Source organism: Silurus meridionalis, chromosome 2 (genome assembly GCF_014805685.1).
Source record: "Silurus meridionalis isolate SWU-2019-XX chromosome 2, ASM1480568v1, whole genome shotgun sequence".
Lineage (NCBI taxonomy): Eukaryota > Metazoa > Chordata > Actinopteri > Siluriformes > Siluridae > Silurus > Silurus meridionalis.
The window spans coordinates 30,868,166-30,990,061 of record NC_060885.1 but is presented as its reverse complement, the minus strand read 5'-3'; the positions used below and the strand labels follow the sequence as shown (position 1 = coordinate 30,990,061).

The 121,896-nt window shown below is 38.0% G+C and overlaps 4 protein-coding genes and 1 long non-coding RNA gene across 10 annotated transcripts in view; 2 read left to right on the top strand and 3 right to left on the bottom strand.

Moving 5' to 3' along the window:
* Positions 1–14,272: 14,272 nt before the first annotated feature.
* On the bottom strand, positions 14,273–19,713 carry dact2 (dishevelled-binding antagonist of beta-catenin 2). The gene is given in 5 exon segments (XM_046862097.1): positions 14,273–15,099; positions 15,101–16,616; positions 16,827–17,123; positions 17,260–17,392; positions 19,233–19,713. Coding segments are annotated over 5 exon segments (2,565 nt in total). The 5' UTR covers positions 19,515–19,713; the 3' UTR covers positions 14,273–14,762.
* A 3,026-nt stretch (positions 19,714–22,739) lies between these two features.
* On the bottom strand, positions 22,740–27,983 carry LOC124394348 (eukaryotic translation initiation factor 3, subunit 6 interacting protein). Its single transcript, XM_046862489.1, has 15 exons — positions 27,830–27,983; positions 27,242–27,284; positions 26,873–27,086; positions 26,709–26,788; positions 26,497–26,558; positions 26,346–26,415; positions 26,192–26,265; positions 25,851–26,022; positions 24,896–25,050; positions 24,571–24,741; positions 24,327–24,460; positions 24,069–24,242; positions 23,617–23,806; positions 23,360–23,440; positions 22,740–23,032 (listed from the first exon to the last, which is right to left on the bottom strand). The coding sequence occupies exons 1-15, from the start codon at positions 27,854–27,856 to the stop codon at positions 22,961–22,963; spliced, it is 1,719 nt and encodes a 572-aa protein (XP_046718445.1). The 5' UTR covers positions 27,857–27,983; the 3' UTR covers positions 22,740–22,960.
* Positions 27,984–29,401: 1,418 nt separating this feature from the next.
* Positions 29,402–63,174, top strand: smoc2 (SPARC related modular calcium binding 2). 2 transcript variants are annotated; one of them, XM_046876967.1, is made up of 13 exons: positions 29,402–29,684; positions 41,032–41,194; positions 44,310–44,416; positions 44,918–45,017; positions 47,192–47,236; positions 49,423–49,506; positions 49,976–50,047; positions 52,246–52,432; positions 54,768–54,850; positions 60,792–60,891; positions 61,595–61,842; positions 62,049–62,086; positions 62,597–63,174. In XM_046876967.1, the coding sequence occupies exons 1-13, from the start codon at positions 29,595–29,597 to the stop codon at positions 62,618–62,620; spliced, it is 1,341 nt and encodes a 446-aa protein (XP_046732923.1). In that variant the 5' UTR covers positions 29,402–29,594; the 3' UTR covers positions 62,621–63,174. The 2 variants fall into 2 exon arrangements, with proteins under 2 accessions (XP_046732923.1, XP_046732929.1); XM_046876973.1 differs by having other exon boundaries at positions 29,403–29,684; positions 49,456–49,506.
* Positions 63,175–68,139: 4,965 nt separating this feature from the next.
* Positions 68,140–98,943, top strand: LOC124395868. Of its 2 annotated transcripts, XR_006927691.1 has the most exons (7): positions 68,140–68,205; positions 70,499–70,646; positions 77,110–77,179; positions 84,558–84,596; positions 95,366–95,473; positions 95,719–95,761; positions 98,637–98,943. It is a non-coding gene; the product is annotated as an uncharacterized LOC124395868 (long non-coding RNA). The 2 variants fall into 2 exon arrangements; XR_006927692.1 differs by lacking the exon at positions 77,110–77,179.
* A 21,936-nt stretch (positions 98,944–120,879) lies between these two features.
* cdh23 (cadherin-related 23) overlaps positions 120,880–121,896 on the bottom strand; it is a 239,459-nt gene continuing 238,442 nt past the window's right edge. For all 4 annotated transcript variants that reach the window (XM_046836156.1, XM_046836155.1, XM_046836159.1 and 1 more), the window contains one exon: positions 120,880–121,896. This exon is cut by the window's right edge and continues 481 nt beyond it. The gene's annotated coding sequence lies outside the window, so the exon portion shown is untranslated.

Genomic DNA, 121,896 nt, shown 5'->3' with positions numbered 1-121,896 from the left:
GGGTGTTTGCTCATCATTTTTTTGTAAAATCTCTAAAGAGACCCCGTTTTCAATGACATATCCTGGTGGTTCTCTCTTTTTTCAAAGGGTTCCAGGGGATTTTGTGCGAACATTTCGATTAGAATGTTTATGTATTGAATATTTCCAGTTACACGTCAGTGTTGTCGAATTCTCTAATCTAATTGGTCAGATGCTGGATGATACTGATTTACAGCAACTCAGACATGTAATAAGTTTGTTATGGTGCTTGTAGTATGTTATAGTTGATGTAATAACAGTAAGTTAAAAATGTTAATAAAAATTACGGTTAAAAGTGTGCCGTTATTTTCGAACATATTGTTTTGGTAAATTTGGTTGATTGCGTAAAGACAAATTAAGCCTTAAAATAAAGTAATCTCTGGTGTCAGTGTTTCGTTATACTCAGTAAGTTTTCCGCCATACAAAAGTCTTCAAGACAAAGAACTTTGCTCTTTCCATTTTCCTGATTACATGGATAAATGCATAAATTTTTACTGACTGACTTGAGAAAACTGGGTGTGAATGGTGAGAAATTGACTGTTTATCTCAGCTATAATGTAATTTTACATTTTCTTTTCTTAAAATAAAACACTAATGTTTGTGTAGCTTGCGTAGCTTGTTAAAGTAATTTTCGGACTATAAAGCACACCCAAATATAAGCCGCACCCACTGAATTTGACAAAGATTTTTATTTTGAACATAAATAAGCCGCACCTGTCTATAAGCCGTCTAAACTGAAAACTAATGAACTTTACACTGGCTTTAATGAAAGACAGTGTCTGTTACACGGCTTGTATCTAAACAGTAGCCTACCAAGAAAGTCATTGTTCACTGTCTTCCTCCTTCCTTTCACAACTATTTCTCTCGGCAGTTTTCCATTTGGCATCGTCGTGCGTTTTAAAAATCACCATCTGTGACTTTTCTCCCGATGCCGTGCAGCTCAGAACACAGGTGAAGTGCGTTTTTTTCATGCCCGGTTGTTTTCAGCGTGACGAATGATTCGCATTTCCTGTAGACAGTCCGAGTGAGCGGCAGGTCAAACGTCAGAGGAACATCATCCATATTTATAATGTGGTGCGGCCCGATTCAGTGGGAGCGCATCTGATTTAATATAAAGAGTTTCATTGGTTCACCTGAACCCGTTCGGCAATTTCATTGGTCAGTTTTTTTTTTTTTTTAAGCCGTGGGGTTCAAAGCGTGGGAAAAAAGTAGCCGCTTATAGTCCTGAAAATACGGTATTTGTTTTGAACCTTGAGCAAACTCATGCTAATGTTTGCAAAGTGGTTGTAGCACTTTTAGCAATAAGTATATTGTCACAAAGCGACTTCACAGACTTCTAGATGTACATTTAGATCCCTGAAGAGCAAGCCAGAGGCAGCAATGTCAGAAAGAAACCTTGACTCAAAATGAAATACATCCATTTCTGGGCGACACCAGATTGTTTGAGACTGGACACCAGTTCTGGTACTGTATTTTGAGTCACCATGACTTAATTGACCATTTTCACAACTCACTGGCTTCAAGCTCCATTTCAGGCCAATTGCAGACCTATTTATGGCACTCTAACTGCAATTCGGTTCCCTTTATGACCTCATAGTTAGAGCAAATGTGCTGACATCTAATCGGTGTGATGAAGAAAGGCAGAAGAACGAGGTGTCTGATTGGAGTCGCTGTTTGGGAAAGATAAAAAGGTATCTCCTGCTGAGACACAAGGCCATGTTGTTTGTGCAACCTTAAAGTGCTGAAACGTCAATAAAACCAGGGTTGCTCTAGGAAGTGACTGACTTCAAAGTTTTAAAAGCTTCAGCTAGAAGAGATCGAGAAGCAGTGTATCAGCATCTGTGAGCCCATATGTGTGTGTGGTGCTGGTGGTGGTGGAGGGGTGGGGGTGTTTGTCTAAGCAGAACAGTGTGTACAGAAGTGCAGCCATTTCTAAAGAAGATGGTTTCAGTCATTATTCTGGAATGCATAATTGTGGCATGTGAATTACAGCTTTGAGACTTCAAAATCCACCAATTGGATATCCTGCTCAAACATTTGCAGGTGATCTCCTGGTTAAATTAATCATCAAGCTCCCCCCTCCCATGTTTCCCAGAAACCTTAATCGTCAGCCATTAACATTTGTCCTGGATGGATATCCTGGTATAAATCCCCAGGATATCCTGATTATTCTTCTCAAGCCCAAGGAACATCTCGTGAACTTTCTGCTCCCCAGCAGCTCTGACGGATTGCGGCGTTCTGGTCGTCTGCTCAGCTGTTATCTTGCAACCTTTTCTTGGTTTTTGATGGAGAGGAAGGACCATCTGTTTCTCAACTCAGCCTTTTATCTGAAAAACCTTAGAGCCTCTCTTCAATCTTTTCAGACAGTAGAACTGGTACTTATCTTTTACTTCCAATGAGGGGTGAAGTTTTATTGGGAGCGCTCTATAAACCTTATGTGATGAGGCTGATTATGATGATGAGGCTGATGATTTTGACACATACATAGCTAAACACAGTAGACATTTGCTTTGTAATGCAATAAGGAAGGGAGTAGCTTTTAGGGACTGCGTGCAAATTGTATTTTTAGATTATAGCTCTAAAAAGCTTTTACAAGTCAAGTCTGGAAAACTGTTGATTTTCCCTCCTGTTGTTTTGTCGATATATCCGTTGTTGACATTTTCCTCTTCTTTTTATTCAACCACCAAACCAATGTGTGCTCAGAGATCCCTGAGCTTTTATATCATTTAAACCATATTACTGAGATATTGTTTAATTGTTCATACTTTTCATATTTTTTGTCACATGATGATTTTTAGCGTTACTAAAATCGAACACATTTCTACCAAGAAAGTACGGGTCATATCACTAACTATTATAGGACAGGATCTCGCAGGCAAGCCACAGATTTAAAAGATTATCCTGGGTCCTAATCTTTAATCCTTCGAGATTATCATTGGCATAAGAATTGGGCAGGTTTCTTAAGCCATTTCCTGTGGGGTTCGTAATAGGAATGAAAGCAGCTTGAACATCTGCTGGCTATTTGCTGCTTCCTGTCCAGCTCGAAGAGATTTAGGAAACACTTCCTGAACTTCAGACCTGGCTAGAGCTCAACATACCAGATGTTGACTTTAAGGAAACATATGTTCTTTATGGACATACAGCAAAGTGAATGGGTATGTGTGGGTTTAGCAGAAAAAGCAATTTTACATTGTTAGTGCATCAATTTCCATATCCCAGCTTACAGAGAACATAAGTAGAATATGTAGTTAGGATGTAACGGATTCTAATAATATTAGCAATTAAAAACAATCTATTTCAAATTCCCAGAAAACAGTAATGCACTAGAAAAACCCTCAAAAATGCACAGAAAACTCTGTTAATATTATTAATGTTAATATTGATGTTAATATTGATGCTTCTGATAGAGATGAGGTTTGAGAGTGCATACCAGCTGTTGCACATGTAACAGTTATTGCACTGAAATTGTTGCACATAAATTGCCCAAGATATTAACATTATATAAGTGTGACATAAACATCTATAACTATAATATAATGTAAATATAATGCATGTGCAACTGTAGATGTTGTGAATTAGCACTATTAGGAGGAGTCAACAGAGTCAACGCTTTGTATGAACCAGAGGTATAGCAATAACAAAGCAACACGTTCGGGATATTAACTTCAAGACAGAGAGAACAAAATGGCTGGTAAAATAAAACATTTATAGCTATTCTAACATAAAGGAAAATAGGAACCAATATTTTTATATTCATGAATATAATTATAAATAAATGGATGTGATGTGAATTCATCCAATGTTTTCATGCATGTGATTTCATAGCTGTCTTGTCTTGCTCACATCGCGGTCTACGTGACACGCAAGGCTTCGGTTAATGTGTTTGCGTATGCAAGGGCGACTGTGTGTGAGCTGTCTGCATATTTAGACAAGCCGACCCCAGCATGGAGTGGTTCTGTGGACAATGTGGTGTAAATAAAGGGTGAAAGAGAGGATTAAGCACCAGTAAGCTGTATGTGTACTGAGACGGGTGATGGGCCTTAGGGCTTCAGCCGTGACTGTCCTGCACACATACTTTCAAGAGATCAAGAGTTCACATTGAACCAGATATATCATAAATTTCCTTTTGGGTCTTGTTTTTCTTTTCTTCTTAAATCTAGTAAAGATTACTCAAGGGACCAAGCTCCATTCATATTCATGAATATAGGGGTTTTCCTGTTTCTTTTCATATGTACAGGAGGAAGAGTTGCTTCCCTCCCATTCACAAGCTGTCTAATCCTTATAGAAGCACAGACAGAAAATCTCACTTTAGTGCTCTGTAGTATTGGCCAGTCTCCAGAACTTCTAAAAAAAAGACATGGAACTAGCACAAAAACTAGCCATGCACTGGAAAAGGTAAATGCATTTACCTCCTTTGCATAAGAACAATGCTAAACACATCTGGGCATCTGTGGTATTCACCTTTTTAATCATCATTTGATGCAGCTATCATCCACTCCATAATTTCCCCCTCCTTCCAAAAAAAAAAAAGAATTTCTACAGTTTTAGAGAAAACACATGACAAATGCAATTTATCCAAAAATATGAAAACAACGATCGAGGAAACGTGTCACGTCCACCTGGAGTGGCTCGTCTTAACTCGTTCATTCTCAGATGTACACAACGATGCACCTCATTACACATCACAAAAGGCTGTTGCACAAGAGAAGGCCAACCGCTGACGTGTCGCACAATGTGCTCTCTGCAACAACACAAAAAGTAATAAAAAACAACAGAACAGAACACAAAGCCTTTCACTGAAGTGACAGACACCGGAGGTCTGCAACACCTCCATTAACAATGGCAGTTCATTCTCTAACACAATTGCACACCGAGCTGAGTTAATCAAAGACGAGGCCCTGAAATCTTTCACACCTGTCCTGTAATCCGGTTTTATTGTACTATCTCTGACAGCTGGATAATGGCACATGTTTCCACCCCTTTTCAGACATTTTAAATAAAAACCTAAATGCAGGCTTAAAATAGCCATATTTCATATCAACAAAAACATTTGAGCCCAGTATAACTACACTTTCATCTGAAATGCAATCGCTGAAATGCTTCCGAAAATTTATTTTTGCCTTAAATTCAATATCTCAATGCTTAAAACAGTCAAGGACCTATACATTATGAAAAAGGTGTTATTTATTTTGTGTTTATTTACTCAAACTTGTTCATTCATTCACCCCTGGTTACATCTGAACTTCCTAAAGATCAGTGCATGTGTGTTTGTGTTGTTTTATCAGTGTTGAGGAAGTCCTGTTTTTTTATAGCAGGTCTGTGTCAAAAGCTTTTCTCATCAGGGTGACAAGGACGTTCCTCAGCCTTTACTCTTCCTCTTTCCCCTGCACACTCCACATTTGTCTTTCAGGGCCTTTTGGCTCTCTTAAGATTTTTTAGTTTTGGTTAACAGAAATATATTAACGAATGTCGCCACAATGTCAAAACTCTCGTTCCTAGGCACTCACATCATTTCTGTTCTAATGGGGGAATTTGGTTCCCATTGAGGTATAAAAATGTGCCCCTCGCTCTTCACACATACACAAACACACCTCTTGCATTGTCACAAAACATAAATAAATCATAGAGATAAACAAGCTGTAAGGAAATGCCATGCTGAATGTAACAGAAAGTGTTGGTTTAGGGGACATCCCTGTCTGTGCAATAACTCAGTGATTTGTGACACACCCTAAAAGGTTGCCATTTGGCTGGGTATTACCTCATCTTAAATGGAAACCCTAGAGCTTTCCAGACCTCCCCCGATCCCTCTCTTCTTTTACACCTAAAACCGACTCTGCTTCGATTAGCACAACCGCTGGGTAGCTGCCGTTGACGCTCCTCTCGGAATATATCCTATCTAACGTGAATTTGACTTACAGGAAAGACGTGTTGCGCATGCACTCCCGACCTTTAATTTTGTTGACCTTCGTCCTCCAAGAGCCGTTTAACCTTCAAGCATGATGTAATTATGCATAATGAACGTGCATACCATTTGTGAAAGCCGCTCCTCAGGACCAGAGCTAAGCCATGGGCCTTAGAAATCAATGCTGCATTGTGGGATTGATCCACCATATTGTCTGCATGGACTATTTGCGTACACAATGCAGATAATTGGTTTAGCACCTACAGCGTAATGTCACCATCAGGACGATGCATTTTGAAAGGTTTTATTCCCCTTAAAAGAGATTTGTCAAATAGAAAGGTTGTATGTTTTATAAAATTTCTTATACTTTATGCATTTCATGTTGTGAAAATATGCATGATATAAGTTTCTTCATATTTTTAGAGTTCTTTATTAAACCCCATAGGAAAATTTACATTTTTGCATATCCCAGCTTGTCCAGGAAGCTGGGGTCACAGCACAGGGTCAGCCATGGTAGGGCACCCCTGGAGCAGATAGGGTTGAATTGTTAGCTTAAGGGCCAAACACTGACACCTTTGAAATGCTGGGGCTTTAGTTCTCAACCCTATTGTCAGTAACTCAGAGCCTTAACCACTGGACCACCACTGCCTACATTATAGTTCAAAATATAACAGATATAATCTGTCTTTTTGTTTCACCTGGCTTTAGTTTTTTCCTCTAATTTAAGGTTAATAAGACAAAAATGCTGGTTGTTTTGTTATTGTAAAATAAAATTTTTCCTCGATGGAAAATGTGCAAATTGTGCCGAATGTACTGATACTGGAGACTTCTCTTCTCTTCTCTTCTCTTCTCTTCTCTTCTCTTCTCATCTCATCTGTTCTCCTTCATTTTGGTACATTTATCTTTGCTGTTTTTAACCGTGACTACTTGATATCCACAATTTTATATTATTCTTCTATTATTATTAACAATACCTTTTGTTTAATGGTATGATGTATCAATAAACAGATGTGTACACTTTATTATTTTTTTTAGCTTTCTACTTTCACTCATTTGGGCTTGACACCTGTATGGCTCAGAAAGAAATTTCTGGTTTGTTGTTTGCATGTCGGTGCGTGTACCAGTAGGAGTCCACTGTCAGTTGACATTCCCACATGTCCTCTCAAGCCCATTTCAGTGCATTCACTATTCAACGTATTCACTGCCTAGAGTATCTCAAGTATTAATATGGGTGTTGCAACTGTTTTGTGTTTTTCTGACAACTTGACAGCATTAAAAGGCAGCGCTAAACCTGTATTTAGTAGCTCGTGTGTATGAATGCTCCAAGATATTTTGAAATCAGATTGACATTGTGTGTGGCATGTATTTGCTTATTAGAATGAGTTTTAAAGTCCATTCATGTGCCATTAGTGCAGATCGAGTCTGTCAACGTAGTGATGGGTTGTAATAATTCATGGGAAAATAATCCAGCACATTCCTACTGTATCTTTCTATTCATTAAACCTTGGTGTTCTGTTTTTTTCTATAGAGCTAAATTGCTTGATGGGATTTATTTTAAACCCATATTTTAATCTCAGCACTCAATTAGATCATCTCAAGGAATGATGGAATTGTCAAATTGAATTACTCATGCGAGGAATTCCCTCAAACCCACGCTTTTTGAGAAAATCCCTTAATAATTTTTATGGTTATAGTTAATGTGTCCATTGTTAGATCCGTTTTAGGTTTATTGCCATCAAGAGTGCTTTAACACATTTATATATATATATATATATATATATATATATATATATATATATACATTGCAATTCTGTGCAGTGGAAATGTAAACGTGAATATTAAAATGCCATGCATGGAAAATAAAGTGGTCTGCGATGATACTGTATATTATCGTGCTGTTTAATGTCATTTAAATCAAGTTTATCACTTACACTCTAGCAGCTGGAAGACTTTGTGACTGTTACAAATCACTAGCACTGAAGACTCCTTCCATATACGCTAAATGTCTCCCGAATGCTTGGCCGTTTACAATTTTTCGTATCAACCTTTTTTGGTATCAACATTAGAACAGTATTCAGCAGCACTGTGATTAAACAAGACACATGTGATGGTGAGGTATGTGAGATGATCCAGCAATAGGCAAGGTCAAATCTACTGGCCTCAACCAAGCTTCAAAGAAAAACAGCTGGATCCTTCTTTCCCTCTGTGCCTTATTTTCCCTCTTTCCCCTTCTAGCCCATTTGTTGTTGTTCCTCAGATTTAGCCCATTTCGAATACCCTTTTCTCAACAGGGTCAAGGGTCGGTGTAGCTAGACAGGCTGGGTCACTTCATATGACAATAAAAACAAGCATGTGACTGCGCGGTGCATAAAAAATGTGTTTGAAGTCTTGTGTTTGTTGTTGCTTCTGCTCTAAAGTGGCTGAATTGTTCTTTTTTTTATTGTACCAGACAGATTAGGAGAATTGAAATGGCCAAAATTTCACTTAAAAGGAATTTGACTCATGTCTTTCCCAGCATCTGGTTCTGTGAAATTATGAGGCCTCATTAGTTGTATATAATAAATCGTTCCTGTTTCTCCAGCTAATTATTTTGCCGAAAAAATATTTCCTTCCACCTGCGGCCTGATTTATAATTCTAAAATAAGCATACCGAGGTTTTTATATCATGTGCCTTCCTATGGCTATTATTTAATAATATCATTTTTAGTAATGTTAGCATTTACAATGATCCTTTATGGGTAGAGAGTGGATTTATTGCACTGCCTGTAGCCATGAAGAGAGGATCAGATCATGCAGACCTGTAGATGGTAAGTAAAAGTTGATGAAATTGTAAGACAGTGTGTCACAGACTTCTTAATCCTCTTAAAACCCTGTCTGACGGAGATGAAAAGGGGCCCAGGAGACCATGTGGGCTCCATCTGTGTGCACATGTTTATTGAAAGGGCTGATTCAAGTACAGTACTTAAATCCTCCTGCACTTAGTAAACACACTGTAATTGTGTACATATTAATGATCCCAATCCTACTTATGCTTTTTTCCTCTTCACCTTAGGTAAGCACACACTATCTAGTCAACATCTTAGCGTGATAGTGTACAACAAGTTGTAATCTGTATCTAGTTGCTGGTTCAAGTCCGTTGTATGTTGAACTCTAAGTCACACCTTCCAGAAAGTAATGACTGCAGCTGCATGAATATGAATTTGGGTATTATTGTGATAGTGCATGAAGAGGGTGCTCACTTATAGCACTGATGAACAAAGATGTCTTAGCAATTGCAATGCTGTTTCAGCGTTGTTGAAACATAAATCTCGCACATCTTGCAGGCAAATGCGGTCTACCTGGGAAAAATCACTAGCCTGGGCATGCAGGTTAAACAGATTTTGTGGCTGGGTGGCTATTCAAGAGAAAGAAAAATAAACCTGACTTCTTACTTATATTCACAAAAACCCTGAAGGTTTGCTTTTGTTATTTGGTAGAATCGCAAGCTCTACATAGTGTGCTAACATATTTTACCACCTGCTGTACTACACACTTGATATTGTCTGGGGCTGTGGTCTGAGTGAGAGTAGATTGTTTCTTACAGTATAGACAAATTAGCATGCACAGATGACTAGCCTTTAAAGTTAGCTCATATTGTAACTCGTTACAATCAGAGGTGGCAAAAGTACACACATCCTTTACTTAAGTAGAAGTTACTCATGTTTTAAAATACTCGGGCAAAAGTTGAATTACTGATTAAACTTTTTTACTTAAGTGAAAGTAAAAAAGTTTTGGCTCTGACGTACTAAAGTAAAAAGTAGTTATTACTGCTACCTGTTTTAGCTGTTAACTGGACCTCACATCATAGATAGATAGATAGATAGATAGATAGATAGATAGATAGATAGATAGATAGATAGATAGATAGATAGATGGATAGATGGATGGATGGATGGATGTGATAGCCGTGATAGCCTAGTGGGTTAATGTCAGTATCCCCATGAGGATGAGTTTGGTAAATAAAACTTCTGGACCTTGTCCACTCTAAAAACATTTCAATTCTGTCCTCTCTGTGTTGGATTAATTTCTTGATTTCCTGGTCTTTAATGAAAGATAACTCCAACAAAGAAAAGGCACTTCTGTGGTAGCTCAGTGGGTTAAGGCTTGCGCCTGAACATGGTCCTTAATATAGTCCACGCTGGTGATAAGGTTTCAAAGCCAGTCCTACATGCCTTCTTTCTTACTGCGCTGGCATGAAACAAAGTATGAACCCTCCAAAAAGCACACATGCTTTTCAGCAGTGGTCGCTCAGTGGTTTAAGGCTTGTGCCTCATTTAACATGCTTCCCAGTCTGATCTCTTCCATGGTTCAGTAGGTTAAAGCTGGTGTCTTGCTGATGATGAGGATCAGGGTTTGAATCCTGCTTTCTGCCTGCTAGTTGTGATGTAGGTTATGTTCCTGCTTCCTTAATCTTCCTTAGCTTTATATGCTTGTGTTGATGGTTTAAAGGTAGATAGACCTGCTCTAAACAACCTTCTAAGTCTTCCTTGATGGTTCAGTGGGTTAAATCAGGTTTCTTGCTTTTGGTGGGGTTCAGGGTTCGAATCCTGCTTTCTGTCTGCCAGTCACAATCAGGATTCACTTCCTACATCTTTCTTTAGCGATATATTTTTGTTTTTAATGGGTTGAAAAGAAAGATAGACCTTCTCTAAATAAGCTTCCTAACCTGTCCTCACCAATGGTTCAATGGCTTAAGGTTGGTATCTTGCTAGTGATGAGGATCTTGGTTTGAATCCTGCTTTCTTCCTGTTATTTACAATGTGGGTTCAACTTGTGCTACTTACATCTGTATTCGCTTCCTACATCTTTCTTTACCGTTAGATTCTTGTGTTGATGGTTTGAAAAGAATGATAGACCTGCTCTAATCAAGCTTCCCATCCTGTTTTTTTTCTGATGGCTTAGTGGGTTAAGACTGGTACTTTGCTAATGTTGGTGTTCAGGGTTCAAACCTGGCTTTCTGTCTGCTAGTCATGAGGTAGGTTAAATTCCTGATTCCTTCATCTTCATATTCTTGTTTTGATGGGTTAAAAAGAATGATAGACCTGTTCTAAACAAGCTTCCCAGCTTGTCCTTCCTGATGGTTCAGTGGGTTAATGCTGGTGCCTTGCTAATGGTGTGAATCAGGGTTCAAATCCTGCTTTGTCCCTGCTAGTCACCTTATGGGTTTGCTTCCTATGTCTGTCTTTAGCATTATATTCTTGTGTTGCTGGTTTGTAAGAAAAGATAGACCTGCTCTAAACAATCGTTACAGCTGGTCTTTCCCGATGGTTCAGTGGGTTAAGACTGGTATTTTGCTGTTGGTGGGGTTCAGGGTTCGAATCCTGCTTTCTGTGTTTCTGTCTGATCTGAATTTTTTGCTTTGAAGCCTGAAACAAACGATAAACCCCCTAAAAAAAGATTGTGTGTTGTGGGACTTGATGGCTTTGTGGTAAAAGCCTTGCCTCTGTGCTCAGAGGTTGCTGGTTTGAATCTGGCTTGTCCCCACACTGGGTAAGCTGTGTGGAAAGTAGTGTCTGGTGAGCAATGAGGTAGTTGACTGTAAACAAAGGCTGTGAAGACCTGCTACGTCACAGCCTCAGAAAAAGTGAGGTGATAGGTTTTTGGCAGAATTTTTCCCTATATATGCAAAACTAAGTCGATACTTTTTTGAACGTTTTTGCTTCATAACCCCCTGTTTTCAGCTTCTCAGACACCAGGGGGGCAGATGCCCGGATATTGCCCCCCTGCTTCAGGATACGCCCTCCGAAACCATCCACATCCAACCTTCCACACAGCCATTTCTGACACCTTCCTTACTACAGCCACCAGAACCTTCCACACTCTTAACTTTGAACCCTGGCCGGGGTTTGAACCGGCAACCTCTCAACCCAGAGGTAAAGCTCTTCCAATTGAGCCACAGGATTTCCTGCAAGAAGCTGATTTTTAGAACCTTTTTTGGTTCTTTTAAAAAATTTTTAAACAATTTAAAGGAAAGCTAAGGGGTAGGAATCGAACCAGGTGAGTCAGATAGCAGCGACCACTTCACTGACCATTACACCAACACAGGAGAGGCAAACAAGCCTTTGCCTATTGGACTCTTGGCTTTTCTATAGATAGGGGACCAGTGGTTTCCCTTAGATCATGATGGTAGAGGGTCAAAACTTCTCCTTCCTGTACATTCTCTCAGTAAATCGAAGTCTATGAGAAGTGACTCAGGTACAAGAACCACATCTCCAACACCTGCACCACTGATATACCATGATTTACCAGCAACCAATTTTAATGATCTTTCATTGTTCTGTTTTTAAAAACTTCTTATAATGTTCAATATGAAACTAGAGGTAAGAATCGAACCAGGGAAGTCTTTCATCATAGATCACTAATGGCATTAATTAATGACATGTAAATAAACAGGAAAGACAGAGACAAAGACAAAGAGACACAGACACAGCTTTAGAAAGAGTGAGAAACAAATAGAGAGACAGCAAGAGAGAGACATATACAGTGAGACATAGACATTTACTAAAAGAGACACAGAGACAATTAGATAGAGAAAATAGAGAGACAAAGATAGCGAGATATAGCCACTTCCTGTTGGAAGTGTTTACCCCGAGCGACTCTTAATGATCTCCTTTACTAAATGAGCAGTAGTGAGTTAAGGGCTTGCTCAGGTGCCCAAAACTGGCAGCTTGGAGGTGTTAAACATGTATCATATGTACAGCATGTGATATATATGTAAGCATATGTACAGTGATTAAATATAAAGGCTATATCAGTGCAGAGTCGTGTGGACATCATTTAGAGCCTTTGCAATGTTTCCACACGGACAGTTAATGAGGTGACACCGGAGAAAATGCATCTCTTCAAGTCAAGCCAGGAAGCTTATATATATAAAATTATAGACATTTTACAGATTTAAATGATGTATTGTTTTTATCTGTACGATCAATATTTGGTGTTTGATTTGAGACTCAGAAATAAAACCAAAGTTTACTGATTAAAAATATTTTTATCTGGAGTTAATTTCTTTATTTTATAGCTAAGTAAAGAAAGAAAAAAATTTATGCCGTTTAAAATAACTGTAATTTTGACAGCCAAATATATTATATATATATATATATATATATATATATATATATATATATATATATATATATATATATATATTAATACAAAACTAATTAAAAATGTTGTTACCTAATGAATGTGTCCAGGCTGAAGATCCACATATAGAACACAAGCAGAGAAAAGATGATGATGATCAGGAATGTGTCTGTTCTCAGTCATGTTTACATCACTGACTCCCTCTGTCTCATCCACATTAACCCCAAACTTCTTACTGCCTTCTGTGGTGAGTGAGAGTCAGGACTTTATACACCAGTGGATTGAACACACAATGACAGGAAATTGGTTGTTCGGCTGAAATCGGCGCGCAGTGAAAATAAAAAAATAATATTTCACCAAATCAATGGATTAAAACTAAAGTAACAAGTCTGTTTTGAAAATGTAAGAAGTAAAAAGTACAAATATTTGTGTAAAAATGTAATGAGAAAAAATAAAAAGTTGATACCAAAAAAAAAATCTACTTAAGTACAGTAACGAAGTATTGGTACTTCGTTACTTCCCACCTCTGGTTACAATATACAATTTGAGTCTGACCAGTCTCTACAGTCTCTACTGGTCAGATTCAAATCTATCTTGTAGCTGAAATGTTTGCCAGTGAATGGTGACTTACTGTTGATATTTGACAACATAAATTATGTAATTTTTAAGAAAATTGTAGCCTCAGATATAAATGTATAAGTCCTTCTGGATAGGGGCATCTGCTGAATGCCATAAATCTAAGAGCGGTTGTGTGTTCTTTTCCTTTAGCCTAAATTAACACCAGTAGCACACTAGCTGGGTTTATGTTACATAGCATTCGATAGCAGTGTACTAAACTGGGTAGTTCATTAGAGCTTCCACTTGCTCGGTGTGCTAGCTAGTGAATCAATATGTCCACCCTGCAAATAATCTTCTGTCATTTTGCCAAGGTAAATTTTTAAGATGTACTTTGGAATAGATGCACCTTGTTTCTTACACAGGTGCTTCATTAGCCTTCTCATATACTACAGATAAAGATCATTAGGGGCACGTCCTATTTAGGTTAATTGGTTGCTTTTGTCATAGGGTGAAAATTTAGGTCAATGTAAAAAAAGTGTGAACATTTTTATAACTACTTGCATTTACTATGTAAAGGTACAAAAAGCAATGGATGAAAGTATAGAAATAGTGTTTCTTAATACCTTAGTCGAGATATCCCTCTAAATGAACAAGAAGGCCTATAGTCAAGAATCGTTTGAACATTAAATAGTGTTTATTTGCAAGAAGATTAAGATGCATAGCAAAAATCAAATGTGAAAAATAATTACACATAATGGCTTTCGAGAAACAGAATACAAGGCATTTTCTTTCTAGGTTACCTTTTTTTTGGTTTTTGAATATGTAAAAACAAGCGTATTCTTCAACAGCATATTTACAATATACAGACTGTAATAAGTTTAACAAGAAAATGTGTTTGGTGCTTCATTTTTCTGTCTTCAGTGGGCAATAAGAGTAGTTTTGGTGCATGGGTAAAATCTGAGGAGTGGTTATATCAGGTCAGGCATAAGCAACATTTCCACACTGACTAAATAAAAGGTAAATGGGAATTTGTCTTAATAATGGAGTGCCTTGCATAAAAATAGATTTTATCAGTCCTAAAATCTGGCACAGACGATATACATTATACAAGAAAATAGTGAAAAGACTGTAAACCTTTGACAAGTGGACGAAATATAAAAGACTATACCAGAGTCATGACTTTAAGTGAGGCTGGTTGAAAGCGGCGAATCTTCTTCTTCAGTGCTCTGGATGCTTTTATGCGACATGAAGCTGGTTCAGTGCGAAGGTGCTGTTGGGTGGAGAGCCCGTTGGCTGTGGGCCCAACAGTAGCCTCAGCCCACACTAGACCTCCTTCATCCTCATCTTCCTCATACAGGTAATCTTCATCCATTGACAGGCTGCTGTCTGAGTCAGAACCGGTTTGAGATTCCTGGCTGGATTCGCTGTCTCCGAAGCGGTTGGTGGTATAGTCACTCAGCTCTCCCTCGCTGCTCTCGACGATAGTTGAGTGGAAGAGAGGCACACTCGGCCGAGTATTCTGATTCACACCTTGGTGGGTAGCGAGTGCATAAAGGTGCAGGGGGATATTTCAAATTCATATTGCTAAAGTAAGACGAAGAGGACAACGAGGGTTGGAGTGGATGAGAAAGACCACTACACTGACCCGAGCGAGGCCTCATGCTCAAACTTCGCGGCATTCCGGGCTTCGGTGAGACTCTGTGAAATGGCACCTCCCTGGACCTCTGGTAGTGAGTTGGGGGAGCAAGTGGTAGCTGTATCTCTGAAGCATGTGGCAATTTTTGAGAGCTCTGCTTCTTTCTGGAATGGTTCTCGAAATCTGGTGACTGAACCTTAGGGAGTTTGTTGGATTTAGAGGGATGTTTCTGCTGCCGATATGACTGGAGGTGAGTGACACATGAATTTCCAGGCCCCAAAAGACTGGACTCTGAACAAGAACGTAGTCTGGGCTCCATAAGGGGAGCTTCGATGCACTCCCTCTCTGCAATGTATTGCTTTGGATTTCTGTCTCCACGTGTTTTAGTGCTATATCCTTTATCCTTTTCATGATCTCGAGATGAGGGCTTCAGGTGGTGCTTCTTGCCTGTTGGTTTCTCAAGACCCCTTTTCCGCAGTTTCATGGCCTTTGTCTTCTTGTCTGCCTGACGCACTTTCACTCTCTGAGACCCTGCTGGAACAAATTGGGCACAAACAAATTCAGATCTCACGGTATGAGTACAACCTCCATTTTTGAGTTTATTCTCCTCATTAGGGAAGGTAAAGCTAGGTCTCCTCTCATGAGCCTTTGATGCTGTTGCTGCATCCTCAAAGCCATTCCCCTGTTCAAACTGATCCCTAGGCTCATTTTCATTGACTTTGTCTTGACACATCAGTGCAGTTGGTTTTTGATTTCTTGTACTTGCTGAATGCTGTATAAGACACATTTGCCTGTATTCTTCTGCACTAATGGTATTTAGGGACAATTGCTGTTTGTCAGCAGGTCTTGGTGGTGAATTCTTTCCAACCTTCACTAGAATTCTGGGGGACTCTACTTTCCGTTCAAGTGATCCCTGCACTTTGTCATTATTCACTTGCTTCATTCGGAATTCGAGAAGCCCATGATCCTGAACAATGTTACTCGTACTCAAGCCTTTTTCCACACCCAACTCACTCTGGAGGCTCATCTTACTTGAGCTGCGCTGAAGCAGTTTGACAATATAACCTTCAGATTTGGGTCCATTTGGCTCTTGCTTGGGAAGTGAGTCCTTAGAAAGTCCGATGTTGGTGTGTTTCTCAGAAGCATCTGTGGCCAAATGCCCGCCCTTATCTCCACTAAGAGAGAAGATGGGGCTTTGCAGGGCTACGGCATGCAGGGGGCTTGGGTAGCAGTACACTTCAGTACCACTGCGGGATACAAGGTTGCACTGAAATTTGAGATCCATGGTGTGGTCGTAGAACTTGCTGGATAGGGTGGAGTTTTTCATGTCGACAGTTTTATAATAGCCAAAACCAGGGTGGATCACTGTATCAAGATCACCTGTAAAAAAAAAAAAGATAAAAAAAAACAAACAAAAAAATGTCTTAATTACAATATATAAAAAACAGCCAAGAAAAACCAAAAGCAATCTAGCAAACTAATAATTCTAGTTTATATTTCTGATGAAACCTTTAAGAAATTTTCCATCTTAGAAAAGTGCCCAAAAAAGAAAAATTTTATAAATCTGTAATGATTAATGTTTCTGCCCACCTGTTGAGACCGGTCTTTTTCTTGCTCTCTCTGAGCTGATTGAACCTGTGCGTATTCCGCTACTACCCAGACGTACACCCAGGCCTCGCGGGATGTCTGGCTGAGCCGTAGTCTCGTCCGCAGAGCGTCTACGGCACACGTCAGTCTGCAATTGGGCATTATGGCTGTGGGCAGCCAAGAAGCCTGAGGACAGTGGAAGGAGGCTCGCTTGAGATGAAGTTGAAAGGCATTCACTGTAGACAGATGTGCAGGAGTTCGAAAGAGAGCCCAAACCACCATCACTGAGATCGAAGAATCCTAAATGAAGAAATGTCCGTTATTAGATATGCTGGATAAATGATTTCCTCACGTTTTACTAGTTAGGTGTTGCAATAACTATTTGAACCCATTAATTTGAGAGGTCATGAACCAGCTTTTTTAGTCGTCTGCTCACCTGAACTGGGACGACTGTCACTCTCCAGGTGTTCAGCAGAAGTTTTACATGCATCCAGTTTAAGCTCACTGATCTGCTGGTCCAGCTGCTGCAAGTGTGTTTTCAGTCCAACGTCTTGCCTGCGCAACCGGGTCTACAAGCAAAGTGTATGCTAGTCAGCATATTGACAAATTTGTACTCAAATTCATGTTCAGTAAACACTTTATCATTTTAGACTGTGTCATGCTTATCCAAGAGTCAAGAGTCAAGAGTCTACCCAGCTGGAACACAGAGTTGGGTGCAAAATAAATTTTGAATGGGATGGAAATTCACCACACACACATATTTACCCCTACCAGCATGCTTTTGAAAGGTACGGGGAAACTAGCGATCTCAGGCAAAACCCAGGACACACAAGGACATCAAAAAACTGTGCAAGCAGTACCGCAAATTTAGGATTCAATGTTCATGGAAACATTGTGGCTCCAAAATGATTTTGCAAACACACTCATTTTTATTAATGCATTTAGTTCATATATTAGTTTTATAGGCAAAATTTAATTACACATGCTTTCTATGGAGTCATTAGAAGATACTTTTTTTAATCCCCAAGCGGAAATTTGCCATATACATATACAGAGACCAAAGTTAGCCAGGTCTGCGTAAGACAGTAATGTTCAATCATGCATGTGACTATACAAAGTCCTGTACATTTAACTGCTCTGTTGACTATGGAAGGAGAAGTAAAGAGAAAACAATGGAGGCTGATTCATAAAGATCTTTAATGAATGACACAGACCTCCTGCGGTTATAAGACATTTGGGGGTAAGAAAGGAGGGGGTAAAAGGAAGAATGAAGGACTGTAGTTGACCATTAACCATGCAAGGACAAGTAATAGCCTGGGGGTGTGATGCTGAAGGTTCAATCAACTCTCCTGTGGAGAAACACAGCCCATTGTGTACATTTAAACACAAAGCCATACAAGACTGAGACAAGGACTGAACCACATAACTGTACGCCAAATACTGACTCAAGAAATTCTTTACCCGTCTGAATAGGCATGAGGCTTTAAAAAAATAATGAAACACTACTACTTTTTAACAAATTTAAGCAACACATTGTGATGTTTTTGCACCACTATGCCATTTAGATATAAATTGTGAAAAATCTGTTGAATACAATACTACTTTCATTGTCTATCAAGAACTGCCTGTTTGTCAACCCACCACATGCATGACCAACCATCTTTCTGTTTTTTTTTTCCACTTGACTGTTTTTTCCATGTGGTTCAGTCCCTTTAATTGGGGCCACTGTTGCGTTTAAAAAAAGTTCAACGTTCACTGAGCAGAACCACATCCTCTAGAGGAATTCCACCTTGGGGAGCTACTGTTCTTCTCCCAGTCATGAGTTCACCTAAAGTGCAAACGGTTCTCCAGAGACGAGCTCCTCTACTCAGTCTCTATTTTTATCTCTCTCTTATATGGTTATGTGCATGTTCGATGGGGATTATATATTTTGCTTCCCACTGGCCCATACACGCACCTGGCTAGGTGTGTGAGGAGCTGGATCTGATAATCCGCAGTAAGATTACAGCACAGGGGTCAAACCCGTGTCACCGAACTGAGGTCATTTGGTCCTCTGTGGCTGTTCTAATTAAAGTGGGTTAATGATCAGAGGCGGAAACAACACCCCTCCACCCATCCACCCCCCACCTGCCCGGCCAACCCCTCACCCTCAAGCCCCGTCCCTTGGAATGAACCTTGATTTATGACCACCCCCAGCTGAGCAGGCACACCAACAAGCACTCAGGATCAGGGTCTATAAATAAGATTTGTACAATATAGGCTATTTCTATTCTGAAACTTTAGTTAGTATAAATATGTCATGCATAAATTTGGTTATCAGTCTATACTAATGAACTTTATACATTTCTCCAAATACTATTTATGTTCCATTTAAAAAAAAAATGTGTGTATGCATTTATTTATTGTTACCAGTTGTTGTTTGAGGGCTATGAGCGTTGTCTCCAGTCGCTCCTGCTCCTCGGCTCTGTTCGTGTCCTCGTCACGTTCGTGTGGACACTCATCACTGCGCGCGTGCTCGCTCTCCGTGTCCATACGGAGCGCGCGCTGCACCAAGTCGCCCTGCTTCTCCCGCAGATGCTGCAGCTCCTGCAGCCCCGCAAACGCCGCCCGCAGCCTCTCCGCCACCCTGCCGCGGTCCCCGGCCGCCGACACCAGCGCATTTCCAGACATTTCCGACTTTCTGCTTAACATTGCTTCTTGTTTTTTCTTGTCCTCCACCCAGAGGTCGTTAAGGCATATCCGGAGGGGAGATAACCTGATGCTCCTTGCGCGTGAAACTGCCACAGGTCCAAGCGCTCTAGTCTGTACTGCAGGTCAGGGCAGGGGACTGGATACAACGTGTGCCTCGAAACCACGCCCACGACAAGGGGCGTGGCCTTTTATTTTTTTTTACCTCTATATGGCTAAACATCTGCATTACAAATAAATATGTATATATACGTAACATCATCAAGACAACATTTTTCATCTTTTTCTTCTTCTTCTTAATAATGATAATAATAATGATAATTGTTATCATCATAATAATAATAATTATAATAATAATGATGATAATTGTTATCATTGTTATAATAATAATAATAACAACAATAATAATAATTATTGTTATTATTATTGTTGTTATTATTATTATGTTTCATGTATTATTATAATCCACATTAATTTATAATTTTTTTTTTTTTAAAAAACGTTCCATTACATCCATTCTATAGCCAAAAATGCACATCCCTCTCTTTGCATACAAGGTTTTTCCTGAAATCATTGCCACAAAATTGGAAACACAAGCCAAAACTGACCCAAATCTGTATGTAGATATGTCCTTAAAGCTGCTTTCTGACAATAATGATTGTTAAAAGTGCTGTATATGTTGAAGATCCATATTACTGTTGATTTAAGGGTGTACTTACTTGAGATCAATGTATGTTGCATGCATAAAGCGGTTCCCAAATCCTCAAAGTTAGACTGATGTAGAACTCTTTGTATTAGTCCTAAAAATTGCAATTGCACTCGTTTAATAAAGTATTAACTAAAGTATCAGTTTGCAGCTGTTGCATTGTTAACGTGTATTCGGTTTTCACTCAAGGCCTTTAAATTGTACTGAATCTCCAATTATTTAATGACCAAAAGGAAGTATAGGACATGGAACAAAACCTCTATATTCAGCATGTCAGCTTTAATGTTTTCCCCAGCAAACAGAATCCTCTTAAATGTTTTTGAGTGCTGTAAAAGCATTACCCTTTACTGATACTCAGTCCAAACCTGATCCAGGATCACAGCCCCTGTGCACAAAGTGAGGTTTATACATAAAAATCATGATGGAAGAGTGTCAAGTGTCCTGCACAGAGGCATGAACTTAGTCCATCAAACACCTCACTAATGCTCCCGGAGCTGAATAAAGAAACAGCCATGCATCAAAATCTAAAAGCTTTCTCAGAGAGGTGAACCTTCCTTTAACAGGACAGAGGAGAACTACAGCTGGTGTTCAACAAGCACATGGATGTAATTTCCAAGAATAATTTGCAGAATCTGTAACACTTTATTTCTGATTAAACATCTGGTCTTTGTTCCAAATACACTATCAGCAGTGTGTGGAAGGGGAGATGTCTTCAACTCACTCCCCCAATACTGACAAGTAACAGTGGTTCAGTGCGTCATCTACCGGTAACAAATATTACATGCAGGTAATAACAATGCAAAATAAGCAGAAAGATATGAATTTAAAATACTTTGTATCTATCAAGCTTTTTTTTTAATTCAGTAAATAAAAAACAAAAAGAGACAAAACTATTAAGTAACAAAGTATATGCATACATACTGTTAAATGTTTTTGTTAGAAAAATTAAAGATGTGTACATCCCAAAAACAGTTTACACCCAAATTGTTATGTTGAAAATCTCATTTGTATACTGTAGACCTGTAACTAAGAGCTGCTGTACTCATATAGACTCATTCACAATATGCTCAGACTGAATATACAGTACCAGTTAAGAGTCTGGACAACCATTTTGAGCCACTTTTGAAATATAGATGCCGAGAAATTGGATCTCTAATGAATGATGAACTTTTCAGCTTTATCAAGGGAAGGAGGGGGAAAAAAGGAAAAAAAAAGGAGGAAAAGAAAAACAGTGTGCCATGCATGTGTGTTTCTTGTTAAAAATATCAAGACATTGATTAAAAAAAAAAAGGAAAAAAAAGTCTGGACACACCTTTTCAGTGGTTTACTGTATATTATTATTTATGTATGTATTTATATATTTTATTATTCATTATTTATTATTATTTATGTATTATTTCCAACATTGTGTATTAATACTGAAGGCATCGACACTATGAAAGAACACGTATGTAGTAAACAAAAAAACGTGTTAAACAACCCAGATTTTCCACATTTAGCTTTGATAACAGCTTGGAAAACTCATGGTATTCTCTCATCAGATTCTCGAGATACTTACCTGGAATGCCTTTTGGTTCACGAGTGTGCCTTGAGTTCATTTGTGACATTATGGCAAGAAATGATGCAGTTGCCATTAAACACTATAACAAAACAGGCTCTTATGTTGACCGTCCCAGGAAGGGAAACACTTTTGTTGTTGATTCCATGTGTTCTTTCATGGAGGTGGTATCTTAGTGGTTAATGCATCAGACTTTGGATCTGAAGGTCATGAGTTCAGTCCCAAACTCACCAGGCTGCCACACCTGGGCCCCTGAGCAAGACCCTCAACCGCACAGCTGCTCAGTTGCACTGATAATATAGCCTTTTGGATATGGGTGTCTGCCAAATGCCATAACTGTAAATCTATCCTAAGTTTTGATTTCTTCAGTTTTATATGTTCAATGTTAAAAATAAATAAAAAATTAGAGAAAATCCACTGAAGATGGTGTCTACCATTTGTTGTTTTAGTATGCCATCTGGATGAGTAATGATTTATAATTCCAATATCTGTTGTCATTTAGAACAGACTAGATTTCAGTTTTGGTATCCTGGTGTCCCCCAGTGTCTTCTAAAATAGTTTTTCCTCATCACTTTGCCCTCTGGTTTGTTTATTTCTGACTTAAATCTGCTTTGTGACAATATGCATTGTTAAAAGTGCTGTACACGTTAAAAACTGATTTAAAATTAATAGTGCTGTGACATTTCTTTTAGAAATTTGTGGAGTCCACAAATAGAGTTGATCTGGATTCATATTGCTGTCGATCAAAAGGGTGTAACTTGAAATTATGGTATGTTGCACGAATAAAACCTCGTTTTCAAATCCTTGATGTAGAACTCTGAATTTGTCCTAAAAATTGCCATTGCATTTGTTTCATAAAGTATTAACTTGTAAATGATGTAACTGTAAATTACACCCAATTTCCCATTGGTTGATGAATAAAATAAAGAATAAGACATTGGGTAGAAAAACAAGAGGAAAAAAATGTATGTAACGTCAACTTTATTTTTTTCCAGCCCAAAAAAAGACTCTTCAAGAGGAAAATGCTGGAGGTTGGAAAAAAAAATAAAGCTGGACACCAAATCTTCATCCTCCATGAGAAAAGGTAGGCTTCTCATCTTTTGTCAAAGTTGGGTTAATGCACCTTCTGCTGAAGCTGCAGTACAAGGATAATAATAATAATATAAAATTATTTAGCGAGCACTGTTATGATCGTGATGTGGCGCTGGTGGAGCTTGGGGTGCCGGTTGCAGACATTTTCTTCAGGGTGCGATTCAGCTAAAAAAAAAAAAAAAAAAAAAAAAGAAAGAAAAAAAAATTACATATAAAAAAACCCAGAATTAAAATTTTTTTTTTCCGAGCTAAACAAAAATTTTGATTGTAGTTTGTCTTTTACAGATTATATTATAGATCAGACACAGACTTCAATTCATGTCAAAACTAAAAACAAAATTTCTCAAACAGCTTTAAAATAACGTGTGCATGAAAAGTGAATTGGCTTGCATTCACACGTTACCCTCCTTCTGCTGTGCCATAAAACCATGAAAATAAACTCCACATCAACAGATCAATAAAGGTATGAAAAGGTTTTAAAAAAAAACTAACTTCTTCAAACTTGTGGATCTGCCGAATAAAGAAGTCTCCGTAACGGCGGGCCACCTTCGTATCTGCAATGTGGATCATGTCCTGAAGGCAGAAGTTAAAGATGTTAATTTTTTCTTCTCCAGTCGAAAAACAAGCCATATGATAGACACTTTTTTTAAATATAATTTTTGAGTGATTATCCATACCAGCATGGCGTGATGCTTAAATATGTGATTGCTGGCAACTCATCATTTTCAAATGCGCACACACACACACACCTTGTCGATATAGAAGTCGACCTCTGAGGCTGACTGGAACTCTCCGTCCAGCGCCGAGATGCCGCTGGTCCACACCAGGTTCTTCATCTTGTGCTTGAATACGAGCAGCTGAATGCGGAACTCCTGCTCGGACATGTCCAGAAATCCGGCCAGCTTGGCCACGGGCATGGTGGTGTAGAGCTTTAGGAAACTGCAGGCAACAAACAGAACCATGATTAAATCCATAGCACGAGAGACAAACATGGCAGCCATAACTACTCAATTGTGCTACCGTTAATTTATATATATTATTATATATCCATGCGATGTAATATATTGCAGACAAAGTTATTTCTGGCTAAATAAACGTAGTGGCAAAAGTTTTTAATACACAATGATCTAGCGAAGATATTCCTTGCTCCTTTTCAAAACATGGCGTCCATGTTCCTGAAGAACAACATATGGAGACACACCTGCGGATGGTGGAGAGCTGAGCCTGCTGCTGGACCTCCTCTGCGAACACTTTGAGCTGCTGCTGGAATGGTTCTTTGTGATAATTCGGGTGTACGTTGTCGTAATTGGGGACGACGGGCGACAGGAACTTGGGGCAGGCGAAGCTGAACAGCTCCTCGAACACCTGCAGGTCTCTGAAGGTATCGGGACGAAACGCTGGTCAACACAAGTGGCTACAGTTCTATCGCTTTAAAGTCGACGCAAAGCGTTTGGCTCACCCTTTCTGCATGCGCAGCATCTTGTCTCCGTATTTCTCTCGCAGCTGCGTGTGGATGCTCTCGTCGATCCTCATGGGGTACATGGTCAGTGCGATGGCCAGCAGCCCATGCATCTGCTCGTTCTGCTTGTTAATCTGGAAACGAACGTTCACCACGCATCCAGTTATACAATGTGTCCTTGTCGGTTCATCGCTAAGCTTGAAAATGCAAATTAAATATTTAGACGAAATATTTCAAGACTGACCATCTCGTATTTGTATGTGGACCTCTGGAACATGTTCCTGGTCCTCTGGATGTAGAGTAAGATGTTGGCGAAGACACGAATGGCATCCTGGTAGCGGCGCATCATCAGATAGGCGAAACCCACGTAGTAATAGGTGGTGATCTGGCACTCGGGTACGCGTGAATACATGCTCTGCGTGGAAAGAGAGGAAAAGGCAGGATCAATACAAATCCATGGTTCTGACCAGATTGAGCCACAAGAAATTCTTTGACCTGATTTGAGCCACTATGCCTTTCTGACCCGACAGACGTACTACACCTGAACACGCTCTCTGAACAACTCTTACCTTCTTGTTGAGTTCGATGTTCTCCAGGACCTTGATGGCCTGGTAGTAATCCCCCAGCAAGGAGTGCAGCCTCAGCAAGCCCACTAAGCTGAAGTAGCCCAACATCTTGTACAGAGAGTGACGGCCATACTCTCCAGCCACGCTCTCTGGGTCTCCTAGTACACAGTTATCAAATACACATGGGTCAAAATGTAAAATTGCAGAAGGCAAAATGAAACTTTCTATAAGAACTTCATCTTGGGAAATATGCCAAGTTGGAAAAAGGAATTTAAGGGGAATTAAAAAAAAATTGGGAAATTCATATTAACCGTATCATATAAAAAACATAAATATGGCCATATTTGGTCATAAGCTGACATGCATGCAAAATAATACACATTTTAGCAAAAGTTTTGATTTAAGACTTGATTTCATCGTTTAGTTTCATTTTGTAAGGAAGTACTCAACAAATGTATGTAATTTACGTGAAAATGGTAGACATTTTTCTGACGTTATTTTGTGTGCATTAGTTATGGAGGAATGCACAAGGCATGTAGGAGGACATGTGATGGATGAATATGCAGAGTAAAAATGGCCTTGAATCTGGTTGTTTTAACCAAAATTATCCAGCAAAAATTTTTCCCCAAGTTCTCCTTTATATCCTAACCAGCAATTTTGTAAATTCCCATATATTCCTTTTAATTCCCATTAAAAGTTCTTGAAAATTCCCAGAATTTTGCATCTAGTCAACCCTTGTTGTTCTGAATGACACCACAGAGTGAGATCATAAATCATGAAAATATACACCCAGTGTGTGTTGGAAGAATGTTCAGTGTGCGAAGGTTGTGCCGAGTCCTTTGATGAGAACAGGTCAGTTCTTTTTTGATTGCTTATGTCATGTTTTATTAACAGTTATCACTATTGACCAGAAGGAATTTCTCTTTGGAATCTGCCCCGGCAGCCCAAATGCCCTCACCTCCGCTGGTGTAGATCTCCAGCTGGCGGTTGATGTTGCTCTTGTCCACCAGCGAATGCAGCACGTTCAGCACACTGTGCACGTTCCAGATCTTTGGGTTGTTCCTCAGGAAGTCAATCTCCTCCTCTGACTTCTTGGCTGTTTTGCAGCGGTACTGGCTAAATGACTGGAACTAAAATAAAAAGATAAAATCGTTTGGTAATTAATTATTGAACATTAATAAGACAATGCAAAAAGCATGTTGCTCTTATTGGTTAGAGGTGGACTAATACCCATGGAACTGGTTTTGTTATTGTGGATTGAGAGTGAACACGAGGCGAGTCGACAGATTTTTGACTTACTTGATAGATGAACTCATCGATAATATCCCAGAGCCACTGGTTGGGAAGCTCCAATGGTGCAGGACCATCAGCATCTAATCAATATAAATCACAATTGCTTTGTTTGGCAACTGATTAGCGAACACGGAAAATTCTGAAATGCACAAGGACTTACTGAGGATGTAGTTGAAGAGATTGCAATAATTGTAGTAGGATTCAAATCTCTGGTCAAGTGTTGGGCCACCCTAAAGAAAACATCAACTTAAATATTAATAAAATAAATAAATAAATAAAATCCACAGCAAAATGAACTCCAGAGCACTTACGCTGACTTTGGCATAAATGTGACGGTAGTAAAGCTCCTTGTAGAGGATCAGAAAAACAGCGTCTGCCATTAAAAACATATATAGATGGTTTATTAAACGTATTAATAAGATCAGCGATCAGGTAGCAAAAGTGTTTCTTGCATCTAGCATTAATAATTCAGTACATTTTCACATCTCAGTTTTATAAAACAACAAAATGATCAAGAGCTTACCGTTTCCCACTAAGGAAGCAATTGCTTCCGCCTCTGGCCATGGAGACGTCTTGAAGAAACGATCTGTCAGCTTATTCCAGCTGTCGACCAAATAAAACGTGATAAATATTTCCCCTGTTAAAATCTAACGCTGTAAGAAAAAAAAAACCTTTCCTGAATTTTACCTGTTCTCATAAACATCCTGGATCTCGTAGATCTTCTGTTCGATGCTCTCGCTGGAGACGCGGTTGGCCTGCAGCTCGTACACCTTCTGGTCAATCAGGTCAGAGATGGTCTTGTGGAAGTACTGCAGAAAGTTCTTGATCACCTCGGGGATGACGTGGTACGTCTGCTGGTGCTCGTACTGTCGCTCGAACGCCAGATCGGCTTTGGGATCACCTGCAGACACGAGGGTTAGGGGTTAATGGTGCTGCAGCCCAAATAGAGATCTTTTTCATTTTGACTTGTATGATGGAGAAGCCCCAAAGTATAGACCACATGTTGGATCTGAGATAATGTATTATCAGAGAAACAGATGTAGCGTAGGCACTCACCAGTATGAAGCGAGTCATATTCACTGTAGCTGTAGGGCTCATACTGAGAGAGAAAAAAAAATATGATTATGCTTTATTATAAATATTATTATACATATTTATAAATAAATATCTTTATTATAAACCAGCACGCCGCTGAATAATAACCGGTTATGGCGAATATGTTAATTAGAAATGCAAAGTATTTGCAGTACATTTGAATACGCGTAAATGTAAACGTATTTTCATTTTGATTTTAGTACATTCTCGCTCTCTCCATATTGTTAACGTTATTTACTTCCCCACCCGTTCTCCACAAGATCTCGCTTCATAAAGCAGGATTGGATACTCCACCAGCCAAGCTGCTTTCTGAATGGACATTTAAGTCTATACAAATGACTACACCAATCATATTAACAGTTCCGGGTATTATTAACCAATCCGAGCGTGGAGGCGGGACTTGCCGGAATAGAGGAAGGTAAAAAAAAAAAAAAGGATAAAAATGGCTGAAAATGCTACGTTCACTGAAAGATCGTGGACTTTAAAACGTTACAGTTTCTTTTTAAACAGAGCGAGAGCTAAAATGATAGATAAGTAATAAAATCTTACTTCCTCCTCCTCGTTTGGGTAAGACATGATGAAGCACCGGGTTAAATGCTAACGCGTAAAAACCGAATGCTACAGGCGCGAGCACGCACGAACCACCGGCAGCGGGACGAAAAAGGAAGCGCAGGGACCCTGACTTCCGGCGATGGAGAGGCTGGGTGACGCGCAAAGCATTGTGGGATAGTGAGTGGAGGATTGAATGTAATAATAATAATAATAATAATAATAATAATAATAATAATAATAATAATAATATTAATAATAATAATGGTGATGATCAGAATAAATAAAAAATAGGTATCGGTATTTATGAATTTATTTGTTTGTTTGCTTCAAACTTCCAAGAACATGATATTAAAAAGTTTGATGAATTCTTGCTGAATTAATTAATTATTTTCTTGAAAACAAACAAACAAACAAACAAACAAACAAACAAACAGCGGTAGTCTGTAGTAATATTTTCTCCAGCTGCGTTAAAGAAAACGTAGTACTAAAGTGCTACCTCCAGAGGGCGCCATATGTCCGTGTTTCATTTCATTATTTTAAAACGCTCAAATGTCTATCTATCTATCTATCTATCTATCTATCTATCTATCTATCTATCTATCTATCTATCTATCTATCTATCTATCTATCTATCTATCTATCTATCTATCTATCCAATTAGATAATTAAATATTGATAATTAAATAAGAAAGAAAGGAAGAATAAGAGAAAGAAAGACAGACAGAAAGCTGTCTGAAAGAAATCAAAAACAGCATCACGTTTCTGTTTTATCTCATTATTTTTCGTAATAATTTTGCATAACCCGAATAGCACTATTATTTAAGGAAGATGGTTTCGAAAGTCTATTATCATCATCCTCATCATCATCATGAGAGAAAAAAATGAAAGAAAGAAAGAAAAAAAGAAAGCAAGAAAGGAAGAAAGGAAGGAAGGTATGCTTTGTGGGTTCTCTAATTAGTCACGTTAAAGAATGTGCAAGATTGGAGCTCATATAGAGGAACCTTCAAGAACAAACTAAAGAACTTGAAAGTCTTCTACATTCTAAATGGAGAAGAAAACACATTAATAGAATAGATAAAGGACATTGGAAGCATTTTTTAATGGGGGAAACAGTCTGGATCTTTCAAGAAAAACTGAACAATCCATTGAAAAATATAGGCAATAATATTAATAATATTAACATAAATTAATAAGTTCAGTTATCATTATATGAATAATTCATGAACACTACTACTCATCTGTCTCCATGTCTGTGTGTGTGTTGTTTCACTATGTCCCAGTAGTGTCCTAGTTAGTTGTATATTTTTGCATTATCCTGTGTTATTGTATGTTGCTTTATGGACCACCTTGGTTCTGGGGGAACGTTATTTTTTTACTGTATAAGGCTGAAACGCTAATAAATGCCTACTTGACTTGGCACATGAGAGGAGAAGCCACTCAGTACTTTGCGTTTCCAGCATCCATGAAAAGAATAGAAAAAACTCTCATCCTTTCGATAAGGTCTCACACAGGGGAGAGAGAGAGAGAGAGAGAGAGAGAGAGAGAGAGTCAGGGGGGAGTGATTGTATGTAAAGGCAGTGTGCAGTCTCAGTCCAGCGCATCACTCCGCTCAGGTTCCTGCTGCGCAAAAGCACTGCGCATTTACTCCAAGACTTTCAGACACCAGCTTCACCTGCGACCAGACACAAGGCGGATTGTGCTTGTTGCTGCAGGAGCGTCATTGAGAAGAAAGTGAACTTTAGGAGAGATTTTGGGAGTCAGGATGCGGGATTCTGTGCTGCTGCTGTTGCTGCTGCTGCTGGTGGTGTTCGGGTTTCAGGAGGCGCGCGCGCAGAAACTCTCCGCGCTCACGGTGAGTCCAGGACGCGCAAACGGTGGAGGTGATGATGATGATGATGTTGATCACATTTTTTGTAAAGGAAAGTGTAAAAAACAAACATACATGAGATCTTCTTTAAAAATGTCATGGTCATAGTGCTGATTTTTGCTGAGAATATCCATGCACAGAATGCTTGCTACATAAACTCAAATGCATGCTGCAACACGGATTTAATAGGATTTAGCAACTAATTGTTGTTTTTTTCCATAAAGAAAGGCGTTGCTAAGGATTATGATCTTGATAAATGTGCATATGATGAGCACCAAACAGTTGTAGGATTACATACGGTCTTAAAGAACAACCAAAGTACCTTCAGCAGCTCTGTTGGAAAATGTCTTGGAGAACCTGATGATGAAAACTTGTAGATGAGATATTGAGAATCTGTTTTCTTTTTAACTTTGCATGAAAGCACACATAGATCATTAAAAATTAAGAGGTGCATGGGACAGTGAGGAGGATGATGATGTTGGCAATAGAAGTAATCACCAATAGTTCCAATCTAATAGTTATAAGAACTCGATAATATTTTCTATGAAGATAACACCAAACTATGAATACATTCATGCCACACAACCCTGCACAAGGTGTTGTATTTAAAAATGCATTACATGCCACCTTGATATTCTATAAATCATGGAAGAATTTGTCTATACATAAGTACATAATGGTTATTATCATCATCATCATCATCATCATTATACTGAAAAAAAGCATGCTGGTGCAGGTAAACTGTATAATGATGTTGACAGTGGTAGCCTCGTCTCATCAAAAATCATCTTTTTTTTTATAATTTATACTTCAGGTATTTATCATGCCTGTAAAAATGTATCAAGAAAACAATATATGTCTGAGTGTATTTCACATAAAAAGAACATTAGGAGTTATAGAGTTGTGGTCACACAGCACCTCACAGAGTCCCAGTTATTGTCTGTGTGAAGTTTTGTACGTTCCCGGGATTCCTCAGGGTTCTCAGGTTTCCTCCTACATCCCATAGGTTACCTGGCTAAGCTATATTTCCACTAGGCGTGAATGTGTGTGAGAGTGTGTGTGGTGCCCTGCAATGGACTGGTGTCCCCTGTTGGGTGTATTCTCGTGTATTCTCGCCTTTTGACCAGTGTTCCCAGACTGGAATCCAGATCCACACCCACACTGTCCCAGATCAAGACAAATGAATGAATGAAAAGTTTATATTATGTTGTTGTTTGTTGCTGCTGCTAATGACGCACTCAAACTATGTACCCGATATGTAATATTAATATATCAGTGGACTTCTTACGATAAATGTGGTGCCATTTCAAAGTCAGAACACCGACACCTTTTTATAGCACGCTTTTAAAATGTTGAGATTGTTAAAAAAAATAAATAATAAAAAATCCGTTTTCTTGTATATAATAGTTCTTTGCTGTGTATCAAGTAAAGACAGCATGAATGTTTCCTTTTGCTCCGAATAAATTTTCAGTGTTTCGGATGGCACTGAGTCTCGAGAAATTCTCATTGTGCAACCCCAGTCCAAGCTTATACTTTGGTCAGCATGTGTTATTGTGAGGACGTTATTTTTAGGCCACTGAATATGGCATGCATTTCGAGGACTGCTCGAGCAGCCAAGATTTTTATGTAGGTGCTGAAAATCAGGGTCGTTCCGGAACGTCACTAGCTGGTGAGAAACGCAGAGAGCACCTACAACTTTGGCCAAAAAACTTGAAAAAAAAAAAAGGAGTTTCAAATTAAACTTTACACCGTGCAACGTAAAAAACACACCACAGGTGCACTATCAGTACATATCCTCCTGACGCCAGGACTTGGCACGGCCTAATGTACCTGTCCACTGCCTGGAACAGTGTGAGATTCACAGTCTTGCCAAATATGTAACAGCTTCTGCGGCCAGCGGCGTGTACACACACACACACACACACACACACACACACACACACACACACACCCAGCCTGTTGACTGCGGGAAGCCGCTCATCATTACCCAGTAGCCACCAGAGACCAGCCTATGGGAGCAAGGAGCAGGAACAGAGATGGCTTTGATAGAGAAGCTCGCCTGAGCACTTATGGCAAACCAATACTATGTGTGTGCCAGTGCGCTTTAACATGTCAGTGGAGGAATAGGAAATAGCCCACTTTATAATCCATAAATGTTGGTAAGCAGTCAATATTTGTACCAGTTTGACAGGCTTTCACATATACTAAATTCTTTAGTCTGAACAAGTTGTAATTTTCACCTTCTGGTCTTATTTGGGTCTTTAAACATAATCAATTATATACAATATTTAGACACATGGTGTCGATTTCGAGTCAATCTTGGGCTTATCTCTGTTTTCCATCTAGTTCTACTCTGTCAGCTCTGTACAAATCTATGTGTTGAATGTTTTCCTAGAGCCAGTCTGCGTATTTGGTGTGGTTTTTGCATCTTGGGGGATTTGGAAAGGGGGGCATTGCTGGTATTGAATGTGTCGAACTGGCGCTGATGTGGGTTGTTAACACCATGGCCAGAGATACAGTGACTGTCAATGTTTTCCCCACACTGGCATCTGTGCCCCCGCTGGTCTGTGCCAGGCCAGCTATCCATGAATCGAGGGCCTTTGGCAATTCGGTCTCAAGGGGCATCTACGGGACTGTGCATATTTGCTGGGGGAAAAAGTACAAAATCGCCCAAGAGTTGGACAGGAGAGGGGAGAAAATAAACTGCTGAGATCCTGCAGAGTTTTTGGTCCGCACTTCGCACAATTCGCAGTCTGCGCCAGGGCAAGCCAATTTCACAGCAATAAAGTAGAATTGGTTTCTTAAGTCGTCCTGTTTTAACAGTACAGATCATTTTACAGGTTGGACCAGAGACAACACTCTGGAAGAAATATCAACAGTGTTGATTCTATCCAAGACTGTGAATTTGTTCAGGAGACTTAGAATACACTGGTGATCACATGACTTCCTTCCAAATTTAACAAATGGCCTTGTATCTGGATTTACCTTTCATACTCGGAATAAGGTCCATAATCATACTTCTCGTAGTCCACCGAGTTGGAATCTTGCAATAAGTTTGGATTTTGTAGTACACTTTGGTTTTTTTTTCAATATTTTTGTGGTTTTGTGCACTTAGGTTGAGAGGGATGCAATATTTGTTATACCCTGCTAATCACTGTGACAATCATGGGCATCTAAGTGCTTGTATGCAGAAGAGAGCAGATAGCATGTTCCTCTGAGTATTTTACTCTGCCATGTGGAGCAACATTAGCACTAGATCAAAAAAATTTGCCCTCAGGTCTCAGATTGATCAGCACTCTAAAATAAATGTCTACCATTGAGGGTACAATCCCAACAAAAATGGTACACGTTAGTAATTAAGGAATTACCATCCTACTGAGATATCAAACCAGCCCAACGCACATGTATGAGCATGTGTGTAAACGAGAACGCAGAAGAATGTGTGGTGTCAGCCGGGAAGCCGTGTGATTTAGGGGTTAGGTCTAGCGCTGCTGCCCTCAGCCTCATTATTTGCGGGCCATGAAAAGATGCCTCATGACCAAATGTTAACAAATAGCTTGGGATAGTTAACTGCGCTCCCTACTTGCAACCAGGAATGTGGGAGGCAGCGCTGCATTGTGCAGACACTCTCACTGCATTCTTGCTCGTGCCTGCACACACGCATACATTCACACTCAGACTCTGCCTTATCAGACATTCAGGACGTCTCTGACCTTCAGACCTTTAGTTCCCGCAAGTTCCTTGAACTTATACACGAAGGGGATTGCTGTTATTAGAAAAATAATCAATGTTGGCATGGTGTGTTGCAGCCTGAGTGAAAGCAGAGTTACTGATACTGATATTCAGGAACAGATATTCAATGTTGTGGAACATCCAGGAAACAGGTTTGTTCCTGTTATTACTTACTTTATAGCAGCTTTATACAGTCGTTCCTACTCCAGATTGTGTTCTTTTTCTGGATTGAGGTTGATAAGCCAAGAAAATATCGTTATCAAAAAAATAGGATGGACTAATACTAGAGACTCCTTCCATAGTTGTTAAAAACTTTAGAAAAGTTCAACTGAGGATATTTATTTAAACCTGTAATTTGTAAAGAAAATGTATCCACACCTCCTGACTAATCAGAATCGAGAATAAAACTGCAATGTAGCACTGATCATACCCTCAGGTTTAATTGAAATTGATGAAACCTGTCAAATTATGCATCGTAAGACCACGAATTACAAACAAATAATTATTTTACAACCTTCAGATTTTTCTGAGAACAGACGGAAAATTGTATAGTCTAAAACTGACTTATGATGCGTGAGTGAGTGATTGCACAGTCATGGCTTTCATATCGCAAATATATAATTTTATATTTATATATCTACCTTGGTACAGTATAGGATTGAAAGAGAGCATGCATTCAGCCCAGCATTTCCCATCACTACACGGCTGTCCCTTTGTTTTTTCGCTAGTTCCATCCTTCTTCAAGGTGTTAAACTGCTGTTGATAGCTGTCTCTTCATACTACAATCACAATTTTGTCTACACATTTCACCACATTTCCACATTGAGTTACTATATTGCACAGCATGACTCGTGAAGGAGAACAGCTCTGGTATATTTTTCTAACTCGTAGACAGACGTATCAGTGTTATTCTGGTTTTGAAAAGTCACCGAGAGCGGATTCTGTTTTGTTTAGTTTTGTGGGAATAATCTGCAGGAGATACAGTATGCGGTATTGTTTCAATCACAAATCATGAATGTCTTCTCGGTTTGAACTTGAGCAACTAATGCATGCAAATTCTTTCCATGGCACGTGATTTCTTTTTAACCCATTCAAACGACTTTTGCATATAGCTGATCAAATCTGTGTACGGTTGATTTGATTAATTCAGATTAGAAAAAAACACACATGGAAATGCACCTGTGAAATGCACCTGCACAAACAAAAACATTTGACATTCTTTTGCTCTTTTCTTTCTTCTGACATCTTTTCACAGCAATTAAACACTTTCCCCCCTTTAATAGGCTGGTTAAATGCTGTCACTTTCTTCCTTTTTCACCAAGCTGGGGACTAATGAGTTTGCAGCCAATCCCAGGAAACTTGCAACAGAAGTGCTTCACAAGTCCATACCAGCCATGTTGCTTTCCACCAGTGGCCCCCATTGACCCCTCACAGCTGGGGTGTTAGGGGCAAAAAGAGCGGGGCCCTGGGCCCCTCTGGGGCAGAAAGAGGAGGGGTACCCGGGACCTCTTGTTCTTACTCCGGCTGTATCACTGCACAATGTGCTCTCTGCTGGAAACTGGCCTCCACAATGAGCTTTTTCAGGGCCACAATGCTCCGCTGCCTTGAGGGGGGTAATAGGATTTGGGGTTTGCTATGCTGGTGGGTTCCTGAGAAAGAAATGTATGTAAAAATAGCTTGCGTGCAGCCCTACTCTCCCACACACTCCTTTAAACTGTCCATAATTTTCATCTCTATAGTATACGCCTGGAACAATTCAGCTATAGGCTGAAAGGATCGGCGAACGATAAACAAAACAAGACGAAATGAAAGGAATCGCAGACGGCAAGGTTCAGGAAGGCGCTCATTTCTAAATAAGCAATTATTTTCGTCTCATTTGGTTTGGATGTGTGCCAGAAAAAGACAATAGTAAATCATTAAAGAAGCAGGAGAGAATGTCGGTACCTATGCATCAATGCCAGCTAGCCATTCTTTTGTTATCCTGATACACACTTAAATTCTGTGTGGAATTTTATGATAGAGGGTAAAAATATTTATGATTGGTTACCTCACACACAGGGAAAGAAACAGTCAGCTCTATTCAAATGTACTGTTTGATGAGGATGAATCAAATTGAGACTATAGCGAATCTTCAATCTATTCGCTTAAGCACTCCATTCATTTGCTCTTCCTGTGCTCTTGTTTACAGTGAATGCATTGTGTTCGACGTGAAGAAAAAGCCGAACTCTGGCCTTTCAGAGCCTTAGAGCGAACCGCAAACGATCTGCATTGTATTGCCTCTGTTCTTCGGACCAGTTTGGTGTCATCTGTTTGCTATTCTCTTCGACTGTGGCCTGTCTGTTTGCTATGATAGCCAGCTTGTCCATGCTGGGAGGTAGCAGCGGTTGTCCATTCGTCCTTTTTTCCCCATTCGGGACACTTGCGACCAGCTGTTAAAACTGGAAAATGACAGTGTTTGACAGTCATAGTGGGTGGCTGGAGAATCCCGCAGGGCTCGTGAATGGTTTCACGTCGTAGTCTTGGGTTGGACTTTACTGTCCCCTTTTGTTTCCGGATTGACTAGTTCCAATTGGCCGAGCACTGCGGTGGCCGAAACTGCGAGTTTTATTATCTCCGGCTGAAAAAAAACATAGCAGTCGGTCCTGGGTGACATTCTACTCCTTGATCAGCTGTTGATCTGAGATGATGAGCTTGGGACAGCTAACCCTCATGTTTGGTGGCAGCCTGAGAAAACACTTGGAAATTGAAAAAGTTAATTGGTCATTTTTTACTATACAAAATTGCTGTGCTGAACTTGTTGAAAGTGCATCTTTTTTGTTTTAATTTTTTCCATAAGTTGTATTTAAAATAAATCCAAAGCCTGATTGATCTTAAAAAATCTTTAATACGCCTCGCAGCTCCTGTGTTTTCACCAGTAGAAAGCTCTACCATAGGTGTGGTTGAAATTTTTTGCATTGTGCGAATCAGTGTGAGAGGTGAGAGGGCGTGTGTGATATACCGTGCATTTGACAAATCACAAAAATGTCAGGATCTTCTTTAAGATTTAATATCAAGCTCTCATCTGTAAAGAATAAAAGATTATATACGTATTAATGCATTATATATAAAAATGATTGAAGTAAACATCTATATTCTTATAATAAGCTAATTTTTTTTTACATATATTAAGGCCAGTTTACAAAATGTAAAATAAAAATTTGTGCTGCTCCTTAAATTAATAATTTAAAAACAATAATTTCTCCAGAATTTAAGGGCCTCGTCCCAATTTCGCACCTTCACAAACACAAGCTGGTGCCTGACAACTCCGTCCAGCCTCCCGCCGAGACATTTGACAGCCCAGCCGCGAAAGACGGAGTGAACAGGGCACGAGGGCACAGCTGCGAAGAGAGAGACGGGAGGAAGGGAGAAAGAGAGAGGAAGACAGGACGAGTGCAAACGCGGGAGAAGGGTGAGGGGCCTCGGTGACCTCGGACAGTGGGACACTGTCAGTCAGGAGCTGGAAACACACAGACCCCAAACAGCACTTGCAAAAAGGAGCCGCTTTCATGCACGAGTTAATATTCATTCGTTCCGAAATGGATGAAATTAAGCACAAAAAAGAGGAGTAGAAAAAAGAGGAGGAGGGGTGCAATGCAGGGGAGTGATAGAATTGAGAAGAACTATTGTTCTTTTATTGCCTGGTTTATATTCGGATGAAGTGGAAAAAATGAAAGGAAGGACGGAGAGTTCACGCCGGCCACTTATACACATGAAAGAGAAATTAGCAAGGCGTTTTTTTTTTTTTTTTTTTTAAATAGCCTCAAATTATACATTCAGCACACACACTCATGATAATATACACTAATACACACAGACTCTTATGCTCTTCTTTACCATAAATCCATGTGAGATTTATGGTCAGAGATGACAGAAAAGACGCCCTTCGCCATGGGGCAACTCTTCCCTAAACCTTATTAGTCACCCCTCTGCCAGGTGCAATTCTGTTTAAACACACACACACACACACACACACACACACACACACACACACACACACACACACATATGCTCATTTGTAAACTGTCATGTAGAGCTAATTTTCTGGATGGGCAATGATTTACCCGACAAAGTGTCTGTTTCCTTTCCTCTACTCTGATTTACGACTGAGGTGCGGTGCTGCAGCCTTTGAGGCTCTGAGGCTTTGTGGTGAGGAATTAGTGGTGAAAAGTGAGTCATTTATTTATTTATTTCAAAAGATAGAGAGATTGAAAAGCTCTGCTTGCGGGTTTTTTCCCCCCATTTATAATCACAAACCTTTCTCTTCTCGCTTTAACCCCACACCTGTTGACTCGACTGAGCGTAAGAACTTCATGCCCACTCTTGAATATTTTACAGGAAATGTTACACGGGCGAAACAAAGCGCAGACATGTTCAGAACGGGTCTGTTAAATGTTTCTGTTTGTGCAAGACAGAGAGAGAGAAAGAGAGAGAGAGAGAGAGAGAGAGAGAGAGAGAAACCAAGAGCAAGACAGCTGAGGATGAAATGAAAGATCATCAGCATTGGGCCACAAATATCATCAGCCAGGCTTCCCTTTTCATCTCACATAGACATATATATATATATATATATATATATATATATATATATATATATATATATATATATATATATAGTTTATATCTGTGTATGTGTATATATACTGCATATATATAAACATGCTTTGTGTGTATGATGTGTGTGCCTGCGTGTGAGTGTGAGAGGCAGTGCACAGGTGTGAGACTGACAGACAGACAAAGGCATCACATGTGACCCCCTTTGAATTTTTTCATCTTTGCTTCCCAGGCAAGACAAGGCAGGGATTGAATTTGTGAGTGGCAGCGCACACTGTGTGGATGTTACTCGTATTCACGGTTTGAAAGAGCGATTCACGGCATGGAAAAGTTCGAAGTGAAGGTGGGAGCGGAGAAACGACAATAGGCGAACACCTGCAGTTTGACGAGGGCTTAAAAAAATTAGCCGTTGCTATTATGAAACCATTAGTGCTGAGCCTTACAGAATGGGGTATCATTATAGGCAACAAAAGTACCACTGCTGCTGAGGTAAATGGTACCACCCATGATAGCTATATATTTCTATTTCCAGTCCGTAATGATGTGTACATTGCACTGTGATTCTTTTTAGTAAAGTTTTGTGTAAATATTTGCGTGATCGAAAAGAATTCCAAAAGGATTTACAAAAGTTTGCTTTGTACTTCTATGCATTTATTCATTATATCCATAAATTGCCTGTTAAAAATGCATTTGGTACGTCAACAAAATTCCATTAAAGGCAAAGCTCACTGCTCTACAATGATAAGTATATGGTTATAAAAGTCTTTCTCAGAGAAAAAGACGCAAACGTTTATTTAGACTAATCTGCATGACCATAAAATACGATAAATGGACACATTTTGGTACACCTGACTTTTACAGCCATATGTGGTTCTTTCCTAAAATGTTACCAGAAAGTTGGTGGCCCACAATTGTAGAAGATTAGTCTTTTTCCTTCACTTGAACTAGGATAGCCAAACCTGTTCCAGCATGAAAATGCCTCTGTGCCCAAAGCCAACTCCATGAAGATGTAGTGTACTGGGGTTGGAGTGGAAGATCGTGAGTGAACTGCTGTAGAGCTCTGACCTCAAACCTACCAAGCATCTTTGAGATCAATTGGAATGCTGGACTCCTCACCCTACATCAGTAAATGAATTACACAAATCTCAACAAGCATCTATCTATCTATTTGTCTGTATGTCTGTCTGTCTGTCTGTCTGTCTGTCTGTCTGTCTGTCTGTCTGTCTGTCTGTCTGTCTGTCTGTCTATCTATCTATCTATCTATCTATCTATCTATCTATCTATCTATCTATCTATCTATCTATCTATCTATCTATCTATCTATCTATCATATATTCAACAGTGTAACAGCTGTCAAGTCAAGTACAAAGAAAATGGGTAAACAAAAACACCATTCACAGGACTCCAAGCAGAGAAATTGCTAGTTTTCAATTTCATGTTTTCAAGTTAAATGTCTTATACACCAATTTGCGATTCACATCTAAAGTTTGCAGAAGGAAAAGCAGGATTGTGTGTAAAGCCCCAGCCTCTTCATTACCTGTAATAAATACCGCTGCTGTGTTTTTTGGCATGACACTGCTCTCATGTCATTTTGTTCACTACTTGAGCTTTTGTTTTGGTTTTGGTCCTGTCTCGTTCTCTGTCTTGTCATTTGTCTAATTACCCTTTTGTGTTCACCTATTCTATGTTTTATTTGGTTATTTTTCTACTTTGTTGTCTCATAGGTCCAAGCTTTAGATTTACTATGTCTGGTTTCAAAATTGTCTAAAATCCCCATAAAACAAGACTAAATCATCCATATTGTCCTCACAAGCATCTAAAACCATCTATAAACTGTATATATGGCTTTCTGGATCGTATTCAAACCTGGGTACATTGAGAACACATGCTGGATAAAGAAGTCGTAACACGTTTAACACATGATAAAAGCGAACAGTATCTGCAACCCATTTTGTCCAAAGCTGCCGACGATGAAGAGAAAAAAGACAAACCACAATTATGTGCATGCCAAACCAGGCCGCACGTGTATTATTTACTGCCACAATAGATCTCTTTGACCTTTTGTTAGAATCGATGTTTTCAGATATCCTGCCAGGTCAGATTTTCATTTACATGTAATTCTTTGGCTGACGCTTTTATACGACGAGTGAGGTAGGATACAATGAGAGTCTGTAAAGGAGCTGAAGGTGATGTAAGCAACGACTGACCAGGAACTAGCATGGATAAACAAAGAAAGTTTACACAGTATACAAACCAACATAATCACATAATAAAAGCCCAATAAAGAGCCCCAGTAATAAGGACATGGGATATGATGTATATATTAAGTTATAACACACTACATTTGCAGCTTTTTGAGAAATAAATCTTCATATAGCAGAACTGTTTAGGAAGCTAATTAAGGTTTATGTCCATTCTTCTTAGCTCTCCAAGCCTACTACTGATTCCCTAACGCACATTTTGTCCTGGAATTGAAATAAAAAAAGTTTCAGAATATCCAGGTTTAATTTGGATTTACTTCAAACATTTATTCTGTTTCTCTATGTTGTTGAAAGATTTATTTCCTGTTGTAGCTTCTGACGTTTATGGTCATTTCAACCATATTTATCTGACGCAGTACACGGTAAAATGAGACAACGTTTCTCTATATCAACGTTTCTTTACATCACATAACATAGAGCTACATTAAGTCATGTGCATTGTGTGCAACCTAGTGCAAACTGTGCAAGACAAAAGAGATTGCAAACAGACTACACAAGACAGTGTGGGTCAGATGCACAAAACACATAATTTAGCTATTTTCAGGTTTGGGCAGTTTTCCAGTGAAGCTCAGTGAGATCACATTCAATTGGTCATCTTTTTTGTTTTTCTTTCTACCTTTCTGAGACAGTTTGGATGAGATGCCACTCTAAGCGATTTTCTGAAGGGCAGCCGAAGTCAGTGTAGCACTGTTCAATAAAATTTTATAAAAATTTTTTTGGTTTGTAAAACTCTCTCTTTTTCTCTGCAGTTCCTACGAGTCGACCAGGATAAGGAGTGTAACACGGATTGCTCCACTGCTCAACGTAAGCCCCTGTGTGCGTCTGATGGGCGAACCTTCGCCTCCCGGTGCGAGTTCCAACGAGCCAAGTGCCGCGACCCCCAGCTGGAAGTGATGCGAGGCTCATGCAAAGGTCAGAGTTCATCTTGAGTAACACAGACTGCGTATAGGACAGAGGAAAGAAAAATGCAGCTCGCATTTGTAGTTTGTAAATATATTGAAAAGTTTAAACCGTGGATTTTGCTTGCAAGTCTGTATTGATATTGGGGTGCTGCGTATTGACTTTCATTAACCGGCAAGGTCACAGGTCGAACGAATCACAAACCCCTTTATTGTGTTGTGATCTCCAGGGAGGATTTTGTCAACCTCTTAAATGTACTTGTTTCTTTTCTCTCTTCTGTCTCCACAATGACCTCTTTCACTCTTCTTTTCTATTCATGTCTTTCGCTCTATCAGTTCTTTTCCCTGCCACTCTGTATAAGAGTAAAGGAAACACAAAAAGGAGTGAAACAACAGCATTATAGTACCAAAAATAATCATTATTTGTAATTGTTGTCGTGGCCCCACAGCATTTTCTACCGGATCCGTGTCCTTAGAATGTCCTCTAGTCTTGAAGAGAAGGTTGCAGTTTTATTTCACCCTTGGTATGCATATCAGGATTATATTAATGGATAATTTAAGTCAAATAACAGCATTAATCCAAAGGGAAGAAAATTGAGGGAAGCCAGTTTTATAAGCCTGATGACCCTTTTTATAAGCTAAAAAAAATATCAATGCATTGAGCATCGCAACATCCTCTCGACTCGCCAAAATATGTGGACAGCCATAAAAATCATATTGTGTGTAGCTCCCTTGCTGGGACATTTTAATCTTCCATACCCAGACTGTATGATTCAGGCCTCCCATCCGTCACTCTTTCCAGCCCTTTCTCATCCTCGCTGAAGACATTATTTGTGTTTTTTCCATACAGGAAAAACTTTGCAGCGTCCTCCTTTTTTAAATTCTCATCCTTGTCAACCTTTTCCACGATCCCTCTTTTCATCCATCCAGCCATCCATCTGGAACGAGTGTCTTTGTCTTGTTCCTGGTTGTTTATTTATTTGCACTGTCTACTGGGTCTTTACATGTGTTTATATATATATATATATATATATATATATATATATATATATATATATATATATATATATATATATATATATATATATGTGTGTGTGTGTGTGTGTGTGTGTGTGTGTGTGTGTGTGTGTGTGTGTGTGTGTGTGTGTATGTATGTATGTATGTATGTATATATATATATATATATATATATATATATATATATATATATATATATATATATATATATATATATATATATATATATATATATATATATATATATATATATATATAATACACATACATACATACCATATATATACATAACTATGTACTATATATATCTATGTCTTTGAGAGTGGCGTGTGATGTAGAAATGCTGTGTCTTTTCGGAAATTACCTTCTTCCAAATATTTATTTATCCATCTATCCTAAACATATGCAACATTTGACCATTTGTACTTTAATCTGTATTTATATTTAAGTGCACAAAGTAAAAAAACTCTTAACTAAGTCTTACAAATTAAATCTACTTAATAAAAAATTATACCCAGATCAAATACAAGTAAATGGCTTCACATTTTTTTTTTAACTGGAAGGGATCAGGTTGAATAAAAAAAAAAATAAGAAATTAGGAAGTGGTCGTGGTTTAGGGTTACTGACTTTAAGGTTGGTATCACTGAGCTGCCACTCTTGGGCCCTTGAACATGGTCATTAACCCTCTGTACCCTAGGGGCATTGTATCATGGTTGACCCTGTGCTCTGACCCCAGTTCCCATCGCTGCTGGTATATGCGAAGAAATAATGCTGTAATGTATATGTCACAAGTAAAAAAAAAAAAATCACCTTTTGCGTTGAAGTAATCAATGACATTGTGCTGAGATTGAAATCTATGCAATGTGGCCTTACCGTTACCAGTCCAAAGTTCTGAAGTTCTTTATTCCACATACAGAACAGCAAATAGGCCACATGTCAGATGTTTTTATTATTAAGGAATGACTCATTGTACTTTATTTTATCCATTTGTAGTTCTGCATTATACTGTACCATTCCTCCATATTGGAACAAAACAGAGTGCATGCAGGGGTTTCTCAATTCCTTTTTTGCATCAGACTCTCTATGTCCATCTATAACACCATCCATCTTTCTTTCTTTTTTTTTTAACCCATCTGTCTTTTTCTCATTCTTCTGGTCGACCAGACTGGGCAGCGTGTCCCACGCATGAGGTGCCACCTCACCAGTCTGGGGCACTGGGATTACAGCATTGCGCAGTGGAGAAAGTGAGCGTGTGTCATTGCTGAAATTGAATTCTGAGGCACACAGTTGGAGCTTCACTTTGTGGCTTGGTGTGTCGCTGCCAGCACTGAGAGAGTCCACTCACTCCGTCCAGAGGGAGTGTGATGAAGTGTGTGTGTGTGTGTGTGTGTGTGTGTGTGTGTGTGTGTGTGTGTGTGTGTGTGTGTGTGTGTGTGTGTGAGTTTGTGTGGGTGCGTGGGTTTTCTGTTGATGAGACTAGTGAAAGAAGGCTGTTGTTGTTCTTCCCAGTCACGCACGCATCTCCTACGTCTGTAACCTCTACTCTCTCTCTCTTTCTCTCATTTACACACACACACACACACACACACACACACACACACACACACACACACTAACACTCACTCGCACACTTCATTACATACTGAATATGAATCGTCCTTTTTTCCTATATTCATATCCATAATTTCCCTAAACTCCGGGAAATAAAATAAAAAAGCATTTACCACATTAGTGGCACTGGCAAACCTAAAGAATGTATCCGGCTTCTTAAATAACCCTTTTCTCCCCCTCTTTCGTGCGATTGCTGCAAAATGGATCAGACTAATAGGATTTGCAGAATCTCATTCGACTGTGTAGAGATTTAGGTGAATGATGAAGTGAACTCGGAGAAGTGGCTTGCATGCAGTGATTGTGGGTGCTCTCATTTTCCTTGTGTATTAAGATACATCACAAATATATTGTTTTATATGAGGAGACAAATATCAATCTGTAAAATAAACCATACAAACCTGGGATGAGACACATCTGTTTAGTACTCTTAAGATTTATACACTTATCTTTATTTAGACTTAAACACAAAAGAGTGTTAAATTCCCTTGTTGTTGCTTTAGATACATCGAGGTGTGCGGCTGAGAAGAAGTACACCGAGCAGCAGGCCAAGAAACTTTTCCCACAGGTGTTCGTTCCTGTTTGCAACCCGGACGGCACTTACAGCGAGGTGAGAGGGCTGAAACTTCATAAGCGCTTGAAAAAACTTTATTAAGTAGGAATTTTCTAGAATATCTGAATGGAGATTCGATCAGCTCTGTGGTATACAAATGGTTCAATTCTCTGTTCAGCTCTGTGGTATTAAAAAAATAACAGGTTCATGTAACAGTAATCCTCGTGCCAGTAATTATATACTGGAATAAGTTTATTAGTAAGTACGCTGATGGGCCTTTTCTTCACGGTCTGATTTTCAGTTTCATTTTATGTCATAACACTTTGACTACCTCGGATACCACAATAGCTGCATGACTGTGAAAAAATGCTGAATGCAACCCTCCTGAGTATTTGCATAGCCAAAGATATTTGAAAAAGCCAGAGAATGGGTCCAAAAATAAGAAAAACGATCTCGTTAGCTTCCGAGTTAACAAGCTCAGCTTTCTAAACTCTCTCTATTCTCTAACTCTGTGTGTTTCTTTCTCTCTCTCTTTTTCTTTCTATCTATCTCTTTCAGGTCCAATGCCACAGCTTCACAGGGTACTGCTGGTGTGTATCACCTAATGGCAGACCCATCAGTGGCACAGCAGTAGCAAATAAGAAGCCTCGGTGCCAGGGTAAGCTTCATAAACTCAAGGTTTTTTATTTTATTTACAAAATGCATTTTCAATCCATGTAAAAGCTTAGAGGCATTTAGACACAGTTATTAGGTTTTGGATATTTTTTATGCTGAAAGGAAAATTAAAATATACAGTACACCTGCCCAGCTGCACCGCATCAACTGACTGTATATTCATGGATCATTATAAACAGATAAATGCCTTGACAACGTGCTAACTGACGTTTATGTGCACTTATACGAACTCTAAATAGTCAGCTTTGACAAATTAACAAGCATGAGACAGAGCTGTCAGAGCTGCCAACTGGACTGTCGTCTGAAAACTCTGACACACCGAGCTAGTTTCTAAAGCCAACTGAAAATGGACACAAAGCGAAGATGACAGCCCATGGATGCCATGCATGTATATTCTGCACTAGGTGAAATGGAAATAACTTCAAGAAGAGCAGTAGTCTATATTCTTAATCAAGAATAGAAACTGGAAGAGTTATGGAAAAAAAGGCCCTACATCCTAAATTGCATATTACAACACTAAATAGTACATGACGCCACCCCATCAATTACCTGCCATGCTATTTATACACACTATTTAGGCCATCATTTATTTGGTAAAGGTTAGTGTAAAAATATAAATGAATGTGATAAAACCTGCAAGAAAGTGCAAAATAGTGTTGTGTGTCATTATCCTTAAAATAAAACACCCTAAAACAATGAAACTCACCATTTTTCATCAGTTTGCTCTAAATTCTAAAATCTAAAGTGAAAGTGCTGAAGGCATCATTGCAAATGCTGGTCTCAATGTCAAGGATTGCATTGTAGATAGTATATGATGTGGTCGTCCTAAGTTGTGGGAGAGACATAGCAATCTATAAGATGACTAGTGTGATGGTGATGATGGCAATATTAACATGGAGGTTGTAAGTGTTTAAAGGAAGTGTACAGACTTAAGGATTAAATCTTTAATCACTCCCACATTAATGCTTAGTTTTTACTTAAAGCATTGTGGATAATGCCGGTGCATGCCAGTGAAAGAAGTTTAAACAGCTCTGAATTTTCTTTCAAATAAATCATGGGCTGTAGTGAAGATATTTAAAATAATAAAGTATATACAGTGAATATTTTTAATAATTAAATGGATAGGCCAGGTACTAATAGCTTTGATTTTCTGTTTGTTTTTTTGCTCAAAGGGAGCAATGTAGATATGCAAATAAGTAAGCAAATGTAAAAAAACATCAGCTGATACACTAAGAAAGTTAAAACAGTGAACCCCAGCATTTATTGAGAGTTATTTATCAAATGAGAGTTTTTTTTCTTTCTTTGCGGCCTGGGACCAAATGATCCACGGCCCAGTACCGGTGTTCTGCTCGGTGGTTGTAAAAAGATGTAAGATTAAAAATACCTGCATGCCAAAGCATTCAAAATGGCAGATGAACATTATCAATTAAAGAGTATGAAAACCTACCACAGAAACTGCTGTAAACAACTAGGGTACATTCGGTAATGATGATTGCTGACAGGTTTTGACTCAAGTCCGTGGGTGTGACATTAAAGTTTCAACAGGAGTCAGTGATTCGCTTTGGTCTTGCAGCCATGTGGGAATGGATACAAGCATCTTGGATCTCTCACTAGACCTGTTAGTATTAGAGCAGACTTGCTTTTGAACACGGTTAAAAAAAAAAGTTTAATCCTCCCGAGGTCTAGCCTCATGCCTCCTGCCAAAACTATCACATAACCAAAGCCACCTGCCTTCCTCTCAGCTGCCTGTGCAAGAGCCGATTCAGACGGGGACTGAGTGTCCTCTGATGACTGGGAGAACAATCTTTATGCAACTATGGTGGCCATTTAGATTACTATTTTAATTGTACATGCAAGGGCTTAATCAATACAACATTGCGGAACTTTTGAGGAGAATAAAAACAACAACTCTTTATTGGGGAAAAGAGCTGGACACTTTCCAACGCAGCTCCAGAACGGTGTCATTATGTGGTCCCGCAGCTTTCTAAACATGTCTGTATGACATGATTTGGAAGAATACAACCAGGCCTGGTGTGAATTTCATTGTTTTGCTGTGCTGTTTTTTATTAATAGAGCTCTAAGGATTTTGCATCACATAATTGAATTGTTTTTATGGCGTGCTAACAGAAGGTATGTAATGTGTTTAAATTATTTCAGGCCCTAAGCCTGATAAGCCCACTTCTCGAGAGCCAGGAAAAGCAGGTAAATACCTACACAATGTACAGTGTGTGTGTCTGTGTGTGTGTGTGTGTGTGTGTGTGTGTTGGTGTGTGTGTGTACACATACATCCTTATACACACATTGTTTTTGATACTGTGCTTGGAAGTACTGTATATGTATATATTTGTAATGTGTTATTCTTTACTTTACTTTGCAGTTACACTTTTCTTTCCTTGTCTTTTTTATCATTCATATTTTGGACCTTACCCTCTGTCTTAAGTGACCACTATTCAACATCGCAACGCTTGTGTTGAAAAGAAAAATCACGACATTTATTAATGCATCTCCTTTTACAGCACACTGAAATAGCAGCATTTAACTCATCTACCTCATGCTGGCTTTTCAGCCAAATCATCTTTTTTTTCCTCTCCAGATTAAGAATCTTCAAATGTTCTTTATTAAATAAACCAACTTTCCTTTCAGTCCTTTTTCAGAGGCAGAGATGCCATCTTTGCCCATTTCACTCTTTTCCTTCTCTGGTTTGGTTCCTTTCCCTCACAGTGGGATTATTCATTTATTTTGGTTTTACTTTCCTACATGAGATGACACTTATTATGCCCAGGAAAGACATTTATTTGTTATGAAAGCTCGTATTTTAAAATACACACACAGAAAACCCCAGGGCTGTATTTTAGAGTTGAGTTTTTCCACACAGAATTAAATATTGAAATTTAGACGTTGTACTTATGCACTAAACAGGCAGTTTTGTGAGAGTTACACACACACACACACACACACACACACACACACACACACACACATGGTGGTGTTTTGGGTAAAGCAGGTGGGTCTTATTTCTGCTCAACCCTTTTCATTTGCAGTATTTACTGGACTAAGGCGCAGCCAGGTATCACTTTATTTAACACTTCAACCTTAGAGGTGTGAATTTCACACAGTTGATTTAAATGATCTTCATAGGAAACCCTGGAAACTGACTTTACAACTGACAACCCGACTCTGAACGTGCATAAATTTCCATGTATAAATACTGGTGTAACATTATTACCCGTCTAAGACACAGCCTTTGAACGCAACCCAAACTGTGGATGGAAATCTAAACAAGTTTAATTAAGGTACAGGCATCTACAAAAATGATCAGGAACATTGAGTATAGCAGAGTAATTATGTTTCAGATCAACTCCATATGACCTCTGCAGATATACAAGCTCATGCACCTACATTGTGCATTGTGCTGTTTTATGTGAACCAGAACGAACGAAAGTAGAGCGAGTGTGAGGAGGACACTTTCAGACCAACAATAATAACAAAACAATGGTCCGTGGGTCATTTTGCAATTTCCCCAATTTCCTTATAACAGAGACTTGGTAAACAGCATTATCCAAGAAGACAAGGAAAGAGTGAGAGGGAGTGTGTAGTACGTTCTCCATGACCAAAGATTTCTTCAGCCATCTTCCTTGGCCTGGCTGATGTGACTAGCTGTTTCTTGACTTAGTTGATACAGTATGTAAGGAATAAAACACAACTGTGCATGCTGTTTTAGGAATATAATCAACAGCCAGATGGTGTGGTGTGGCCTGACACAAAGCCGAGTTACTGTAACCACTTGGAGGTTGATTGCTACAAAGCCCTGGCACTGCAGACTCCTTTCATGAATGCTAAATATATAGAGAAATCAGCAATCACACATAGCTTTTTAAATCTGTTTAAGTGGACCAGTCTGAACGCGATATATATTTTTTGGATTTATTGAACGAGGGATATTTGTTTGAAAAGATACAATTTAAAGCTGCATTAGTTTTTAATATCAGATTAAATAAAAAACAGACTTTTGGATCTTAGCACATGACCTCATCTCAGCAGGTGTCAACAAAGTTACTGTTCGAATACTTTCACTCAGACAAAACTTCCATATTGGAACGTACCAAAAAAAAAACACACAACGGAATTTCAGTCTGAATTATGCATCGGCATTCTGTTACTCTTTGTTTGGACTATGTGTGGTATTATTTAAAGTTTCTAATGTCCCCATATGTTTTTCAGACAAAGCATGATTATAACCACTATTTGCTACCCTTTCTATTTTCTTTCTTATAATTAAGCTCTTGTCTTTCCTTCATTCAATCCTCTCCTCCTCTGGCCGGGCCATGTGCAAATAGTTTTTCATCTATAACATGCCTTGAATGTCTAGCTTACTCTCGTAATTGTAGTTTCCTTGCAAATCTTTTCCATTCTAAACGCAGATGAGTCGGTCGTTCTCGTCGAGGAGACGCAGCCAACAACCGACGAGGAAGGTTCGTGATGAACGTCTTATTTGGACCATTTAATATTTATTTAATAGAATGTAGATTTCTGGAGAGCAAATTGGCAGAAACATAATAATTCCTGGTCAATTAGAGCTGCCAATTTTCAGCACAGTAATACAGCAACTAATCATAGACAATATTGAGCAAGGCTTACACCTTTTTATCAGGTATTTTGGGAAATTTGTAACATATACCTTCTCTGATTCTGTCAATATCATTCCAAAATGATTATTAGGAAGTAGGAGGATTTGGTGCTTTTGTATGTGTTGTTAATGTGGGTAGCATACGAGGCCAGTGAAACCATGGCAATTGTTAATTATTGAAAGCTAGCATCTTATTGTCAAAAAATTGCAGCCAGTGTGATGTTTTTGTCTAACTCTAGTCTCAAACAGTTTTATGGCAAAAGTTAAATTGCTTGATTGACTAAAATGATTGAGTTTTTGCCATTTTCCCCTAGACTTGATCTCACAGTACCCGACTCTATGGACTGAGCAGGTACGCAGCAGACAGAACAGGACAAGAACACAAAGTAAGTTTATTTTTCATGTTTCATTCCTCTTTCCTTCAGATCCTAATTCTAATGGCTGTTTTTAGATCAAATGAAATAATCCATTATTAAGACTTCCTTGCAGATTAAGGATCCAAATAGCAGATCCAAAGCCCTGAGCCTTCTATACGCTAGCTCAGAAGTGCTAATGTGTGTTGTTATGAGTTCAAGCCGCATGCGTTTTAAATTTTACAGGAAGCGCTGTTTTATTATGTATTTATGTGGTGCGCTGTTTTTATGTGTTCTGGATGTGTTTTTTTAAGTTGCTATTTTCTGGTTTCTAATGCATGCAATGTATTTCAGTACTTTTTTGAATTAAGTTTCCTGAGTTGGATTGAGCTGGATGTATACTAGCTGCAAATTTTGGCTGAGGCAAACTTGGCTGCAAGGAATTTTGCTCATGAAAAGACTGGATGAGGACAATCGGGCACTAAAATCCGCTGTGAACCTGCACCTGGTATTTGTGCCACAAATAAGAACAAAGCGTTTTTTGTCATTCTGACCCATCGTTTGTAACCAATCAGCATACAGGAACGTTTCTAGCTCTGTCCAACAGCTGGAATCAAAGAGGAGGAAGCAGCTGAACTTCTGGTGCTTTAAGAGTTCATTAAATTTCTTATGTGAAAAAAATAACTGTCTGATCAATAAAACACATACAGTCAGGTATTATCCATAAGTATTTGGAAAACAACACAATTTTTATCCTTTTGATGTTCATTGTATATGTTCATTATTGCATTAGCATTTGTTACTGAATCAACCAATTAGGAAATTTTAGCATTTTAGCTATTTTTTTTAACCCAATAGCAATTGTGACTGTCACTTTTTAAACAGTTAATTAAGCAGTAGAATTGCATTATTTACACACTAACAAGTTTTAAATAAACACATAGTTTTGTTCAGCAACAAGTCCTCAGCCTGCCAGTCCCCACCTCTTTATTAACACTTGTAGATTACAGAATCCAAGACAAATCCCTAATTATGTGCAGATGCAGGATGCAGCAGAAAAAACTGTATTGAATCCCTTTTGGGAAATAAGCAAATGCTTGCACCGAGACAGCTTGTGCACAAAAACAAGTGTGTGTGTGAACAGTTTGATTATGATATCCGGATGATTTATGTTCAATAAAACCCGTGTGAAAGCAGTTTGAACATTGCTGCAATGTGAGTGTGTGCAAATAGTTTGATTGTGACATCTTCATGATTTATGATCAATAAAAAGCCGGTGTGGGGATGGTTTTCATTAGTTACTTGTTCTTGTGGGTAAAGCGCTGATTATTTCTATACCAGCTGTTCAGAGCACAAAGAGAGAAAATAAAATATGCGTGTGGATGTTGTGAAAGAAAGAAAAGATAATAAGGTACAAAAGGGCTGGGGAAAGGAAGAGAGTTAAATGAAAGATGCATGTCTCTATTGTTCATAGTGTCCATGTTCATTTTGTAGTAAAAACGTTAAAGAAATCTGAAGTCTTCCTCTCATTTGTATTTATATTTTACATTAATTTTATTTTTTTCTGGATGGGTTTAAAACATGACTGGAGAACAGTTTGGTATGGCATTGGGCTTCTAAAGAGAAGATTGAATCCTGATGTAGCACTTGTAGCAAAAATCTAATCTTTTCAAGTCAGAATGCATTCCCCATATGGACCTTTTATTCATTCAGGGCTGAGGTAATGTGCATCATGCAGTTCAGGGTTTTGTGTGTGTGTCTGTGTGTGCATCGCTTTGAATTGTGTTTGAAGTTGAAATGTTTGAGTTTTAATGTCTTTTCAAGACTGAAGTGAAATAGGGCGCATCTGTGTATGTGAATTAAATATAAAATAATAATTTTGCTTATGCAATTTTTCCAGCCACAGTGCCCTTATTGCTCCTCTTTCCACAATCATCCCTCTACTTTTCACTTTTAGCCTTTCAATTCAATATGTATAGTGGCTTACATACGTTTAACTCCTGAATGCTGTTTACCATATTTACCATCATCATGCGTGTCTGCCAATTACATTTTTTTTTAGCTGGGCTAGATAACAATCTCTCTTTCTGTTTACACTCACTGCTTAACGTCATTAATCTTCCATAGAAACTACATTTTGAACTATTTGCATTCTTACTTCTTCAGTAAGTTGTCAAGTTTTTAAGGTCTGTGTGTGAAAATAAATGAAATCTCTGTCTGTTTTCCTGTAGCGTCTTCTTGCGACCAAGAGCAGCTGACTGCACAAGAGGAGGAGAGGCAACACAAGAACGAGGCTGTCTTCATACCAGACTGTGCCCAGGGTGGTCTTTATAAGCCAGTCCAGTGTCACCCTTCTACTGGCTACTGCTGGTGCGTTTTAATAGACACAGGACGGCCCATACCTGGCACCTCCACCAGGTGAGTAAAAGAGTTCCATCTAATTGACTTTGATTGTATTTGTAGACGTGACATGAAGAAAAAATCTTAAGAGGAACCTGACTCAAGGAAACCCATGCATGACACTCAATAGTGGAATTAGAAATGATAAATCTTCTAGAATTGGGTACGTAAAGTCAAACAATACTAATTGTGCAAAAAGGATGCTCAGCTTGAGCATCGGAGTTGTTACGGTTATGGCAGCAGTTCTTGGGCATTAATCTTTTCATGTCTTTGAAAATGTCCCTGGGGTTATTGGAGCCTCCAGGAAAATTATAAAATTATTCACTTCCAAGAAAAAAAATGGAACTCTGTGATTGATTTAATGCTCTCTAAACTGTATGTAAGTGCCAAACAGAGAGGTTTATTTAATTATCTATTGTTTATCCTTTTTATAGATGCAATTGTGTAAGTGAATTTAATGCTTAGTTAAATATTGCAAGATTTCTGAATGAATACTTTTGATATGGAAAATAAAGCTCCCATTTCATTAAGTATTGTTTATAAGAGAATGCAGTTCTTCTGTCAGGTCCTTCCAGAAGTAAGAATTAATAAAATGCTCTCATTTATCTCTTTGGAGTTTATTCTTTGAGTTGTGTTGTATCTCTAATGAGAATAGAAGCAATTTTGTGGAGGCTTTGAAGAAAGTTTCTTCGAAGATGACAACTATATTACACACAAAAAAAATATTCTTGTCTTCCAATAAGGATTTATCCCCTTATATAACCTTTAAGCTGCTTGCGATACAATGCAACATCTTTCAGATACTTCTGGACGTTTAGACAACAGACAGAAGACAAATGATTTATATCCTCTTCAAAAGGCATCACTGAGAGCTTCCAGATCCGACATGTCCCCAGTGATTTGAAGGGCTACCACCAGGGTCACTGTTTGGCCCAGTTCCACTTTAATACACATGCATGTGCTTAGATGATGTTGTTCAGACTTACAGAAAATGTTTAAAATAGAAATGATCTATGAGCTTAATGTACCCAGAACTGATATTAGGTCCAAGAAAGATCTCAACTTAAAAATTATTAGATGAGTTAAATTCTGTAGTGTTGCAACGGAAAGCTATACTTTTCCCCCCATTACTTATATATGTATTTATTTTTTTCAAAACTGTTGTTATGTTTACGGTACTTAAATATTTATTAATTATAACTGACAGTTTCAAATAGTTTTTAATTTGGCACCCTAAAGAAGCATTTCTTGAGTGTTGAAAGAGGAAACCTTGTTCTAGCCTTTTTAAAATGGTACGTTCCAGTCGACCCTATGGTACATCTAATATACTCTCGAGGCAGGGCCTATTATTCAGCTTACAGTGTGGTCCAAATATGGGTTACAGGGTCCCAAAGGGTTAAATACTTTGTCAAATCTGATTTAGTCTCCGTTCAATTTTATGTCAGTCATACAAAATCATAAAAGCAAATTTTTTGCTGTGATAAGACTCAACTACACTGTTACTAATCTGTGTGAAATGTACAGCATGGTAATACTACTTACTGGCTACTACAGTTAGGGGTCAGTGCTACTGATTTAGCATCAGGATTGCTCTATAAGTCTTGCAGGATCTGTTTTCAGCAGCGTATTGTTGCGAATTGCAGCGGAGTGCTCACCACAGTATCGTGTTAACAAAGCTCAGGGCAGAATGCCAGAATACACATTAGTGCACCTACAGGGGTCCGCGCCTTTTCCTTCTGTCTGTCTGTCTCCATTGCGTTCTTATTCTCTCCTGCTCGCCTGCTCTTGGTCTCACTTGGCCACTTGCACTGACTGGAACTTGTTAATTTTCCAAGTTGACCTTTGAATACATCTCTGTGCATTCTCTCACTTTTTTTACTTCCTTCGTTTCAGTCTTCCTCTGCAGTTTCAGTATCACATTTTTTGATCGTGTTTAATTTTTTTTTTATGGTTTTTATGCTTCTGCATTCATCAACATGCAATCACACACTCCAACTGATTTCATTGAGTGTTCCTGGGTATTTTCCACGTTATCTTGCGGCGCTTGCTCATAGTCTGAAATTATGTGCTCATAAACCAGGGCGCCAATAGACCCTAACTAGTGAATTATACACTTTACTTCAGGCCCAAATCACAAATGGAGTGGATTTCAGATCAGTAGGTGGCATTTCAAAATTTCAAAACTCCATAGATTTTCGCCCGAGGTTTGCGGTGGGTATTTTGTTAGTTTACCATGTGAAAGAAGAGCTGGACCCCAGTATTTTATTCCCAGAATGTTTGGCTTTCGATTATTGTTCCATCATTTATTTATACAATGAAAACAATTGAGCTTTGTGTGGTTCTCTTGCCGCAGATACGAACAGCCAAAGTGTGACGGCAATGCGAGAGCACATCCCAACAAACCCAAAGATCTTTACAGGGGCAGACAACTTCAGGGTAAGTGCATGTCTGTTTTGAAATCTCCAGTCAACACACTTGGCCTAGCGTTGGTGGTGCTAATTTGTAAATAATACAAACCATTTGTTTTAAGCTCCTCTTTTAGTTCTCTCTTCCAATACATTTCGGATTTGTGATTACATATAAGTGCACTTCAGACCATCACAAATTAGAAAATGCAACAGCAAAACAAAACAAATCAAAGAAACACTGGCAAGTCTAGAAACATTGCTAACAAAATCACGAAATACAAAAGCAAATTTGGAAACATGGGTTTTTGGTGTTGCAGTCCTCCTTCCTTTTTACTTTTTTTCATTGTGTTTTTGGTTTTGTTTCAGGTTGTCTCGTTTTTTGTGTTGCAGTTTGATTTGTTAATATGTTTTGCACTTATGCTCTACCGTACTGTCTAAACACAGGCTCATGTGTATGTGGGTATGAGGGTTCCCAAAAGGAAGTGTGTGTGTGAGAGAAAGAGAATGTATTAGGCCTTTATTGCAGTATTCCAGTGTGGTTAGTTTGGACAAATTGTTGAATTAATATCAGCCCGGTTGAAAAGAAAAAGTACCAGGATGGTTATCACCTCATTACCCACAGCCATCCAGGTGTGTCTGTGTGCTTGTGTTTTTTGCCCATGGATGTGTGTTTTCTAGCGACCGTCCAGTGGGCAGGTAAAGGTAAAAAAAAATCCCTGAGAATCTCTGAGAGAGAGAGAGAGAGAGAGAGAGAGAGAGAGAGAGAGAGAGAAGATTAGAGATTAGATAATGTTCGAGGGAGGACAGAGATGGCTGGACGGATATGTATTAGGGATGAAAAGGATGGAAAGAATGCACAAGATGAGTGGATAGTAGAGAGGAAGAGAGCGAATGACAACGTGAAAATAACCTAAAACAGACAGCTAATTTATCCGAGTCTGACTTTGATTAAGAACATCACAGAAGGGATTTTCCCCTCCCCCTTTCGAACAAATGCAAAGTGAAATGTTCACGCCATCACACAAATTCCCTCAATTGCCCACAACTTCAGCTGGCACGCAACGTTTCCCAGACACTAATGGGATTAACTTTACCAGAGTTAAGTGGGCTGAGGGTCAGGCTTTTGTGCGTATGTGTGTGTGTGTGTGTGTGTGTGTGTGTGTGTGTGTGTGTGTGTGTGTGTGTAATCATAACAACATGCATGTGCGCTTTATCAGTGGTGTGAATGCTTTGACATTTCAATTGCAAAAAACTGCAAAACAGCGTAACTGTGCATATCATCACTTTTCGAAGGAGTCAATTAAATGCTCTTTGTCATAAACATGTCACAAATTAATAATTTGGAATTGAAAATTCCTTTACGCCATCTACAGCACCCGAGACAAACTTCTGATTGGAAATGTGTTTTCTTAGCCTCTGGTTTCCCTTCTAGTGTAATACTGCACGCTTTTTCAAACACGGTATTAACGCGGAGTGTTAATGAACAGAGCTCGCTCTGTTTGCAGGGTGTGTGTGTAAGTTTACTCAGCCGTTCCCCTCGCCAGCAGCTTGTCCGAAGGTGCTGTGCGAGACCAGATCTAATGGTCATCGTTGGTTGATTACGGGGCATAAAGGTCTCTGTATGTCTACCAGAATTCCTTGCAAGTTCAAGTATTTGGTTGCTTTTTTTTTCCATAATTCATTTGATAGCTAATTTCCGTTTAGGCTTAAAAAAGTAAAATGTAGTTCATTAATTATATACAGAAGATTTTCCTCATTTTGGCACATTGTTTTGTGGTAAGAATCTTAGTCCATAGCCAATTTCCTATTTCTTATGTCCTAGGGCCAGTGGTTAGAGAAAGTGAAAGCCAGTATGTATGCCGAGCGTTCATCATGCAAAAAGACATTATGACTCACACAAACACAAACGCATACATACATCTAGACAGACACTAAATATTCTTTTGCCCCCTCTCCCCACCTCAATCAGACAGCATCCTGCCTCATTTGGCTAGAGGGCTGTTTCACAGTGATGGTTATAAATGTGCTTCTCACAGCCGAGCAGTATGTGTGTATTGCTGAAGGAATGGTGATGAGAGCTTTACGGGGTGAAGAGGGAAAACGGGGGCAGCCGTGTTGAAAGCACAGCTGCGGTGAGGAGGTGTATTTTCCCGCTGCCGTCCCAGGAGAGAGAAAGAGCAGACCTGGGGAAGAAGGCTTGGAGTTCGTTCTGACTGCTGGCACGGCCTCGCTCCAGTCATGTTAATGAAACAACACACACACACTTGACATGTATATACTGTGTGTACACATCATCTATGCTACACAGGTCAAGCATCAGATCTAAATCCTTGTTTGAAATAGCCTTAAAGGGAGGAAAACTCACAAATGCCTCTATTATACTACGATAAATGGCCACATTATAAATATATTAAATATCAATCATGCACAATAAAGTCTAATTTATTATTTCCTAATCTAAGTATGTATTTTAAGATTTTTTTTAAGCCAAAAACCGAAGGGCATGAGTATTTCAGGACCAGGATTGACAAATGCTGACTTAAGTACCTGTGTAGCTCAGTAGCTCAGTGACTGAGATGTTGTATTTCTGATCAGAAGGTCATGAGTTCAAATCCCAGCACCACCACTTAACCGTCAGCTGCTCAGTTGTATGATATATATTGAAAATTACATAAATGTAAGTCGTTCTGGATAAGAGCGTCTGCCAAATGCCGTAAATGCAAGTACCTGCACATTCAACATTTAATATCTAAGAGACACTCGTCTCAACACATTTTACACATTCATGAAATTAAAGACAAATTAATGATTCATAAATGCTTGTCATGTTACTAGATTTACTAATGCTTAATATCGCTGGTCCTTCAGGATACATTTATAATATTTTACAAAATGGCCAAAATGCAATTTTTTTATATTCTGGTCCAAATTCTCCTGGCTATCTCACCATTATTCCAAATGTATACAACTGAGTATCTGTGAACCAGGAATAAAGCAATAATACTGCAAAAAATAAAAATTAGAAATTTAATTCAGTCCCAACTTTGTGTTACAAAGATGTGGGTAAAAATGTTTAAAAATCGAAAGACATAAAACTTTTAAAAATGCCAAATAATTGCGATCGCTTGACAGCCCTAATATATATATATATATATATATATATATATATATATATATATATATATATATATATATATATATATATATATAATTAATTATATATAAGTCCCAGTGTATATTTCAAAAGATTTCTTGGATGCACTTTATGCATTAAATATTTATTTATTTTTATCCATTTGCTCTTTGGTTACATTTTGTCGATTCCGAGTCTGCCAGACGTCTGTCTGTTAAATAAAGCTGCCAGAGGACGTATGTAGTAATACAGATGGAATAAAAAAAAAAATTCCCATGCTCATTATATACACTTTATTTTAATTACAATATTGCAAAATTATAATCATTATAAGATTGCATGTTCATGAAATGTGTGAAGGCTTCTCTCGGACATGTCTTTTTGAACTTCTATATTTTTTTGTTCTGTTTTGGCCAATATTTGGATTCCTTCTGATTCTGCACTTCCCACAGTGCATAAAAGAACTCCTACCAGCATGTCAATTGGGATGGGGATTTATTAACTGGGGTTATTTTGACACTGATCTTTCTCGACGCATGCAAAAATTAAAGACATAATGGATTTGGATGGGCCTGAAATCCCAGAGATACTCCAGTAAAAACTACACTCTAACAAATACGCTCCTTTCCAAATTCGATTTTAGCAAAGTTGATTCATAGAAGTGCTTTTGAGACCTATGATGGAGAGAATTTGCAAATGAGCTAACTACACATTACAACAAAATCTGTCGTTCCACCAATATCATGTATAGAAACATCATAAATGTAGTTATTTCAGAGACTGCAGTTCAACGGGAGAATTAATGAACATTTCGTGACAGATTGGAGCTTTGATGTACTGTTTTTAGAAAAAAAAAAAACACACACAAACTTTATATTGAAAATTTATGAGCCAAGTCCTGGTTGCCAGCACTGTAAATCCCTAGTAATATGAGGGATGGATTTCTTGGTGGGGGAGTGACTAGATGTGTTTCAAAGGAAAGAAAGAAAAATGCAGCTCTGACTCCCACTTGAACAGGTGGGCAAGATCTTTTATTGGATCTTGGCCCATGAAAGCCAACTAAAAGCTTGAGCCCTATAAAGTCTTGCAGCATCTCTCAAAAAGCAAAGAAACATGCAAGGCCTGTACTCCCCTCTTTTGTTAAGCCGTGTTCAGCCATTCCCTGTATGTGTGGAAGGGTATCAGGGTTGTGTGTTTACAGCAGACTCGGATTGACACACCTGTTGGAGAGGCCTGTACCATGCAATTATCTCTGGCGTAAGAGAATCTGTAGCCGTGGGGACTAGTCATAAACGCTCGGGCCTTCACACCTCCCCTCCACGCACCGTCTGCGAAATTTGTACTGAAAGAGGAGAGAGTGATGGATGTGTAGACGGATGTAGAAAAGGAAGAAAGAGGGTGGTTGTGAGAAAAAAGGAAAAGCCTGAGGAGGAATCCACCTCTCTATACGCCCTCTGCAAAAGCACCTTTGGCTTACTGAAATGATGCAGCCTTTCACCATATTAGGATAATTAGGATCATTGCACTTTGTGTTTATTTAGCCTGTGGTTGTATTTTAATGCTGTTTCTAGAAATAATGTTAGATTTGGTTGATAGCCATGTGTCAAATCTTCTTCAACTAGTCTTATTTTTTTAAATAGTCTTTTTTAGTCATTGGCCTGTGATAATAAATTCTCATTTCATGAGCATTCTCGATTCAAAGCTTGTCTGAGAAATTATGTGTATTATTGTTCGAAAATCCCAATAACACTTTGAAGGCTCTTTAAAGTGATTCCAAAGAAGAGCCATTTTATAGTTTTACGAACTATGATTGGCCAGACTTTTGTGGGTACCACGGAGAACAAAATAAATAAAAAGATTTCCAGCTGGTGTAACATTGCAGTTACACAGCTCCAGGGTCTCCAGTTTGATCTTAAGAGCCAAAGATTTCTGGGATCCTCCCACCTCTAAAAAAATTACAAACCAGTAGGTGGATTGGCTTCTCTAACTTGCCCCTAGGTGTGTGTGTGTGTGTGTGTGTGTGTGTGTGTGTGTGTGTGTGTGAGAGAGAGAGAGAGAGAGAGAGAGAGAGAGAGAGAGAGAGAGAGCGCGAGAGGGGCTTTGCAAAATATAAGCATTCCATCTAGGGTATATTCCCACATCATGCCCATGGATCCCAGTTTAAGCTCTGGTTCCACCTTAACCCAAATCAATTAATTCAAACTATAAAGTTTTTTGTTGTTGTTGTTGTTGTGTATAGTTAAACAGATCTCCAGGCTCTGTATGGAACTTGTAGTACTTTAGGTCCAATTATGTACCTTACAGCTGCACCTATTTACAATTTCAGGAAAAAAAATATATATATACAGGTACATATAGTATATATCATGGTTTCCCACCAGTACCAAGGAAAAGTTTGCTGCATTAATTTCCTATCAGCAGTAAAACCCTCTTTCTTCTAAGAACATGGCTACCTATGAGTTTACTTATGTCAATCAGCTAAATGCATGATTTTCCCATACTTGCTACGCTGTTGTTACATGTACCTATAAAATACTGCGCATGATTGACAGGTCTTCTCTTCCTCTCGTTTGATGGGGTGGTCTGGTCTTTATGGCAGCCTCTAAACCATTCCACTTTGGTTGTGTTTCGTTGCTGTTAAAGCTGTACGACGTCTGTTATTTTTACACCACCTCTCACACACACGGTTTATTGGGCCACGTTAAGTACCTATGATCTGAACGACTACCGTGATACAGAGGAGTTTGTACACATTCTTCTTTGATGCATAATTACATCACTTATTTGCATTGTCATTGACAAAGTGTTCTCTTGTATGTATCTTTTTGCATTATAGGATGCCCAGGAAGCAAAAAATCGGAATTTCTGACGAGCGTTTTGGATGCGCTGTCCACGGATATGGTGCACGCAGTTACCGATCCAGCTGCTGCCGGCAGGTAAGCAAACACCTGCATTTTTTGACAGTGAAGGGTTTGAAGGTGAAACACTTAAAGTGCAACAGTGCTGAGCTTTTTAAATTGCAGTTACACATCCCAAGGACATCTGGGCAAGGTTCCATTGCATTGTTTTCTCTCTGAACTTCATTACTGGATCATGGCTTTGTACGGCATTTTTATAGACCCATATAATCTCTGATCAAATATTATTTCAATGCTCTTTGGATAATTAAGGTAGCCCTCAATAATGAACTCATGAATGAAATAAGGAATGAAAAAAACCTTTTCTGTTATATCTGGAGATTTTTTTTTTTATAATATATTATGAATATACATTTTTTTATCCAATTTCTAAAGTGAAGCAGTAAAAAGTACTTGTCTTAAATGACTATATATTCTGGTATAGTTTTGGAAAATAAATCAATGACTGGTGAAGTTCACAATTCTAGTCACATAACAGGTCCACTTATTCTCGCATAGACTCGGATTTCTACAAAAGCTCTTTTTTCGTAGAAATATCCATAACATCATGCCAACCATAGCCATTAATCAAAACCTCATTTCTACTAGCATTGCTTTACTATACAGATTAGGGGTTTGAATTACACTATAAAATACCATAAATGCTCATGGATATGTAATATTCAGATTGTTTTTATATTGGCTTTGGACACAAAGTAATCACTCTTTTCTCTTTGGACAGAATGCCTGAACCAGACCCTAACCACACTCTGGAAGAGCGGGTGGTGCACTGGTACTTCAGTCAGCTGGACAAGAACTTGAGCGGTGACATTGGCAAAAAAGAGATCAAGCCTTTTAGACGTTTGCTGCGCAAGAAGTCCAAACCAAAGAAGTGTGTGAAGAAGTTTGTGGAGTATTGCGATATCAGTAACGACAAGGCCCTCTCGCTACAAGAGCTGATAGGCTGCCTTGGGGTCATGAAGGAAGACGGTAGGTGGCCACACCAAAACGATAGCGCTTTAATAATTTTCCTAGTATCGATTTATTCCTGGTAAATGTGACAGATATGATATTACGATATGTTTTTGGTTGCATCAAATAAGCATGTAATTGTGTAATTGCACATAATTACAGATTTTCTCAGGAGAGTTTGTTGCGCTAATGGTTGTTAAACATTCTCATTGCTTTCTCCTCAGGGCCCAAAACAAGCGATGGCACAACCTCCAGTAAACTAGTGAGTAAACGGCTGTTTCTCTTTCTGCTCCATGCTCACAACCGCATGCCCTTTTAGGCAACATTGTCAATTACAGTATAACACATATTCGTTATAGAAAGCACTTTAGTCTAACTGTAGAGCACTTTCACTTTCTTTTCTAAGATCTGGAATTCTTAACTTGCTCTAGCTTATAATGTGTGTGCAAACCAGTTAAAAAAAATCAATGAAAGAACCACGTTACTGTGTTACATCTTTTTGTAAGAATGCAAGCCAAGTGAAATATAGTTACAGTTACTTCAATTTTTACAAGCGGTATTTTAATGACTCCATTTGTTTTTTAAATAAAATCCAATAAAATCCCCCACCTTTTGGGTGGAATTGAGTTTTCTATTTTAAGCTCCTACCTCGCCAACAAAGTCATAGAGCATTACTCTCAAATCTATTCATCGTAAATCAATTACCGTAAAATTATATACGGCTTTGTCATTCTTCATCGTGTCAAACATCTCGTTTCCTTTCTTTTCGCAGAACACGGTGAAAAAACAAGGCTGAGATTATTGTCCCTCGTCTCGTTGCGTTCCTGCCCCTACCAAACGGCGATGGACCCCCATAGTATTTGCACTTTGTACTTTAAAAAAAAAGATGTAAATTCACTTTGTAGAAAGAAGGTATTTAAACAGACTGCTGAACATGTGAATGATGTTAGTTAGCTTTTTTATGTCCTTACAAAAGAAAAAATACATTAATACTTTAACACATACAATGTATGTGTCCTTTGTATGTCTGCATTTCTGAGTTTGTATGAATTGTATTAAGTTTTTTTTTTTACCTATGTCCTGTTCATGTGTTTCTTGTTGAATATTTTTGTTTCGTATTGACACCAGATTTACACATAACTGGTGGAAGAAAATAATACATTAGACACTTGTGCTTCGGTCGTGTACTGGCAGTTTTTTTTTTAACATACGTATCGAGCCTGAGACAGGCTTTGTCTTGATTAGAAATAAAGATCTTATATACTTTTTGTTTTATATCAATACACTGTATATAATGAGTTGTCTGTGAAATGTTTTTTTTGCTCATAATAAAGACTCTCTCCTAACTGACCCGAAGAACCAACTGTGTGTTATCATGATAATAATACCTTAACAAAGTCTATTTAGCTATTTAACTTCTGCTTCGAAGACCAGGTCAAGGCTTGTGGGTCAGGTGTCCAAAAGGACATGCAGAGACAGCCATTTTGTTTGAGAATATGCTTGTTTAAGACATAAACTGCCTCCTTTGCATGGCCTGATAATGCATTATAGGTGTCTTCGTAATTCATATCAAGCACCACAGAGTGCTTTCAAGGTCCGTCTGTGTTTCTGCGTCTCGAGAGCGGTTATGTTTCCAAATTAAAAGGTAAAATGAAAACTAATTCCTGTTAGTAGATCCTTTATTTGATGGAGGTCAGACATTAAAAGGACGGGCAACTGATACGTTGTGGCTAAAAGTCGTTCAATGTGGTGCCATGTGATACAGAAACTCGGTTATATATAGAGTTTGGTGAACTTTGGGACTATAGCACCACTATAACTTTAAATCTTAAGGCTATACGCTTTCCTGAAACAAACGTATACTGGTGAAATAAAAGATGTAAGGCCATTTAAAGAGATGGTTGTGTGAAAAATCAGATGTAGGCTATAAAGATTAGCACTATGAAACCTGAAAGCCTGAACACCACATACTTTATAATGCAGTCTCTAACACTGTATGGAATTTTTTTATGACTAAATATTTATGCTTCCAAAATCTAAATTAAAGTACTGAAGTATTTAGAGCCTGCTTTTGTAGCTACATTCTATTTTGTTGGGACATGGTTTCCAGATTTTTCTAAAGTAAAAGTGTCCTAAATGAGTTTTTTCTGTTCAATTTCAGTAGTACAACCCACGCAAGATTATATACAATGTTTTTCAAAGTAATTGTAAGCACCTATAATAATAAAACAGATGTCAGCTAACTCATTATTTCCATGATTTCATGAAGTCATGATTTTTCCATATAATTCTACTGTATTTGTATAACAGTAGACATTGTCACAAAGCCACTTTTCCAGAATAAATACAGACAAACTGATATTCAATACTTGCTAAAGATTCTTTATTTATAACTTTAAATAAAAAAAACAAAAGCGCAAACCTTTCGAACACACTTTCCCAATCTGGCAATAGCTTTCAATCCTAAAGCAAGTTTTTACCCCCTTGTTTTTCTCATCACCTTCACTCTCTTGGGAGCCCATTGACCTGACTGTGACCCTGGTCATCACACTTGGTGTGCTATTGGTGATTAGGAGAAAAGTCCTGGAGCAGTGAGATTAGCCAGAACTAGGGCTGGTCTTGACACCCCACCGAACATGAAGGGGGAGATTATCCACTGATGGTTCAAAAGCTTGCCAGATTCCCCAGCGTGAACACATGAGAGAGAGAGAGAGAGAGAGAGAGAGAGAGAGAGAGAGAGAAGTAGAGGGAGAGTGGAAGAGAGCGATGACTCTAGGTACAGTAACCATTGACGAAGATCCCACCATCATTAAACACACAGACATGGAGAGAGCAAGGAAATCCTATTACTAGTGTTTTTATTTATATACTGAACCACATCTTATCCAATTACCATGTCATTAAAAAAATGGAAAAAAATAAAAATGAATCACTTTAAAAAAATGAGTAAAACAAGATAAGCAATTGCCAATTTTTTTTTTACTATATAACTACTTGGCTTATATATGTAAGCCAAGACCATTAAAGATAATGATCACAGCCCATTAGATATAAAAATTAAATGAAAATAGTAGTGAAAAACAATATACGCAGAAAGTCCAACCTCCAAGACTAAAACAAAAGTTACGGCTGTTTTTCCCAAAGTACATTATAAGTGTATCCTCAAACTGATAACAGTGAAAGTGTGACTGACCCATTAACCCTGTTAAATGATTATCAGTATAAAATGGCAAGCCTATAAAGGATAAAAGTGGGGAAAAAACAGTGGTAGGCAGTAACAAACTGAATGTAGTTTGTTATGTATTAAGAAGCTTTTTCGTTTTTCTGTACTTTACTGTAGCATTTCCATTTGGGTGGATAAAAACGTAACCTTTCAAGCACGCAGCAAACCACCAATCAGGTTGGAGCGCGCTCTGTTTTGAACTTGTTTTGACTGCCGCTTAGTGGTATCTACTTATCACCAAAATACAGATCAGCGTCAGTTTAACAGCAAGCAGAACCTTTTAATAGTAGTGGTTCACGAAGTACACAACCATGTACTAATAAAACAATATCTTATTATCATTTTTGTCACAAGACTTTTAGCTTAATCAACTCAGTTTATGTGAAAAGACTAATGTTACTCTCAACAAACCAGTCTATTACTAGAATGATATTAATGAGTCAAATCTATTAAATTGATTAATCTCTATTAAAAAGAGCCCAAAACCTTATTTTCAACTACTTCAACTAAGGCCACAGGTGTTGTGAAAAATTTAAGTCAGGAGATTGTGAGAATAGGACATTATAGCCTTAAAAATAATAATACTTAAGTACATTTGAAGGCAATTACTTTTGTACTTTTACTCAAGAGGTAGTTAAAGGGAGTACTTTTTACCTTGTGTATCTCTATTTTAACTCAGGTACATGGTTTGTGTACTTCGTCCACCACTGTAAAAAACTCAATTGCATTATAAAGGACAATGTGTTATTAAAGGCCACCCAAGGAACCATGGTTGTACCTTAAACCCCCAGTTTATTACCGTTTTTCCCCCTGAAAGATTTCAGCCAATGAACGATGATTTCAGTGAAACGAGTCACGACAGAGAAAAGGAGACTCACCGGCAGTAGCACCCGATTCGTTTCTAAGCTTTAAAATAAAGCATTCAAGTGAGCAGATCAGCTTAGCGTCTGCTTGGTTTCGGCGAGGGTGGTCAGAAGAAAATGACAGAAATGTGATGAGTCACCAGACATGCTTATTAGTTGCCTTAAACAGCTCAAATCAGATGCAGATCCAGGAAAAGGAACAAAACAGACAGTAAGCTGGTTGCTTTAAGAAACAGAACCCAAACTCGCCTTCGGGGAAATTCCTTTATATTGTGCCCAAACAGTAATCAAGCTCAGTGGAGAACCTGACAATATGCTTAGTATTACTCCAGTAATTGTGTGTGTGTGTGTGTGTGTGTGTGTGTGTGTGTGTGTGTGTGTGTGTGTGTGTGTGTGTATACCCTTGATAATTTTATCATGTGTTTCTTATTTACGGTCACACCTGAGCACAGATTTATGTGATCTCTGACTGTAATCACCAAAATTGCTAATTACGTTCCCACACAAATCTTCCAACCTGCATCTGATGATGCGTTCAAAAAAGACACGAAGCAGAATCCACTGACTGACCCATGAACATTCACAGGGAATAATTCTGAACAGAAATATTTGGCATGTCATGGTTACGCATCAGACACAAGCGCCAGCCTGAATATTTAACATTTTTGACACAGAAACAAAGAGGATTATCCTTTATTTGTTTTCTGTACGCACTTTGTTCTGATCAGGGTTGCAATGGATCTGGAGTCTATCCTGTAAACTCTGAGCAAGATATTCTGGATGTTTCTTGCAGACCACCATGCGGACACACTCACACACACATATACAAACACTTTTTTGCATGTAGAGGCAATTCATCTAATACATTTCCAATACATTGATGTCGATGGAGGTGAGAGGAATTCTGAAAACCCAGAACACAGACACAATGACGATACAGGTTCAAACGAAGAGCAGACAAAAGAAAAGCTTGTCACGTTGCAAAGAAACCACAGATGTACTCCTTCGCCCAGAAAGACTTTCTCACAATGTTAAACGTACAAGTGAATCAGCATCTCCCAGTGATTTGCACTTCTCATATTTGTTGTTATTAGAACAATTCGGACCAATCAGATTCAAGAACTCAACCAATCTGTTTCTCTTTCTTCCTTCTTTCCTGTTCCAGTTTTTGACCCCGTCTTCTCAATCGGCTATGTGTGTTATTCGCTATGACCATAACAAATTATTATCAGTCATAAACACTTAAGATTTGTATATTTGAACATGGGAAAAATTTTGCACCAAATCCTGAAGCGTCGTTCATCAAGAGATTTGTGGTGTTAAAAAACATCTTGCCAATACACATACAGACGACACATACATTACCCCCCCTTTCTGACCCTATAACATGCACACACATACACACACTCTTTCTTGTACACACATATTACACAGAGATACTATTGATACCATGTTCTTTGGGCATGGTGTTTGACATTCCCTGGGCACAGAAGTGTGTGTGTGTGTGTGTGTGTGTGTGTGTGTATGTGTGTGTGTGTGTGTGTGTGTGTGTGTGTGTGTGTGTGTGTTTAACGGGCACTAGCAGTATGCATTCAGGCCCAGCTTTGGCATGCTGTGTGGAGAAATTACTGTCAAACCCATCACCCATTTTAATGGCTGCTGGCTTGCCATGGCTCGATTTACAGCCAACTTGGGAGCAGTGCACCCTGGGTAAACATGACCAGGAGGACAGCAGGGGCCTGGGGACTCACTGATATATTAACCCTTATGTTCCGATTGGGTCAAAAGTACTTTCAGTAAAATTGGATTAAAATGAAAAAAAAAAAAAAAGCCGACAATAATACATTATGTATTTTGTTTAATTTAGCATGTTACAATTACTACATGATATTTAATGGGAGAAGCCGAAAGAAAGTTTATTTAACAGGTAAACATGCAGCAATTGCAAGTCATTTCTGGTGTATACTTTTATTTTTTTAATTTATTTATTTTAATACATCATGAGTGAGCAGTATATATGAAGTCTGAGTGGGTGATTCCATTGTGTGGTGCCATTTGTTTTCTACAGATATTACATTTATGTTAAAAACGTATGTATAAAACTTACTTAACATGGGTCAAATGTGTTTCACAACATCCTATATGTTTCATATAATTAGTTCACGAGAATGAAAAAACCTTCAAAACCCATCTGACAACTTTCACCCTTATGAAATATTTAGAACATTCCACAAGTCACATGTTCAACAGCTAATTGCTTCGGCTAATGTTCCTGAATTTCATGCTAACAAGGAAGTAAGTTCCCACTTTCCATTTTCCTTCATTTGTTTCGAACTGTGTCACTGACTGACTTTAAAGGGTCAATCTAAAAGTACATCCCTTTTATTCAAATTGTAGCTTACAAAATTTATACAAGTTTCATTGGCAAGAATGCTAGTCAAAAACATTTTGTAATTTGCTAATTTCTTTGCTAAAAGTTCAACCTTGTTTATTTTAAACATGTTACCTATTTAAACGCAAAATGCAACCAAATATCAGATTGTTAACATAAGATAGTGGGCACAAATTTTTAAAGACTAAACGAATGTTTTTTTTCCCATTCCGTGTAAAAAATTCATATGAGGAAAAAAAAAACCTTTGCAAACAAATTTTACAAAATACCTTTGTGAATACATTTGACAAAATCCTATACAATTCTTCCAAATAAAAGAGAAAAGGGGGCAATTTACAAAACCTCAATAATTATCAAAAACAATAATGGGGAAAAATCTAAATGGCTGTCACATGCCAATTACTGTGACAAAATGGCAGTGACACAGCAATTAATGCAATGAAATGGCCACCACATGCCAGTTAATGTAACAAAATGGCCACCACATGCCAATTACTGCAACAAAATAGTTGTCACGTGCCAATTTATGTACCAAAATGGCCATCACATGACAAATAATGTAACAGAATGATAATTAATATAACAAAATGGCCACCACATTCTAACAAAATGGCCACCATGTGCCAGTTAGTATAACAAAATAGCCAACACATGCCAGTTAATGTAACAAAATGGCAATTAATTCAACAAAATGGCCACCAAAAATGGCCACCACATGCCAGTTAATGTAACAAAATGCCAATTCATTCACCAAAATGGCCACCAAAAATGTCCATCACATGCCAGTTAATGTTACAAAATGCCAATTCATTCAACAAAATGGCCACCAAAAATGGCCACCACATGCCAGTTAATGTAACAAAATGCCAATTCATTCAACAAAATGGCCACCACATGCCAGTTAATGTAACAAAATGCCAATTCATTCAACAAAATGGCCACCAAAAATGGCCACCACATGCCAGTTAATGTAACAAAATGCCAATTCATTCACCAAAATGGCCACCAAAAATGGCCACCACATGCCAGTTAATGTAACAAAATGCCAATTCATGCAACAAAATGGCCACCAAAAATGGCCACCACATGCCAGTTAATGTAACAAAATGCCAATTCATTCAACAAAATGGCCACCAAAAATGGACACAACATTCCAGTTAATGTAAAAAAAATGCCAATTCATTCAACAAAATGGCCACCACATGCCAATCAATGTAACAAAATAGTTGTCACAAGCCAATTTTTGTAACAAAATCCCAATTAATATTACAAAATGGCCACCACATGCCAAATAAATGTTTCTCTTTGAATATGTCACATGTCTACAAGAGTAATCTGAAGAGAGAGTCTGGGTTAATGGAAAGTCCATTAGTAAGCAAAAAGCAGATCATTTAATTGGGGGTTAAGAGGTGTGAGGGAGTTCACTGAAGGGCAGGAAGGCATGTGGGGGTGTTAAGGCTAAGACTTGACTTTTAACAAGGCTTCTATTGACAGAGACAGAGAAGCCTCTACGCTTCAGTGCACTTTTAGTGCTGCCTGCTCACCATGCTTTACAGTCTAGTACACCAGCTCCTTCTCACACCCTCAGGAGTTGTACTATTAGAGAAATGTTGTTTCAACCAAGTTGGAGATTGCTGTAACTAGCCAAAATAATAAAAAAATCCAGGAATGGGTTTTCAAAAGCTTCTCTTTAACAACTACTAAAGCAAGAGGGTTAAATAGGTACGGATTAAAATAGGTTTAGACATTTTAAAAAACAATATTGTTACCCTTGAATGACTTCGCTATAACGTTTCATAATTTTCACATTTCTAAAAGAAGCAAAATAATGGAAAAAGAGAAACTTAAGAGAAACCTTCTCTCTGACTGTTACAATGCACTGACACTGGAGACTCCTTTCAAAAATGTTTACATTTCCTTACATAACATCTTACCAAATTAATGATTACACATTATCGTTTGTTAAACAGCACTTTTTGTAAATTATTAGGCTTTAATCGTGTGATATGTTAGATATACAAAAATTGTGAATGAACTGTTTCTACGGAAACAATAACAGCCACAGAGTTAAAGGGTTAATCGTAATGGAGTTGATCACTGAAATGTGTCTACAGCCCAGACACAGCAGAGTTTGAGGGATTCTCAACTATGACTGGAATGCATCTTTTTTTTTTGCATTTTTTTTTCTCCCTGAAGCTACGTCGAGGTCATGTGAGGCCATCACACACCTGCGTGCTTTCTACAGGTCCAGGGTTTTGTTGTGACAGAGCGGATCATCATCACATTTTCTCTGTCGGTCGAGCATGCATTGCTGTGTCATCACCATGGATCAGGTTGCTCACAGGTGCATCACCTTCACCTTCACATTTAAACATTTTTTTCTAAAAGTGTATCAGTACTGAAGAGGATATTTTGAAACCGAAACGTACGATTGGATCGTTTTAGAGCTGAAAGTGACCGATCTGTGTAGATAATTTTTTTAAAATAGCGACTTTGATTTTCCCTCATCCCCTTATTTACATGCACCAGTGTCCTGGATCATTTTATTTGCTATAGATCGCTTTAGTTTTTTTATTAAAAGTGGAAAAAATGTTTGTGGTTGCTTCCATTTCTCCAAACAAAAAAAGGAAAAATTCAGTGCAGTTTATTAATGATGCTCCCTAATAAAAAAAAAAAGATCACATGAACTCCACATGTTAATAATCATGTTGTGATTCAACATAACAACAAGGGTTTTGATTTTTAAAACACAGCTGATTAATATTCCACATTTTATTCAATTTAACTTATTGCTTTACAGATTCTATTGTACTGCACGGGATGTTTACACATGGTTTATTTTTGCACGTGATATTTACATATGATCCATTTATTTATACTAGCCGATTTTTTTCCAAAATGGTTTGTTTAGATTTTAGCACAATTCTTATATATATATATTTTTGTTCCCCATATAAGGGTTGTGGTATCATTTTTCAGTTAAAAATATACCACATGATTTTTTCTTTTTTACATGTGGAAAGTTTAGCAGAGATCAAGTGCAGTTTCAGGGCAAAACATATAATGACGCACATGAATTATTTGCACTCTCACCTGTGCACACATGCCTGCCATCAGGAGGATTTCGAAGCACTTGAAGGGATTTTGTGGCTCTATTTAGACAAGCACTGTGTACACTAAATACTCATGTATTTCAATATTTTTTACTTGAATTGCTACATGGCATGTTTCAGGTAGTGAACAATGCAACAGGGATCGTTTTTATATTGTTCTTGTCTTTTTTTTGACATAAAGAATTTTTTGTTGGGTTTTATTTTTGGGGGCTATACATTTCACCCCTTATTCATATTCAACACAGTGGTCCTTTTGTCGTTCCGTGAGCTCGACACAGCTGCCGATGCACCGCCATTCTTCGTCGTCGCACACTCCGCTGACTTTTCCACATTTTTCCTTTTCATTTCTTTCCCTCTCTCTTCTTTTTCAAATCACATTTTCTGCATAGTCTGCAAATCAGGCTAAGCCTTTGATAAAAGTAATGGTGGAAGGAGGAGGATGGGGTTAGAGGGGTTCTGGGGCATTGTGCCAGATCTGGAGCTGATTTCAAAGGACAGGGGTGATTATATGGCATTTGCAAAGGATAAAAACTATACTTGTGATTGAGATTTGATGCTTGATGGTATTTCTCATCCAAGCTCTTTCTGAAAGGGTAACGTCAAGCTTTTTTAATATTCTGATCTGTTTGCTTCCTGATCAGGGGTCTTTTGGTGCTGTGTGGCAAATTGCAGATGATTAATCAATCTGAATGCAGACATTTGAACCTAATGCCATTAAAGCAGAACGCACACATATTCTCTGACTTTTAAGATGTCTAAGGCCACAGAATGAGGTGCCACAACAAGAAAGCCTTTCAGACTCTGTCAGCGGGGATTAGCTTAGCCGCTGCTCTCCACGGCTCAGTAATGTGACTGTAATTTCTCAGTGATTTGTAGCCCTGCTGCATTCTGCCAATCTAATCATTTTACACATGTGAAAGAAAAAAACACTAGATGAAACAGACTTGAAAGCAATAAACACATCGAGTAAAAGGAGTTTTACTGCACCTGGGAGGGAGAGAACCCCATTTCTAGACTTTAATGTTTAAAAATGATTCCACATTTTATAATTAGAGTATACAGTATAAAGGTTTGTTACTGGAGTACAATCCAATTGAGACAAACCCTTTGCAAAAGACAACTTACAGTCTGTACAGTAATTCCTCGCCACATCGCGATTCAGCTTTTGCGGCCTCACTGTAACGTGGGTTTTCACAAAGAACATATCTAATTTTGTTTTGCGGATTCTTCGCGGTATCGCAGGATTTTACGGTATACAGGTGGTATTTTTAAGAGTTATTTTAATTATTTTTGCGGTGAAATAAGCATTTTCTAGCCTAAAAAACATAAAGCAATATAAACAATATACAAATATCCACTGGTGAGTACCCATATAGAATATCTTATGTTAAAATTACATCGGTTTAAGAATATTGAAAGTCTTTAAGAGTAGAGGAAAGGTTTATAAGAGTGTCGGGATAGTTTATGGGGGGGTATCTGGAACGAGGGATTACTGTAAATTGGTAACTATTTTTGGATACACGGCTCTCTTCTATGGCCTGTAGCAACAATGCTGTCATTTTAATTATTTACCCACTTGTTGTTTTTCTATGGTAGGGTATAAAAGCATGTGTCCTTCAAAGAGTGGAGAAGCACAACATGGCATATGAAGTACTAGAATCTGCAGTTACCAAGACATTTTGTCTTTTTTTTTTTTTTTTATGTTAAGTCTATTAACCTAACTATTTCTCAGACCACACTGGTATTACATACAACAGCAGAATGGAAAAGTACTTATCGAATATCATGTAAACTTAATGAACTGTTGAGCTGCCTCAAGGTTTTTCGGACGCTGTTGGGTTTCTGTGTGTAGAGAATCGTGACTCTCTGCTCAGGTGCTGATGAGCAGGACGATGAGAAATGGAGAGGTGTGAACCAAGCAATTCATACCTCACAATAATACATCAACTCTAGGTTTAGAGTTGGAAAGTACAGAACAACTAAAGCTTTTTTGATATCGAAACATTGTATATTTGCCACAATAAATTTATAACATTTGAACTTCTCAGGCTGGGTAAAAAAAGGATTATATGCCATTCTAAACTATGATTGTGGTAGAGATTCAATGCTCGAGCTTCTGGATCTTTTGGTGCTGTGTGGCAAATTGCCACAATAACATAGGTATAGAGGTTAAATGAGAGAGAGAGAATTTTGGATATTTTTTTTGATGGTGTATGTGCAGTATACAAATACAAATAATACAAATGAAGTGTGGTGTTAGGGCATGGCAAAATGTAATGGTGGACGGCAGTGCGGTGGATAGCAATGTGATTAACAAAACTGGCAATGAAATAAATACTGTGTGGGAGTGAGGTCTGTAAATAAAGAGCTGTTTTGGAAATGAAACAACCCATCGCTGCGCTAACCCTTTGAAAACCAGCCACCTCCCAAGCATCGGTACATTCCTGACTGTAGGGATGAGTTGTTTATAGACGACGTGTTTCTCGAGAGGCATTTGTCAGACAGACATCTCTTGTTGCCCGGTGTGATGCAGGGTAATTAAAGGAGAGGAGAATCTCCAACGTAGGAACAAAGCCTAGCATGGTGGTCCTGAGGCATGCTGCCTGATCCCACCCAAAACACTCTCCGATATCGCACACACACCTGCCTGTAGTCCACAGCAACAGTAGAACTGGAAGAAATCATGAAGAGCAGTATGTCAGGAACATTCTCGTTTGGTTTTCATTTTGACACTGAATAGTTTAAAAACTATTATTGATCTTCCTCTTTTTTCCCACGCATAAGGCTTAGTTATTCAGTACTACACAATGCTGTTTGATGCTTATGAAGCACAAAGCTGTGCAAAAATGTGTAAACCTTTAGGACAAAATGACGAAGACAGTAAAATAAATCATGGAGTAACAGAGGTAACAAAAAATAGTGTTAGTCTATGTGAAGTAGTAAATAAAAACATGTGGTTGCTGTAAAAGGAGAACGAGCAGTGATGGGGTGGTATAATGTGGACGAATGTGGGATTGAATATCATGGACTAATAGCAGGTTTTAAAGCGTATCATTACTCTTATACCATAGAAGTTGGCCAAATCATTTTTTTTTTAAAGAGCACTGACACATCAAGCTTTTTTTTAAATAAAGTTTATAGTTACAAACATAGTTACTTCTAAAAATGTGGGGTAGTTCCTAAAAATAAATTGTTCTCCCATTTTCTCTTACACTTAAGATGCTTAAGTATATTATTGGCAGAAAATATATTAATAGCAGTTCAGTTCAGTTTTTTGTTTGTTTGAATGTTTTTGAAAATTGGATAAGATGAGGGAATTTGAACAATGTTCTTCAAATAACCAGAGGAACATTTTTTAAATTACATCTAACCACTGATACTTAGCATAAAAAAAACAACAACATGGGAATGTGTATCAATACTTAATGTGGTTAAAAAGCCCATAGCTAAAGGGCAAAGATCCACTGATGAGTCCCTGCTGACCCCAACATGCTGATTGATCAGGATCAAGCCATGCCTCAAGGCTCAGAATGGAAACGGATAGATCTGATCAAGATGTGTGTTACTGAAACAGATAAGAGAGTTCATGCGCAGGAGTGGCTTTGTGAGGTGCTAGGACACAGCCTCTGGTCCTTTTTCTAATCTGTGGCTTCTCACATTGTGGTGTGTGTTTGCAATATCAACACACGCTGCTTAACTTCAACAGCCTCATCGAAGTCTGTTAATATTCATCAGGACCCCTCCTCTCTCAAAGCAAAAGGGGTATAACAGGACTATTTACTTGAAAGAAAGGAAAAGAAAAGAACTTGTTTTGCAAGACTCTTATCAAATCGGCCATCTTGGGGATACAACCACATGAGAAGAGTCCTGATCTTCAAAAGAAAAAGAGTTTTGGGAGGGAGGAAAACAGAGGCTTTTAATTTCAGTTTATTTTTCTAACTAATAATTATTCAAACCATTATTAATGCTATCAATATTACAGTCTGAACTCTCTAGGAATGACCATACCTCAAACTTGTTAATTAAGGTTCCTATTGTTCTTTGCTCATTGATGGTATAAACATTAGTTGCAACAGCTGTCAGTTGTTTCACTTCTAGGGTGCAAAATATGCACACTCCTGCTTTATAAACTCTCAGTGCATGTATATCCTAAAACAATATGTGTACCAATAAAAGTAGACAAATATTATTCATAAGCCTGAACAAAGCTTAAAAGTTACATTTAAAAAGTTGAAAATAATAGGGCTGAAAAATGGCTCATTTTACTCTCCATATCATTTTCTCTAATGTACCTCCAATTTTAAAATCTGTAAATTTTCAGCAGGTCAGTAAGGTCAGAAAATTGGTTATGCCTATGCACGGTCTTTATGAGTTATTTGGCTGTATATTTGTGATCATTGTCTTGTAGTAATGTCTAAATCTGAAATGTGTATAAACTGAAAGTATTTCCCCTTACTTTGGTTTATTTAATGGAAAATATAAATGAATAAATATTGATTACTAATATTAAGTGAACATAGTTTAGTAGTGTGACACTGTGGAGTTAAATCTAAAGTTGACATTTTCTAGACACATTGTCTAGATGTGTTTTATTTCTCTTATACCACAGCAAGTTGCTACTGAGTCACTTGTGTTCATTAATAAAGATGTCAACGTTTACAGCTATGCTAATGTCAATGAAAAGGTTAATCCCTTGCCAGTCTCTCTCTCTCTCTCTCTCTCTCTCTCTCTCTCTCTCTCTCTGTCTGATCTGTCTATTTGTCTGTTACGCCATATTATAGTGGTCATATCTATTTCCCTTTGTTTTAAGCACGTTATTAAAGAATCTGTCTTCTTTTTGTAAAACAATTTTTTTTAAATATGTTAAATAATAGACTAGATTAGAAGTGGGCATACAACAGTTAAAGCATCCCCACTGCATCCCCACAGTTATCAACTATTATGTCCATTTTAAAGGTGTCATTTTTATGACTGGATACTTATATTTAAGACAAATGTTGAAGTTTTTGTAGGTATATAGGTAATATAGGTATTTTTCTCATTAAACATAGCTTTAAATAACATATAGGAACAGTTATGTGTGTTAGCTATAGATACTATAAAGAAATAAAATGATTTCCAGCTGATTCAGAAGTGAAAATATTACTTGAAACAATAAAAAGCATAGAGCAATATAATTTATGCATGGTTCAGATATAATGGGGCACTTGGCAGCCTATCAGAGGACTTCTCTAAACTTATTTTTCCTTTGATGAGTAGTCATTATGCTGCCAAACTGTGTGCAATGTTTATTTATGGCATAAATAACAATCAAATGCAATGCCGTTCTGAGGTAAATCTAACTTTATATATCTGAAAACTCGTAATTTGTAAAGTTTTTTTTTACTTATCTATGGTCAAAAGTAGTTGTAATAGCGATCATTTCAGCAAAATATTTTTATGTGTAGTGGGAAAATTGAGCCAACTGAGCACAAACACATCTGTATCATGTCAGTTCACACACTAAACTGTATGTCTGACATCTGAACATCTGGCTGGGACGTGGTTGTGATGTCTGTGGACATCATGCTGAGAATCTGAATGCATGGTATTGGTATGGTCGCGAAAAAAAGATTAGGAACAAAAATGAAGTTTGAATTTGAAAATAACCAACAGAATATAACGAGCACTTCTGCATCTGTCTGTCTTTCCCAGTCTTTCCAGATTTTCTGCTCCCAAGAGAGAAAGCTGTCATTGCTTTATGACCAATATAGTTTATGACCAGGTGAGCAGCCATCCATCCATCCATCCATCCATCCATCCATCCATCCATCCATCCATCCATCCATCCATTTATTCATTCATCTACCCATTCATCCATCCCTACATTTACTCATGTTGTCCTTAGATGGATTTCTTATCAAAATTATTACTACACCAAAAGGTAGACATTGTGTGAACAATGTGAGCACTAATCCATTCCCCCTCTCTACTCATTCATCCATCCATCCATCTATCCATCCATCTATCCATTCATCTGTTCATCCATCCATCCATCGATCCATCCATCCATCCACTCATGATGTTCTTAGATGTTTTTTCCATCTAACTTATTGCTACACCAAAAGTAGACATTGTGAGAACCATGTGAGCATTCATCCATTCCTTCTCCCTAGCCATCCGTCCATCTATCCATCCATCCATCCATCCATCCATCCATCTCATCCCATCTAAATCAAATCAAATTACATTTCTATGTATTAAGCACATTAAAAAAGAACCTTGGTTGGCCAAAGTGTTGTACATAATAGTAAAAAGCAAAAAAATAAAACAAATAACATAAATGCAAATATAGACCATGGAAAGCACAGGGGAAAAGATGAGTTTTGAGCATGGATTTGAATTCAGCTAGTGTAGAAGCAGTTCTCTCCATTGTAGGCAAGATCGTAGGACAGAAAAGAGATATTGCTACACTAAAGGTAGTCTAAACATTGTGTTAACCCGATTAGAACAGCATGCCACCCCCCCCAAAAAAAAAAAAAAAAACAACTGAAAATTTTAATCCTCACAAAAATTTCTTAATGAAAGCAAACGGGGCTCAGACCTCAGACACACGGGTGACTAAAGCAGATTGGAGCAAACCTGGAAAATGAAAGGAAAATATGTAAAATGCAAGAATATTTATTACATAACCCTCTAAAAAGGTTAAAACTGTTTACTGTATACATTTTGCTACATAGCACCTGTATGTGTTCAAGAAGGTAACATTGTCGTCTTAAAGCTCAGGTATGTGATTCTGAACACGTTACTTACCTACTTACAGAAGATGAATGATTGAATGAATTTGAGTGAATCTGATATTCTTACAACCACAACTGATTTATGTCAAACCCAAGCCCTTATTTCAGGTCAAATTTATTCCCAGAAATCTGTGACCAAAGTAAAATAAAACATTGAGACAACACATAATTGAACACAAGCTAGCATAAAAGTGGAACATCCCAAAAATGCCTCTTTGATGAAAAGAATCAGGATTATGCATGCAGAAAACTAAACTCGAAACAGGAGTTTAGAAAGTATGTGATGGTTTACAAAAGCATAGACCGTAAAAATCTGTGTAAAGGGGGCAGAATGCACAAGAACCATGACCTTGATCTCTTGAGAGTGGCCTACAGAGGCTTTATGCTATGTTATGGTCATTCTCTGGTCATTAGCTTCCTGATTTTCTTCTGATATATACATCAGAAAGGAAATTATATGGACAGAGAAAGAAAAGGGCTCCCAGAGTGCATAAAACAAATTAAATATGGACCGTTTTGACATGATGAATACTTACATGGAAAACTGTTTGCAAGTCTTGTACACAGAGCAAGAGACCATATTTGTCAACTAATTGGACAAACTTCAGGAAGGGCTGATATTCCAAATCTAAAGACATATTTTGAAAAACGGTGGGCAGTTGATAGTTTAAATACAGCATGAGTTATCACATTTTTAATGGATAGTTGAACTCATCCACTGGCAGCCCTTATGGTGACATTTTGGAAATATGCTTTTGGAAGCGTATTTTATAAACAACCAGGCTGCTGGAACAAGATAAATGGAAGATAAATGGGCAACAAACAGTTTCCTGCACAATTTTAATCCTGCGTGCCCTGACAGGAACTGGGCAGAATATCAAATAATTCATTCAGGTTTTTCTTTCCCATATAAGTCTACAATGAAGGATTTAATAAAGCCTGCAAAAAAAAAATTAAGAAAAGAAAAGGCGTTTTGTTTTAGGTTACACAGATGTTCCCAATCAACCCTAATGGCGGTTATCAAAAAGGTGTCACGACTGAAAAGTCGTCCGTTTTCTCCTGATTTATGAGCATGAAATCCAGATGCATTGCTTGTTCTTTATTTACTGAATGTCATTCTTTATTTGTTTTTTATTAAATACATTTCACGTAGTAAAATGTCCACATGTTTTCACAGGGTTCTCTGGCTTTCCTCTGCCTTTGTTGAACATGCAAAGAAGTTGTCTGGATGCTGTTTGTGAATTGTTTCTGGGTGTCAGAAGTTGCTACCTACTGTACACAGGGTGTATTCCTGCTTCATTCACCAGTGATCCGAGGAAACCCTCCAGATCCACTGAGACGATGACCGGGATAAAAGTGTTAACTAAAAAGGGCTGAGAATCGAGTTATTACATGCGTGACTTGTCGCATACAAAAATAGATCAATTTCCAAGCTCAAAATTAGCTGAAATTAGAGAGAGAACAAGTATGCATTTATGGATTGTGAAATCCCAAAGCCGATGTGGTTTTATTTTCTATTCTACATGCACTTTCTTTAAGGAATGGCATGTCATGCAAATGAACAATTGCACACAAATTGTGCCTCAGGCCTGAGTGCAAGAACACGGCAAACAAATGCCGAACATGTGTGCACATACAAGCATGCATAAAGTCACATACATTCACACATATGCTGTCCTCCTTTGGGCTGGCGGTGAAGGTAATGAGTGTGTTTGCTTACCCATTAGGCCTCTCTTCAGATGTTAGAGCAACATGGACCACAAGCTCCCTGAGGAAGAGCTTTCACTGCCTTTAAAGCCACATTAAAATCCACAGAGAGAGAGGGAGAGACAGGAAGAGAGAGTGAGGGGTGGGGGGGCAGGGACAGTTTTGCTAATGAGAGCAGCTTGGAATTTACAGCTTTGCTGATAGACATAAATTAATGTGAATGAACTATTTCACAGCGCAGTGAGAGTTTTAGACAATGACTGATGATAAGACCAAGCAAACCTCAGGCTGAACCCAGAGAGGAATTCCTCATTCACGCACACTTATCTACATCATTTGACTTTTGAACTTCCGAGCACTGCACACAAATTAGCCGCGTACACGCTGACATATTCGGTAGCGGTATTGGTGTTAATACCGCAATCTAAATATTGTTTCTCTAAAGTGTCAGATTGCGGCTAAACAAAACAACACAGGGCACACAAGGCAAGGTTTGTGGACGAACACCGTGTATGTTTGCTCTGCAAATGTTAGCTTAAATAATGAGAGCAACACTTTTCCGTGTGCTATTTCACCATTTTCACAGTCAGTCACTTTAGTTTGGAGAAAATGGGAATGAAAGCTTGTCACCGGCTGGAAACTAGTCCTGTCTATGTGTTTTGTTTGTGTATGTACACAAGTGTGTGTGTGTGTGTGTGTGTGTGTGTGTGTGTGTGTGTGTGTGTGTGTGTGTGTGTGTAACAAACGGTGTAAATTTTGAATTCAATTTATGTTTATGCAAACAGGACAACAAATATCCATGACAGCCTACTAAAAATGTCTATGTAAAAAAAGCCACCTTTTGCTTTGATGACACCTTTGTAAACTGTTGCTACCCTCTCAGTCAGCTTCATGAGGTAGTCACTTGGAATGGTTTTTCCAACAATCTTAAGGAGTTCCCATAGGTGTTGAGTGATGGTTGGCTGATTTTTCTTTACTCTACCGGTCCAATTCATCGCAAACCATCTCAACTGGATTTATATCTGGTGATTGCAGAGGCCAAGGCCATCTAATTCAGCACTCCATCACTCTCATTCTTAAACAAATAACTCATATAACCTAAAGGTGTATTAGGGGTCATTGTCCTGCTGCAAAACATATGATGGTTCCACTAAGTGCAGACACCTCTTCTCCATGCTTTTCAGTGAAACCCACATATTCAGGAACCGTCTGTTCACCCTCTGTACGTCTAACCAAGATTGACTGACCTTTATTTCTAATAATAATGTACTTTCTTTTCTCTAGCCTAGGCTAGCCTATAAAGCTAACAATGAGCCAGGCAGAAGGCAACAAGAAGTGTAGTCAGTACTTACCTTTTTACCAAAGTCTTTTTAAAACATAAGTATCTGAACTTATCTGAAGTTCTGATTATCTGAAGAATGTGTACTTTTGCATCTCGGGGGCTAAAATATAAAACATATTCAATTAATTCAGTATTATTGTACAATGTTAAAAAGAATAAAAAAAACTTTTGACTGGTACTATTTTATATATATATATATATATATATATATATATATATATATATATATATATATATATATATATATACAAACCCGATTCCCAAAAAGTTGGGACATTGTACAAATTGTAAATAAAAACAGAATGCAATGATGTGAAAGTTTAAAATTTAAATATTTTATTCAAAATACAACATAAATGGCATATCAAATGTTTAAACTGAGAAAATTTATCATTTTAGGGGAAAAATAAGTTGATTTTAAGTTTCATGGCATCTACACAGTTTAAAAAAGTTGGGACACGGCCATGTTTAACACTGTGTGGCATCCCCTCTTCTGCAAACGTCTGGGGACTGAGGAGACAAGTTGCTTAAGTTTAGGAATAGGAATGTTGTCCCATTCTTGTCTAATACAGGCTTCTAGTTGCTCAACTGTCTTTGGTCTTCTTTGTCGCATCTTCCTCTTTATGACGCGCCAAATGTTTTCTATGGGTGAAAGATCTGGACTGCAGGCTGGTCATTTCAGTACCCGGATCCTTCTTCTACGCAGCCATGATGTTGTAATTGGTGCAGTATGTGGTCTGGAATTGTCATGTTGGAAAATGCAAGGTCTTCCCTGAAAGAGACGACGTCTGGATGGGAGCAAATGTTGTTCTAGAACTTCAACATACCTTTCAGCATTGATGGTTCCTTTCCAGATGTGTAATCTGCCCATGCCACACGCACTCATGCAACCCCATACCATCAGAGATGCAGGCTTCTGAACTGAGCGCTGATAACAACTTGGGTTGTCCTTATCCTCTTTAGTACAGATAACATGGCATCCCAGTTTTCCAAAAAGAACTTAAAATTTTGATTCGTCTGACCACAGTCCATTGTAAATGAGCCTTGGCCCAGAGAAAACGCCTGCACTTCTAGATCATGTTTAGATATAGCTTCTTTTTTGACCTATAGAGTTTTAGCCGGCAACGGGGAATGGCACGGTGGATTGTGTTTACCGACAATGTTTTCTGGAAGTATTCCTGAGCCCATGTTGTGATTTCCATTACAGTAGCATTCCTGTATGTGATGCAGTGCCGTCTAAGGAAGATCACAGGCATCCAGTATGGTTTTCCGGCCTTGACCCTAAGGCACAGAGATTGTTCCAGATTCTCTGAATCTTTGGATGATATTATGCACTGTAGATGATGATAACTTCAAACTCTTTGTAATTTTTCTCTGAGAAACTCCTTTCTGATATTGCTCCACTATTTTTTGTCGCAGCATTGGGGGAATTGGTGATCCTCTGCCCATCTTGACTTCTGAGAGACACTGCCACACTGAGAGGCTCTTTTTATACCCAATCATGTTGCCAATTAACCTAGTAAGTTGCAAATTGGTCCTTCAGCTGTTCCTTATATGTACATTTAACTTTTCCGGCCTTTTATTGTTACCTGTCCCAACTTTTTTTTTCTCACTTTCAACATTTGATATGTTATCCATATTCTATTGTTAATAAAATATAAGTTTATGATATTTGTAAATTATTGCATTCCTTTTTTAGTCACAATTTGTACAGTGTCCCAACTTTTTGGAATCAGGTTTGTGTGTATATATATATATATATATATATATATATATATATATATATATATATATATATATATATAAAATAGTATAATTTATATAATATATATAATTCCTTGGAAAAGACACCGTCTATTAATGAGAACGCACATGCACGGCAGTGTTAGTCATGTCGGCTCAATTGCTTGCGCGCAGTAGCTCCATGCTATGCGGCGCACTGTTTGAGTGCACACTGGCCCCGGAGCCTCATCAATCACTGCGACTTGGCCGCGTGCACGGGGCGTGCTAATATTCGTGCTTGCGCTGGCTAATATTTGGTGGCACAAGAAAGCATTCATCCGCTTTCTGCAGCCTTTTTATCAACCTCTTCCACACGATTTATTTACGCCTGTCTCGTCAAACATGCGCCATATTTGTTTTTCACTGTTTTTTTTCACGTTTTGCATTTTGATTAGGTTTTTCAAGAAGCCTGCCAGCACGAGGTCAGGGGTTCTTTGTGAATAAGTGGAATTAAATTAAATCACACCGAGCATAAGCAAATGACTCACTAAAAAGATTCGGCTCTTTCGATCCTTGAGGTCTCATGACTTTTCACTGCTTATATTGCTTGGTGTAATCCAGTGGCAGGTTGTGCTTTTTACACCTAGGCCTTCAGTGTTGTTCTACCTGAATTAATCCACTTCAAAATACGGAAAAATATGGAAAAAAATATATTAAAATGTAATTCAGTGATTCTGATGTTTAAGCCAGCATAGAAGGTCCTGACAGCCTGCCACTAGTGAAATCTTTCTCTACCTTCAGGTTAACAACAATATATCCACTTTTTAATGGTAATGGCCAATACTAGTTAAGGTTGGATTTGTGAAGACTAAAAAACATTTTCTTGATTTTTCTCAAATTTTCCAAGATTCTGCTCTATATGCATTTAGAAACAAGCCTTGCCTTTCTTAGTAGCAATGACCTTTTATTGTTCCTCTGTAACAGTTTAGGATTTGATCAGATTTCCTGCACACATAAAACAGAAATTGGAACAGTTTTGATAAACATAATATACTGGTGATATTGTGTATTGCATTCAGATGTCTTGATGAGAAACTATATATCAAAACAGTTAGTCGTCTTTGGCCTGTACTGATGGTTATGTGCAGTATGAATGAAATAAAGCTTAGTATTTGAGGCGATACATCCCAGAGAGAAAAACACATTTATTCAGATTTGTGCCAGTTATGACAATGACAAGTCTGTTTGAGGTTAATTTCTAAACAGCTACATTTACATTATTGTGGGTAAAAAAATGGGACAAAAGCAACCTGTACCTCTTTGGCAAATCAATGTTTAGCCAAATGATGCCTAACTGTATTGTCTGCCATGTCTTAGATACTGTATTATCAGGGTTGAGTTATGACTGTTCTTTGGAAGTCTGATTCGAATGAGTTCATTCCCATAATATCCCAGAGGTATGTAGAAAGAATGAAGTTAGAAGTGTGGGTCATCTATGGGCAATTTATCATTTTCTATCAGTGATCACATCTTAAATCACAGCACATTTCACAAATCACTGCGTTGTGTGACACCATCTTTCTTCACCATAGGTTACTGAACTGCATGATGAAGCTGGTGATACGATTCAGGTATGTTGGACCTTGATTCTACATTCCTAATAAACAGGCTTTGTGTCACATAGTAAATCTACAACACTTTAAATAAACAGTCTAAGAGTTTAAGCAGTTCTTGCATCAATTCAGGTTGTGACTAATGACATACAGAAAGATGGATTCCAATACATTTTTCCTACAAAAGGATGAATGACCTAAGGAGAGACAGATATCTGTTTTCTCCGTGCACTCCAAATGTGCTTCCAGAAATTCCCTTTTGTAATAAAGTTTGACATGATAATAGTCAAACAAACCACATAATTACACTTTAGATGCATTAACGGTCTCCTTGACAGAGGCTCCATTTTGAACTACCTTGTCAGATTGTGTCTTTGTACTGTCCCAAGAATGACCTCAATTCATAAAAAGTTACAGAAAGACAATACGTTTTCCAGATTACCCTCATTAAGCTCGACAGGGCATAATGAGCGAAGACAAAGAGGCGTTTGACAGATACATTTTTATTAGAACTGATTGTAACAAATAACAGAAACTCTTGAAATGTGGGACATTTGGATTTGGTTATTCATTTTTTACATTGCCACAGTGATTGTAAGGTATCATGTGTTTTCATTTTATATAGTTTTCATTTATATAGGTTTTTGGTTTATGGTGTCAAATTTTATACTCTTCATCTTTTTTACTCTTTTGGAAAAACCCATAAACGTTAAGGAATTTAAATGTTTTACTGAAATCGTTAGTCGGGATGATAAATAGAGGACCACAGTAATTGATTCAATATCAGGTGGAAGCTAAGAAAATGAATACTGTCTAAATTTAAAACATTTGCATTAACCCAACCATGTTGGCCTCATTTAAATGAATTTTGAACGATGAAGAAGTTGGGGGAAGACCGAACCCTGAGTAATTGAATGCATTCTGACTGAGCTTGTGCCAAAAATAATAGGACCATCAAATTTTGCAGTGACTTTTGGACAGGTTTTCTCTACAAATCTGTACCGAATGTTGAGAAATGACAAAGAGACTGGCAAAATTCATTATTATGATTGACTGGAATAAGTGGTAGTTGCAGGTGTCTCCAGCCCTGGAGGCTAATGAGCTGATGGCTTTTAAACCACTTTGAGGAACTCTGGATTTGACAGCAGTGGTTGAGTTGGCCATCTTTAGTGACAACTGTGAGAAACACCTGTCAAACCTCCAGCATATGTTTCACCAGGTTCGGGCAAGTGAAATAAGATCCTAGTGCTGACCACAAAAAGTAGAAAGGACTGTCTTTGAATAATATTTTTATCTGTTGTAGCAAGCTCATACAAAAATTTCACAACTAGAGCCATGGCACTTAATGTCTTCACCAAAATCCTGCAGCAGGTACTGTTAAACTGACAGAAAAATCTAAACAAAGCTTATACGGGCGTAAGTGTGGACATAGTTTTGCTGAGCCAAGATTTCACCAAGATGTTTGTCCTGCAGACAGATGTCTCAGGTGCCGCAGGCCAATTGCTTTTATAAGCTGAGAGTTCAGTCCCCAGGGGCTAGTGATTCAACTGTGAAGAAACAATGTGTAGCTGTAGAATTGTTGATTTGACTCTTTCAGGTGCTAATTTTTAGGCATTTTCAGCTAAAAAGCTCTTTGGTTTGTCTGGGTAAAATAAGGGAGTCAAATGCAAGAATTTGACTCCCTTGCCATTGCACTTGTCTTTTCAACCTTTATACAGTTAAGTATTGTATTGCTTATTCTTTAAATTAGAGCCATTAAGAATGTATCTTTAGACTCTTTTCATCCAATAGTCATGATGGTAATAATGATTTTATAATGTGCATTATTTCACATTAAATTTGCAAGTATTCATTTACATTTGAAAGGGTCTGGCATGGAGGAGTTGGTGTCGACTCTATAATGCCAAGCTAATTCATGAGTTGCTCAGGAGCTCCTAGTTTCACAACTCCATCTGACTGTATAAAACTGTAGAAAGGACATTAGTCATCATCACACATGAAATTCTCACTCTTTGGTGTTTTAATGATTTATAATCACACTCTTGTCAGCCAAATTAAGTTGGGTTTTCCTTTCCTGGGAGTCTGGTTCCTCTCAAAGTTTCTTCCTCATACCATCTAAGGAAGTTTTTCCTTGCCACAGTCACTGCAGAAATGCTCATTGGGGATAAATACACATTAATCTAAGTGAATTTAGTTTTTACATTCTTTAAGGCTGCTTTGAGCCAAATTCTATTGAAAAGCGCTATAGAAATTTAATTTCATTAAATTGAAATGAATTAAATATAAGACTTGCAATCCAGGTCATTATTGGTAGAACTTTAGGAGAACTCTTTTACACATTCAAATTCACTTCCTGAAATTCAACCTGAGTTCTTCCATGAGATAAAGATGTTGACCAGCAATCTGTCAGCTTTAGGCTTACAGCTTTAAAATGGTATTTTACTACTTTAAATTGTGTATGGTGACATGAACGTTGAACTGGAATCCCATTCAGGGTGTTTTCCAACCTTAAATTCAGTGTTCTTAGGACAGACTCTGGATCCTCCATGACCATTATCAGGATAAAGATGAAGATGATTACATTCTGGACTAGTCATCATTTCTTTGATGAAGAGTTTAGTTCATGGCATAAATATGCACGATTTCTACTGTTTCTTACTGTGTTATAATGTCCTCAAAAAATCCCATTGTACTTACAAGTACATATTAATCAAATGTCTATACCATCGTTCATGAAAAAGACTTTTGGCACCTGTGCCACAGTTTGGTATCCCTGAGAGACACTACCTGAGATCACAGAGAGTTTATACAGTCCAAATTCCCATGTCTTATCACACACTCATGCGGGTCTGATAGCACAAAATCAACACAGAGCCATGAATGAAATCTCCGTAGGGCTAGACCTCACAAGAATTTGCTCTATTTCTTCCAATGCGTAGGAGAATTGAGAACATAGGGGAGATTCTATCAGGACTCGATCCCTTTCACACTAGCTACTCTGTTCATTTTGTGGAACACTACAGCTTGTCTTCATGCATTCATGACTGCATGACCCTTTTCTTTTCAGTTGTTGTAAATAATATTGCATCAAGCTGTCAGGGACTATACATTCTATGATAAAGTGGTACTTAGAACACCAAATGGAGATATTAATAGGACATAAAAGCTAAAAGATGTGTGTCATCTCTTAAAAGAGGCTGTACATAAACCAGGGCTATAGAGACGGAAATGCTGATGTCTTTTTTTTCCTTTCCGAGCTGCACGTTAGCCAGATGATCTGTCTGCTTTCATTGGCTCAAGAACAAAAGTCATCAGTCCCAACAATGGTGATATTGTGAGTGAAAATATGTTTTGCAAACTTACAGACAGTAAATTATGACTCAATTAGTCTGCAGTGAACTGTGTTCTGTGGTTAATGAGATCAGTCACACTCCACAACCCATAAATCCGTGCTTTGATTAGCACATCTGCTATAATGAAAGAGGCTTTTATTCAAAGAACTGTACCAGCAGTTGTTATTCTGTATTGCTGAATGGTTCTTGCTTATGCATACATATTTAAGAGAGACTTTTAGCACATCATTGCTGATATAATTATTGGCATAAACCAATGTGTAGGAATCGCTAAACTTAAATTGAGTGCTCATATCTTTACCTACATCTTCATTCATATTTAAAAGGTTTTTTAAATAGTTGGATACAATTGGAAATAAAAACAAACAAAAATCAAAGTTTCAACCCCCATTACCTGTTTATATTAAGAAATACAATGGGGTAAAAACTTTGCGCACAACTTTTAATGAAACTGTTATGTGCTAGTAAAATATTCGGCTTGGTTGGATTTGACCACAGTTTAGAGGGTGTTTAGGAGCTGTGTGTACAGCACTTTACTGCTGTAGCAAGGCCTCTGTCATACATTGAAATGCTATCAAAAAATGGGCTGAACCAATCACTGCCACTCCCCCTCATCATCATTTCTTTCTCACTAACATTTTCCTCTTTCCTTAGATTTTTTCCATGACATTCTGTTTAGTTCTTGGCCGCACATTAAGTGTGTACTCAGCACCTAATCATGTCTAGCCACACATCCTTGTGTTCAACCACTTAATTAAATTCTCCTCTTGGGCCAAATGACTCAATAAATAATGCCATGCCCCTGCCTCATCATCTATCATGGGCAAGTCTAGACCCTTCTTACGGAGGCCCTATACCTCTATACTTCCTCTTGTCCCCCTCGAAATATTAAGTCACTCTTTCCTAAATCAATTAAATTTTTCTAAACATAAGAAAAGTGGTGATGCAGCAATCAACAATCTGCAAACTGTCCCCTGGCTCCTCCAATTCATTTTATGATGACTTGGTTTGACCCAAACACAACAATCTAGTACTGTGTAGCTTTTCTTGATGTCTCAGTAAGACTTGGGAGGGTTACCAGGTTTGGGCAAGTTGAGACGAGTTGCTAAGTAGTCAGCGGTTGCAACAAAAATTCCTGTAGTCACCAGAAAGCTCTTATTGCAGATAAATGCGATGAAATTCACCATTTTATGAAAACCAATCCTGGTGTTGAATATCTCTTGACCTAATGCCAGAGGTTCGCACATTCGAGAAAAATGTCCAGCCATGAACTTGATGTCTGAAATTCCATGTGTTGAAAGAGATAAATATATACATATACAGTATGTTAGGGGTGTTACGGTATTCGAACCAAGATTTCTGCGGTACAGGGCTTTCGGTTTGGTACACACACATACCAATCCAAAAGAATGCAATCCTTTCCACGTGTGAAACATAGTTCAAATCTGAGTTCCCACAGGAACATATTAATAAGATTTGTTTTGCGCATGCAAAAAAACGCTAAAGAATACATAGTGGCTAGTATAATTCACACATGTTAAAAACAATAAACTGCGTAAATAAAAAAACGACAAGAAATGTAGAATTCTGAAACGTGATTTAAACGGCATGCATTTGACCTTTCCACGTTTTAAACTTTAACCACTTTCAGTGAGGTTTTAGTGCATTTTCACTTTGATCATGTATTAACCATAATGCAATTCGAATACCTGGTGATACCTGAACTCGGTGGGATTTCTTCTCTCAGTGGAACCAATGGGAATTCAAACTACGCAGCAGTGTTTCCTCTCTTTAGTCTCCTTATTTCCTTCTTCAATAATGCCAGTGCTATCTTGTGTGCCCTCTCATAGACCAATAATCAGCCAAGCCATCACAGTCAGTAAGACTACACAGTCAGGTAAATGGTGAATGAGGACTCTGAGCTCTTGCTATTTTGCTTAGGCAAAATTGTAAATGTGTCACTAATTTCTCACAGGAATAAATAAAATGCAGCAGCAACCAACAAATTAGCACCAAAATCACTAAACACATTCCAGATGTTTCCTTATTAACACATTTATACTGTTCTATACTGTTCAAGGGTGGACTTTTTTCTCTTGCAGCTCTTTCTGCCAGCATTGAGAGTTAAACACACAAAAAAAACAACAACAAACTAACAAAAAAAAAAAATGGATGGTCAAAGGGACCAGACATCCTTCAAGCATAAACACAGTCTCATAAAGTTATTTTGTGAGTATGACATCTGTTGTTGTTGGTGTGTGTGTGTATCAAGGCAGTGAAATGAGGTAGAATGACTCTTGGGTGGTTCTGCTCAGTCTCCAGCTGTGTTTCTGCTGTCAGCGTGATGTAAATCTGCATCACTAATCTGCACTCATCCATACAGGAGGATAAATGGAGGATTTAACACATGTTGAGCACCAATTAAGATACATTTGCATTCAGCTGTTAGACTTAACTGGTTTTATTATAGTAATATATTGATGGTTATTTTGTTGGGGACATTTTTATTTATTTTTTTATTCAGTACAGGCTTTAACAAGTGCTTTGATAGAAACCGTCATTTGAAACTATCGAACAAATTGCATAATGCAACACATTAAGGTGTTTTAGTCAGGTGTTGGGCCTCTGGATCAATTTGAATACAACTTGGTATTAATTCTGTAAGTCTCTGGAACTTTATTTGAGTGATGAACAAGCTTCTTCCAAAAGATTATAATTATTCTAAGATTATAATTATTCCCACTGCATTGGGTTAAGTTTCTCATCACAGTGATCTAAGGAAACGGCTCGTACATTTGAGCTCTTAAAGGTTTGAACTCATGGTTCACATCTCCACAATGGTGGACAAAGTACACAAACCATGTATTTGAGTTAAAGTAGAGATACAGTAGGTAAAATATTAAAGTGCTCCCTTTAAACTTTCACTTTAGTAAAAGTACAAAACTATTTGCCTTCAAATGTTCTTAATTATATGAAGTATTATGATTTATTATGTTTATAATGTTCCTAATATAATTTTTGTCACAAGACTTTGCTTAATCAACTCAGTTTATGTGAAATGACTATTTCTATGACTGACTATTAATAGAATATTAATGTCAAACACTGATTGATATCTATTCAAATGATCATGAGCCCAAAACTCATGCAAATAAGACCAGGGGTGTCATTTATTACCACAAGTTTTATTTTATTAATCTTAAAATGTTCTGCTTGCTGTTGAACTGATGCTGAACTATGCGTTTGTGCAAAGTAGATACCACCAAGTGGCAATCAAAACAAGTTCCAAACAAAGCGCCAGCTCTACCCTGATTGGTGGCTTGCTTCGTGTTTGACCAGTTGCATTTTTATCCACTCATAAATAAGAAGGATAACTGATTTTGCTAAATGGAGTTGCGTAAAAAGTAAGATGTTTAAATTTGAAATGTAGTGAAGTAAAAGTAAAAGTCTCCCCAAATGGAAATACTTCAGTAAAGTACAGATGTGCTGAAAAGCTTTTTAAATACAGTAATGAGTTAAATATTTTTTTGTTACTGTCCACCAGTGCATCTCCGGGGATGTTGTGACTTTGAAATAAGATAATGCAGAGTAGACTAGTTGGACAGGTGAAGCAACTTCACCCCTGACCTTGCACACAACACCTGTAGCAGAGATATGGATTAGTGTTGCGCTGAACAAAGAAGGAAAGAACAGGAAGGTCCAAAACATTTTGTGCTGTCCTGCTTGATGATTATCATGCCTCACCATGCTATGGTGAAGGTTCTTTTATGTTTATTAGTGTGTGGGATGAAGACGATGGCTTTTTAGATAGATCCTTTCTCTTTTTTTGATGAATAAACATCAGAGATTTGCATGACATTCGTATTGATGTACAAAGCTTAGTTTGGGTTCTGCCATGGACCACTGACTGCCCTATATCATCTTAGAAAAGTGTGTGTGTGTGTGTGTATGTGTGTGTGTGTGTGTGTGTGTGTGTGTGTGTGTGTGTGTGTTATTTGATCACATGCATGCAGGTGCTCCTGCCCCCAAACTAGAAAACTTCAGGGTCTTTAGCAAAAACATAATAAAAACATCCACACCTGGAGGCCTGGAGCATCCTGGAGAGAAGTGAGAGGAAAATGTCTTAGCTTCAACTCCAAACCAAAACCACAAAGCCAAGAAAAAGGGCTTTAAATCCCAGAGCACCTTCATGTGTTGGTTTACATTTTTAGATGACAGGGGCTTTTGATCTGTCTGTCACAGTCTGCTGTGCCACACAATCACAACTAAACATAACAGTGGAAATCAAGATTGCTCTGTCCTGCACATAACAACGTACTGTCTGTGGTTTCTTTTGCTTGCTTGTTTAGCTTTCACTGTGAAGATTCGCTTTCACTTGCCAGTAAAATTTCACCTTGCAGGCTTGATTTTACTATGAAAATTAGCTTTCATTCCGGGGATTAGCTTGTACTTGTTAGTTAACTTACTAAATAAATGATTTGTCTACATGTTAGTTTCAGCTGAACTAGCTAAATCAGCTGAACTAGCTTTGATGATTTTTACTTGTTTGCTTAGCTTTTACTTTAAACAGGTTGTATTTTGCTCACTAGTAGATTAACCTTCTTCCGCAGGATTGTCTTTCGCTTGCTAGGTTAAGGTTCATGCTCTGGATTAGCTTTCACTTGCTTGATTAGCTTTTACTTCCTAGGTTAGCAAAGCATGTCTGTAACCCCGTAAAAAAAACTTTTTGGTGGCTTCATGGTTAATGGGAAAATTCAAACCTAAAAACCCTACAAAAAAAGTGTGTAGGAATATTTAAAGAGAACAAATTTGTAGGCGAAAAAGTAATGCTAATACCCAGGCAACACTGCATGCAGGACCGCATATGGCTGCGATCAGAGTGTAAATTGTCACTTTACCAGATGTTTAGAATCAGAGTCATGAGCAGTGTGGGATTCTTCGATTATTTTGATACGAGGTTGGTTGTTTCCAGCACTGTGAAAAAGTGTGTGACAAATATTAATATTAAATAACTAATAAATTCTTAAATCTAAACGAATTTGATTATTTTATTATTAGTGTTAGTTGTAGTAGTAGAAGGAGGAATACAAATGTCAATAAGCCAGATCACAAATAACTTTCAATCAACTAGCAAACTAAAGAAAATTCAGAAGAAACTGCTTATTTTGTCGGGGAAAAAAGGGACAGTATGATTTTGAAATATAATTATGAAATATATCCATAAAATTGATGTTTTAAATGTTAAAATGTGTTTTTTCTTAATGTAAATACCGTAATAAATGTAATACAGCCATAGAGTTACGAGAACATTTACTTTATTTGTACTTTTGGGAAAAAGGTACTACTACAGTAGCTTTTTGTTCGACCATAGAGACTCGTGTCTATTTTCCACCCATCTCTCTCTCCCTCTCGCTCTCTCTCTCTCTGTTAAACCCTTTCTCTTATAGCAGATGGCTTCAAGTCAAGCTCACATAGACTCCGCCAGTGTGGTCAGAGTGGGAACATTCAGCCATCAAAAACGGATTAACGTTAATTAGGTGACTCTTTTACGATGGCAACGGGTGGAATTTGACTTGGACCGACGTTTCACGCACTCCTAAGGAGCCACGGCTCTCTAAGCTAATAAATGTGAGCTCTCATTGGGTCAAAAGACCTTGGATTGAAACAGTCTAAGCTGAATACAGCGCTTTCGAGTCTGGCTAGGAGACCGTGATGCTGTATGGGCTTTGACGTTTTTACACTCGCCCTTAAAACTCAGTCTGTCAAGGCTAAATAGAGCCTTTCAGACTGACTGCTGAACCTAATTCTCTTTTTTTCCTCCTCAATCATGAACACTGCACATCGAAATGCTTCGAAAAATACACCAGCGCCTCGTGAAACGGCTGAGTGTATAAAGAAGACAAACACATAAATAAGGAGATAAGCGTCACTGTTCTGTGTTATTTATAAGCAGTCTAACAGGAGGCAAATCCTAATGTAGACCTTAAAAAAAGGTAAACCTGACCACGGTGTCTACGATGCCCGTTTCTTTGTGCTTTTCCAAAATAGCTTGAGCAGCACATCTTAAACACCAAGTCTGCTTTGAAACCTTTGCCTGGGAGAGACCTTGCTGATGCAGTGTAGACACCGTGGTCAGCCAAGGAAATTAAATGCAGCTGATGAAAAACACATTACACTTACTTACATCCTCTGCCTTAGGAAGATGTTCAGTGTCATCAACAAAGAATTGGCAGAAACCAGTAGGACCAGGTACACCCATGTCTGGCCAGAAGTGGTCTTCATGGAAGAATTGCATCTTAAAGGCAATATTTCTGACATGGAAACAAGGTTAATCAACTCAACTATACATAGAAAACATAAGAACTGGGCTGCAGAAAAATGGCAGCAAGTCCTCTAGACTGATGAGTCAAAATCTGTTCTTTGCCAAGAAAATATCTGCAAATGAACTTGGAGATTTGGTCAGGATTAACAGTGTCCTCAGTGCTGAGAAATACAGTCAGATACTTATCCATCCTGCAGTACCATTAGGGAGGAGTCTGATTGGCCACAATTTTACTTTGTGGCAGGAGAATGACCCCAAACATACAGTCAGTGTCATTAAGAACTATCTTCAGTGAAGAGAACAACAAGGAGTTCAGGAAGTAATAGTTTTAGCCCCTGCAATTGGGTCATGATCTCAACATAATCGAATCTGTATGCGATTACATTAAGAGACAGAAGGATTTGAGGCAGCCTACATCCAAAAAAAGATCTGTGGTTAGTTCTCGAAGAGGTTTAAAACAACCAACCTGCAAGAATAATTGATGCTGTTTTGCAGACAATGGTCACATCAAATATTGATTTGATTTGGGTTTCTCTTCTATTCATTTACTTTCCATTGTGTTCAAAAAATAAAAATACTAGTAACACTCTTGAGCTGTACTCTATTAAATATTTATATGCATATAAAAATAATCATTGAGATTGAGTATTCTGTTCTTCTAATTATATTTTCTATAAAACTTACCAAGAGCATTTTTACTTTAGGATTGACCGCTATTTGTTTTTAATTTTGCAAATGTAAAATGTAATAATAATAATACTTATTATTATTATTGTATAAATTTTATTATTTTTATTATTTTTGTGTTTGTTTGGATACCATAATAATCTCAAGGTTTTTCGGGACCCCAAGGTTAGGATGTAATGTTTGTGTGCAACAGGTAAAATTATTCTTAAAAAGATTATTTTTAGTTATTTTAAATAAATTAATATTAAATTAATATGCATGATCAGTTTTGGACTGTTGCTTGATGCGGGATAAGCAGGATAATGACAATGTAATATATCGATCTAATTATAAACAAAAAATTGTACTTGGTTGTAGATATGTGTACACAGGTGAAATGTATAAATATTCTGAAAAAAACGGATGTTTGTTTTTTGTTTTTTCAGGTCTGAGAGCAGGGCCTTTATTGGTAGTTGATTTTCTTTTTCCTGATGACAGCCGACAGGGGGAGCCCGAGCGTGAGACAAGAGAAAAATCTCATTTTAATTTTTCAGGTATGGAAATGATGCTTAAAAGGTAGAAATGTGTGACAAACCGTGTTGTATTTTAGTTGTCAATGTCTGTAGTTAAAATAAGTGGAATTTTTATATAATTTTGAATTTTGCGAATATTGTATATATGTGTATCTGTGTCTGTGTTGCTTCTGAAAATGAAAATTTTCCATAAAATGAAATCACATAAAAGAACCTGCGGTAAATATAAAGCATTAAAAAAAATTATTTGCTTCATTTTTTCCAAGCACTTCCTGGACGTATTACAGAACCAGTTTCTCCAAATCAAAGGTAAAACTTGTGAATGTGTCTAGAAAGGTTCAAACAGAGATTTATTGCTTCAATTTTTGAAATTGCCAGTAATTGAAAAGATAAAGATGTAAGTAGGCAAATATATTGTAATAATTTACAGGCTATAAAAGGTGCATTGATGGTCTAATGGTATTGATTGTATTTAAAATGCTTTACTCTTTCACTGAGCTCTATGGCATATTGTTATAATTGAATGTATTTCTATTTAACCAAAAGCTGTATATTAACAATATTTAAGTTTTTTTGCAGAATTTTTTCAGGTCTATGCACAATAAAGAAATATTACATGCTGTCACACTTACATAATATAATGATTAATTATCAACCCCAAAATAACCAAATCACAGTTGCAATAAATTGTTTAATTAAACATTTTCCATAGAGTGTACATTACCAAACAACCTGTTAACATTACTTCACAGCTCTTACCTTCAAAGATATTTTATTTGCAATATTTATGGTTTATGAGGCATCAAGGATCTTGCACAACTGAAGTCAGTTTAAAAAAAAAAAAAAACCCACAAAGGAAAACAACTAATCATATCTGCACCACTTTCATAACATGTTCAGACAGGCCATCTGTTCATCATTCTGCTTTAGGCATTAAAAACCTGCCTCCATTTTTCCTCTGTTTATATCACTGTCAAACATTCACACACATCCACACAGGCAGACCGATGTAGACATCTCACCAATGCATCAGTCAGGCTTTGGCTTTTGTCTCATGTGGTTTAAAGTGTGTGTGTGTGTGTGTGTGTGTGTGTGTGTGTGTGTGTGTGTGTGTGTGTGGAGGAGGGGGGTAAAATTTGTGCTGTTTTTTTGAACTTATGAACTTTTGAATTGAGCAAAGTTGCAGTGAGTAGGTGTTTAGTACTTTATTTACTACATTTACAGTTTACCAGACAGTTTCCCAGTTTACATAGCTGATAAAATGACACAGGTAATCAGAAAAGCTCGACCGTTGGAGGGCAAAAAAATCAAAGTGAATCAAATCTCCCATCTGATCTGCAATCGGACAAAAAACATCTTTGTCGAAGGAGGTGACCTGGCCACACATTGCTTATGGAAAATAGGAAGTGAGTTTATTTTGTGTAACAATATCGTGTAAAAAGTATTCACTTTATTGTGCAGCTCGGACGAATACAAAGCTGAGAAGCTGATAGGCTCCTTTTGTTGGTTGTTAGTTTTTTTTTTTTTGAACCAGAGTGAAATCAGATAGCAAAATAAGATAGTAAATTAAAAAGTGTTGTTCTTCTTATATAATTATTATATTATATAATTATACAGTGTGTGTGTGTGTGTGTATATATGTGTTTGTACTCATCCTTCTTCAGCAAGTTCTTCACCCTGGTCAAGGCAGATTCTGAGTCTTTCCCGATATACTGGGAGCAGAACGGGAACACACCCTGGATGAGATCAGTTCATAGCAGGACTCCATGAACACACGTTCACCACTAGAGGCGATGTACAGTAGATGATCCACCTACTGTCCCCATACTGACAGTTAATTGAGCCAAGATTCTACTATACCTCCACTTCAGAGGGCTTCTTTAAACATATTTTTCATTCATATCCATTTTGTGTGTGGCTTTTTTAATTAAAAGCTATTGTCACTAAGAAGCGTGACACAAATCTGGATGTAGATTTACTCTGATAATAAATAAACCAGAGGCGTGTTTAGGGTTGTAACAGTACCTCTGCATTGCTTATGACCACTTCACACCATTGGGTTTAAATAACAGCATGTCCTCAAAGGTTTTAAACTTTACTAAGCGGCAATTTGCAGCTACACTGAATCCAGAATATAGAGAGCATCCTACATGATCAGTCGTGATTTTTTTGATTGATATTGAAATGCAGCCTAACAGCACTGACTCAACAACTGGATTTTGAAAAATGCTGCAGTATGTAGGGAACACTGGGTCGAGCTTTGTTTTCAGATAAAGACAGGAGAGAGGTGGTCTTTGATCTGTGAAATCTCATATCTTTGGGCTTGTGTTGCCAAAAGATGCTCTGAAGCACAATCAGACAATCTGCATGGGAATTCCCTTCTGATAAAGTGCACATGAAACCATGCAAAAAAAACCACCCTTCTCATTCATAGGTTTATTTCCATTCTTATGCACACTTATTCTTTCTTCTAGAGACCTGAAGCACATTCTGCTGCGGAATAATTCCTTTTGAAAGTAACTGTATAGCTTATCAGATCCCGGTAGCTTTTACGCACTGGCTGTGGGTGAACGCCTACACGCAACATTCTTTTTTTTTTCATTATACAACAAAGATCCTCTTCTCATTCACAGCTGGATGCCATCCTAATGACAACTGCTCCTGTTTACCTTTTGTGCATCCATCCCACATATCCTGTTTTTTTATTATTATTTTTTTTTACCTCTCATCATTGTCCGGGGTGTATTTACCAACACGGGTATGACCTTATCACTTTGAATTCGTATTTCCGATCACACAAAGTTTCCAAGCTTAGAAAAGAAGGATGACACAGAAGCATGCATTTTCTTTGAGCTCTTTGTTTGGCATTATGGTTGTTTTCTTGTTTTCGGAAGCAGGGCCGGAACCTGATAAAGGTCAGTCTTTAAGATTAAAAGTGAAACACGCATCTGTTTAGTGATAGGAAAGAAGAAGAAGGATAAAATGTGTGGGTTTTTTTTAATGCATTTTGTATTTATCTCCCTACGTGTGTGTGTGTGTGTGTGTGTGTGTGTGTGTGTGTGTGTGTGTGATGTCTGTGTATGCAATTCTGAGGGTATGTTTGTATGTGTGTGTGGCTATGTGCACGTCTCCTCCACACCTAAACAGACCTCACACGGTTCATTTGTGTCGGTTCTCTCTCCAGATTGGACATTCGATTGGACCGAGGGATATGATGTCACCACGTGGAAGTACTTTGATGGGCATGAGGGTACCGGGGCAGCCAAGCAGGACAATGAGGCATTATAGACACCACGCCATTGATTTCTATCAGCACAGGGACACCCGGGATAGTGCATCGCTCTCTGATGAAAGCACCCTGCACCCTTAGCACCACCTGATTAGAACACTTCCACCACAGAACAGTATAAACATCCAGGAATGGACCTGACTGCTAAATGTTCATTTTCCATGGTTATGCTGGTAATAAATATATCAAATATGTTAATGCACTTTTAGCACAAGGTTCTATTATGATGTTACCATGCAATATTAACTTTTTCGATTTTTACCTGTTCATCTAACGCAAAGTCTATTTGCAATTCTGGAACGAGACTGCCATCTGCTGGATGGATTCGATCACAATCATCTTTTAATGATGAACATCTGCCTGGAGCTTCTTTTAGCTGAAAACAATTGAATTCTGATGAGGATGGCGTCACGTTCACAGCCTAGATTTGAGATGTGTCAAGGTTATTTCTATAGCACTTTTCACAATGGACATTGTTCTAAAAGCAGCTTTAGAGAATTTAAGAATTAACAAGAACGATGTGTATTTATCTCTGATGAGCAGCCTGGGGCGACTGTGGCAAGAAAAAACTACACAAGATGTAATGAGGAAGAAACCTTGACGGGAATCCAGATTCAAAAGGGGAACCCATCCTCATTTGGGAGATATCAAGAGTGTGATTATAGTCTTAAAAACAATACAAGACACTGGAGAGTGTGAACTAACATGAGCACTGGAATGTAAGATTATGAGTAATGTACTTTCTACAGTCTTTTACAGTCAGTTGACGTTATGGAACCAGGAGCTACTGAGCAACTCAAAAAATAGCTCAACATTTGAGCTCATCACAGATCCAACACCAGCTTCTCCATGCCAGAGCCTTTAAACACTCAAAGAGGTCCAATGTCCAAACTCCACATGATGTGGGATCCAAATGGCGCTGGTACGTCTCTAGAGGGTTTGGGATATTTGCGGGGTCGGCAACTACTTCTTTAAAGGTCCACAATCTTCATGAGGTGGAACGTGACTGGCGCAACCTCAGGATTCCTCGGGATGGGTAGAGAAAGAGAAGCAGTGGAGAGGAATTAGCGTTGGTGCTGTTCATAATATTAACAAGCACAAGTTGATAATGTGCATGTGATCAGATGTACTGGAGCACAAGGTTATGATATGTGATGTGTGTTATGTGTAGGACTCGCTAAAAATATACGTCTTTAATCTGCTCTTAAACTGGGAGAGTGTGTCTGAGCCACAAACACTGACTATTCCAAAGTTTAGGAGCTAAATGTGAGAATGTTCTACCACCTTTAGTGGACTTTGCTATTCTAGGAACCACTAGAAGTCCGGAGTTTTGAGATCTTAAGGAGTGTGATGGATTGTAGCGTGTTAGAAGACTGGAAAGATAATTGGGAGCTGAACCATTTAGTGTTTTGTAAGTAAGAAGCAGTAGTTTGTAGTCGATTTGAAACTCAACAGGTAGCCAGTGTAAGGATGATAAAATTGGGGTTATATGGTCATATTTTCTCGACCTTGTGAGAACTCTGGCTGCTGCATTCTGGACAAACTGTAGCTTGTTTATTAATAATGCAGGACAACCACCTAGTAATGCATTACAATAGTCCAGTCTGGAGGTCATGAATGCATGGACGAGCTTCTCTGCATCAGATATAGACAAAATAGTTTCCTATCTTAGCAATTTTTCTATCTCTTGTTTTCAAGTGCTCAGCTCTAGCAACATTTAGCACCTGTCTGTAGCTGAGTATACTGTCTTTATACGCAATTCTAAACACCTCCAATTTAGTTTTTCTCCATTTTCTCTCCAGATTACGGCCTGCTCTCTTGAGGGCATGAGTATGACTATTATACCATGGTGCAGGTGTTTTTTCACCAATCTTTTTTAACCGGATGGGGGCAATGGTGTCTAATCTGCTAGTGAGGATAGTGTTTATGTTGTTAGAAATGTTGTCAAGATCATTAGCATTTAGGGGTTTAGTGAGACATTGAGATAAACAAGGCAGGTTATTTATGAATCTGTTTTTAGTGGTCGGAACAATAGTCCTACCAAGACACTGTTTCTATAAAGTGGACTGTGTGTGTACTTGTGACTATTTGGCTTGTTGTAAAAATGTTATCATAGTTGTAAATTGCATGATGTTTTACCAGTCAGATGGTATGCAGCGTTCTAGAGATGTTGTCTGAAAGCACTGCTGCTCCTACTCTGCTGGGGTGCAGGCCATCAGGACGGAAAAAACCTTGAACGCTCCCAGAAAAGATTTCGATTATCAACAAAGAGTAGTTTGTGTTCTGGACTTTAATGACTGTAGCCATTCATTTAGTGCACAAAGTCTACTAAACTTCTCAATTCCGGAATTCAGAAAAGGTTCTGACGCTATAATCCTTGTTGTGGGTGATGTGATGTGCTGCGTACCATCTCCACCAGGTTCCTGAAATCCCTTTTCAAGATCTCATCACCCACAGCTCCAAAGTTCTCATTCAGGATCGCGGGTACCTGCGCAGCAACATTGACAACACGAGCACCAGGAAAACAGAATAACGGTATCGGGGTCCGTCTCACGGAGAGGTTCGAATCGGTTCTGAGTCGAGATCTCGAAGGCTGGTGGTGGTGGAGGGAAAGATGCCCTCGGCCGGGGCTAATGTGTCTGTGTATGGTTCCCTAAAGATTATTATTATAAGATCTTCTTGAACATTCTGATAATGCACTTGCTAATATCCAATTCTCAAATTTTCTTAATTATTGATTGTTAAAACATACCAGTGATGTTTCTAACTGATTTGAATTACTTTTTGATGTTGTAGCCTACAAATGTAGATAAATATTCTCACTAATCCGTGTGACCCAGAAGAGGATGAGATATTATATATGTATATACATTTATTATATTTCACGTCACATACATACACATATACTGTAGCTGTGTATATAGTTGTATAAAATTTATATTTTATTCATTAATTGAGTATCATTTTACTTTTCCTTATCTTACTAAATATTTATCTTATTTCATCTACTGTCTAAATAACATTTTTTCAAAAAACACTGCTCAAAGCAGTTGTTTTAGCATTTAGCATTTTAGCAAATGTTAGAGCATTTATACTTCTTAAGAAGGTGCCAAAAAGCCAAAGCCAGGATTCAAACCGGCAGAAATAGGACGCAATCACTTTATCAGTGAACCATAAGATCTGACGCATGAAGACTGTTTCTGACACAAAGGTAACTCAAGCTTTGTTATGGGTTTAACCCTAGCCATGTCCTACACTGCCTCTCTTATTATAGAGTTTAGTGTACATTTTCATGCATTCATACTATTCTTAACATGAACATTAAACATAAAAAAAACTCTTACTGTTCTAATGCTGTTTTGAAAGAACGTCAAAGTCTGTAAATATTATTTACATACATATACCTATTAAATACTTGATTTAGTATTTACTTATGAATTATAAATGATCACATGAGATATTTCACTGGTTGTAACTGAATTCCTTATATTAAACATTTATTTGCTGTTTTTCAATGTCGCTGAAGAACGCGTGAATTAAATGACTGACGCGCGCCCTCTTGTGGCCAATCACTTGAATTGCGCTAATTAACGCCACAAATCCCATAGAGAAATTTTCATTATTGATAATAATATTAGCAGAGGTGGGAAGTAACGAAGTACAAATACTTCGTTACTGTACTTAAGTAGATTTTTTCGGTATCAGTACTTTACTCCACTATTTATTTTTCAGACAACCTTTTACTTTTACTCATTACATTTTTACACAAATATCTGTACTTTTGACTTCTTACATTAAAAACAGACTCGTTACTTTAGTTTTTTTATCCATTGATTTGGTGAAATATTATTTTTTTATTTTCACTGTGCGCCAATTTCAGCCGAACAACCGATTTCCTGTTACTGCGCGTCTTTTTCAATCCGCTGGTGTATAAAGTCCTGACTCTCACTCACCACAGATGTAGACTAGTTTACGAAGATAAGAATCAGCAGGCAGAAGGCAGTAAGAAGTTTGGGGTTAATGTGGATGAGACAGAGGGATTCAGTGATTTAAACATGACTGAGAACAGACACATTCCTGATCATCATCATCTTTTCTCTGCTTGTGTTCTATATGTGGATCTTCAGCCTGGACACATTCATTAGGTAAAATCATTTTAATTAGTTTTGTATTAATATATATATATATATATATATATATATATATATATATATATATATATATATATTTGGCTGTCAAAATTACAATTATTTTAAACGGCACAATTTTTTTTCCTTTCTTTACTTAGATATAAAATAAATAAATTAACTCCAGATAAAAATATTTTTAATCAGTAAACTTTTGTTTTATTTCTGAGTCTCAAATCAAACACCAAATCTGCCATGATTCTCACAATTTACCCTCTGGGTGGCGTTTTGTGTTTTTTTTCCTCATAATGGCGACAAAAACTTAAATTACTGTCTTTAATGATCGTACAGATAAAAACAATACACCATTCAAATCTGTAAAATGTCTATAATTTTATATATAAAAGCTTCCTGACTTGACTTGAAGAGGTGCATTTTCTCCGGTATCAACTCATTAACTGTCCGTGTGGAAACATTGCAAAGGCTCTAAATGATGTCCACACGTCTCTGCACTGATATAGCCTTTATATTTATTCACTGTACATATGCTTACATATATTATTTCACATGCTGTACATATGATACATGTTTAACACCTCCAAGCTGCCAGTTTTGGGCACCTGAGCAAGCCCTTAACTCACTACTGCTCATTTAGTAAATGAGATCATTAAGAGTCGCTCGGGGTAAACACTTTCAACAGGAAGTGGCTATATCTCGCTATCTTTGTCTCTCTATTTTCTCTATCTAATTGTCTCTGTGTCTCTTTTAGTAAATGTCTCTGTCTCACTGTATATGTCTCTCTCTTGCTGTCTCTCTATTTGTTTCTCACTCGTTCTAAAGCTGTGTCTGTGTCTCTTTGTCTTTGTCTCTGTCTTTCCTGTTTATTTACATGTCTAACAAAGTTTTGAGTTTTGAAGTAATGCCATTAGTGATCTATGATGAAAGACTTCCCTGGTTAAATTCTTACCTCTAGTTTCATATTGAACATTATAAGAAGTTTTTAAAAACAGAACAATGAAAGATCATTAAAATTGGTTGCTGGTAAATCATGGTATATCAGTGGTGCAGGTGTTGGAGATGTGGTTCTTGTACCTGAGTCACTTCTCATAGACTTCGAGTTACTGAGAGAATGAACAGGAAGGAGAAGTTTTGACCCTCTACCATCATGATCTAAGAGAAAACACTGATCTCCTAAGTATAGAAAAGCCAAGAGTCCAATAAGCAAAGGCTTGTTTGCCTCTCCTGTGTTGGTGTAATGGTCAGTGAAGTGGTCGCTGCTATCTGACTCACCCGGTTTGATTCCTACCCCTTAGCTTTCCTTTAAATTGTTTAAAAAGTTTTTAAAAAGAACCAAAAAAGGTCCTAAAAATCTGCTTCTTGCAGGAGATCCTGTGGCTCAATTGAAAGAGCTTTACCTCTGGGTTGAGAGGTTGCCGGTTCAAACCCCGGCCAGGGCTCAAAGTTAAGAGTGTAGAAGGTTCCGGTGGCTGTTGTAAGGAAGGTGTCAGAAATGGCTGCGTGGAAGGTTGGATGTGGTTTCGGCGGGCGTATCCTGAAGCAGGGGGGCAATATCCGGGCATCTGCCCCCCGGGTGTCTGAGAAGCTGAAAACAGGGGGTTATGAAGCAAAAATGTTCAAAAAAGTATCGACTTAGTTTTGCATATATAGGGAAAAATTCTGCCAAAAACCTATCACCCTCACTTTTTCTGAGGCTGTGAAGTAGCAGGTCTTCACAGCCTTTGTTTACAGTCAACCACCTCATTGCTCACCAGACACTACTTTCCACAACACTTACCCAGTGCAGGGACAAGCCAGATTTGAACCAGCAACCTCTGAGCTCAGAGGCAAGGTTTTTACCACAAAGCCATCAAGTCCCACAACGCACATTCTTTTTTTGGGGGGTTTATCGTTTGTTTCAGGCTTCAAAACAAGAAAGTCAGACCAGACAGAAACACAGAAAGCAGGATTCGAACCCTGAACCCCCCCAACAGCAAATTACCACTCTTAACCACTGAACCACCGGGAAGGACTGGCTGCAGCAATTGTGTAGAGCAGGTCTATCTTTTCTTTCAAACCATCAACACAAAAATATAATGCTAAAGACAGACATAGGAAGCAAACCCATAAGGTGACTAGCAGAGACAAAGCAGGATTCGAACCCTGATTCACACCATTAGCGAGGCACCAGCATTAACCCACTGAACCATCAGGAAGGACAAGTTGGGATGCTTGTTTAGAACAGGTCTATCTTTCTTTTTAACCCATCAAAACAAGAATATGAAGATGTAGGAATCAGGAATTAAATTTTTAATTTTTACCTCATGACTAGCAGACAGAAAGCCAGGTTTGAACCCTGACCACCAACATTAGCAAAGTACCAGCCTTAACCCACTAAGCCATCAGAAAAAAACAGGATGGGAAGCTTGATTAGAGCAGGTCTATCATTCTTTTCAAACCATCAACACAAGAATTTAACGGTAAAGAAAGATGTAGGAAGCGAATACAGATGTAAGTAGCACAAGTTGAACCCACATTGTAAATAACAGGAAGAAAGCAGGATTCGAACCATGATCCCCACAACCAGCAAGATATCAACCTTAACCCAATGAACCATTGGTGAGGACAGGCTAGGAAGCTTATTTAGAGCAGGTCTATTTTTCTTTTCAACCCATTAAAAACAAAAAAAATATCGCTCAAGAAAGATGTAGGAAGTGAATCCTGATCGTGACTGGCAGACAGAAAGCAGGATTCAAACCCTGAACCCCAGCAGAAGCAAGAAACCTGATTTAACCCAGTGAACCATCAGGGAAGACAGGCCAGGAAGGTTGTTTAGAACAGGTCTATCTACCTTTAAACTATCAACACAAGAATATAAAGCTAAAGAAAGATTTAAGAAGCAGGAACATAAACTACATCGCTACTCGCAGGATTTAAACCCTGATCCTTACCATCAGCGAGGTACCAACCTTAACCCAATGAACCATGGAAGAGATCAGACTGGGAAGCATGTTTAGATGAGGCACAAGCCTTAAACCACTAAGCGACCACTGCTGAAAAGCATGTGTGCTTTTTGGTGGGTTCATACTTTGTTTCATGCAAGAAATTAATCCAACACAGAAAGGACAGAATTGAAATGTTTTTAGAGTGGACAAGGTCCAGAAGTTTTATTTACCAACACAGCAAACAGCTCAACCAGGAATCAAACTCATCCTTGTGGAGACCATGACATTAACCCACTAGGCTATCACATCTATCTATCTATCTATCTATCTATCAATCATGATGTGAGGTCCAGTTAACAGCTAAAACAGGTAGCAGTAATAACTACTTTTTACTTAAGTACATGTCAGAGCCAAAACTTCTTTACTTGCACTTTCACTGTGTTGGATTATTTTCTTGATTTCCTGGTCTTTAATGAAAGATAACTCCACCAAAAAAAAAAAAAAAAAAAAAAAAAGCACTTCAGTGGTAGCTCAGTGGGGATAAGGTTTCAAAGCCAGTCCTACATGCCTTCTTTCTTACTGCGCTGGCATGAAACAAAGTATGAACCCTCCAAAAAGCACACATGCTTTTCAGCAGTGGTCGCTCAGTGGTTTAAGGCTTGTGCCTCATCTAAACATACTTACCAGTCTGATCTCTTCCATGGTTCATTGGGTTAAGGTTGGTGCCTCGCTGATGGTAAGGATCAGGGTTTGAATCCTGCGAGTAGCGATGTAGTTTATGTTCCTGCTTCTTAAATCTTTCTTTAGCTTTATATTCTTGTGTTGATGGTTTAAAGGTAGATAGACCTGCTCTAAACAACCTTCCTGGCCTGTCTTCCCTGATGGTTCACTGGGTTAAATCAGGTTTCTTGCTTCTGCTGCGGTTCAGGGTTCGAATCCTGCTTTCTGTCTGCCAGTCACTATCAGGATTCACTTCCTACATCTTTCTTTAATGATATCTTTTTGTTTTTAATGGGTTGAAAAAAAAGATAGACCTGCTCTAAATAAGCTTCCTAACCTGTCCTCACCAATGGCTCAATGGGTTAAGGTTGGTAGCTTGCTGGTTGTGGGGATCATGGTTTGAATCCTGCTTTCTTCCTGTTATTTACAATGTGGGTTCAACTTGTGCTATTTACATCTGTATTCACTTCCTACATCTTTCTTTACCGTTAAATTCTTGTGTTGATGGTTTGAAAAGAATGATAGACCTGCTCTAATCAAGCATCCCATCCTGTTTTTTTCTGATGGCTTAGTGGGTTAAGGCTGGTACTTTGCTAATGTTGGTGGTCAGGGTTCAAACCTGGCTTTCTGTCTGCTAGTCATGAGGTAGGTTAAATTCCTGATTCTTACATCTTCATATTCTTGTTTTGATGGGTTAAAAAGAAAGATAGACCTGTTTTAAACAAGCATCCCAGCTTGTCCTTCCTGATGGTTCAGTGGGTTAATGCTGGTGCCTCGCTAATGGTGTGAATCAGGGTTCGAATCCTGCTTTGTCTCTGCTAGTCTTATGGGTTTGCTTCCTATGTCTGTCTTTAGCATTATATTTTTGTGTTGATGGTTTGAAAGAAAAGATAGACCTGCTCTACACAATTGCCACAGCCAGTCCTTCCCGATGGTTCAGTGGTTAAGAGTGGTAATTTGCTGTTGGTGGGGTTCAGGGTTCGAATCCTGCGTTCTGTGTTTCTGTCTGGTCTGAATTTCTTGTTTTGAAGCCTGAAACAAACGATAAACCCCCCAAAAAAAGAATGTGTGTTGTGGGACTTGATGGCTTTGTGGTAAAAGCCTTGCCTCTGAGCTCAGAGGTTGCTGGTTCAAATCTGGCTTGTCCCCACACTGGGCAAGTGGTGTGGAAAGTAGTGTCTGGTGAGCAATGAGGTAGTTGACTGTAAAGTGAGGCTGTGAAGACATGCTACTTCACAGCCTCAGAAAAAGCTAGGGTGATAGGTTTTTGGCAGAATTTTTCCCTATATATGCAAAACTAAGTCGATACTTTTTTGAACGTTTTTGCTTCATAACCCCCTGTTTTCAGCTTCTCAGACACCGGGGGGGCAGATGCCCGGATATTGCCCCCCTGCTTCAGGATACGCCCTCCGAAACCACAGCCAACCTTCCACGCAGCCATTTCTGACACCTTCCTTAGGACAGCCACCGGAACCTTCCACACTCTTAACTTTGAGCCCTGGCCGGGGTTTGAACCGGCAACCTCTCAACCCAGAGGTAAAGCTCTTTCAATTGAGCCACAGGATCTCCTGCAAGAACCTGATTTTAGGACCTTTTTGGTTCTTTTTAAAACTTTTAAACAATTTAAAGGAAAGCTAAGGGGTAGGAATCAAACCAGGTGAGTCAGATAGCAGCAGCCACTTCACTGACCACTACACTACCACAGGAGAGGCAAACAAGCCTTTGCTTATTGGACTCTTGGCTTTTCTATACTTAGGAGATCAGTGTTTTCTCTTAGATCATGATGGTAGAGGGTCAAAACTTCTCCTTCCTGTACATTCTCTCAGTAAGAAGTCTATGAGAAGTGACTCAGGTACAAGAACCACATCTCCAACACCTGCACCACTGATATACCATGATTTACCAGCAACCAATTTTAATGATCTTTCATTGTTCTGTTTTTAAAAACTTCTTATAATGTTCAATATGAAACTAGAGGTAAGAATCGAACCAGGGAAGTCTTTCATCATAGATCACTAATGGCATTACTTCAAAACTCAAAACTTTGTTAGACATGTAAATAAGCAGGAAAGACAAAGACAAAGAGACACAGACACAGCTAATGAGGTGATACCGGAGAAAATGCACCTCTTAAAGTCAAGTCAGGAAGCTTATATAAATAAAATTATAGACATTTTACAGATTTGAATGGTGTATTGTTTTTATCTGTACGATCATTAAAGACAGTAATTTAAGTTTTTGTCGCCATTATGAAGGAAAAAACCCACAAAACGCCACCCAGAGGGTAAATTGTGAGAATCATGGCGGATTTGGTGTTTGATTTGAGACTCAGAAATAAAACAAAAGTTCACTGATTAAAAATATTTTTATCTGGAGTTAATTTATTTATTTTATATCTAAGTAAAGAAAGGAAAAAATTTCGTGCCGTTTAAAATAATTGTAATTTTGACAGCCAAATATATATATATATATATATATATATATATATATATATATATATATATATATATATATATATATATATACAGTGGAACCTCTGGTTACGAACGCCCCGGCATACGTATAATTCAGGTTACGAATCGCAGTTCATAAAAAATGTTGCCTCTAGTTACGAGAAATTTTTTAGGATACGAGCGTTGCGCACGGAAAAATCGCAGGGAGGTGGGTTTTTTCCGTATCGCCACATGCTCTCGCTGCGCTCTCGTGCAGCACATACACATCCGCTCGTCGCTCTAACAGTGTGGAATTACTGAACTTTAAATACTGTACGTATTCCTATCACCATGCCGCCAACAAAGAAGCCTGATGGAAATTCTCCTTCCAAACAATAACTCTCCCTCCTCCCGCTTCTACGGACGTCGTCTCCATCATGCACGCAGCGAGACTTCTTAAAGGTAAGGTACCATTTAAAGATTTATTTTTTATATGTTTATATGTTTTTATATGATGCGATTTCAATATAACATGTTAAAAGTAAATAATATTAGTGAATATTGGCGTTATTTTTTTTTTTAAGAAACACTTTTTGGATGTCCAGAACGAATTACCGAAGTTTCTATTCATTCTTATGGGAAAATTTGTATTGGGATACGAGCTTTTCAGGTTAAGAGTAAAGTGATGGAACCAATTAAACTCAGAACCCGAGGTTCCACTGTATATATATATATATATATATATATATATATATATATATATATATATATATATATATAATACAAAACGAATTAAAAATGTTGTTATCTAATAAATGTGTCCAGGCTGAAGATCCACATATAGAACACAAGCAGAGAAAAAATGATGATGATCAGGAATGTGTCTGTTCTCAGTCATGTTTACATCACTGACTCCCTCTGTCTCATCCACATTAACCCCAAACTTCTTACTGCCTTCTGTGGTGAGTGAGAGTTCGTACTTTATACACCAGCGGATTGAAAAAGACGCGCAGTAACAGGAAATCGGTTGTTCGGCTGAAATCGGCATGCAGTGAAAATAAAAAAATTATATTTCACCAAATCAATGGATTAAAACTAAAGTAACAAGTCTGTTTTGAAAATGTAAGAAGTAAAAAGTACAGATATTTGTGTAAAAATGTAATGAGTAAAAGTAAAAAGTTGTCTGAAAAATAAATAGTGGAGTAAAGTACCGATACCGAAAAAATCTACTTAAGTACAGTAACGAAGTATTTGTACTCCGTTACTTCCCACCTCTGATAAAATGAGTCATTATTACTAATATTCACAGTAAACATTATTGTAACCACTCACCAGTGCCGCCTACTGGCAGAAAATGTTATTTTATAAACAACATAGCTAACAAACTCACATTAAACTTTGCAAATTGATACAACTTTATGTTCTTCTGATGCGGTCACGCATATAAGGGTAGATGCTAAATGTCAGATTTTAGGCAAATCTTCCTCCCAATGCAATTACATTACTTTTGGTTTTCTCCAGGAAGTAAAAAAATCATTTTGAAATCTTAGACTATAATTTGTAGAAAGAGGCAAATAATAATCATGCAAAGCTAGAGCTCATAAAAAGGAGACATCTTCCTCCCATTATTAATCCACAGCTGTGTTTAGGCTGGAAAGCTGATCAGGCTTCTGATCCATGATAAAAGTAAAACAGAGGCAGGCGGTGCATTTCACACCTCAGCCTTCAGTGGTTAGGATTAGAGTCAATGCACCTCTTAATACTATCAAACATCAATTGATGGCAATATTATACAGAATTCAGTTTAACCAAGTGCTGCATCACAGACAGGAATCTCATGCAGTGAGAACGAAGAATATTACTAAAGCAAGAAACACAATGAGCACAATTCAAATCATCATCTCTATCAGAAGCATCAATATTAACCCCATAATATGACTCTGGGTTTCCTGTTTGCTTTTGTGCATTTTTTTTTCAGTGTCTTAGGGTTTTCATGGGGATTTCAATTCAAGACAATTTGTGTTTCTTGTTCAAATTCTACAAGAAAGAAAATGCATATGTATAAATGGCTTATGTTAAAGCTTAACAACTGTTTTTATAGAAACGATATGAAATAAAAACTATTGGAAATAATTAAATACTTATTCATGGACTAAAATATACTACAATGTAAGTCAATGATTCTGATAGAGTTTAAGCCAGCAGAGGCCTTGCTGGTGCTGACGGTCTGCACTGCTGTAAAATGTATCTTCTATATTAATATTCTTTATATATATTAAAAATAAAGCCAGAATATTTAAATATGACTTATAGTTTGACCTAAAAACTCATGTCCTTCTTAAATGCATTCAAAACATCACAATTAACGTCACATTAAATGTACCACAGTCGTTTGAGGTTTTTTTACTAATCTGTGTGACCCAGAAGAGGATCGTTTGATGTCTCTGGTATAAGTGGAATAAAACACTTTGTTTAACTTCAGCCATGCACTGGGTTGCATTGCATCAGCCTAGTCTGGATTATTTTCCTATAACAGCACACCCCAGAACATCGTATCTAGGTGTCTAACATAATGAATAAGTGTGCAGTAGAGCACACACACACACACACACACACACACACACACACACACACACTGTTAGGAAGTTTTTCCTATCCGGCTTGAAGGACCAAATGTTAGGAAGTTTTTCCTATCTAGCTCGAAGGACCAATGTTAAGAAGTTTCCTCTCTAGCTCGAGATATGTAAACATTGTTGAGGCTGTAGCTGTTGCTGCAAAAAGCGTGTTGGGCCTTGTAATGTCCAGCCTAGTCTAGTTCTGATAGCTGCTGGACCTCCAGGGGGCCCTAGGCGTACAGGCTCAACGGGTGTTATAAGGTGAGGATGGTCTGCTCCTATCAAAAGGAGGGGTTGTACTTTATCAGTGGGCTGTAAAGGAATGTCCTTTGGGTGTTGGTATCTCTGCTGAAGTATTGCAATGGGATAAGAGTGCTCAGCCAAACCTAAGTGCTCAGAGGTAAAGGCATTCTGGATCCAGTAACTCTGTTGGGGCTGCGATATAGAGCGTACTCTAAAGGAAACTGCTGCCCCATTGAGTTTCTTGATATCTTGTTGAATAGTTCCTAATGTTAAATCTTCCTTCTGTCCTTGTAGCCCTAGTTTCTTAGCTGCAGCTGGGAGTAACATAGTCCTTTCGGACCCGTCATCGAGTATTGCATAAGTGTTCAGAGCTCGATTGTTGTGTTGTAATACAACGGGGATCACTTTCAGCAGAACATGCTTGGAACCTTCTGGCCTGTCTAGATACAGGGTTTTGTCCGTGGAACTCACTATACAGGTACTCTCTCTTTGAGGTCGGCTATTAACCTCATGAAGGATTTGAAGATGTTTCCCACTGCACAGACGACAGGGCTTCTTAAGGGTACAACCTTTAGCTAAGTGTGATCGTCCACATTTCCAACAACGCTTGTTGTCTTTGATCCACATAATCATCTGATTTGTACTGAATGCCTGGAAAGTGGTACACCGGCTTAAATAATGTTCAATACTATAGCAGTATGGGCACAGAGGTCTGCTCTGTTCAGGTCCCAGTGCTGGCTCGAACTGATGTGAGGGCGTCAGCACTCGAGTTACTGCTTCTGGGGGTCGGTCAGCTCCATGCAGGACAGAAGCGAGTTTATGCTTTGCCACTGGGCCTGGTTTGGGCCGTACCATCTTACATCTCTGATCCTTTCTCTGATTTGAGTTCTCAGAGTCTTGACACCGGGATTCAAGCTTGAGCCACTCTGCCAGATCTGGTAGAGTGTAAGATTTCTGATGAGGCAGGTGACGTTTGAATGAAGCACGCAAATCCGGAGGTAACTTGGTGAGTAAGCGTGCTGCATGTGAGGCGCACCGTAGTTCGCCATCTCCCTCAGAGCCTAATGAGTCCAGGAGACCCACGAGAGTTTGAATTTGGAGGGCGAACAGATTAAAACTGGCTATATCTCCAGGCTCTACATTAGGGGCATCCATGACTTCTGCTATCTTAGTTAGGGCTAACTGAAAAGGTAGTCCATATCTGTCATTAAGCATAGTTATAGTGTCTGTGTATGGCCGAGAGGAATTCAGGAATGAGTCTGCTATTAGGCGAGCCTCTGTAAACTTGAGGTGTCCTAGGTGAATCTGATACTTGAAGAGTTCAGTTGCATCGGGAGGGAGGATGTTATCAAGGGCTAACTTTAGATGAGTGAACTCTCTAGGGTCTGAACTGGTAAAATTTGGAATTGTTGGATGCGGCCCGTTATAGGACATGTCCGGAGGTCTGCGGGGGCTAGGTTGTGGAGTATAAGGCTCTGGCTCTGGCACCACTGCCTCAGGTGGTTTATAGATAGTTCTGGGCAATGGGACTGGAGTCTCTATGACCTGCTGTCGTCGGGGAGCTGGCAGAGCTGTCTGCAGATTTACTGTTAAATTCTGCATATCCTTATAAAGGACCTTAAACTGTCTGAGTTCCTCCAGAATGACTGCCTTATCTTGACAAAGTTGTCTAATCTCCTTCTCCATGTCATGAATCTCTGACTTATGCCTAACGGGTGTGAGGGCAGCCTCATCCTCTTGTAAAGAAGACTCCTCCTCTTCATCACTTTCGAAAGGCTGTGTGGTGAGCCACGGTCTATCTGGTTGTATGTTAACATCCGAATGCGGAGCGCTAGTAGCTCCCGTAGTTGCGTCGATGACATCAGTATGTGAACTTAAAGGAAGAGAAATACTGTAATCGAGGGGTAACATACTAGATTCATGTCTCATTGTGTTTTGCTGTGTTTCCTCTTCTTGCTCACGTGAACGCTGTGTATAGTATTTCACCTCATACCCTTTTAGGTGGGACGGGGGCTGAGTTCTGTGTTGTAGGTGCTGACACTCACATGAAGGTTGCTCTGACATCCTACTTCTGTGGTAAGCACACTTATCCGGCTCGAAGGACCAAATGTTAGGAAGTTTTTCCTATCCGGCTCGAAGGACCAAATGTTAGGAAGTTTTTCCTATCTAGCTCGAAGGACCATATAAGGATTCTCACTATCTGGTATGCGCTGATCAGGGGATTGTACTCGCCCCAGCACGTCAGTAAAAACACGATAAGAACACTCTAATTTACTGGGTAGAGAATTGATTGTATATGAGGTGATTCTTGCTGTCTTCTGCTAGCTGCTGTTCAGTGGGTTGCGTGATGCAGAATGCATGCTGTAAGGCCACTGTTGAATGGTCAGTGGTGAGTGACAGGTTGCACGATGTCGAACGGCCACTGGTCAGAGATGACTGCTGCTCGGTGTTCTGGCCTTTTTTACTCTTGATGGAGGACGGTGCACTGTGATGTCATAGGTAGCTTGTCATTGCTTGGTAAACTGTATGTCTGCCTCTAGTGGTGAAGCGTGGAAATACAACTGAATAGGAATCCTTTCTTACATAAACACACACACACACACACACACACACTGTGATGTGATGTGATGTGATGCGGTTGTGTCCAGTAGCTTTTTCCTTTTTTTTTGTTCCCAAATCATGTAGATTTTCACAATTGCTTTAAATTGCTTATCTCTGCAGACTGTAGTCTCATCAAACGTCTTGTTACATTCACACCTGAGCCAGCACATGTGCAGCTGAGTCAGATGGCTTGGGGTGCCAGGGATAAAGCTACCCATTATAAGTAAGAGATATATATTATCCAGGCTAAATCTCTCTCCTGCATATTTGATGGTTTTCCTGGATTAACACACCAACGTTATGCGAAGAAGAACTCTTAAGAAGCTGATTAGGTGATCAGATGTTGGGAGGAGAGAAAAGACTAAAACGTACAGGACAGGAACCCCAGGATCAGGTTTGGAAACCGCTGCTCCAACTTGGCTGAAATTAGAGAACTGTGGAGGAACGTTAACACAGTTTGGATTTCAGGCATTAAACTGGTATATTGCGTTTACAGGCATTTAGGATTTCTATTGATGTAATTACTGGAACGTCTTGGATCAAGAATAAGTGGAATCTCGGCCTCAGTTCGAGTTTAATTCCCCACCTTTTTATTTATTGTAGGGCCCTTCTGAATAAAACACACAGTAGTCTGAATGTGATCAAGCTTTGCTGTCTGGAAAGAGAAGATACCAACTGCAGAATAAAAGAGTAAATAAACGGGCAGAAAATTCAACAGACTTGCATCAGTGGTGACTTTAATCATTTCTTACCATTACATGGACACACACAATAAGCTCATAACATTCTTGTCAGTTTATATTAATCAGAAAATCGCTTCTTTTAAAAAGCACAATCATTTGTCGATTATCACAAAGGCAGATTAATGAAGCAGCGTAATGCTATTGTGCTATAATTTATTGTGGTGTTTTATATATTCAGATTGCAGGAAAATAAAATGCTTATGATTTATTTGATTTGATGTCGATGAAGTACCTACTCCGGCTTTTTGGATTTTTCAGATTCTCCCTGTATCTGTGTTTCCTGCATGATCATTACACCCATACTGAAAACCTTGAAGATCATCACTTTGACGTAGACTCACCTAACCAGCTGAAGCTAAAGAGGATTTTAAGGTTTTTGTTGAAGCACCTCATGTCATCGTTGTCTGGCCTCTTTTCCGTTCTATATTTTCAAATTGTGTGTCAGTGTTTCATGACAGGTTGCTTTTAAAGTTCACTTTAGTATGTGGAGCTGTTTGGACAGACCAGGACTCATAACAAAAGAACCCTTTGAGAGATTGTGCAATTACGTACCCAGTGATGAAAAGCCTTGAGACAACATAAAGAAGTGTCTAATCTGCAGGTATGAGATTCTTGTGAGAGAATTATTTTTTATTATATTATTTTATTAATCATTATTATTATAAGCAGAATAAAATTAATTCATATGTACATATTATTATGTTACCTAAACACATCATTAATGCTATATTGTTTCTATTAAATACATGGTAAGAGAAGCTGTGGATGGTATTGGTAAATAAACGGCCGTCCTACTTTCTCTTTCTACAACAGTTTTCATGATGATGGTAAGATAACATTTGATCTAATTTATTATAAAAAGTTTAAACAACCATTGGCCATGATGCACGAACTCTGTATATAAATAAAAACTATTACGTAATAACTTGTGTGTTCGATATTGAATTAGTAAAAGCAACTCTGTATCAATAAAAATCGAGCAAAATGAATAAAATGATTTGAATAAAATGACGCTTGAGACCATATTTTACATGCATTCAAGAAACTTATCCAAAACCTTTTTATGAATGTATATGTATGCACTACCATCTCCCATCGTCTCTATCTGTGGCTTTCAAGGATCCAGAAATAAAACCTACTAATTAAAAATTAAACAATACCATAACTTACATGGGCACACCAGAATGTTCCCGTCGTCAAAAATCCGTACTGGAAGATCCTGTAGAGCAGTCGTACTGTGACAGGTTTTGTTGTACAAAATAATTTGCTTCTGTTGCCAGAGCCATAGTTTTGATTTCTTTTTGTAGAAAGCCAATCCTGCAGTAACTTTTCCACTGATTTTAACTGCGTCCATCTGAAGCAGGAGAGATAATAAAGAAATAAGCAAAAAGGTAAATATATCCAGTGTGAGATCTGCAATCAAGCCACATTTATTACACCAATCATTTTTTAAGTTTTATAATTTAAAAGGTGCACAGCACTAAAATATATTAAAACAACAGTAGTTTTGTGCAGGACAATAACCTACTATACATTACAAAACATCATATAAGCATGAAGCTTGTAAAGAGAGTCACCAAGTTGTATTCAAGTGGGGTGGGGGGGACGTCTCTACAGGCTCTTCCAGTACGGATCAGTGATGACAAAAACATTCTGAGTGTCTAAGTTATGGTTTTGCAACAGAGGCAAAGGATTTGTAGAAGAAAACCCACATCTTTAGCCTGCCACACCACGTCTCCTCCACAGCCCAAAACGATGCATTATTCTGTATTTCTCAGTCTCTATTTTTGGAAGCATATCTGATCTGTTGAAAAATATGAGTTGCAATACACAGACATCACAGAGGCACAAAGACCATTTATAAAATCTGCCTCATTAATAAAAAGTCATCATGATGCATGCTGTACATCTCTGCAGGGTTCCTCCAGTAACATTTCTAGAATTGTAGACTGAAACATGATTAAAGTACATTCACTGATTTATACTTCAATGTTAGCAATTCTAAGTGAAACAGGTAGTAATCATACAGGTAACCAATAATACTGAGTGTGTTAAAATGTTTAAATACACACACTTAAATAAAGTGATAAATAAAAACATCTTTAGAGTGGGAATACGATTTTTAGTTAATAGATGCATATTAGAGTTGATATGGACACACACTTTTACAATGTGTACAATGTGTAATTAAATTATCAGGAAGATGTAGGTCTTCACCTGTCATTTGAAAAGAGCCAGAGACTCAGTTGTTCGAACATCTAGTGGAGGTTTTTTCATCACCTCAGTGCCAGAACAGAAGAGAGTGTTGAGGTATACCTACATCTTCCTCTAAGAGTTGGTGGGATTAGTTCAGCAGTGTCAGAAGATCCGAGGGAGCATGGTGCAGTGCAAGAAGTGCTCAGAGCTTCTCACCCTCACAATCATCACCCCCAGCAGTTAAAATTGCATCAAACACCCTTCCTTTCCCACCAGCATTTATACAGGTGATCATCTAATCCTCTAAGTCCATGCTGCCTTTCTGTTGATGACACAGCCATACTTTTTTAATGTGTATGTTCTGTGGATGCGTTCGATTACTGCATGTACCCGGGCTGATCTCTATAATGTTAATCTTGCAAAAAATACCTAAATAGTAAATAATAATTAATCCTAAATAAGCTTTCTCAAACTCACACTCTCCCCTGCCTCACATACACTATACCTCAACTTCAGAGTTTTTTTATAAAAAAAAAAAGTAAAGAAAAGGTCAATTACACAGAACCTTTTTTTTTTTTTTCCTAAATCAATTAAGAAGGTACTTCTGATATTTAATTTATTTATTAATCTACCTCAAAACCACGAATCAAAACCATATTATTCGTCATTATACACAATTACAGATTTATTCATATGAGTAAACAAAAGTAATAAAAAAAGAGAAAGAAAAAAGAAAGGCGCTGTTACTGCATGTACACAGGCTGATGTGAACAATGGTAGAATTCCTATAATACCTAAATAATAAATAATATAAAATCCTACTTGCTAAAACTCACACACTTTCCAATCTCACACACTTCACATACACAGACTACCTGAAGTTAAATTAAAAATAGTAAAAAAAAAGAAAAAAAGAAAGTCCATCTCTCTTTCAATTAAGCAGATAGATTTGATATTTGATTTCTTTATTATTGTAATCTAGAAGATACGAATAAAAAACATTAATTATAATTTTACACATTTACAGAATAATTTGTACGAGTAAGAAAATAAGAAAAGGGAAAGAGAAAAAACTTAAATAAATGGGTATTTTCTGACGTTGTTTCTGCTGCCCCCTAGTGGACGCGCTTCTGTTCGGTAAATACAAATTGTTAATATTGCGTGTTCCCACACACGCACACACACGTGTTAAGTTTTAAATAATTACTTACTCACTAAAACTAAAGCTTTAGTTTAGCGTTTAGATTCCCAAAATGTTTAGCATTAAAAAGGAACGATTTGGATAATCAAATTTACAAGCCATGTAAAAAAAAACTTTAAAACAGGGTAAAGAAATTAATCTGAAAAGCGAATGAGACCGCATGTAACTTACTTTCATAACGTGACGCGCGCCTCGTTGCGCATGCGCAATATCTTTCTAAATGTCTTCTTCAATTTCTATATTGAATTCGACTTGCGGTTTTCTTGAAGTGACAAAGTGTTTTTCAATTATAATAAAAGAATGCCCTACAAATGCAAAACTGCACTACGTTTATATGGTGTATATATTTATATCTCAATAATATCCTCAGCATTTATTCTTTTTGCTTTGCCTACACAACAGAGTGTTAATAAAAGAAATTCTATATCAAAATGAATATTTTATTTCTAAGTCTTCCTACTTGTAATACCACATATAGCATGCATGCATTTTTCAAATATTAAAATATTGAATATTAAATTGTGCACTTTTGCTCCTCTTTGTTTGTCTATATGCATATAGAAGTATACTATAATGATTTATAATGCACTATCCAGTGTTCCTTTGTTTGTTTCTTTACCATTTCAGCTTATGAAGTTTTCTTCAACAGTGTCACCAATGACTTGTTCATTCGAGTGAGAAAGGCAGTGGTTAAAATATTGGACTACTACTCAAAAGGTTGGGTTTTTGAGCCTCAAAAACCATATGTGGGAGGTGATAGATCAGTGTTATAGATGGTGGACTTTTGATCAGAAGGTTGTGAGTTAAAACCCCAGCACCCATACTCCCACTGCTGGGTTCTTAACCCTTAACTGCTCAGTTGTATAAAATGAGATATTTGTAAGTAGCTCTAGATTAGAAGATCTTCTAAATGCTAAAAAATTGTGCATAAATTGACATCTGGATTGCTGGACAAACTTTTTTTAATCAATGTCTATTAGTAAAAATACTGTATTAATATAATCTTTAAAACAAAATTAATATAAACTTGAAAGAATAGAACGTAATTGTAGAAGCAATGATGCCACAATATGCGTAACAAACAGAACACTTACACTGGAGATTTACTCAGTAAAAAATCATTGCTAACTTCACCTGATGTTAATTAACACCTTACCTCAATTAAAACCTTATTTGCATCATTTGATCCAGAATACTGGGATTGCAGTGTAGAGATCTGTACATGACTGTACTGATGAGAACATGACAGGAGTAAACATACAATATGGTGTATTTTTTTACATAAATCCTTGTGTGCTTGATTAATTATGTACTTATATTGCAACAAATATATTACCTTTATTTTATTTTCATAGTGACACATAGAAGTGTCGAAAGGGAGATTCATTACTAAATATGCAATAAAGGTTTTATTTCCTTCACTTCTAATACTTTGAACAAGTTTTAGTACTCTAAGTACTTAAATCTTAGTCCTGGTATATTATTATTGTTTTACCCGACCTCGGGCCACATTTCTGTATTTAAAATTTAAAATCAAATCCTTTATATTAGATTCACTATATACAAAAATAAAACACACTAAAATAGCTTACAACATGAAAATAAAATCTGCATTCAGTTACTGAAGAGAAATGTGTTCCCCTTTCTTACTGACGATCTAATAAACATTTTGAAATTGAATTTTATTTTCTCTCATGATAACAGTCTCTGTCTATTCCTACAAGATGTGTGTACAAACTTGAGGCCTTCAAGGTAACTGTGCAGACAGCAGATCCCTCTCACGCAGTAATATCCTGCACGCCTGCACCAATATGGATCGGAATTCTGTTCCTTATTATTCGCAGACTTTTTCTTCTTTTTTATTTATATATCTGTTTTTGCTCCGTTTTCCCCCCTGTCCCAGTGACCAGAAGAGAATAAAATTGCTGCATATTTCTTTTATTGATCATCCGACAGCAATTTCCCTTCTAGCACCTCTGAGCTGGTGACATAACACAGAAAAGACAAAAAAAAAAAAACATCTTACAAAAAAAGAATATAAAAAAATAAGGTCAGACACACTTGCATACTTAAAAGTGAAAATAAAGAAGAAAACAAACCCTTTAGATACTACAAGACATTAAAATAAAATACGGCTGATATATTTTTACTTATGGTTTTTCAAAAAAATATCTTTTTTTCCTATTCTTTATATTTTTATATATCAAAACTCAAAGGAAAATAAATACTTATTTAACTTACAATATTTTTGTAATTTTTTCTTCTTTTTTTTTTTTTTTTTTTAAGAGGCAGGGGTACAAAAGTATTTAAATTCAAACTAAAATTTGATTTCATCTTTATTTTTACATGATAAAACCTCATGAGTTTGGTGGAAAAATTAAATAAAATAATAATAAAAAACAAACAAAAAAATCCAAATACACATTTAATTTTCACTGTTCTTCATTTTTCACAATGTCGGTCACAGGTCAAGCAAAAGTTACTGAATTACTGTCAAACATTTTTTAATACTTTCAGGCCACTGGACTCCATGAAAGAACAGAGCTCTTGTTTTTTATATTATCGATTTATTGATTGATTGATTTATGCCTCACTGTGTTTTTAGTCTTCATGGTCTGAAAGATGACTCTCAGGGGAAGACAGATGATTTAGGAAACAGATATCATCCATTGTGTCCAGCTGTTCTTATTGTTTCACTCAGAGGAGAACTTCTTGATTCCTTTTTCAAATATCAAATGTATATTTTTTCAGAACACACCTAAAAATGAAACCTAGAGTTCCTGTTTCGGCCTTTCGCTGGTCTGAGAGGATTGTGAATCCCTTTTTAACCCCCTGTGAGGTTATGAGCATGAAGCAGCACCAAGCACCTTCACATTTTTGTCTTGATGTCCTTCGAACCAAACGTCCTTCTAAACACAGTCTTTTATCTGTGGTCATAAAGTTAGAAATTTTTCCAGAGCCTTAGAGGGATGATCAGTGCAAAAAATAAATAGATAAAGATTTTTGTTCACATGTAACACCAGAAATCAAAGTTAAAAACTCTAATTTTGAAACTGGATTCTGACATTATACCAAAGCGTTTAAATGTTTTTGTAATTTTTAAGATACATTTTGTTCAAAGATTTCCACAGAGTTGAGCAGTCATCTGCCTCAGATTTCTTGTGTGTGTATGTGTGTGTGTGTGTGTGTCTGTGTGTTACTGAAAATGTCTTTAATAGGCTTTAAGTAATAAATAAATAAATAAATAAATAAATAAATAAATAAATAAATAAATAAATTTCCAAACATTTCCTGAGGCTCGACTTGTGGGAACTGTCCATTCTGTACAATTCAGA

Bases quoted from the DNA above. Each gene is read 5' to 3' on its own strand.
- LOC124394348 (XM_046862489.1), bottom strand. From the start codon at position 27,856: ATGTCTTACCCAAACGAGGAGGAGGAA. The intron at 24,461-24,570 runs GTCAGTCTTGAA...GTTCGTTTCCAG, and splicing joins CCACATACAAATACGAGATG to ATTAACAAGCAGAACGAGCA. The intron at 24,243-24,326 runs GTGAGCCAAACG...CGATACCTTCAG, and splicing joins ATGCTGCGCATGCAGAAAGG to AGACCTGCAGGTGTTCGAGG.
- smoc2 (XM_046876967.1), top strand. From the start codon at position 29,595: ATGCGGGATTCTGTGCTGCTGCTGTTGCTGCTGCTGCTGGTGGTGTTC. The intron at 41,195-44,309 runs GTCAGAGTTCAT...TTGTTGCTTTAG, and splicing joins GATGCGAGGCTCATGCAAAG to ATACATCGAGGTGTGCGGCT. The intron at 47,237-49,422 runs GTAAATACCTAC...TCGTAATTGTAG, and splicing joins TCGAGAGCCAGGAAAAGCAG to TTTCCTTGCAAATCTTTTCC.